The 137,987-nt window shown below is 50.2% G+C and overlaps 9 protein-coding genes across 29 annotated transcripts; 4 read left to right on the forward strand and 5 right to left on the reverse strand.

Annotated features, from left to right (window-relative positions):
* Nucleotides 1-23,529: 23,529 nt before the first annotated feature.
* Npr2 (natriuretic peptide receptor 2) lies at nt 23,530-42,473 on the forward strand. Of its 2 annotated transcripts, XM_006986011.2 has the most exons (22): nt 23,546-24,890; nt 25,599-25,804; nt 31,784-31,897; nt 32,131-32,266; nt 32,484-32,578; nt 32,749-32,881; nt 33,101-33,185; nt 34,656-34,776; nt 34,938-35,012; nt 35,206-35,283; nt 35,504-35,608; nt 35,727-35,798; nt 38,186-38,345; nt 38,593-38,748; nt 38,826-38,994; nt 39,147-39,293; nt 39,596-39,719; nt 39,844-39,912; nt 41,358-41,532; nt 41,603-41,701; nt 41,952-42,043; nt 42,157-42,473. In XM_006986011.2, exons 1-22 carry the CDS (start codon nt 24,224-24,226, stop codon nt 42,220-42,222), a joined length of 3,144 nt encoding a protein of 1,047 aa, XP_006986073.1. In that variant the 5' UTR covers nt 23,546-24,223; the 3' UTR covers nt 42,223-42,473. The 2 variants fall into 2 exon arrangements, with proteins under 2 accessions (XP_015860098.1, XP_006986073.1); XM_016004612.2 differs by lacking the exon at nt 34,938-35,012 and having other exon boundaries at nt 23,530-24,890.
* Nucleotides 42,474-42,563: 90 nt separating this feature from the next.
* Nucleotides 42,564-47,063, reverse strand: Spag8 (sperm associated antigen 8). 4 transcript variants are annotated; one of them, XM_006986052.4, is made up of 7 exons: nt 46,910-47,063; nt 46,087-46,822; nt 45,788-45,962; nt 45,573-45,618; nt 45,384-45,498; nt 45,197-45,259; nt 42,564-42,885 (listed from the first exon to the last, which is right to left on the reverse strand). In XM_006986052.4, exons 1-7 carry the CDS (start codon nt 46,945-46,947, stop codon nt 42,691-42,693), a joined length of 1,368 nt encoding a protein of 455 aa, XP_006986114.1. In that variant the 5' UTR covers nt 46,948-47,063; the 3' UTR covers nt 42,564-42,690. The 4 variants fall into 4 exon arrangements, with proteins under 4 accessions (XP_006986114.1, XP_076420216.1, XP_015860107.1 ...); XM_076564101.1 differs by having other exon boundaries at nt 45,384-45,508; nt 46,910-46,968; XM_016004621.3 differs by lacking the exon at nt 45,788-45,962 and having other exon boundaries at nt 45,384-45,508.
* A 627-nt stretch (nt 47,064-47,690) lies between these two features.
* Nucleotides 47,691-49,974, reverse strand: Hint2 (histidine triad nucleotide binding protein 2). 2 transcript variants are annotated; one of them, XM_042271063.1, is made up of 5 exons: nt 49,818-49,974; nt 48,369-48,515; nt 48,167-48,271; nt 47,989-48,061; nt 47,691-47,875 (listed from the first exon to the last, which is right to left on the reverse strand). In XM_042271063.1, the coding sequence occupies exons 1-5, from the start codon at nt 49,896-49,898 to the stop codon at nt 47,784-47,786; spliced, it is 498 nt and encodes a 165-aa protein (XP_042126997.1). In that variant the 5' UTR covers nt 49,899-49,974; the 3' UTR covers nt 47,691-47,783. The 2 variants fall into 2 exon arrangements, with proteins under 2 accessions (XP_042126997.1, XP_006986076.1); XM_006986014.4 differs by having other exon boundaries at nt 48,369-48,509; nt 49,818-49,960.
* Nucleotides 49,975-53,087: 3,113 nt separating this feature from the next.
* Fam221b (family with sequence similarity 221 member B) lies at nt 53,088-62,740 on the reverse strand. 7 transcript variants are annotated; one of them, XM_076564097.1, is made up of 8 exons: nt 62,392-62,727; nt 61,411-61,476; nt 59,192-59,861; nt 58,884-59,027; nt 54,121-54,231; nt 53,776-53,973; nt 53,527-53,646; nt 53,088-53,164 (listed from the first exon to the last, which is right to left on the reverse strand). In XM_076564097.1, exons 3-8 carry the CDS (start codon nt 59,859-59,861, stop codon nt 53,127-53,129), a joined length of 1,281 nt encoding a protein of 426 aa, XP_076420212.1. In that variant the 5' UTR covers nt 61,411-61,476; nt 62,392-62,727; the 3' UTR covers nt 53,088-53,126. The 7 variants fall into 7 exon arrangements, with proteins under 7 accessions (XP_076420212.1, XP_042126992.1, XP_042126994.1 ...); XM_042271058.2 differs by having other exon boundaries at nt 53,088-53,376; nt 62,392-62,528; XM_042271060.2 differs by lacking the exon at nt 61,411-61,476 and having other exon boundaries at nt 62,392-62,740.
* Tmem8b (transmembrane protein 8B) lies at nt 62,740-86,329 on the forward strand. Of its 9 annotated transcripts, none has more exons than XM_076564094.1 (13): nt 62,740-62,964; nt 67,356-67,545; nt 67,894-68,101; nt 74,125-74,258; nt 74,500-74,768; nt 75,648-75,973; nt 78,442-78,535; nt 78,682-78,805; nt 78,888-79,030; nt 79,201-79,379; nt 84,811-84,957; nt 85,081-85,197; nt 85,454-86,329. In XM_076564094.1, the coding sequence occupies exons 6-13, from the start codon at nt 75,695-75,697 to the stop codon at nt 85,787-85,789; spliced, it is 1,419 nt and encodes a 472-aa protein (XP_076420209.1). In that variant the 5' UTR covers nt 62,740-62,964; nt 67,356-67,545; nt 67,894-68,101; nt 74,125-74,258; nt 74,500-74,768; nt 75,648-75,694; the 3' UTR covers nt 85,790-86,329. The 9 variants fall into 9 exon arrangements, with proteins under 9 accessions (XP_076420209.1, XP_076420210.1, XP_076420207.1 ...); XM_076564095.1 differs by having other exon boundaries at nt 62,827-62,964; nt 74,603-74,768; XM_076564092.1 differs by having other exon boundaries at nt 62,827-62,964; nt 74,603-74,768; nt 85,458-86,329.
* Nucleotides 86,330-92,193: 5,864 nt separating this feature from the next.
* Nucleotides 92,194-93,144, reverse strand: LOC102921556 (olfactory receptor 13C2-like). The gene has a single exon (XM_006986016.1). The coding sequence runs from the start codon at nt 93,142-93,144 to the stop codon at nt 92,194-92,196; it is 951 nt and encodes a 316-aa protein (XP_006986078.1).
* An 8,542-nt stretch (nt 93,145-101,686) lies between these two features.
* Nucleotides 101,687-102,625, reverse strand: LOC102921869 (olfactory receptor 13J1-like). The gene has a single exon (XM_006986017.1). It carries the CDS (start codon nt 102,623-102,625, stop codon nt 101,687-101,689), a length of 939 nt encoding a protein of 312 aa, XP_006986079.1.
* A 23,405-nt stretch (nt 102,626-126,030) lies between these two features.
* Hrct1 (histidine rich carboxyl terminus 1) lies at nt 126,031-127,068 on the forward strand. The gene has a single exon (XM_006986018.4). It carries the CDS (start codon nt 126,257-126,259, stop codon nt 126,635-126,637), a length of 381 nt encoding a protein of 126 aa, XP_006986080.1. The 5' UTR covers nt 126,031-126,256; the 3' UTR covers nt 126,638-127,068.
* A 687-nt stretch (nt 127,069-127,755) lies between these two features.
* Nucleotides 127,756-131,141, forward strand: Spaar (small regulatory polypeptide of amino acid response). Of its 2 annotated transcripts, XR_013049074.1 has the most exons (3): nt 127,756-128,232; nt 128,661-129,167; nt 129,795-130,068. XR_013049074.1 is itself a non-coding variant. In XM_042271064.2 (2 exons), exon 2 carries the CDS (start codon nt 130,067-130,069, stop codon nt 130,292-130,294), a length of 228 nt encoding a protein of 75 aa, XP_042126998.1. In that variant the 5' UTR covers nt 127,779-129,167; nt 129,795-130,066; the 3' UTR covers nt 130,295-131,141. The 2 variants fall into 2 exon arrangements, 1 of the variants encoding a protein (XP_042126998.1); XM_042271064.2 differs by having other exon boundaries at nt 127,779-129,167; nt 129,795-131,141.
* Nucleotides 131,142-137,987: the final 6,846 nt, after the last annotated feature.

Raw genomic sequence — 137,987 nt, forward strand, 5'->3', positions numbered from 1 at the left:
ATTAAACCTGGGTAACCAACCTAGTGTCTCACTGATCTTATTTGTTTTACAAATTAGATTTCCTTCAAGACTTTTTTTTTTTTTTCAGAAAAAAGGGGGGCTGTTAAAATATAAGTCAAAGCCTCTGATACTGTAATATAATTTTATTGACAAAGAAACTGAGATCTGGAACAGGGAAACTCTATCCCAAAGGCCATACAGCCAATAAATGTTACAAGTGGCCTTCAAATCTCACCGTTATTTTTTTTCCCCGGTAGTGCTGAGGACTGTAGGGTTGGTTGTGTGTGTGGTAGCTAGTCAGGTGCTCTGCCATGAAACTGGGTCCCTCAAGCCTTCAACCCTTCTAAGTAGAGAGTTCCTCTTTCATTTTACTAATTTACCTTATGATTCACCAAAACCTTCTGCCCAGAGTGCTGGCCGCCACTGTAATCTAGAACAGCATTGCTTCTGATCTGTCATTTGTTTATTGCAACAGGGTCTCACTATGCATTACCCTGTCTCCTTGCCGTCCACTCTCCCTCCTGCTCTGTATTACTTATACCATTGCCGTCTTTGTTTGCTTATGGAGTTGGGGTGTCCTGAAGCGGCTTTACTATGTAGCTTCTTAGGGTGCTTGGCCTCCCCACCCTGCTGTCTCTGCCCCCAACCCTACTGCCTCTCTGCCCCTCGGTGCTCAGATTTCAGGTCCTTACTTCCCGCTGTGTCTGCAGCTCTGGAAACATTGCCACACCTGAGATTTCTCTGCTTAACAACCTCCTCCACATGCGCACCATGCACTGGGTCCCTGTCACGCACCCATACAATTAATAATAATAGGAGTAATAACAGAGGTTAACAAAAAGAGCCGTCTGTCTATAGTGAGGACGGAAAGGGAAATTATCGGAACATGAAAGGGAAATGAGACCCTCTGGGGTCTCATTCAAGCCTCTCATTAGCTGAAAAGAATTCTAGTACAATTAGCATTTACTGTTAGGCTGCCAACAGAGAAATAATACTCGTGAGCATGCTCCTTGTCTGCCGAGTGTGAGCCCAGTCCATTCCCCTGTGACTCATTAACGGGCTGTACAGTAGTGAGATTCACTAGGGGTTGAATTTCAGGCCTCATGCATGTCAGACGATGCTTGACCTCTGACCATATACATATACACACATACATATATATATATATATATATATATATATATATATATATGCAGTGTGCAGTTTTTCTTCAAAGGTGGTAAAGGTGGTAAGAAGAGAGAAAATATGCCCGGTCTGCCGGCACACACCTATAATCCCAGAACTCAGCAGGCAGGGACAGCATGATCTAAGTACGGAGGCCAGCTAGGGCTACACAGCAAGACCCTGTCTCAACCTCCACCCAAACAAATAAATGCCATGGCTCATAAAAAGCTGGATAGCAGCATGGATAATATAAGCCTACTTGTATCAAACACGGTACATTTTTAAAAAACCAAGAATGAGACATCAAATTCTCTGGACGAGATCATCAAACTGGACACAGACATTAGTTCTGATGAGAGTGAAGATGGCGGCGGGGGGGGGGGGGGGGGACGGGACGGGGATGGGGACGGAAGGACGGGGGGATGGGGACGACACACAGACAAGGAGAGGAGAAGGGAGAATTTGAAGTATTTCTTCCACTGTTGTTCCTGTGCGTGAGGTGGCGTGTGCGCCATTTGTGCCGCAGTGTGCCTGTGGAGTTGGTTCTCTCTTCCCACCCCTCTGTGGGTTCCAGGGATGGAGCCTGGCCAGGCTTGCAGGGCGGCAAGTGTCTTTACCTGCCGAGCATCTCTCAGGGCCCTCGGGCCCTTGTTTTCCAGCACTGCCAGTTGAACCCAGTGCCTTGCTCATGACAAGCAAGCACTGCACCATCGAGTCATGTCCCCAACACTAAAGTATTCATGTCTCTGCTCTAAGACTTGTCACCAAGGGAGGGGGACCTAAGGAGCCAGGCTTCGAACCCACAGAAGAGGGCTTGCCATCAGGGAGTACTCAGCAGCCTTGCAGGCTCTTGCCAGTGATGACGTTTGCCTCGACTCTTCCCGCAACGAGCAAGCTGAGATGCCAGCGTGATTTGGTTAGTGCCATCCTTGTCTCTGGTAGCGAAGAGCACGTGTGGTGTTACCGAGTTCCCAGCACCCACATCTGGCAGCTCTGACCAGCAGCCCATATTTGTCTGGACCTCCACTTCTAAGGGATCCAACACCCTCTTCCGGCACCCATGGGCATCTGCATACACAACCCCTGCCCTCCACACACACACATAAAAAATAATGGATGTTTTTAAAAGAAGGAAAAAAGCAAAGACAGGAGGAAGAACCCTAGGGAGTCCTCATGTTCCAGTTGAGGGAGAGAGTGAAGAATTCTATTTTTCCAATACATAGAGGGGGGAGAAAGGACACCAGAGGACTCAGAAAGATGGCATGTATGTTGTGACCTGATATGACAGATGTCCAGAGCGCTGAATCCCATCAGCCCCCCCATTTCTTATCTATACACCTTGATCCTAGTCTTTTTGTTTTGTTTTTGTTTTTTGAGACAGGGTTTCTCTGTGTAGCTTTGGCACCTGTCCTAGATCTTGCTCTGTAGCCCAGGCTGGCCTCGAACTCACAGAGATCCGCCAGGCTCTGCCTCCTGAGTGCTGGGATTAAAGGCGTGCACCACCACTGCCCGGCAATCCTAGTCTTTTTCTACTTTACATTTTTGTCTAGCCAAAGCCCCTCTGGCGTGGTTTTGACACATGCTGAGGGTTGAGAGCAGCGAGGTAAGGGACATGTGAGAGGAGGAGGTAGGGTAGTCAGTGGGTTTAACCTTTGTCTTTCCTTTTCCTGTCTTTTCGGTGACTGACAGTCAAAGTTGGTTAAATTACAAAGAAAACCCACATCCATCTAGTTGTTCTAACAATCTGTGTGTCCAACGGGAAACCACTCGTCCGTGTGTTGTATCGATTGTGACAGAGTCATGTTTGTCCATCTCCTGCCGAAACATCTACCAGATGATTCCCTGGGAAGGTTCAGGACCCAGTCAGTTATGTAGTCAATGTGTCCTGCTTTGCCATAATGGAGTGTTTACTTTGGGAGCATCAATCTTCTGATGAGGTCTTAATGAAACTCTTATCGGAGCTTGGGACTGGTCTTTAAAAAACAGATATGACAGTTTACGTATGTGGTCCCAGACTCTGGAAGCTGAACCATGAGGATCTGAGTTCAGAGCAAGCCTGGGCTATGTAGTAAGTTCCAGGAAAGCCTGAACTATAGGAAGAAACCCTGTACATAATACGTAAGTAAGTAAGGCTAACTCATGAGAGGGAATACAACTCCCTAACCTATTGTCTCCACTGAACAGAGAAGCTTTCAGAAAGCCAAAGGATCAAGGCTAACCGTGTTCTAAATACCTGACAAACATTTGCCTTGGTTTCTTAGGGCCAGCTACAACTGATAACTCCTTAACTGCTTCAGAATAATTGTTTTTTAAAAACTGAACCAATATACAATTTGCACTCAGCAGATTGCGGGAGGCTTGAGACAAAACCTCACTCTGTCGCCCAGGCTGGACTAGAACTCACTGTCTATCTCAGGCTAGTCTAAAACTCAGCAGTCCTCCTGTCGTAGCCTCTCATGTGCTGGGAGGTGCCCGGGCCACCTTGTCCAGTATTACCACCCACTTTGATGTATGATGTGGTAAGTTGACAGATGTGCATGCCTCTGTGCCTATGTCACCCTCTAGTGCCCGGCAAAGACACAGAACATCTCTGTTCCTCCTCCCTCTCTTTTTGAAAAATTCATGTTTTCATTATGTGTGCACCCATGTGGGTGTGAGCATGTGAGTGCAACTAGCTGTGGAGGCCTGAGGAAGGTGTTAGATTCTCTAGGGCTGCAGTTCAGGCAGTGTAAGATGCTCAATATGGGTGTCTGGAACTGAACTTGGGTACCCTGTAAGAGCAATACACATTCTTAACCAGCCTCCCTGCTGTGGATATCACTCTATATGAATAAAACACTGATGGCCAGGGACCAGACAGGAAGTATAGGCGGGACAAGGAGAGAGGAGAATTGGGGAAACAGGAAGAAGGAGGAGAGACACTGCAGCCAACCCCAGGACAAGCAGCATGTAAAGACACCGGTAAGCCACCAGCCACATGGCAAGGTATAGATTTATAGAAATGGGTTAATTTAAGATATAAAAACAGTTAGCAAGAAGCCTGCCACGGCCATACAGTTTATAAGTAATATAAGCGTCTGAGTGATTATTTTATACGTGGATTGTGGGACTGCGGGTTTTGGTGGAACCTGGAGAGACGCTCTCCAGCAACAAATGGCGCCCAACGGCTTGAGTTTCCACCTTAAACCTGACAATATTTAATAACCAATTCTAAACAGAGCCAAAACCAGGTTCCTGCTTCTTGTCTCATACAGGCAGCTAGACGCTGCAAAACGCAGGTTTGAACACTGGCAGGTTCCTGGCATGTGCGTTTGACTAATTTCTCCAATACCTCCCCCCTTTTTTTCTTTTTTTTAAAATGATTTATTTACTTTTATTTTATGTGCATTGGTGTTCTGCTCACATGCATGTCTGCATGAGGATGTCAGCCTCCCCTTTTTTGTGTGTGATAGAATCTTGATGTGTTGCCCAAACTCAAGCAACCCCCTGCCTCAACCTTTTTCCGTATCTGGGACTACAGGTGGGTACCACGGTGCCAGCTCTGTACTATCCTTCAAAGCCATCCTCTTCCACCCTGCCCCAGACATCTACTCACACCAACTCTTTGTTTGTTTGTTTGTTTTTCAAGATAGAGTTTCTTTGTGTGACAGCCCTGGCTGTCCCGGAAATGGCTTTGTAGACCAGGCTGGCCTCGATCTCACAGAGATCCGCCTGCCTCTACCTGGTTAGATCTCTGTGACTCCATTTACATGAAGGTCAACAACTCTATAAAAATGTAAGTCAGGTCACTGGTTATGGTGGTGCATGCCTTTGATCCCAGCACTCAGGAGGCAGAGGCAGGCGGATCTCTGAGTTCAAGGCCAGCCTGGTCTACAGAGCAAGTTCCAGGGTAGCCAGGTTACAGACAGAAATCCTGTCTGGAAACAACAACAACAAAACAAACAAAAAACTTCCTCCCAGCTGGTGCTCACCTTCTTCCTTTTCTTCTGCCCATTTGGTTTTTGAGGCAGTCTCCCATGTGGCTGGCTTCAGAACTCACCATCCTCCTGCTTCAGCCCTCTGTGTTTTGGGATTACAGGTGTAAGCCACCTTGCTCAGCTTTCAAAAACTTATTTATTTTTTAATGGTATCTTTTGAAGAGCCAAAGTTTTAAAATTCTGAAGTCTAATTTATTGCTTCCTTCGGCTAATTATTGAATTCATTTTTTTCTTCCACAAACAAAAGTATGACACATCCTCAGCCCTTTTAACTCAAGAATTTTAAAACCACACTCTGCTGACTTTCTTATTTATGTATTATTTTTACTCGGTTTGCTTTACAGGGAGGGAGGAAATAAATTTATTGCCGATGATGTCACCTTCTCCTCACATCCTCCAGGCGGTCTTTTCTTTGGGGAATCACATTGTCGTGTGGCTTTTTCAGGGCTATGTGAGCAAACATTTGTGCACTCCCGATACGGCACCGAAGACCGAAGGATTCCCTACACGACCAGTTTCGTAAGCCTGTGAGTTGAGTTTCCTGGGGTCACTTACGGGAATCTAGGTGAGGGGTTAGTTGCAGGTGTGCAGGTGACTTGAAGGCAGCCACATCACCAAAAAGTCTACCTTGATGACTTATGAAAACTGCATCTCTTTAGCTCCTGGCACAACTTGCTGGCTACTCATCCTTTCTGAGAGTCCCCTCTCCCAATGGTTGTTACGATGAGCTCAGGGAAGGACCTGGTGACTCTTGGAAGTATAGGCACTTTGTAAGCCTTGAAAGTTCCCTGGATTTTCTGAGTCTTAGGAGGCTTCCTCTTCCTTCCAGGAGGAACTAGCTACATCACGCCATTGGTATTTAGCAATCCCCAAATACCTTATCTGTGTAGCACCCTGTTCACACCCAACAAGCAAGTCATCGCAGAAGGTATGTGTGAGGTGACAGGTGATGCCATGACCATGGGTGAACTCACCTGGGAAGCAAGCCCTGCCAAAAGCCTGTAGAAATCCAAGGACAAAAAGAGCCTTGTGGGAAAAGCCCACACACTTCGGGGGAGGAAGAGGGATTCTGCAGGGAGAAGTCAGTTGGGCTTTGGGTGGAGAGGTGACTAGGAGGTATGAGCTACTAGAAAAGTCATGATAAGAGTCCCAGGAAGGAAGTGACTACCAGCACTATCAAATGTGATTTCAGTGTCTTAGACATATGGTCATCTCCCAACGCATAGAAGACTTCATCTAGGTCAGTGGTTCTCATCCTGTAGGTCTCGAACCCTTTGGGGATGACTGACCCTTTCACGGGGTCGCCTAAGACCATCAGAAAACAGAGATTTTTTAAAAATTTTTTTTCTATTTTTTAATTACACTCATGATATTAATTACATTTGTGGTATTCATTGATTACATTTGCAGTATTCATTCAACAATTATATTTATGATATTCATTAATTACATTAATTGTATTGATTTATTACATTCATGATATTATGTTCTGATACTACTATCCATTTGTGGGGTTTTTCCATCACACAAAACAGAGATTCTGTACTTAGGAAATCATTGCTCTATGTTCCTTTCTTCTCTGTATTGAGATAACATCTAATCTTTCTGTCTCTATGAATTTGTATATTCTATGTATTTCATGTAATACAATCTATAGTATTTGTTCTTTTTTTAAATGTAAAAACATTTTATGTACAACTGCAGGAGAAATAATACTCAGATAGCCTGAACATAAAAACAGGTTATAATTTAAAAATCTAGGGTTATTTTAAACAGTAAAATATTTTCTCTGTAGAAAATAGTATAAATGATAACATTTCCCAATAAGCCCTTTTAAGCCAAATGATAGCTGAATTATATAAATATATATAAATATTGATTAGATTCTGGAATACAGAAGAAACCTATCTTCAACTGTTCAGAGAGCTATGAAAACAGAGATATTTACATTATGATTTATAACAGTAGCAAAATTACAGTTATGAAGTAGCAACAAAATTGATTTTATGGTTGGGGGTCACCACAACATGAGGAGCTGTATTAAAGAGTTGCAGCGTTAGGAAGGTTGAAAACCACTGCTCTACATCGTTTGTAAAAAATTTACATTATACAAACAAATCCTAGCTACGTATTTAATTGTTTATCTACTTTTTATTTTTTGAGACAAGGTCTTACTCTGTAGCTCAGGCTGGCCTTGAACTTGTGGGTAATACTCTTGCCTCAGGCTTCCAAGTGCTGAAATTATAAGTATGAGCCACCATGCCTGGTCCTTCAAAACATTTTTTTTTTTTTAAATCTTGAGACAGAATCACTTTACGCTGCCCAGGCTATCCCTAAACTTGCCCTGTAGTCCAAACTGGCTTTGAACTTAAGGATCTCCTGCCTCAACTACCTGAGTATCTGGGATTATAGACATGCACCATTGCAACCCCCCACCCCCCCAACAAGTATCTATTGAGCTGAATACAGGCAGTGGTGGGATTGTCTCCCGCCCAGGCCACCGCGTGACAGACCAGCAATGGGAACAGCTCTCCCATGCTCACAGTATCAGGGCCGGCTCACCCACACCTCTGCCAATGGGGTTGGCTCTACTGTGCTGCCCACTGGAGGTGCAGGGCCTGCTCTCCCGATGCAGCTGGTGGCGGGCAGGGGCAGCCATGCTGCCCCTCTAACCTCAGGGCCAGCTCTCCCACCTGCCTCAGGTATTGATGGGTGGTGGCGGCGGCGGCGGCGGCAGCGGCGGCGGAGGGGGAAGGGCGGGCATCTCTCCCTTGTCCATGCTGCCTCGTGATAGATGAGTAATGGGGACAGCTCTCCCATGCTCACAACTTTGGGGCTGGCTCACCCACACCTCCGCCCATAGGATTGGCTCTATTGTCCTGCCCAGGCCAGGTGCAGGGCCAAGAGCAGAACTCTCTTGTTTTTATTTTTGTTTTTCTTTCAGTTTTTTTGAGATAAGGTTTCTCTGTGTAGCTTTGGTGCCTGTCCTTGAACTCACACAGTAGACCAGGCTGGCCTCGAACTCACAGAGATTCACCTGGCTCTGCCTCCAGAGTGCTGGGACTAAAGGCATGAGCCACCATTGCCAGGCCCAAGAGCAGTACTTTTTTTTTTTAATTAAGAATTTTTTTTAATCATTTTGCATATCAACCACAGATGCCCTTCTCTCCCCTGTCCCCCCACCATACTTCCCTCCCAAGTCACTCCACATTCCCTCCTCCGAATAGATAAGGCCTCCATGGGGAGTCAGCAGAGCCTGGTGCATTCAGCTGAGGCAGGTCCAAGACCCTCCCCCCTGCATCAAGGCTGTGTAAGGTGTCCCACCATAGGTAATGGGCTCCAAAAATCCAGTTCATGCACCAGGGATGGATCCTGATCCTACTGCCAGGGGGCCCCTTAAGCAGGTCAAGCTACACAACTGTCTCGATTATGCAGAGGGCCTAGTCCAGTCCCCTGCAGGTTCCACAGGTGTTGGTCTAAAGTTCATAAGTTCCCACTGGTTTGGTTTGGTTGTCTCTGAACATTTCCCCATCATGGTCTTGATGCCCCTTGCTCATAGAATCCCTCTTCTCTCTCTTTGACTGGACTCTCTTCGAAAGAACAGTACTCTTAATGCCTAAGCTACTTCTCCAGTCCTGAGATTTTTTTTTTAATTGCTCTTTTATCCCTGTGATATTTCAAAAGATAATTCTCAGTTTCCTTTTCCTTCCTCCCCTACTTCCTTCCTCCTTCCTTCCTTCCTTCCTTCCTTCCTCCTTCCTTCCTTCCTTCCTTCCTTCCTTCCTTCCTTCCTTCCTTCCTTCCTTCCTTCTTTCCTTCCTTTCTTCTTTAGTGTTTTAAGACAGGTTCTCACTATGTAGCCCTGACTAGACTGGAACTGCTATGTAGACAGGCTGAATTCGAACTCACAGAGCTCTGTCTGTTTCTGCCTCCAAATGCTGGGATTTAATGTGTGCATTTCTACACCTGGTTCTCAAATTTTTCTTTCTTTTTTTCCCAAAAATTTCTCATTACAGAAGTACACACACACACACACACACACACACACACACACACACACACACACACTCTAGCCCATGTTATCATACCTAATACTGTTGTGAGGTGTCCACCAGAGAAGACTGCTCGGACACAGGTTTAAACCAGCAGGAAGTCTTTATTAGCCGGCCCGCGACTACACTGGGTCCTCCAGGTCCCTGTGTAGCCCCGAGCCTTTCTCAGGATGAGCTTTTAAGCACAACAACCATATTCTAGGTTGGCACACTTCAGTTTACAAGAGCAGTTAGCCAGAAGCAGAACTACAGGAGCCAAAAACAAGGTTAGTACATTCAGAGACGTTCCCAGAACTTTGGACTGTGATGGATCAGGTCTTTGTTTTAGTTTTGGCAGGTGGCGCTGTCTATGCGCTGAGTTTTACAGCTTGAATCACACTTCCATCATGGAGTCAGTTTGGGGTTCTGTTACAATACGAACAACATTTAGTTTATGCTGTTTGGGTTTCTATTGTGTACATGTGTATGTTCATAAGGAGAATGGACTTAGTCTATACATTTTCAACCTCTTTCTTCCTTCCTTCCTCCCTCCCTTCCCCCCCCCTTTTTCTTTCTTTCATTTTTTTTTTCCGTTTTGTTTTTTGAGACAGGGTTTCCTGGCTGTCCTGGAACTCACTCTGTAGACCAGGCTGGCCTCTAACTCGGAGATTGAACTGCCTCTGCCTCCCAAGTGTTCATAAGGGGAATGGACTTGGTCTATACATTTTCAGTTTGATATTGATGATCTTCCTGCCTCTACCTTCCGTCTTCTGGGATTGAAGACATGTGCCCTCACGCCCAGTTTATGTGATGCTGGAGATCAAATCCAACGAGGGCTTTGGAATGCCAGTCAAGTACTCTACCCCTAAGGTACACCCCCAGCCACCATATACTATTTTCGAGTGCCCGGGGCCTTATACAAGCTAGTCAAACACTACCACTAAGTTATCCCTTTTATTCCTGTTTTTTCATTATTTTAAAAAGTATTGTGGTAAGTGTATTCCAAGTTAAATCTATGATAGTTTTCTTTAAGTTACTTATTATTATTTTGGTTTTTCTTTTCTTTCTTTCTTTCTTTCTTTTTTTTTTTTTTTTTTTTTGGTTTTTTTGAGACAGAGTTTCTCTCTGTAGTTTTGGTGCCTGTCCTGGATCTCACTCTGTAGACCAGGCTGGCCTCGAACTCACAGAGATCCGCTTGGCTCTGCCTCCCAAGTGCTGGGATTAAAGGTGTGCACCACCACTGTCCAGCTTAAGTTATTATTTTTTTTAAAGGTATAATTTCTATCTTATGTTATTCCCCGCACCCAAAGATAGCCTTTCTTCATTCATTAGGAAACTAGCCCCCAGGGCCTGTAATCCCAACACTCAGGAGGTAGAGGCAGAAAAATCAGAAGTTCAGGGTCCTCCTCTGCTACAGAGTGGTTTGTGTGTGTGTGAGCACGCACACACTTGGGTGTGTGATGTAGGTGCACTCATGCCCCACAGAGTACGGAGGGCAGAGGACAAGCTGAGGTGCCAGCCCTCACCTTCCACCTTGCTTGAAGCAGAGACTTTTTGCTGGTGTTTTCGGCTGTGCCCACCAGGCTAGCTGGCCCGAAAGCTTCAGGAGATCTGCTGCTGTTCCTGCTGTCTGTGCACACAGCCCAGCTGACCTGGAAGCCTCGGAGAGAAACAAGCCAAGGAAGCAGCTAGCATAGGACACAGACGCAGGTCCAGAAAATAAAGCTTTTAGTATGCTTTAAGAATAGAGTTTAGGGGGCTGGAGAGATGGCTCAGAGGTTAAGAGCACCGGCTGCTCTTCCAGAGGTCCTGAGTTCAATTCCCAGCACCCACATGGTGGCTCACAACCATCTGTAATGAGATCTGGTGCCCTCTTCTGGTGTACAGGCAAACTTGCAGAAAGAACACTGTTTATATAATAAATAAAATAAATCTTAAAAAAAAAAAAAAGAATAGAGTTTATAAACCAGGCGGCGGTGGCAGCGGTGCCGCACGCCTTTAATCCCAGAACTCAGGAGGCAGAGGCAGGCTCTGTGAGTTCGAGACCAGCCTGGTCTACAAAGTGAGTTCTAGGACAGTTGTTTCACAGAGAAACTTAAAATAAAACAAGAGTTTATGATCTTCTGATATCCAAGGTTTCATTAAACACTGAGCTTACCTAAATTGTGGTGGCTTACACACACACACACACACACACACACACACACACAATGACCTTCAGGTCCCTCAAAAGTAGCCCAGGTGACTGTTACCATGACCACATATGGAGCCAGGGAAGGTAATTCTGCCTGTGATCCCAGTACTTGGGAGATGGGAGCAAGAGGATCCAGAGTTCAGGTCCAGCCTGGGATACACAGTGAGTTTGAGGCTAGCTTGAGGTGTGAGCTAAGACTGTGTCTACAAAACAAAATCCACATTTCAGATGTGTTAAACTATGTGATCTCTAAAATTAGTGGTTTTTTAAAATTTTTTTAAAATTTTTATTTGTTTGAGACAGGAAAAAATAAAAAGTAAAAAAAGAAAAAGAAAAGAAGCCTGGCTGGAACTTGTTCTGTAGCCCAGGGCCTTGGACTTACTGCCTGGGATTGTAGACATGCACTACTATGCCACATTAAAATTAATGATTTCTTTAGTCCAGGCTGGCTGGCCTGGAACTCATGGTTCTCCTTCTGCCTCAAGCTGCCAAGTGTTGGGATTTCAAATATGTGCTATCAGGCCTGGATTTGTGTGTGTGTGTGTGTGTGTGTGTGTGTGTATTCATATCACTTGGTGCACACGTGCATGCACAAGCACATGTATATGCCCACGTGTGTGTGCAGACCAGAGGTCAACTTCTCATGCAGTTTCTCAGGTGCTGTCTTTTTTTTTTTTTTTAATTTATTCTTTGTGTCTTTGTTGTTGTTGTTTGAGACAGGGCTTCTCTGTGTAGTCCAGGGTGCCCTGGAACTTGCTCTATAGACCAGGCTGGCCTCGAACTCACAGCGATCTGCCTCCCTCTGCCTCCCCAGTGCTGGGATTAAAGGCGTGCACCACCATACCTGGCTCTTTGTGTCTTTTACATCATGCATCTCGAGCCTATTCATTTCCTGTCCTTTTGTATCCACCCTCTGCCCTTGCAACCTCACCCTCAAAATAAATAAATAAATAAATAAATAAATACATAAATAAATAAAATTTAAGAGAAGAAAAGGAAAAACCTTGTCGTGGAAGCTGTAGGGTTTTGTTGTTGTTGTTGTTGTTTGTTTTTTATATAGGGTCTCTCACTGTCCTAGGGCTGCCCACATAGGTTATTCTGGTTGCCTATCAAGCCCCGGAGATTTTCCTTCCTCCCCTTCCCAGAACTGGGCTTACAGAGGTACACTGTCACGCCTGAGTTCCTGATGTGTGTTCTGAGGATCAGATTCCAACGTCATGCTCTCCCAAATACACAGCATGTACTTGCGCTCTCTCTCTCTCTCTCTCTCTCTCTCTCTCTCTCTCTCTCTCTCTGTAGATGGGTTTTCATGTAGCCCAGACTGGCCTTGAACTCCAGATCCTCTTGCTTCTACCTCATAAACACTGGAATTGAAGGTCCGTGCCACAGCTCTCAGCTGAAAATGGTAATCAAAAAAAAAAAAAAAAAAAAAAAAAAATCAACCGGGCGGCAGAGCCAGGTGGAATCTCTATGAATTCTAGGCCAGCCTGGTCTACAGAGCGAGATCCAGGACAGGCACCAAAACTACACAGAGAAACCCTGTCTCGAAAAACCAACAACAACAAAAAATCACCAAAAGGCACAAGATCATGATGAGTCTAAGCCAGCATGGGCTAAATTTAGACCCTGGCTGGGGCAGAGGGGGGGGGGGGGCCGGGGGGAGTGGCTCTGTCTGTAATCTCAGCATTTGGGAGGTTGAGCTACATAGATTACCATGAGTTTGAGGTCAGCTGCACTACATAGTTAGTTGGGGAGTCCAGCCTAGGCTATGGAGAGAGATTGTCTCAAAACCAAACCCAACAACAGGGTAGGGTAGAGGAGGGTGTGGTTCAGCAGAGGAGCACTTCCCTCGCACACGGGAGGCCCTGGGTTCAGTCCCTTGCACTCTTGCACGCACACACAGAACTGGATCAAAGTTGTTTATATGAGGACCAACCCAGTGGAGAAGCTGCAATGGCCTCCTAAAAGAGCCTGCGTTTTTGCCGGGCGGTGGTAGCGCATGCCTTTAATCCCAGCACTTGGGAGGCAGAGGCAGGCAGATCTCTGTGAGTTTGAGGCCAGCCTGGGCTACCAAGTGAGTCCCAGGAAAGGCACAAAGCTACACAGAGAAACCCTGTCTTGAAAAAACAAAAAGAAAAAAAAAAGAAAAAAAAAAAAAAGAGCCTGCATTTTGACATCTGCCAGACAAGGTGGGTGGCCTATCATGCCCAGTAAGCTGTGCTTTGCCATGGCCTCAGTTACACGAGGAGGTGACTGCCCCCCACCCCATCTCCTTGATGTTTACTGAAGAGGACATCCTCTCTTATAACAGGACTGAACCTAACAGGGGCATGGTATTATTTGTTTTTTTGTTTCTGGGGGCCAGTTTGCTAAGACCTCTGCCCCTTATTACCCCACCATCCTATGTTGACTCATGTCTGGCTTCAACCAGACCCTCAGGAAGTACATCCAGTTTGATAGCCAATCAGGTTCTCACCCAGCCACAAGCAGGAACTGTTCTTGCTATTTTCAGTCAAACAGACAGACCCCTGGCACAGCAGACAGACTCCTGGCACAGCAGACAGACCCCTGACACACAACCACAGTTGCTCACTAGATGTCATGAGCCAATCATAAAATGATTTCTGTAGCAGTAAGAGTCTAGACTCAAATCACTTCAAAGGACACTTAACAACAGTTGGTATTCCCCTAATCCTGCTTAAAAAAGGAGTCTGCAAACTTTGCCAGATGGTTTGATTCCAGCATGCTGGAATTTTTTTTTTTTTTATTAAAAGCTTTTGCTGATTGCATACATGATTGGTGGTACTTTATGGGACTTCTCGCGGACCCTAACATTTACAACTGCTTAAAAGTTGGAATCTCCTATAGAATCTTCTTGAGGACTAGGAGGAGAAGTGATGGAAGAGACTGAGCTCTCTTCCCTGCATCAGGCTCCTTTGGGCCACGGCTCCTGTCTGGGTTGGACAAGGAGAATGTTTCACTGGAATCTCCAGCTCACCCCTGCTTGATCTGGGAAGCCCCAGTCCTCTCTTTCCAAACCCCAACCTCTCAGTGAATCTCCACCAAAGCCACCAAAGCCCAGCTCTGCATCTTGGGGGCTGCAGCAGCTGTGGCAGCTCTTCCCCTGAAGTTGCGGGGACCCAATTCCCGCTGAGAGCGGTGTAATTGGGCACAGACCCAGCTTATGGAAGACTCGTCATCACCCTTCGCCTACAGGTATTTAAGCTCCCTCCTTTAGTTTGGCCATGTGACTTTTTCCCACCTCGATCTCTGGGGGCTGGAGGACTCACCCAGGAGTTGCTTTACTCAAAACAAACTTAGTCTTTTACGTTTTTAATTCGGTTTGTTCTGGCTTACTGGGGTACAGAAAGCCTCTTATCTTGGTGCAGAAACCTGGGAGGTGAATTCTGCATTGAACAGAGAATAGAGCTTCTCTTCTGATTGGGCTGGGTTTGTAGACACAAAAGGACGCAGTGTGTGATGGCACCTGCTCATAAGCCTTTGAGGAGGTGATTTGCAGACTTTTGTTGTGGCGTAGATGAAGTCTGTGATGGTATGGGAGATTATATTTATACAAGACTGGGTTTAATGCTCACTACATAAATTCACTTATCACTGACCCATTCCTGAATCCCCTGTCCCACACTGCCCTGCTAACATTGCCCTGCTGTCCTAGGGGAGGTATTTCTTTTCCCTTTAATGTGAATCCCTTCATCTGCACGCTTGTTTATCCAATGAAGAAACAGTAATCTGACATCTGAAAATGTGTTGCCAGTGCTGAGCCACAGAGATGAAATAAATATAACCAGATTTTTTTGACCATTGGTGTGCCTTGATAGGGGATGCAGAAGTACCCATTTGCCTTGGCCTCCCGGGTGCTAAGTGGCCTGAGCCACTCTGTCTGATGCTATTGTAACGCGTAAGTGGGTGCCACAGGCATTTTGGTAGCTGGGAACCACAGTGTCTAGACTCTGAAGGAGAATCCAAGTAAGAGTGTATCACATGGGGCTGGAGAGATGGCTCAAGGGTTAAGAGCACTTTCTGCTCTTCCAGAGGACCCAGGTTACGTTCCCAGTACTAATGTTGGTCCAAGGAAATGTCCATTTCCAGGGAATCTGATGCCCTCTTCTTGCCTCTGAGGGGACACATGTGCATGCACACAAATAAATAAGTCTTTTTTTTTTTTGTAAAGGAATGTGTCATAGGAAGAAATTTTATTTTGTTGATCTTCTTACAATACATTTTAGATGTTAAAAAAATTCTGAATTCTGCACGATTTATGTGTCCTGAGTTTTGCAAAATCTTAGCATGCTCCACCAAACTGTTATGTAAGGCTTTATCTAGAAATAAATCCCTTGTATTATCCTAACACTAGTGTCAATTGTTGGGGAATGGCTTTTGACCTTATTTCTCTTAAATTCTATCTTATTCATTCCTTAAGGTGGAAGCACCTAGAAGCATCCATCTGATGCTTCTTCCTTAAGTCTTCTACAATAGTCATCTCCACCTATGTATTGTGGGAATTCGATCCATTCAGCCAGTGGTATTGGGATGACTAGCCCTAGGGCGTGGTCTTGTCTGGGTATGTATGTGACCAGATAAGAACTGAAGAGGAGGGTTACACTCTCTCTGTGGGACATGGAAGGTTTCCTGATGCCACGGTTCAGTGAGCTGGGACGGGGCTTTCTCCATCCTTCCCTGGTGGATGAGGAGGCAGCGGTACCATTTCATTCTGTATTTGTGAATGTGTAATTCCCATTTTATTCCTTAACAAATTGTTGACCAACTTCTGTGGGGTCTCACTTCATCTGGTGTCCCATGTGGGGTGCCCCATGTAGATGGAAGCTTTTCCTGCCCCATCCTGCAGCCACTTTTAAAATAATCACTCAGAGGCTTAATATTAATTATAAACTGTTTGGTCTATTGCTCAGGCTTATTATTTATTAGTTCTTACAACTTAAATTAACCACACCCTTTTTTTTTTTTTTTTTTTTTGAGGCAGGGTTTCTCTGTGTAGTTTTGGAGCCTGTCCTGGATCTTGCTGTGTAGACCAGGCTGGCCTCGAACTCACAGAGATCCGCTTGGCTCTGCCTCCCGAGTGCTGGGATTAAAGGCATGCACCACTACCGCCCAGCTCACCACTGATTTTTAAGTGTTATTTTGAGCCTCAGGCAAATGCCAGGGCTCAAAAGCTGCTTTTGTTTTTGTTGTTTTGTCTTTTCCTTTTTGACCATGGGTCAAACCCAGGGCTTTGTGCGTGCTAGCCAGGTGCTGTGCCCCTGAGCTATGTCCCTGCCCTGCTCTAGACTTAGGAGAGAATGTGTCATTGGTGTATTCTCTTTTGCCACATTCATTTCAGAGACTCCCTCGAGGTCAGGCCGCTAGTGCTGGCCTGTAATCCTGGCTAGTCAGGAGGCAGAGGCAGAAGGTCATTAGGAAGTCATGGCCAGCCCGGGCTGCATAATGAGACCTCGCCATAGGAAATAACAATAAAATAAAAAAAAAAAAAAAAAGAGACTAGAGAGATGGCTCATATGTGAAGAACGGTTGTTGTTCTTATAAAGGACCCAGGTCCGGTTCCCAGCATCCACATGGTGGCTCACAACCATCTGTAACCTCAGTTCTAGGGATCCAGTGCCTTCTTCTGACACCCCAGGGCACCAGGCACACATCTGGTGCACATCATAATGCAGGCAAAACATTCATACACATAAAATGAAATAAATATAAATTTAAAAATCGAACAAAACAAGGCTACAGGTAATTCTTGTTACTGTCCAGCTTGATACCCCCTACAGTGTACTAAAGGAACTTTCCTTTCTTAAAACAAACGATCAATTAATAGTAACAACCAAATAAAACAAAAATAAAACCACTTCAAAATATACACATAAACTGTTGTTGTTGCTGTTGTGTTGGGGTTTTTTTTTCTTTTTTTTTAAAGATTTATTTATTTATTATGTATACAATGTTCTGCCAGCACACCAGAAGAGGGCACTAGATCTCATTATAGATGGTTGTGAGCCACCATGTGGGTGCTGGGAATTGAACTCAGGACCTCTGAAAGAGCAGCCAGTGCTCTCAACCTCTGAGCCATCTCTCCAGCCCCATTGTGTTGGTTTTTTGAGACAGAGTTTTTCTGTGTAACAGCCCTTGCTGTCCTGGAACTCACATTTCAGACCAAACTGGCAGAGATCTGCCTGCCTCTGCTCCCCAGTGCTGGGATTAAAGGTGAGCACACCTCCCCACCCCCACCACCCCAGTCTACACAAACTTTTAAAGTAAAACACAGAGCTAGGGAGGGACATGGCGGCACAATTCTTTAGTCCCAGAACTCCAGGAGCAGATGCAGGCAGATCTCTCTGAGTTTCAGGATGTTTTTCTTCCGCTCTTTTCTTTGTTTTGGGGGTGGTGGGGGTGGTGCTGTCCTGGAACTTGCTATGTAAAGTAGTCCAGCCTTGAACTTGTGACCCCTTCTCTTCATCTTCCTGAGTGCTGGGGTTACAGGTATGTGCCACCTCGTCCCATGTCACGTCCTGTCTTTTTTTTGAAGGCATGATGAGGACAGTGTGAATTCAGATCATTCTCGGACAAATCCTTCTGGGGAAGAATACAGAAGCTCTGGAAATGGCTTCCTTAAGACCATTTCTATATACTCTTTGGTAAAGTTTTCTGGACCATCTTTCTTTACAAAGGTTCCTGGAGTGCTTGAGAGTCTTAGTCTGAGAAGACTGTAAAGGCATGGGGTTCTGAGACCATCACTGCCCCATCTGGAGCTCTTGGGCTTGCTTATTTTGTTATTTATTTTCTGTTTTTTTGTTTTGTTTTGTTTTGTTTTCTTCATTTAAAGGCAGGGTTTTGCTGCTAACAACAGTCTGAAAAACAGTTTCCATGGGGAATCAGGGAAGGATTTTAAGCAGGGAAATGGCATAATTAGTTTTTTGCTTCAGAGATTGCTGTGGCATTTGGACACACCGTGGAGGCTACATAGGAAGGAGTCACAACTGGAGACCCTGTCAGAAATGGTGGTGGCGGCACTCGGATGGAGCAAAGCTTCTTGGATTGCAATCCTGTGGCCACTCCCCTCCACCCCCGGGCCTTTGCTTTGGAACAGCCCGTTGTGCCATGGGACGGTCTTTCTGTACGCTGTGAGTATGTGTTGCCACCACTGGTTAATAAAGAAGCTGCTCCGGCCTATGGCAAGACAGGGTATAGCCAGGCAGGAAATCCAAGCAGAGATACAGGGAGAAGAAGGGCGGGGTGAGGGCAGACGCCAGTTCACCACCCAAGGAGCAACATGCCAGCAGACTGGTAATGCCACGTTCACGTGGCAATACATAGATTAATAGAAATGAGTTAATTTAAGATGAAAGAGCTAGTTAGTGATAATTTGCCACAGACCAAACAGTTTGTAATTAATATTAAGCCTCTGCCTGGTTATTCGGGTACCAGTGGGATGGAAAGATTTACCCGGCTATGTTTGTCTCCTTTCTTTTCATCTTACAATTCTTTAAAAAAAAAAAAATTATTTATTATGCTTGCATGTATCCCTGCTGGCCAGAAGAGGGCGCCAGATCTCATTACAGATGGACATGAGCCACCGTGTGGTTGCTGGGAATATGAACTCAGGTCCTCTGGAAGAGCAGCCAGTGCTCTTAACCTCTGAGCCATCTCTCCATCTTACAGGATCTTGCTGTGACAGGGTCTTGCTGTGTTACCGTAGCTGCTCTGGGACTCACGGTGCACACCAGGCTGGCCTCACCCCTGAAGGGCCCCTCCGGCTTCCGTGTGTCATGTACCACCCTCATCCTGCACCAGGCACTTAGACGTTCCTTCCTGGAGTCTCCTAACTGGCCTTCCTGCTTTGTTCTGTCGGCGGCCAATCCTCCATTGTCACCCTTCATGACTCTCGTTTTTCATGCAGTCCTGCAGCATGGGCAAGAGAGCAGTTTTGTCTAATTCTCCAATTTCTCCTCCTATCCTGAGTCTTTGACTTCCCTAGAAAATTCTAAGTAGAACAGAAGGTTAAAATAACAACGACTGCATTCTGTTCTCTGGGAGCTACTGTTCCCTGTGCTTCTCTTTCTATGTGCTGTTTGTAGACCTAGCAGGGTTCAACGTGAGGAAACACCCTTCCTTTTGGCACTCATCACTTCTTCTCAGGGAAAGGCTCTTCCGAAGAAAGTGGACTTTTCAATAGTGTAGAATAGAGACTATAATAGAATATTTTGTGTGAGACTTTCTGCTGTCAACTGCTCCCCAAGGGTGAGCATCACCCAGGTAGGCAGTATGTGGACCTGAGAGAAGAGAAGATAAGCCAAGTGTGGGGAAAAAAAAATAAAAGAAAAGAAAAAAGATAAGCCAAGTGGGGCCACTGGGAAATTCCTGAACACTCACAAGGATGCTTGTCCGGAGAAATATGGGTCATCTGGAGTTCAAATGTAAATGTAGCTGGACAGTGGTGGCGCACACCTTTAATCCCAGCACTTGGGAGGTAGAGGCAGGTGGATCTCTGTGAGTTCCAGGACAGCCTGGTCTACAGAGTGAGTTCCAGGACAGCCAGGGCTACACAGAGAAACCCTGTCTAGAAAAACTAAACAACAAAATCTTCGTATATTGAGAATGTGAATGTCTTGCTTACCTTTCTTCTTGACTGAAGACCTGTCTGACAGAAGAAATTTAGGGAGTTGAGTACAGTGGAGCACACCTTTAATCCCAGCGCTTGGGAGGCAGAGACTGGTGGATCTCCGTGAGTTCAAGACCAGGCTGGTCTACATAGAAAGTGCTGGGAGACTCAAAGCTACATGGAGAGCCCCTGTCTCAACAAACAACAACAAAATCCCTTTAAGGGAGTATGGATTTAATTTTGACTCACAGTTTGAGGGTGACTCCATGATGGTGGGGGAAGGTGTGGCCCAGGAGCATGAGGCAGCCACTCCCAGTTTGCTTGCTTCTTTGATTCAGGATCCCACTTAAGAAATGGTGCTATCCTTCAGGTGGGTCTTCCTTCCTCTCTGGGAAGCCCTCACAGACATTCCTAGGTGACTCTAAGTCCAGTCAAGTTGATAATGCAGATTAACCCTTCGTCGGGACCTACTGTGGAGATCAGTGTGAGTGTGAATCTCACGGTGATCTGCTAGGGACTTGAGGCTCCTTTGCCTGAGTGTGGCTGGAGCTGGGATTTCTTTTTGCTAGGGAACATGGCTTCTTGGAACCCATATCAGCTTGTAGCAGCTAGCCAGATTGCTGGTCTGTGGCTTAGTTCTGAACCAAACCCGACAGGACAGGCTGTCCCTGGAATAGTGGGGAACCACGACAACATCAGAGGGGAGCTCTTAGGTCAGCAGACTCTGGGGTTCCCGGCCTTTGCATGCAGTAGAGTCACTGAACACAGCCCAGAGCGTCCTGTCTACATCAACAGGAACAGCGGAAGCCTGGGAAATTGGAATACAGAGACAAGCAAATTCTCATTTATGATACTTTTAACCTTCCTTTCAAAATTAAAGAATAAAACAAAACCTTTCATCGAATGTTAAAAACCTCCTCAAGTCGGGGCTGGGAGACAACTCTGTTGAGAAGAACTTGCTGTGTAAACGGAAGGACCCGAGTTTGGATCCCAGCACCTGGGTAAAAGCTGTTGCGTGTGGTAGTGTGTGCCTAGCTCTGAGGAGGGGGGAACAGGAGTGCTTCAGTTGCTAGGCAGCTAGTTTGGCCGAGTTTGTGAGCACCATATTCAGTGGAGAGCGACAGAGGAGGACACCTGGCATGGACCTCTGTGTTTTTTGTTTCTGTTTGGTTTTATATGCACACATACCTGCACACACCTGTGAAAACACATCCCGATGTCTACACAATAAATGAATAAAAATGAAAATCCCATTGAATCATTTAACTTTTGTGCCTGGCCCTTTAACTGTCTAGTATACACAACTAATTGGAAGGAAGAAAGAGGGACTAGAGGATGCTTGAATGTTTAACCCTTAAGATGATGTCTTGTCCTAAGTACTGGGAATAATGACACATCCATGCTTGTACTTTCTAGGTAACCGTGGTGGCTGTTCCTCACTACGGTTTGCAGAAAGACTCTGGGACTTGGTGGCCATGACACTGTGAGTCCATGAATCAGCAGAATTTCTGCAAAGAGCTTCACCTTGGGAAGTAGGGTTGTAGCTTCTGTTCCACTACTGGGAAGCCATTTGGGATTAGAGGGAGGGAGGGCGGCTCTGTGACATGTCTCTTGGAGACTGTTTCTGATTATCTCTAAATAGGAAGATTGGAACCATTCTACCCCTGGCGTTCTGTGAGTTGTCAAAGTGGTGCCATTTTTAAACCTTCTCTCGTGAGCACGACGATTTGGTTGGCTGGTCTGGAGTTAAAAGAATGTAGGCATTGTGGTACACACATGCCATTCCAGCATTTAGGAGACTGAGGCAAGAGCATCATGAGTTGGAGAGCAGCCTGAGTTATGCATTGAGACCCTGTTTATAAATAAATAAATAAGAGAGTTGTTGGGCGGTGGTGGTGTGTGCCTTTAATCCCAGCACTCAGGAGGCAGAGGCAGGCGGATCTCTGTGAGTTTGAGGCCAGCCTGGGCTACAGAGTGAGTTCCAGGAAAGGCTCAAACCTACACAGAGAAACCCTGTCTCAAAAAAACCAAAAAAAAAAAAAAAAAAAAAAGAGTTAAGAGTCATTTTCTTTGAGACATGCTCTTGCTCTTTAGCTCAGGCTGTCTCTGAACTCACTATGTAGCCCAGGCTACTTAAATTCCTGATCATTGTGCCTCAGTCCTCCCAGTCCCGAGATGACAGGCCCGGGAGCCATGTCTTTCTCCTGCTGTCACATCACCTGGTGACGGTTGTTCTGTCTCTTGCCCAGATAGAGCATACTTGCTTCTCACCAACAGCACTGGCAGCCTGGACCAAGCCTGGACCATGCCTTTGAATAAAATGACCCTGTCCTTAATTTCTACCCAAGCCACTAGGTGTCGCCTTCATCTCAGAGAAAGAGTCTGGCTCCCCAGTCTGCGTTCACTCCCTCTCTGCTGGGGAGCTTTTAGCTTCTTGGCACAGTGAATTCTGGAGAAGCAGCTTCGGGGGGAGAGAAGCTGGCTGTCAGCACGGAGAAGAATGTGTTTATGTGCATGCCCTTTATGACAATTTGAGAACTCCCCAAGGTCCCATAGCAGTCCCCTCAGCAATGATGTCATCCCTCACCAGCTGTTCCTGCTGATGAGGTCAGCACTCCAGATGTGGGGTACCTGGAGGAACTTTGGGGTCAGGAATCTTAGGAATGGGGTTGAAATCAAGGTGGGGTACACTGGACTTTCATTGTTGGGGCCTGGTGTGTTTAGTCAGTCTATACGCTCGCATCAAGTGTGGCTCAGGGAGACAAAGGGGCAAGGAAGGCCTCGGAACAGATGGCTGGTGGATCCGACAGACATAAGAACCGCCATGGAGACAGAAAAAGGGCGGAGAGCTGAGTCCTCAGGAAGAGGGAGACCGTGGACTTCATAAAGACTCCAGAAGAATGGAGTCCTTTGGTACCACGAGGGCCTGTCTTCCAGGAAGAGGTCCCCAGCATTTAGGAGACGGGTCGAATTTTCCCTACCTAGGAATAGATAAATAGATGCCCAATGTTTGGGGATTCCTGAGAGCTTCCTGGAGACTGGAGCGTCTGGGGAAATTGGATTGAGCAAATGGACCCTAAGAAAAGCGGGGTGTCCAGCCGGGCAGGGGGGAAGACAGGCCCAGGGGTCCCTGGCATGAGGGAGATGGAAACAGCCCTGTGGACAGGGGACTTGCGGGAAGCAGAGAAAGGCCCTTAGAGTGTGGGGACTCCCGGGAACCTCGGTGGCCTAGAGGCCCGGGTGCGGAGCCCCCCGGGGGGCGCTCGCCCGGGTGGCTTGGGGACTGGGAGGTCCCTGGGCGCCGGGCAGGGGTGGGGTGGGGGGAGGCAGCAGCAGCCGGAGGGTGGGGCCGGGCGGGGAGGGAGGGGAGGGGAGGGGAGGGGAGGGGGAGGGGCGGGGTCGGGCGGCCTGCCGGGGAAGTCACACTCGGCCACCGCCGCGGGCGCAGCGAGCGGAGACGCGCCGGGCCGAGGCGACCTGACCTGGACGAGCGGCGCGCGCGCGGGGGCCCAGGCGGGGGGCGGGAGGGCAGCGGCGGGCAGCGCGGGCCGACGGGCCCGGGAGAAGCGGAGCCGAGAGGAGCAGGGGACACGGGCGGGGCCGCCGCAGCTCCGGATGGGACCAGCGCCCGGGCCCGGTAGTCCAGGCAGGAGCTTCGGGAGAAGCCGTCCCTGGGAGAGTCACCCCTGCCTTGCCCTCCCCTCCGGCGCAGGCCTCGCTTCGCTCCCTGCCTGCCCATGTCCCAGTCCTTCCGCGGCGGGCGCCCTCCCACCTCGGCCCGGGGCTCCGGCTTTTCGCAGCTCTTTGCCCTCCCGGCCCGGTCAGCTGTGAGGTGCCCCCAGGCCGTTTCTTTGTACCAGCCTCCCCCAAGTCCCCACCCCATCCCAGGCTTAGATCCCCCGCTTCTCGGCTTGGGATCGTCCGGCCACTTCACGCCTCACTGTCCTCATCCCGGTCGCAGGCCCCCTTGGTCCCTTCCTCCTCCTGCCACCCTATCCTCAGTCCTTGGTCCCTGCTGTAGGCTGGTAGCCCACTCCTTCCCGACCCAGGCTTCCCCCGATCCCCTTCCTGCGTGGTCCCCACTACTTTCTGTATCCGGGCCGACTAAGCTGGCCCCCACTTCTCTTCCTGGCCCTCTTCCCCCGGCTCCAGGCTGGGTGGTGCTTGTGCCTGCCCAGTAGGCCAGAGCGGCCCCTGCTTCGGGGGGCCGTGGGTCAGCTGCGCTATCCCCATGGCACTGCCATCTCTGCTGCTGCTGGTGGCAGCCCTGGCAGGTGGGGTGCGTCCTCCGGGGGCGCGGAACCTGACGCTGGCGGTGGTGTTGCCAGAACACAACCTGAGCTATGCCTGGGCCTGGCCACGGGTGGGTCCTGCTGTGGCACTGGCTGTGGAGGCTCTGGGCCGGGCACTGCCCGTGGACCTGCGGTTTGTCAGCTCCGAACTAGACGGCGCCTGCTCTGAGTACCTGGCACCACTGCGCGCTGTGGACCTCAAGCTGTACCATGACCCCGACCTTCTCTTGGGCCCCGGTTGTGTGTACCCTGCTGCCTCTGTGGCCCGCTTTGCCTCACACTGGCACCTTCCCCTCCTGACTGCGGGTGCAGTGGCCTCTGGTTTTGCAGCTAAGAACGAGCACTATCGTACCCTGGTTCGTACTGGCCCCTCTGCTCCCAAGCTGGGTGAGTTTGTAGTGACATTACACGGGCACTTCAATTGGACGGCTCGGGCTGCCTTGCTGTATCTGGATGCTCGCACAGATGACCGGCCTCACTACTTCACCATCGAGGGCGTCTTTGAGGCCCTGCAGGGCAGCAACCTCAGTGTGCAGCACCAGGTGTATGCCCGAGAGCCAGGTGGCCCTGAGCAAGCCACCCACTTCATCAGAGCCAACGGGCGCAGTAAGTGTGGCCCCGGGCTGTCTTAGGAACAGGGGAGGAGGGCCACCGTGTCCTTGGAGCACAGCACGGAAAAGTAGAGAGAGAGGCTTGGAGAAGACACGTGTAATGGTTGGGACGGAGGGGCTGATGAGGACAGAGCACCTGGGAGACAGAGCCTCAGTGCCATAGGCACAGGTGGGCAAGGCTGAAGCTGGGACTCGGGAGTGAAGAGTTTGGGAGAGCAATATGGGTACCTTGAGTAGTGGGTATGGGTGATGTCTACTCTGAAATGTGCACCTGCCTGTGGGCAGAGACTCCCTAGACTGGACCACCAAGGTGTCTTTGTAGCACAGAGATGAGTCTATGGGCTTGGGACTCAGCAGATGTGGTTGGGAAAACAGGAAAAGCTCACACAGAAATTGTGAGCACAGTGCCTGTGAGCCTGGGGAGAGGCAGGTAGGAGAGGAACAAGGGGAGCTGTGAGGTGTAGCAAACACAGCTTGGGGGGCGGGGGGGGGGGGGAGTCATCACTCCTTTCTCTGGGGTCTGGAGTCTGGCTCTGACTTTTGCCAGATGGTCCGTGTGGCCCAAGGGCACTTACGACGTGAGCTCCCAGGTGGGGGATGGGAACATCTGTTGGGCGGTTGATAGGTGATGGGAGGATTGAGAGGGGGGCAGCGGGGGGCTGGATGCTGTCTCAGGGCGCCCTTCTGTCGTGTGTACCCTCAGTTGTGTATATCTGCGGCCCTCTGGAGATGCTGCATGAGATCCTGCTTCAGGCCCAGAGGGAGAATCTGACCAACGGGGACTATGTCTTCTTTTACCTTGATGTCTTTGGGGAGAGTCTCCGAGCAGGCCCGACACGTGCAACAGGCCGGCCGTGGCAGGACAATCGAACCCAGGAGCAGGCCCAGGCCCTCAGAGAGGCCTTTCAGGTATCTTTGGAACCACACTAGAGATGGGAAGAGAGGCGCTGGTTGGGGGGGGGGGTCTGTTTCTCACAGGACCCCACCTACAGAAGGCCCGGGAAGCGGGCAGGACGGAATGGAAGTGATCGGAGAGTTGCTCTTCCTCCCCAGACTTGGGACCGTTACTTAGTGTGCTTGCCAAGCCCAACTTTGGCCACCGCCAGATCTTAGGGGGCTTTCCCGAGGGCCAGCAGTGAGCTGGAAGGCGGGAAGAAAAGGATCTGAGCCTTGCCCCAGAAAGGGTTGCCATCCTTGTGGGAGAGGCGAGGTGAGATTCTAACACAGTAAGCGACGGAAGGAGACGAATCTGGGCATGAAGCAGGGCTCACGAGTCGGTGTTTAAGGGACAGAGGGTGGATATAGGCTGGGATGGCGAAAGGCAATCAGACTGTTGTAATTTTCATGGCAGACGTCACATTTGCAGAGTGGCGGGCAGGGATTCAGAAGCCCCTGCAAGGGAATGATAGGAGTTCACATGTTTGGCCTGGTAAGAAAGGAGGGTTCACGAGAGAGAGAGAGAGAGAGAGAGAGAGAGAGAGAGAGAGTTTGAGACAGGGTCTCACTCATGCCTTGAACTGGTAGCCCGAGCCTTCCAAGTACTGGGATCACAGGCAGGAGCTTTAAACAGCATTCCCCTGAAGCACCTCCAGGAAACCAAGTGACAAAGACATAGATAAAGGACTTGGAACGTTAAGGACTGGGATTTGAGGTTTTGTATGACGGTGCAGTATAACACAATCCAGGCTGCGCTAGACGAGGGGACGCACTCTAGGTGGTCAAGGAATGCAGCAATACGACTTGGACGAAGGCTATGCGAGGAGGAATAGAAAGGAAGAAATTTACAAAAGAATTTGCAGAGAAAGTCGGTGCCACTCTACATTTCTCACCTCTGCCCCGAACTCTCATCAGCCTGCTCCCCACAGAATAAAACCCCAACTCCTTCCCGTGGCAGTCAAGACTGGCGGTCAGCGCTCTGCCTGCACCTTTCAGTCGTATCTTGACGACCTCATGCCGAGAAGTCCGGCTGACTGAGCCCTTGCCAGCCCAGGCCCCCGGACCGGCCGCCTCAGTGCACTTGCTCCTTTTGTTTGAATGTTATTTTTCAACCCCCCCACCCTGTTCTAAACTCCTTCCTGAGACCATACCCATGAGTCTCTATTCCCTCCCAAGTTCTTAGTGATCCCTGTATATGAGAGTTTCCTATTTACTTATCCATAGCCCTCAAAGGGTATCTGAGGTGGCTTACGGAATGACCTTAGGATCCTTTCCACTCTGAGATTCTTTGGTTCTAAGGAGAGTGTACAAGGGCTGGGCCTGGGTGGCCATTCTTCTCCAGTGAGTAAGGTCTTATGCGGCTGTGATTATACATGTGGTTGTGACCGGTGAGCATGTCTGACTGTGAATGACATATCTGTTTGCATGCTTGCCTATGAGTGTGTGACTGTCATCCGTGAACATGGGCGGTGTAGGACAGGTTTTGTTTATGCTGTAACTTTTCCAGAAAACAACCGTCTTACCTGTGTCTATGTAAAGATTCCATGTTCTGTAAGACTCCGAGCAGAACTTTGCCTTCTAAGGAACAATTCCTAAATCCCAGGTTGAGCTGAGTCTCTTATTCTGCCAACTCTAGAGCACATTATTTAGTTCACGGGTGAGTCCCTTAGAGACCAACTCACTGTTAGAATTCAGTGACCGTCACCTTACTCGGTACTGGTACGCAATGCAGAACACACTAGAAACACTCTGTCTTTTTGGAGTTTACAGTTAGTAGTCGAGACAGACAAGAAACAAGCTTATTCAGTGGTGATAAGGGTTACCAGCAGCAGAAGAAAAACAGCTGAGTAGTGTGAGAAGAAAGGGGACTGGACCTTGGCTAGTTCAGACAAGGCAGGTCGACACCTTTCCTGGACCATAGGACGCTACAGTCCTCTGGGTAGGAATTTTTGTTTTGTTTTTTCTTTAGGTCCCAGGGTTCAACCGAGGGCCTTGTGTATGCTAGAAAAGGGCCCAGCACCCCCTACACCCTCATCCCTGGGTTGTAGTCTATGTGTGAAAGAAAACCCTCTTCCTTGTATGAGAATTACCGTCAGCCAAGAGACCCCAGTCCTCAGAGGAGGGGGAGGAGAGGTCTGGCCAGCCAACAGCTCTGTCAGGTAGTCCATTCTTGGTTCCTCCCCTCACGGTAGGCCTCGTTCAGACGGGGGAAAAGGATGATTTTTGTTCTGACCTAAGATAAAGGAACAGGCAGTGAAGAATGAGCTGCGGGGAGATCAAGGCTGGACGTGGGTGGGAGTGAGGCGTTTTCAGGAAAAGCTTCATCACCAGGGCTGACAGAGGGGAGGGCTGCCTGGAGGGCCGTGGTCAGCTCTGGCCAAGAACAAACAGCAGTGAGCCCTTCCTCCAGAGATGCTTTTCAGGCCAACCCTGAAAAGGTGGTAGATAAGGCAGGGGCCCTTGGCTGTAGATGTCCGGAGCCTTTCTAACCTGCTGGAACACATGGTGCAGTCTGGGTATCAGCCACCAAGGGAGGGAAAGAGCTGAGCTTAAGTGTGTTGATAGGATTCTCCTTTCCCATTCAGCCATTGCAGTCCCAGGGCAGGGGTTGTGTTCATCTTTACATCCCCTGTGCGTAGCATGTAGTAGATATTTAAAACATAGATATTGAGTCAGATTAATGTGTATGTGTGTGTGGGGGGGTATTTTAGAGAGAAGTAGACCTTCCAGGCACCAAAAACCAAGATAATTAACCAGGACAGGTAAGAAAAGTCAACAGAGGCCGGGCAGTGGTGGCGCACGCCTTTAATCCCAGCACTCGGGAGGCAGAGCCAGGCGGATCTCTGTGAGTTCGAGGCCAGCCTGGGCTACCAAGTGAGTCCCAGGAAAGGCGCAAAGCTACACAGAGAAACCCTGTCTCGAAAAAAACCAAGAAAAAAAAAAAAAAAAAAAAAAAGAAAAGTCAACAGAGTAGAACTTCCTAAGCAAGCGGTCAAGCTGGGAGGATCAGGTTTGCACCGAGAGACTGAGGATGCAGGGTTAGAAATCCTAACCCATGCAGGCCCACCATGGAGGGAAGGGGCTGTGTGTGGCAGCCCTTATGGGTAATCTCAGCACTTGACATTAAGACAGGGAGGTTGCCGAGCTTTTGAGGCCAGCCTGGGCTACCTGGTGAGATCCTATCTCCAAACAAACAGCCATAAAACAACCTACCAGAATGGGAGAAAGCGCGCAGGCCAAGGCCAGGGAAGGCAGTCCCCCTTCCTGGAGACTATTCCTGGTTCCTTCGGCCATGGCTGGCATCACCCTCTGCTGGGCCCAGAGCGGGACTCAAGGTGGGTGGTGCCCTCTTGGCTCGCCCCCCATTGAACTCCTTATTTTTGGCAGCAAGGCTTGTTTGGTTTTCCACCTGGGGGCCACTATGAGTTAGTGGGACTCCATTAGCTACCCTTGCCTTCTCTTCGGTCTCTGAGTAAGTACAGAAAGTGTTGGGAGTTGTTTTTGTTTGGGGTTTGTTTTCTTTTTTTTATTAGTAGCTAGTTAGTGACCACAGCAAAACATTCTTGAATAGCCATTTTCTAAGTGTGGCCTTGGGATTCTGGGGCCCCCAGAAATCCTTTTAGGGGGACTGGGAAGTGAAAAAAGTTTTAAAAAAAATACTGCCAGGATGTTATTCGCTGTTGTTGTTGTTCCTCTGTGATTTCACAGTGGGGTTTTCTGGAAGCATCACAGTGTGGGGTGACATCACCTCTCTGACAGCCACGGAGGACACGCTCGTGCGTGCGTTCTTGTGTTTCCATGATTGTCAGGCTCAGTTTCGGTTTTAACTTCTAATTTGGTAACTGTGGATAGAGATAAAGTTCCTTTGGGGTCCTCACTTAGTTTTAAGAAGAGAATTGACTAGCAGCAGGTTTATAATCCCAGCGCTCTGGGCCTGGGGCAGGAGGATCCGGAGTTTGAGGCCAACAACAAAACAGGAACCAAAGAGAACAAGACTAGGGCTGGAGAGGTGGCTCAGTGGGTAAAGGGCAGCCACTGCTCTTCCAGAGGTCCCGGGTTCAGTTCCCGTGTCAGGTGGCTCACAAGCTCCTGCCACTCCAGCTCTAGGAGTATTCAATGTTCTGAGGGCGCGCGCTCACGCACGCACACACATACACACACACACACACACACACACACACACACACACACACACACACACACTTAAGTGAAAAGGGACTCAGAGATTTTAAAAAGTCCTTGTTTTTGTTTAAGATAGGGTCCTGCTGTGTAACCCAAATTGACTTTGAACTTTCCACGCTTCTGCCTTAGCCTCCAGAGTGCTGGAATTATAGGGGTGCGTTGCCACCCATGGCAAAAAAATTTGACTGCTGCCAGCTTAGGGGACAATGTCCAACCTGGAGAGTCACAGTGTCCGGAAAGTGTTGGAAACCTACCGCCTGCCTTTGTTGAAGCCTAAACGGTGCCACTCTGATGCCTCCCAGCTCCTTTCGGGCTGTCATGTGTCAGCGCTACCGTACCTCTCTATTTTTGGAACAGGTGTCAGTGAGGGAACCCTCTAGCCTGTCCCTGAGGAGCACTTCCTGTCCTCCCCTCCCCTCCGGAGCCCGCTTCTCCTCTTTCTCCCTCGTCCTTTCCTTCTCTCTCCTGCCTGAGAGGGAATATGTTAAACTATACAATCAGCAGCTAAAGTCCCCAGGAAGAAAACGCAAGTCTAATATAACGAATGCGTATCAGAAACCGACTTCGTTGTTTCCTACCTGGAACAAACTGATAGCTGTAGACCACACGTGACATATCCAGGACGTCTGTGGGGTCCACGTGTACTTTCTGCGATGAGAATAAACAAAACTGGTAGAAAATGGCCAGAGTTTTGTTCTGATTTTGTTGTTGTTTTATGAGATAGGGTCTCACTATGTAGCCCCAGTTGGCCTGGAACTCACTATGTAGACAAGGCTGGCCTTGATCTTACGGCTTTCTTCCTGCCTCAGCCTCTTGAGTGCTGGGATTACAGATGTGAGCCACCATACCTATCTTGAAACGGCTAGATTTTAATCTGTCACTTCACATGGTCATATTTCACAAAATATACTGACCTGACGCCTTTCTCTGTTGTGAGACCAATTTCCTGTGTGAGCGGTCTCATTTAGTTGTGTGGTCCAAGGCTGAGCAGTCCTGCAGCCAGAGACGGGGCATATATGAGGCTCAGAAAAGCTGGGCAGCAGTTTGGCGAAGGACAGAGATGTGTTGATTCATGTCAGTAAAATGTGTGCCTGGCTGAGGTCACGTGCATCATTGCTTATCTGTGCAATGTGTGTGGGCATGTGACTTAAATGACACACATCTGATTCTTAATGAGCATACTGCTTATGGTAGGTGTTTCCTACAGGCACAGTAAATTAAATCATGGTTTTCACAGATGGAATCACTGTCTCAAAGTATTTCTCACAGGAATTGAAATCTAATTCACTGAGAGAAGTCACTGTGTACCAGTGACCCACTGTGAAAAAGTCAACTTTCAGTGGAAAGCATTATCAGCATTTAACACAGATGGGCAGAACTGTAGCCCTGGTTGGCCTGGAACTTACAGAAATCTGCCCACCTCTGCCTCCTGAGTACTGGCATTGAAGGGTACCCAGGAAGTAGGGACAGAGGAGTTCCCATGAATGTGGTAGGCTGGCAGGAGGCAAGGACGGTGATGGGCTGAGTCCGTAGATGGAGCTGATTTCTTCCTGCTGTCTTTTCCAAGACCAGCCCTATCAGTCTTTCATACAGGGATGCCACCACCCTTCAATACGCCGTGCTTTCCTTGGGGTTTAGTACATTTCAGTCGTCAGACTCCCCTGTGCATGTTTCATACTGTGTGTGTTTTACCAAGTTTTCCTACAGTGGTTTCTTTCTCTCACGCTCAATTAGACTCCCGTTCTCTCTCCCCCATGTACCATGATGCAGACTGTATTGGTGATCACCTACCGAGAACCCCCAAATCCTGAGTACCAGGAATTCCAGAATCGCCTGCTGGTCAGAGCCCGGGAAGACTTTGGTGTGGAGCTGGCCCCATCCCTGGTGAGTAGATCTCAGAAAGCCAGAGTAGTCTGTGAGCAAGCCACGCTTTGGGCGTCACTTTCATCCAGGATATTACCTTTTCACCCCTGGGACCAGGTGGATAAAGATGCCACCATAGGGGTAAGAGAAGGAGAGAAGGAAGCTGGGAAAGCGGAGAGGCAGAGGGATGCTGCAGGGCGGGAAAGGGGCCTCACGGGACATTGGGAGAGTGGTGCTGAAGTTGCTGTCCCCAGATGAACCTCATCGCTGGCTGTTTCTACGATGGCATCCTGCTCTACGCCCAAGTCCTGAATGAGACGATACAGGAAGGAGGCACCCGGGAAGACGGACTTCGAATTGTGGAGAAGATGCAGGGACGGAGATACCACGGTAATGGGAGGGGGTGAATGGAGAACTGAGGGCTGACAGCAGGCTCAGGAGTGGAGTGAGCAGAAGAAGAGACACTCCAAGGAGAGTTGGTGGGGGCGGGGGGTCAGGAACAGGCAGAGTGGGACAGACTCAGCCAGATTAGGGCAACGGGGGGGGGGGGGGGGGCCGAGGAAGCTCTCAAAGTGAGGGACACGTTTTTTTTTTTTTTTAATCTTAGGTGTAACTGGACTAGTTGTCATGGACAAGAACAATGACCGCGAGACTGATTTTGTCCTGTGGGCCATGGGAGACTTGGACTCTGGGGATTTCCAGGTGACGGGGAGAGGACAGGGAAGAGAGAGTGGCCCTAGAGTCCAGTGGGGACAGAATCAGTGGTCCTGGGGCAGGAGCTTGCTCCCGGTGCCGGACCTGTGTCACGGTGGGAGTCTCAGGGAGGAGGCTGGGGGGCAGGCCCGTGGGCCCAGTGCTCTGCTTCCTCACAGCCCGCAGCTCACTACTCAGGAGCCGAGAAGCAGATCTGGTGGACAGGCCGGCCTATTCCCTGGGTGAAGGGGGTCCCACCTTTGGACAACCCCCCCTGTGCCTTTGACTTGGACGACCCATCCTGTGATAAAAGTGGGTGTGTGTAGGGACTGGGAACAGTCCCCCCCACTTACCCGGCCCCCTGCGCGCTGCCTCTGACCCCCGCTCCCGCTCCTGGCTGTCTTCCATCCTTGTCTGCAGCTCTCTCCTCACTTCTCTCCCTCAAGAAAGCCGCGCACCCCTGGCACCCATGTCTGCTCCCCCCTCAGCCCTCTCCAGTCCTCCTCAGGGTCTCTCTCTTCCCTTCTTCAGCCCCACTTTCCACTCTGGCGATTGTGGCCCTGGGCACAGGGATCACCTTCATCATGTTCGGTGTTTCCAGCTTCCTAATTTTCCGGTGAGTTCTAAGTGTTCCTGTTCCTTGCCTCCGTCTTGCCATGTGGCCGCTGGCTGAGGTCAGGGGTCCCTGTTACGTGGGGTGGGGGTGACCAATGTACCTGGTGTGGGTCTCTCGGACTAGCACCTTCCTCACCAGCCTTTTAATTTGGTTGCCCTGCATCCTAGATGTTCACTTTGCTTTTGTCTGTAACCTGGGTAGACTAGTGATTTTGTTTTTGTTTTTGTTTTGAGACAAAATCTTGCTATGTAGCTCAGGCTGGCTTTGAACTCAAGATCCTACGCCCTTAGCCTCCTGAGTGCTGGGATTACAGATGTGTGCCATAGTGCCTTGTTTGACTACTGATTTTTGTTTGTTTGTTTGTTTGTTTGTTTGAGATAGGGTCTCATTTGTAGAGCTCTGGCTGGTCTGGAACTTGCTATGTAGACCAGGCTGGCCTGAAATCCTCTGAGATTTGCCTACCTTTGTCTTTCAAGTGCTGGGATTAAAGACATCCTCCACCATGCCCAACTATGAATACTGATTTTTAAAAATTATTTTTTATTTATGTATCTCCTGTGTGTCTATGTGAATGTATACCACATGCAGGTATAGATGCCTGTAGAGGCCAGAGAGGCCATCAGAACTCCAGGACTCTGAGTTACAGGCAGTTATGAGCTACTCAGGATGGGTGCTTGGAATTGAACTGGGATCGTCTGGAAGAGTAGTAGGTGCTTCTAACCACTTAGCCATCTCTCCATCCCTTGAGTACCGATTTTGAGTAGAGTTAGGATCAAAGGTAAATTTCTATGGACTGGTTGTCCCTGGCTCCCCTCCCCCACCCCACTCCCGCTAATGTGCAACAACAAAAAAAATCACAGTTCTGGATATTTGGGAAATCCAAGATCAAGTCACCAACAAATCCTGTGTGTAGTGAGGGTGCGCTTTCTGATGTGCAGAAAGTAGTGTTTCACTGTCTTCACATGGTGGAAGACTGGATGCCCTAGTTTATCTATAGATTGGGGGTGGAGCTGCTCAATGGTAGAACTCTTGCCTAGCATGTTCAAGGCCATAGTTTGACTCCTAGCCTGGAGAAAGGAAACTTTTCTCCTGAAGAGAGAGGAGAGGTAAGGGACAAAATGGGAGAGAAGAGAGAGAGAGAGAGAGAGAGAGAGAGAGAGAGAGAGAGAGAGAACTACAGCTGTGTGTGGAGTTCACATCTATAATCCCAGCATTTGGAAGGCTGAAGCAGGACGATCTTCATGAGTTTGAGGTCCACCTGGACCCTTTCTCAAAACTAAACCAAACCAATTTGCCTCTAACCCTGAGGGCACTTAGGCCCTCACCAGAGTGTGGCGCATGTTTCCTTCTGTCCCAGTCCCGACTCTGTCCCAGTCCCGACTCTGCGGTAATAACGGCTGTAGCTCTCTGGCAGTGTAGTGGGTGGCAGGACAGGGGTTGGCTAGCGGCTGAGCTGTGCGGTCCCTACAGAAAACTAATGCTGGAGAAGGAGCTGGCTAGCATGCTGTGGCGCATTCGCTGGGAAGAACTGCAGTTTGGCAACTCGGATCGCTACCATAAAGGTGCAGGCAGCCGCCTGACGCTGTCGCTGGTGAGTCCTCGGCTCCCCACCTCCTCTGAGTTCCTGTTCCCCGGTCTGTCTTACCCTGGACCTTTCCCAGCACACTGGCTTGTAATGACCGCCCCTTGCATCTACCACCACCATCTAATGTTCCTCTCATCCTTCCGCCTCCATGTTGCCCTTGGCCCCAGCGGGGATCCAGTTACGGCTCGCTCATGACAGCCCATGGGAAATACCAGATCTTTGCCAACACCGGTCACTTCAAGGTGAAGAGTCGTCTGCTTGTCCTGGTTCCCGACCATTTCATTGTGTCTCATGCCCATCTACCCCTGAACCTCTTGCCCCTCACGGTCCCCTCTCTGCACCCAGCTAAGCTCCTGGATGCTCTCAGTTCTCCAGGATTTCTCCGACACGCCTTCTGATGCTGCATTTCCTTTTCTCTCTCCACCTGCACCTTAGGGAAATGTTGTTGCCATCAAACACGTGAATAAGAAGCGCATTGAGCTGACCCGGCAAGTTCTGTTTGAACTCAAACACGTACGTACTTGGGTATGAGTGGGAGGTGAGGGTAGATAGGGAGGAAGAAGTGAGGAAACCATGGAATGGCCAACTGGCTAAGAGGGTCAGGGGCTTATTTATTTATCACTGATTTCCCATCATAGGCATAAGTAGGAGAAAGGTCATTTCTCACAGTAGTGTGTTTCTGTATCTAAAACTTGACGCTGCCAGTTCTCATGTTCTCTTGTTTTTCTGCTAGATGAGAGATGTTCAGTTCAACCATCTCACTCGCTTCATCGGAGCCTGCATAGACCCTCCCAACATCTGCATCGTCACTGAGTATTGTCCTCGTGGGAGCTTACAGGTGAGGGACAGGTGTGGGAGAGTGTGGGGGGGCAGGGGCGGTCCTAAAGTCATACCGTGCCAAGTGATAGCCAGCGAGACTTAGGACTGATACTGATCTCTTCCACGTCCCTTGCCAGGACATTCTAGAAAATGACAGCATCAATTTGGACTGGATGTTTCGCTATTCACTCATTAATGATCTTGTGAAGGTGAGTCTTCTCCAACCCTCCTGACTTCGTCCACTAAAAATGCCTCCAGTGTTCAGTCTTTGCTACAGTTTTTCTCCTAGACCTCAACCAGTGCCCCCTGCTCCAGTGCTTGGGTGGCACTGGGTAGACAGGGGTTCTGGGTTATCATTGGGGCAGCTTTGATCTACCATAGCAGCCCTGCACCCAGAGAGAGGGTTCTTGTCTTCCTGTCCCAGATATCTTAAATGTTTTTCTAGTCTCTCTTTTACCTCAAAGCAGGGGAGGGGGGAGATGCTAAAATCTCTTAGCTATAGCTGGACATGCCATCGTATGGGAAACTGAGGCAGGAGGTATGCTATGATTTTTGAGCCCAGCCAATACTCCAAGGTGAGTTTCAGGCCAGTTTGGACCGCAGAATAAGATCCTATCCAGAAAAAGAATATTAAGCAAACAAAAACAAGGAAAAGACATGCCTTAGCTGGGTGCTGGCAGTACACACCCTAATCCCAGCACTTACTGAGACAGGAGGATTGGGCGCAGCCTGAGCATCACAGTTCGAATCTGTCTTAAAACAAAACAAACAGAACCAAATCCCTTGAGCAGCAGAAAGACGAGTGAGGTCTCCAAACACTTACCTCCTCTTATTTGATACTTTGACCAGTATTTGGCACGTCTGTTCTTTCACGAGCTGCTGAAGACATGCTAGTCTTTAACTAATATATTGAAATCTAACTGATTTTTTGGAGACTGGGTGTCACTGTAATCCTGACTGACCTGGACCTCGATCTGTAGACCAGGCTGACCTTGAACCCAGAGATATGCCTGCCTCTGCCTCCTGTGTGCTGGGATTAATAGCGTGTGACACTCCTGGCTTTTATTATTTTATAATTCATTTTTATTTTATGTGCATTGGTGTTTTGCCTGCATGTATGTCTGTGTGAGGGTGTCAGATCTTGGAATTACAGACAGTTGTGAGCTGCCATGTGGGTGCTGGGAATTGAACCTGGGCCCTCTGGAAGAACAGTTAGTGCTCTTAACCACTGAGCCATCTCTCCAGCCCCCCACTCCTGGCTTTTGATTTCTTTTTGAGACAGGATTTCATACTGTCTCCATCTCCCAAATGCCAACACTATATGTGTGTACCACCACACCTGGTTAGAGACTGAAATTAAAAAAATCCAAACGTGTGTGTGTGTGTGTGTGTGTGTGTGTGTGTGTGTGTGTGTGTGTACACTAAGAGAGATGGAAGATTGTACTAAATGTTTGTTTCCATTCCCATGGTCAGTTATTTTCAAATGACCCAGAGGCCCACAAATGATGGGGACACACAGGTGAATCATGCATGGTTAGACAGGGGTTCAGAAGCCGGTCTCGGAGCCAATAAAGCCCACTAATGAGATCACCTAACCGTATCCGACTCTGGCTCTGATTTTCTGCTAAATTCTAGAAAGTTTTTTAAATTAATGTACGCATATAATTTTGCCATCAAGTGAGAGAGAAAAATACTAGGTAAAAGCAATGTATTTCTCATCAGGAGATGTGAAGATGAACATTTGAGAAACAGGGCTTCTTTTCAGTTCCCACAGCAGTGAGTTCACCAGCTGAGGCATTCCTGGGGTTTCTCGATACTCAGAGACCGTGAGTGGTTCAAGGCCAGAGCTTACCGAGCTTACCGTTTACACCGTGGATTCTGGTTACTTACCACGCACAGCCTCTATCCTTTTCCAGACCTGTCTGGTGGGCTTCCAGAGTTTCTGTTTGGGGAAGCACAGCCTTGTCCTCCCAGGACCAGCCTTTAAATTCTGGGAGGCAAAGTTCTGCCTTCTCTGCCTCTTCCAGGAAGCCATGCTTCTGCGTTGGCTTGGTGGTTATTTCTCACCTCTGTTTTTCACATTTTGCCGATTTACCGTATTCTTCACTCCTGTCTGGTCTGGCATTCCTCTAGTAGACCTCATTCACCCCCACCACAACCTGCTTCCTACATAGTGCTACCCACCAGACCTCACAACTGTGGTGCTTCTGGTGGGCAGGCCAGAGTCTTGAGCCGTGTCTTCCTAATTTGTTGCTAGGAACGTGAAGCCACTTCAGGTGCCATGTTAGTTTTGGCTGTCCCCTTCGCTATTCAGAAGACTGCCGTTTCCAGGGCAATGATTGGTGGTTCTCCTTATCCCTGCTTATGAGCGTTTCCCCATCCCCTGTACCCAGGCACCTAGATGCTATTCACTGTACTAGGAAGGGTGGCTCTCCCATTCTGCCTGCTTCCTTGAGTAGAAGCTCTACAAGGGACACCGTCTCAGCTCAGCTTGTTTTTACCGTCTCAAGATCCTTCCGTTTCTAATGATTTTTGGTGAGTGGCCTGGGGTGGCCTAAGCCACATATGGTCCAAACACTTCCTCTGTATCCTGCAGGGTATGGCCTTTCTCCACAACAGCATTATTTCATCTCACGGAAGCCTCAAGTCCTCCAACTGTGTGGTGGATAGTCGTTTCGTGCTCAAAATAACAGATTATGGTCTGGCTAGCTTCCGATCAACTGCGGAACCCGATGACAGCCATGCCCTCTATGCCAGTGAGACTACTTCCTGTGTCACTCCCCCAACCCCCCCCTGCCCCCCGCCACCTACCTTTTGTACTGCTCTTCAGGCCTTGATCATTCCCTCCCAGAGAGGACATGAGAGGTAGACCAGTAGCAGTGACTTGGGGGCCCCCAAGGGAGGCTGTAAGAGGTAGACCAGTAGCAGTGACATGGGATGAGCCCAGGTGGAACCCAGGATGTCCTAGTTAGGCGACCTAGCCAGCCTGTTCACTCTTTGCAGAGAAGCTGTGGACTGCCCCAGAACTGCTTAGTGGGAACTCCTTGCCAACCACAGGCATGCAGAAGGCAGATGTCTACAGCTTTGCCATCATCCTACAGGAAATAGCACTGCGAAGTGGCCCCTTCTACTTGGAAGGCCTGGATCTCAGTCCCAAAGGTGAGAGTCAGTTGCTATTCACAGCCTCTCCTGCTAGGGGAGCCTTGTTCTTCATCCACATTTTCTGTCACCCTCAGAGATTGTCCAGAAGGTTCGGAATGGCCAGCGGCCATATTTCCGGCCGAGCATTGACCGCACACAACTGAATGAAGAGCTGGTTTTGCTGATGGAGAGATGCTGGGCCCAGGACCCAGCGGAACGTCCAGACTTTGGACAAATCAAGGGCTTCATTCGCCGGTTTAACAAGTGAGAGGGCACTGAGGCTCAGAGGCTCCCCGGGGCGGGAACTTCATCATCCTTAGTGGATGAGGCTGGTGGACCCCAAGGGTGGGTTGGACAGGAAGTCCTGTTAGTCTCGAGGACCTTGGAGCAGGTGTCATATCCTGGCCTCCCCGCAGGGAGGGCGGTACGAGTATATTGGACAACCTCTTGCTGCGCATGGAACAGTATGCCAATAACCTGGAAAAGCTGGTGGAGGAGCGCACACAGGCCTACCTAGAGGAGAAACGCAAAGCCGAGGCGCTGCTCTATCAAATTCTACCCCAGTAAGACCTTTGCCCGCCTTTTTCCAGAATTTCCTTGGGTTCTGCCTCATCCAGCATCTGAGAACTCTTTTGCAACCCTGGGAACCCTACAGTGCTGCTTCTTGCCAGTGGGTCCCCTCACCGCTCCCCGCCACTTGGGCCCCCACTGTGCACTAGGTGCCCTCCTCTCAACCACTTTCCCTTTCTTCCACCAAAGCCAGCGTTCATGTTGCAGCTTGGCGGTGCTGCGGCCACACACCGTCCTCCCCAACCCCCCCACCCCTTCCCTGGGGTTGGGCTGATGGTGTCCCCTTGCTTCCTAGTTCTGTGGCAGAGCAGTTAAAACGGGGAGAGACAGTCCAGGCAGAGGCCTTTGACAGCGTCACCATCTACTTCAGTGACATCGTGGGCTTCACGGCGCTGTCAGCGGAGAGCACCCCCATGCAGGTGAGGGGTGCGAGCAGGCGCAGCGGGCACGGGGTCCTGGGAGCCTCAGTGGACTAGTCCGCTCTAGAGTCCTTCCGTCTTTTGGTTTGGGAATTTCAGAGCCTCTGCTTTCCCATCCTGTTAGGTGGTGACGCTTCTTAATGACCTCTATACCTGCTTTGATGCCATAATCGACAACTTCGATGTCTACAAGGTGAGAGCTGGGGCCGCCCTCCTTCTAAGACCCATTTGAAACATGGTTTCCTGAACCCCCATACCATACCCACTCCACCGTCAGTGCTCCCCAAGTTCCTCCAGCACCCCAGTGCTCTTTATTGGATGTGATTCCAGCAAACGTGGACACTCTGGTCCGACACCTGTGATTCGTGGGGCTCCCTAATCACGGCCATCGCATGCGTTAGTTCCTCTCTCTGGGGTATTAATATAGACACCTTCCAGAGGACTCACAGAGGATGTGGGCACAGACTGACTGGGGGTGAGGGGCAAGGCTCGATTACATGTTATAAAGCTCTTTGTTAAAGTCGCTGAGTCAGCTTAATTGTCCTTGGAAGTAAAAACACTGATTTCATAGATAATTCTGTGGCCTTAGGCAAGCAACAGGGCCTCTCTGCCTCACTTGTTGCAGTAATAGAGTAGGTATAGGACAACGGATGGGCTGGGGACACGGCTCACCGGGTAAAGGCGCCAAGCCTGGTGACTCAGGTTTGATCCCTGGAATCTATTTGAGAACCGTCTCCCACAGGTTGTCCTCTGACTTGTGTGTGTGCACGTGCGTGTGCGTGTGCGTGTGTGTGCGCGTGTGCGTGCACACTTTCCCCATGCTAATCTGTTCTGCTGTCTGATGACATCCCAGTTCTATTTCATTTTTAAAAGCTCACATAATTATTTTTGGGATCATTTGATCAGAAGTTTTAGACACAATACCCCCCCATCCCTAAATACTTAGTGGTCTCCCCCACACATTTCATTGTGCATCATAGGTTTGGTACAATCATCAAAGTCAAGTGGGTGCTTCTTCCCTCTGACAGTCAGGCTGTCTGGTGCATGTTATTGAGCCTGCTTTACCTTCTTAGAGCCTTCCGACTCTTTGATTAGGATCCCGCTCCTGTCCACTGGGTATTCACCAGATGCTGGGGTAGGGAGGAGGAGAGTTAACTACTTCCCTGTCTGACCTCCTCACATCCGAATTCTCACGACCATGGCATGTAGTTCCTAGTCAATCTGGCCAATCACGGCCTCCCAGGCTGTCAGGATGACTCCTGGAAGTGCCCATCTTGTCTCCCTTTCTCACTCCCACTGATATAGCTAGAAATGACCTCTTCAAAGTAGGTTTATTATTTTTTTTGGGGGGGGGGAGCTGAGGACTGAACCCAGGACCTTGTGCTTGCTAGGCAAGTGCTCTACCACTGAGCTAAATCCCCAACCCCTAGTTTTATTATTTTATGTTCATATATCTTTGTGAATGTATGCCACATGCACGCAGTTGCCCATGGAGGCCAGAAGAGAGTGCCAAGTGGAGTTACGGGGGTTTGAGCTGCCATGTGGTGCTGGGAACTGAACTCAGGTCCTCTGGGAGAGCATCCAGTGTCCTAACTACCTGAACCCACAGATGACCTTTTAATATTCCCTTTAAATCAGGTGGAAACCATTGGAGATGCCTACATGGTGGTCTCTGGCCTTCCAGGCCGAAACGGTCAGCGCCACGCACCGGAAATTGCTCGCATGGCCCTCGCGTTATTAGATGCAGTTTCTTCCTTTCGCATCCGCCATCGACCCCATGACCAGTTGAGGTTACGTATAGGCGTCCATACTGGTAAGGCTGATTCTCACCCAGCCCTAGGGTCTACTTGTCCGGATCTCTCCCAACCAGCTTGTTTTTACAGGGCCAGTCTGTGCTGGCGTTGTTGGTCTGAAGATGCCCCGGTACTGTCTTTTTGGAGACACAGTAAACACTGCTTCTCGAATGGAGTCTAATGGTCAAGGTAAGGACATCAACCTTTAACTCCAACCTTGACCTGGATCTGTCTTGCTCTTTTCTTCTTTCTGGAGTTCCTCCATGTCTCTGAGTTGGGTAGTTCTTAAGTGCCCTCTCCTTGGGCATATATTGATTCTTAGAAATGTGCATTGGGAGGGATGGGGGCTTCCTGAGGGGTGGCTGCTCGGGTAATTTTTTCCTCTTGCCTTTTCTTTGACTTGTCTTCCTCCCTCCGCTCCTGGTCTACACTACCCCAGCTCTAAAGATCCATGTCTCCTCGACCACCAAGGATGCCCTGGATGAGCTAGGATGCTTCCAGCTAGAGCTCCGTGGGGATGTGGAGATGAAGGTGATGGCAGGCCCCGGGGGAGTGGATCATGGGAGGGTAAAAGTGGGGGAAGAGAGGGCGACGAAGGCACTAATACAGAAAAATCTGAACTATGCTTGCTCCCTTGCCTCCAGGGAAAAGGAAAAATGCGAACTTATTGGCTCTTAGGAGAGCGGAAAGGACCTCCCGGACTCCTGTAAACCCAAGCCAGACAATCTCCTGCTGCTGGTACTTTGATGGGCAATGGCCACCGTCTCTCCACACAACAAAAGCCAGACAGTGACATATGAGATGGAAAACATGCACACACACACACACCAACCCTGCCTTATATGGAAGTCATAGCCCTCCGCAGCCTAGCCTTGTACATATACCTGCCCTCCCCGGCTTCTTGTAAATATCTGTATCTAGACCAGAATATTTTGTCCAAGTATAAAACAACAACAACAAATCATGGTGTCATTGTCCGCGGTCCCGGCCATCTCAAGGGAAGAACATGGGGTGTGAACATGGTTACTCACAGATTCAAGGAGTTAGCAGCTTCCAGAGGAGAGCGCTTTATGTGAAACCCCCTCATCAAGTACAGAGAATTAGCTCCACCCACACCTACCTCTGCAGTATCGACGGAAATAAATTCCAAATTCCAGGTCCACTTTCCTCCTCCACCCTTAGGCTGGAGCTGTTCTTGGCCCTCCACAGCCCTGCCCCCCTCCCTGACAGGAAAGGGAAGACATCACCCCCATTTGGTGAGGGAAACTCTCAAGTTCGTAAGGCAAAGGCTGCCCTAGAGACAAGGGTACTGGTGTGGAGAAGCTGCAGTTCTTCCGGAATGGTGTGTCCAGTGTCCTGATGTTGCTGACGCCCTGGAGGAGTGTCAGGATGAGGACTGAGGCCATCCTTCCCCAAGACAGAGCAGAAGAGCCTATCTCCCCTGCCCACCGCCTAGTCACCCCCCACCGCCTAGTCACCCCCACACCGCCTAGTCCCCCTACACACACCGCCTAGTCCCCCCCGACACCGCCTAGTCCCCCCACACACCGCCTAGTCCCCCTACACACACCGCCTAGTCCCCCCCCACACACCGCCTAGTCCCCCCCCACACACCGCCTAGTCCCCCCACACACACCGCCTAGTCCCCCACACACACCGCCTAGTCACCCCCACACACCGCCTAGTCCCCCCCACACACCGCCTAGTCCCCCCCCCACCGCCTAGTCCCCCCCCACCGCCTAGTCCCCCCCACACACCGCCTAGTCCCCCCCCACCGCCTAGTCACCCCCCACACCGCCTAGTCTCCCCTGCCCAACACCTAGTCCCCCCCACACCGCCTAGTCCCCCCCCACACCGCCTAGTCCCCCCCACACACCGCCTAGTCACCCCCACACACCGCCTAGTCACCCCCCACACCGCCTAGTCTCCCCTGCCCAACGCCTAGTCCCCCCCACACACCGCCTAGTCCCCCCGACACCGCCTAGTCCCCCCCACACCGCCTAGTCTCCCCTGCCCAACGCCTAGTCCCCCCAACACCGCCTAGTCACCCCCACACACCGCCTAGTCACCCCCACACACCGCCTAGTCCCCCCCCACACACCGCCTAGTCCCCCCCCACACACCGCCTAGTCCCCCCACACACACCGCCTAGTCACCCCCCCCACACCGCCTAGTCACCCCCACACACCGCCTAGTCACCCCCACACACCGCCTAGTCCCCCCACACACCGCCTAGTCACCCCCACACACCGCCTAGTCCCCCCCACACACCGCCTAGTCACCCCCACACACCGCCTAGTCCCCCCCACACACCGCCTAGTCACCCCCACACACCGCCTAGTCCCCCCCGACACCGCCTAGTCCCCCCCACACACCGCCTAGTCCCCCCCACACCGCCTAGTCTCCCCTGCCCAACGCCTAGTCCCCCCAACACCGCCTAGTCACCCCCACACACCGCCTAGTCCCCCCCCACACACCGCCTAGTCACCCCCCCACACCGCCTAGTCACCCCCACACACCGCCTAGTCACCCCCACACACCGCCTAGTCACCCCCACACACCGCCTAGTCACCCCCACACACCGCCTAGTCACCCCCACACACCGCCTAGTCACCCCCACACACCGCCTAGTCACCCCCACACACCGCCTAGTCCCCCCACACACCACCTAGTCACCCCCACACACCGCCTAGTCCCCCCACACACCACCTAGTCACCCCCACACACCGCCTAGTCACCCCCACACACCGCCTAGTCCCCCCCCCACACTGCCTAGTCATCCCCACACACCGCCTAGTCCCCCCCACACACCGCCTAGTCACCCCCACACACCGCCTAGTCACCCCCCCACACCGCCTAGTCACCCCCACACACCGCCTAGTCACCCCCACACACCGCCTAGTCACCCCCACACACCGCCTAGTCACCCCCACACACCGCCTAGTCCCCCCCACACACCGCCTAGTCACCCCCACACACCGCCTAGTCCCCCCACACACCGCCTAGTCACCCCCACACACCGCCTAGTCCCCCCCACACACCGCCTAGTCACCCCCACACACCGCCTAGTCCCCCCCCACACCGCCTAGTCACCCCCACACACCGCCTAGTCACCCCCACACACCGCCTAGTCCCCCCCACACACCGCCTAGTCACCCCCACACACCGCCTAGTCCCCCCCGACACCGCCTAGTCCCCCCCACACACCGCCTAGTCCCCCCCACACCGCCTAGTCTCCCCTGCCCAACGCCTAGTCCCCCCAACACCGCCTAGTCACCCCCACACACCGCCTAGTCACCCCCACACACCGCCTAGTCACCCCCACACACCGCCTAGTCCCCCCACACACCACCTAGTCACCCCCACACACCGCCTAGTCACCCCCACACACCGCCTAGTCCCCCCCCCACACTGCCTAGTCATCCCCACACACCGCCTAGTCCCCCCCACACACCGCCTAGTCACCCCCACACACCGCCTAGTCACCCCCCCACACCGCCTAGTCACCCCCACACACCGCCTAGTCACCCCCACACACCGCCTAGTCACCCCCACACACCGCCTAGTCACCCCCACACACCGCCTAGTCCCCCCCACACACCGCCTAGTCACCCCCACACACCGCCTAGTCCCCCCCACACACCGCCTAGTCCCCCCCCACACCGCCTAGTCACCCCCACACACCGGTAGCTGTGGTGCTCTCTGTGTCCAGAACGTTTCAGGCTGTTCTTGGCGGTAATCATGAGGCTGTAGGGAAGGGACATCAAATAACTCCTGGTCTTTGGCGTGCTCTCTCCCAAGTTCTGGGTTTGCTGCTTTCCCCCTGCCCGGCAGGGCCCAGCTGTTCAAGGAAGGTGGGCTGGGTTCTCACCTTTGTAGGGGCGGGAGGCCCCGTCTGGACCAGCTTCGCTCTGTAGTCATGGTGTGTTACTGACTCAGCCTCAAAGAGCTTCCTTGGGGGCTCTTGTTCGGCCCGCACCTCTTCACTACGGAGTCCTGGGAGAGGTCAAGGCCAGTCCGTGTTTTCCCCTCCCCCCTCCCCCCCTTCCCAGGCTCTCACCAGATCTGGTGGTGCAGGAACATCTCCAGCATAGCTTCACGCTTCCCTGTGGGAGGGCAGAGGAGGAGTCTGGTCAGGAAGCAGCTTCAGGAACAGGCTGAGAGGAAGGGGAATCTTGGGGTTTGCCCTTGGGTCCACCAAACAATCCACAATCCCACCAGAAGGTCCTGTCTCTTTTTTTGCCTGCCTACTGGTCGGTCTCTCCTGCTTCACACCTCGAAGTGGCTGACAGACATTTCTTGGGGGCTGGTATGAGTCTGTCTGGGTGGTGCTGGAAGGCATGGGTGACGGAGGTTGCACGCTGAGCAGCCCCTGGTGTCCGTGTCGGAAGAAGTAACTCTCAGAGCCATCTTGCGATGTCGGGATTTGATCCAAGTGGTTGGTGGCTCTCTGTGGACCCCACGTTAAGTGACTATGAGCCCCCTTCTCATACTGACCCTCATCACAAACTATTGGCTTCCCTAGGAAAGTGGGGCCGGCCTTCAGGAGAGGGGGGCAGGCCACAGCTTTATACCTCTTCATCCCAGTTGTAAAGGAGACACTGGCCACGCGGACGTGTTTTACAGAGGAACTCAGATTTCCTCTCCACCTCTGGGGGTTTCCATGTCCCTCGGACTCCGGGTTCTGAGACTTGCAGAGGTTCCCAGGGTTGGTGGCATGGCACACAGCAGTAGTACCGTTCCCATGTGCTAGAATAAGGGAGGTCTGGTGGCGGGTTTTGGAACCCCTGAGGAACACCGGAGCTGAACTTATGACCAGGTCCAGAGTCAGCAGGACCCGGTCCAGAGTCAGCAGGACCAGGTCCGGAGGCAAGACCAGGCCCATGGGCGAGAGCAGGTCCGGAGATAGGACCTCTGGAGCTCTGGCCGGTATCAGAGCTCTGGCCCACACCAGAGCCCGAGCCCGAGCCAGGACCAGAGCTGTGACCAGAGCTATGGCCAGGATAAGAAGAGGTAGGAACAGGGCTTGAGCTGGGGTCTGTGGCACAGGGATTCCGAGGTATATAAGAAATATAGAGGGGCTGATAGCCAAACCTCCCATGGCCTATCTGATGGGATCTAGGGCAGGAAGCTTCCGGAAGACTGTCGGAAGAGGGCTCTGTGAGCACAGAATACGGCCCATGAGCCTCTTTACACAGAACCCCCGGAACAGTTACGGCCTCTAGGGCTGACTTAGGACTGCCCCCTGAAGAAGGAATGGGTTCCGAAGTGGTCTCTAGTCCTTCGGAGCTGGGGTGTACTTCTAAAGATCTGAAAGAAACAAATACATCAAGATGGTCAAAATCGCTGCGAAATTAGTCCGTCGACCTTCCTTGTTCTCGAATCCATGGCTCTCACCGCGACCGAGATTCCTCCGTAGACTCGGTCGTCTCCATTTTTCAAACGCCGGCTACCGGGTTGCCATAGAGACGGCCAACAACTCCAGGAGGCTGCGCAGAGCTAGAGCTGGGCGGACCCGGGGTGGCGGGTAGAACAGAAGATAAACAAACGCTCTCCAGGGGGCGGACGTCTTAGACTAGGTGCTCTCCAATAGCCTCAGCTCCGTTCCGCCTCACCTGGGCTTAGGTCTCACTAGCTGAACCCTTGCCTCCATGGCCCAGTTGATTCGTTGTGACTGAGGTGACTTATGGGGATGCTCAGAGACAAGCACAGATGGGCATCAGTACGAACTCGTGTTTGCTTGGTTCATTCCCTAAGTTGGGAGGGCAACGTCTTTTTTTTTTTTTTTTTTTTTTTTTTTTAACAGTTCAAGAATGAAAATACATGAAGTAGGGCCTGAGAATGCAGCTCAGTGGTAGGAGTCCTTGTTCAGTATGCCCAAGGTCCGGGGTTCCGTCCTCAGCACACATAAATAGAGATAGCAGCAAAATGGGAGGGAATATGGTACAATAGAGTCATCCAGGCAAATTTCTACTGCTATTTCTTTCTTTTTCTAGAGGCTTGACCTAGAACGGACCATTAGAAACCAGCAGATCTGCACTACACACCCCTTTAACCACCAGACTGGGTCGCAGGATCTTTTATTCTGACCGTGGTCAAGAGAGCTTATAGCCCCGAATCAATTTCCTTCTGCCTTTGTGGTGTAAGTCCGTTACATATTTAAGACAGGAACGCAAAATTGAGGGAGAATAAGTTTATTCATGCCACAGGATTTCTTTTCCCTCTCTCCACCCACGCATCCAAGTCTGTGGTCTTGGGTCAGCTGGCAGGTTTAGCCAGGAGGCCACTGCAGCTGTCGGCCTCCAAGTACGTGAATGTGCAGGTGATACACGGACTGGGCGCCCATCTTCCCGTCATTGACCACTGAAAGGAGCTTGAGGTTAGGGATCGGGGTCACAGGAGAGGTCAAGGGCTAAAGAGCACACTGAGAACTGGGGGTTCATAGGTGAGGAGACCAAAGGACAAAGTTCACTCACCAAGTCGGTACCCATCTTTCAGACCCTCAGCCTTGGCTGTCTTCTTGGCCACAAGGAGTAAGTGCCCTAGAAGCTAGAGGGAGAGGAAAGGGACAGAGCTGGCTCCCTTCATAGGAGTCAAACCTCCAGCTTAATCCAGGGCCCCTCCCAGACAGGCCCCCGGCCCTGTTCTCCCCACCTGCTGGTCTTCTTCTTCAGCCTGGCTAATTCGAGGAATGGGCTTCTTAGGAATGACCAGAAAATGCACAGGGGCCTGAGGAGCCACATCACGGAACACTAGACACTGGGAGCAGTGACAGGTGAGAGATCACTGTTACGTCACCAGACCCAACGGCACCGATGAAATGCTCAAGAGGGCTGGGCCCTATGGGGATCTTCACCTGCTGATCTTCATACAGAATGTCCGCTGGGAGGCTGCGATCCAAGATCCGGGAGAAGATGGTGGGCGCTGCTCCTCCAGGAGCAGCTTTCTGAGCCCTGGCCACTTCACTTCCGTCAGTCATACCTGCATTGCCCCGGACCTGAAGCTGGGGTCGGGGGAACCCAAGGGAGAGAGCTAGCCGTCATTTTCCCATACGCTTGGCTGGGGCTGGCAGAAGCTGGGCTCCAAGAGTGTCTCCAACTTCATTCTTCTGAGAGCCTATCAGTGGTTCCACGCTAGGGCAAGTCCCTGAATTTCAGAGCCTGAGCAGCAAAGGGCGGGCCAGGCGATGGTGGGCCCGGTTACAGAACACTCAGTAATTACTGTGTAGGATTTAGGAGTGCAATTGATTCCTGCAAATGTGATTAATCTAGCATGGTACAGGTAAAGGGACCCAGAAATCTGTAACTCCAGCAGCTGGGATGGGGAGGCAGCGGGATCAATAACTCGTCATTCTTAGCCACACAGGAAACTCTAGGCTAGTGTGGGAGGCATAAGACACTGTCCCCAAAAGCCAACGAAACAACACGGAGGTCTCAGTTCCTATGCTACCACTGAATACATCAGATACATCCCTGAGAGCTTCAAAGAATGGTTTGAATCCTGTCCTGAGAGCTTGAAGCTCTTTACTGTGTTTCCATTTATTTCCACTGTGCGTTTTCTGATCTTTAAGCCTTGCCACTTGGTTTATGTTTTTAATCTATCTGTCCTATCGGACACTGGCTGCTCATTTCTTTGGGTGTCACATTGCATTTCTTATTGTGCAGCTTTCCTGTTGTTGCTATGCAGGGCAGGCTGCTGAAGCCCTGGTAATCCTGCTGCCTCAGTCTCCCAAAAGCCGGGATTATAGGCATGTGCCACCATGCTCGGCTTCTTACACTGGATTTTAATTCCAGTAACTTGAATCAGCGGAGTTATGTAAGAGTTCAGCTAAGTGAACTCGGCTCTACCAGAGGGGACAGGTAGGAGGTAGGACTACCCGTTTCCCACCGGTTCAGAGAAGGCCAGAGTCAGTGCTTTACACTGAAGCGAAACTGGGGGATAAATTAAATCACTGTTGGAAAATGTGGAAGACGAAAGAGCAACGCTGGCGCGCATTACACGGCTAGAGGTCCGAGAACAGCCAGCTAGCTCCCAGAGGGAGAGCTCACTTCCTGGAGGGGGCACCGCAGAGGCAGGCTGGAGCACGCTCCCGGCCAGCACCACCAGCTCGGTCCCAACCGGGATGCCCCCCGGCTGTTCCCGGAAGCGGTCGCCGCTAGATCGCTTCTCTCGCGGATTTGACCGCAGAGTCCCTGAAACCGACCCTCGGGAGAGGCAGTGGCCCCGCAATGATGCGCGACGCGCGTGCAGGCCCCGGAACGCGCCAGTGCCTGCAAGCCCCCTGGTCCCTCTGGCTGCTTCTCACCTGCGCCCCCCGGGGCCCCGCGGCCGCCAGGGTTCTGCGCGCGGTGCGCAAACCCACTGCCAGCAGCACGGCCGCAGCCATCTTCCCGGAGCCGGCCGCCTTGCAGGCGCAGCCCCATTGGCCGCGTCCGGCTGGGGGCGGGTCCCGCCGCGCAGCCCATTGGCTGCCTCTGCCAAAGCAGGGACAGTTTTTGTCTAGTAGCGTGAAAATTCTTCTTCCATTGGATCCCTCCTTAGTTTTGCTCTGAGATACATTCCCACTCCATTGGAAGAACTAAGTCCGGGGGTGGGATTTTTTTCCTAATGGGCTCAGGTTCACCACCTTGACCGAGCTTCGGTGGAGGTTCCTGAGTGGGTGGGACTTGCTCGTCCTCCGCCTGTCCCTTTTAACTCTGGCACTGGTGGGGGGAAGAGGGCGGGGCCTCGCCACCTGCTGCACAAAAGGCTAAATGTAGCGCAGACCCTGCTCCGCATTGGCCAGGAGGGCGGGGCTCTGAGGACATTCGTCGCTTACTGGCTCCAGAAACCACATGGGCGGGGCTAAAAATGAACTGGGACGGGGCTTTTTAACTATAGAATAGGTACCTATTATTATTATTATATTATTATTATTATTATTATTGAGATTTTTCTATTCATTTTACATACCAACCACAGATTGCCCTCTCCTCCCTCCAACCTAACCATTTCTTGTCAATTTCAGCTCTTTGACCACTTCAAAGATTTAAAACATATTATATGAACGTTATTTTTTAAAGTTTCGGTCAATTTGTTTTATGTTCTTGTTCCCACTTACATCAATATTATGCAATCAGTTTTCAGGGCATTTTTTCCCCTTAAATGGGTGAGGATAGGAGCATCCTGTGTATACTATACTATGTATCACAGTTTTATTTTCCTTTTCACTTCATAAGTGGTGTGTAGTGCCACTAGCTCTGTGAGGCAGGTTTGCTTTGCATACATTAAATTTTTTATTGTATATGTGTTTCTGCCTGTGATATGTGCATGTCACCGCAAGTGTCCATGAGTGCTAAGAAGGCATAGGATGACCTGGAGCTGGAGTTATAGGCTGTTGGGAACCACCTGATGTGGGTGCTGGTAGCTGAGTTCCAGTGCTCTCCAAGAGCAGTATGTGCCCTTAACTGCTTAGCCATCTCTTCAGCACCTAAAGATTTATGTATATGTGTGGGAATGTGCAAGTCTGCATGGGTGCAAGAGGGTGTCAGAGATTCCTTAGAGCTGGAGTTACATACAGGTGGTTGTGAGCCACCAGATGGGAACCAAATTTCAGTTCTCTATAACAGCAGCAAACACGCTTAAGCACTAAATCACCTCTTCATTTCTTTATATTTTGAAATAAGAAACAGGGTATTCCACTTGAGAGGCAGAGGCAGAAGAATCACTCATGAGTTCCAGGCCCGCCTGGTCTACATAGCAAGACTCAGTCTCAAAATACATCAGTCTCCCCCAAAGCTCATCACCTGGTGAGTTATAGTCTGGCACAGTAGTGTAAGTTCCCCTTATAGCTTTAGAGCCTGTTTGGTTTTGCACACGCCTTGGTATGTAAATGCCCAATAACTGCTGAATATTTGGTGTTTCACTGTTCCACTTTCTTATATATAGTAATAAATGGCATGTTTATTATTCTCTTATTTTTCAAATTAGTATAGTTTACATACTGTGCAATGACTACATACTGTGTCTCCAGTGACCTGATCACAGTAACTCTTCTATTAATTGAACTGTTTTTATATGATTATCACAGCACATACAATCAATGTTGAGAAACTTCTGGAATTAGCACACTCTCTTTTACACAGATATATTGTTAGAAGGCCCTTTCAATTCTTCCCAGGGTGGATATGTGATCATATGATTTTGCCCTGGGGTCCTAGAAATCTAGGCTGCATTCCTTCCTTTGCAAAGGCAGATGGCCTTTCTAAATATCAGGAAATGTGGGATCACCTTGCCCCTGAGCCCTAGATGTGAGACGCTCCAGAGAAGGGCAAGAGATCAGCGGAGCCGGGATGAGAAGAGGGTAGAAATCTCGGAAGCACTAAGGTTTGGAGCTGGACATTTCTTTGGGTTTTCATAGAGTGCAGGACAACACAGGTTATTCTTGTCTTATAGCTCTAGCAACTGAGGCCCCAAGAGGGAGGAGCCCAGCATCACCAGCCCGCCAGTGTCAGGCCATCACCGAGGGAGTTCGGTCACTCCCTGGCACTCACAATTTCACACTGACCACAGCCGCTTTCTTCCACACGCTTGCCCTCGCCTGCAGCTACCCCCTGACCGCTGCATGCTCCGCAGACCCCAACCACTGTCTCCTGAGTTGCAGCCCACGGCAGCACAGCTGCTCCCGAGCCCCCTAGAGATTTCTCATTCCCCGATGGCACTCGTTCCCTGGCATCACGTCTCCCCGTGTGTAGCAGCGTCCCTTCACTTCTCCTGGCCTTTCTTTTGTCTTCTTTTCCTCACTGTCCTGACACCATCCCACCAGCGCCCATTAGTCTAAATAGTTTTGCCTCTCTTCTCTAAGCGGATTCTCACTTCCAACCACACTAAATCCTAAACTTTGCTCTTGCATGATTTTCTCTGACTCCCCACGAGCCTTCCCCAGCACTCACCTCTCTCTTCCAGTCTCTTACTCCCCACTAATCCCTTTCTTGCTTCACAGAGGATATAGATGTCACCAGAGAGGAACTTCCGGGAGGCCCGACTCCCTGCAGCTCACACTCCCTTCTTTGAAATGTCTTACGAAATGAAGTTTCTCTCCATCAGAGCAAATACCTTCACCTCGGCCTTGACCTCATCCCCTCTTTCCTCCATGTCTGGGATCTTGTCCCATCAAGCATCTCTCCTCCCTTCTGCATCCTTCAGGATCTTTTTGTATATGGGCCTCTTCCACTTCTTACCCAAGCTCCCTGAAGAGACTCCTTCAAACTCATGGCTATTTGGTGTTTACCTCCACCATGCCCATGTGCAACCACACTGTCCAAAGCCTCCAATGACTTATTAATGGCAATGTCTTTGCCTTGTGGAACCCCAGCTACATCTGAAATCCCTGCTTATTCTATTCTTGAAAACTCTCCTTCCTTGGCTCTCTAGAAGCTAGTCTCCTGGTATCAGGGCTGGCAGCTTGGATGCAGCCATGATAGAGGAAGGTGGCTGGAGCCAGCCTCCCTCTGCTTGGTGCTGTCTCTTGCCTGTAGTTAGAGCTGACTCTAAATTGAGTCTTGACGCTACCTGTCCCATAGAGAGCCAGGTCCGATTCTATTGGCTTCCACTTTATTGTTGATCTTGGCCAGGCTCAAAAAGGCCTGCGCCAGTTGTTGACAGTGTTTGTCCCTGGAGGAGGGAAGAGCAGAGGTGAAAGGGTCAGGGATGGGGGTTAGATTTAGGGCCAGGCTGGAGGTTACTTGGACCAGGGGGTGCAAGGGATCTAGGGTGAGAACTGGGGTGGCCAGAGACACCCTGCGCCTGGAGGGCCTCAAGGTCAGACTTGGTGAGGATGGCATCTCGGAGGGCAGGCATCTCTGCAAAAGGCACATAGTCTGCTCCTGGGGGTGGAAAGCAGTGCAGGCGTGGGCTGTGGGGCGGGCTGAGGGCGGGGGACCTGGGGAGGATGGGGCAAAGGGTGGGAGTGCCTTTCTGCCTGGCCTTCTGACTACAGACGCTGGCACGGTCCCCTGTCCATGTTCTCCCCTCACCATAAGGTCTCCCTCCTCTTCGCCTGGTCTCTTCATTCTCGAAGAAAGTCTCGTGTTCCTCCCAGCGCCGGTCACAGGCCGCACAGAGGAAATTGGACTCAAAACAGCTGCAGCAACAGCCTAGGGCAAAAGCGCACCCAGGAGAATATAAGGAACCAACGGCACCCCCGTGAGCTGAGACGCTCTTGCCTGGTCTTCATCCCATATTCACTTCTCCCCACCCAAACACCCCTTTGCAGGAGAAGTTACCGCGGTGCCTGCAGGGGTGGGCTCCGGTGGCCGCGTGTTCTTCGTGAGTATGTTTACAGCGACATTGGGCTCTCCAGGCTTTGGGATCGAAGGTGGCCCGTCTCTTAAGCCAGAACTCACCTACCTCCTCTGGGCGTGACGGGATGAAACAGAACATGAGGCACCTGCACTGACTCACGCTGCAGGGCACCGACAGATCTGGGAGGGTGGGGGAGGGTGGAGGGTTAGACCCGCCCCTGGAAGGACCTGGCCTCCCCTCCCTGTTCATCTCTGTCTCCCCCTCCAAGACAGGAAAGAGCACAGTAGCCCCTTCGTACCTGACAAGTATGGCAACTTCTTTCCTACCTGAGATGATCTGGTGTTCTTTCAACAAATGTCCACAAAAGCATTTGGACTCATCTCCAATTCGGAAACAGTCCCATAAGTAGTGGGGGCAGCGCCAGCCAATATAGAGACCTACATATGGAGGGATTAATCGGGAAAAGTGAAAAGGGAAAAAAAAGAAACCCCAAGCTCCCTACAAGTGTTCTGATGGATCCCCTGGAGTGGGGGTGGAGAACTCACCACCATAGCCTGCTGTACCTGTCTCTAATAGGGAGCCCTCACTTCTGGCCCTTAGACTTTTTTTCATTCAAGTTTTGTTATCCCAAAGTACCGTCAGTTCCCTTCCTATCCCAGGATCCACCCCATGTCTGTCAGCCTGAGATAACCGAAGGTGGTCTCCAGTTTCAGAGCAGGGGACTCTAGAGGACACTGGAGATGAACACCGGGCTCTGGTGATTGTCAGTGTCTTACCTCCTCCTATCTCCATGCTAGAGTCCAACCTTTCTCAAGTGCTTATGGCAAGCAAGAGAGAAGCTAACTGACCAGGTGGACAGGAGGCGATGGGGAATGGCTCCTCTTGGGGATTACTAGGGAAGGACCCTGGAGGAAAGGTGGAAGTTGGGCAGACTTGGTGCCAGGAGGCGGGAGGAGGCTTGCCCCCTTACTCTCCAGGTTGACACCTCCATCAACCCTTCTGTGTCCCACTGTTGTGTAACTAACACCCTCTGTGATCCCGAGAAGGGTGGCTGGTGGCTGACAGCCCCCCCCAGAGATCAGGAGAAAGGGCCAGGCCAGAAGTCAGAGCTGCAAGAACAAAGAAATCTAAGTTCCAAGGAATGGAAAGGGAATGTGGAAAGGAGAGGCTAGTGTTCTCGAATGCAGGCACGAGCAGGTGGTTACAAGATCCTGGCTTTAGCAGTGGGGGCTGAAAGAATCCAGTTTCATGGCCAGTCCCATCACAAGTGAAGGGCAGGGCTAGGCAGATGTGACAGGAGAACTGGACAGCACTGTAGCGATATTTTGTGTGTGATCTAACAGATAAAGCTTGCCTGAAGATCAGAGGGCAAAGCCAGTCACTAGGTAGCCAAAGAGGCCAGGCAGTGGTGGCACACGCCTTTAATCGCAGCGTTAGGGAGGTAGAGGCAGGTGGATATCCGTGAGTTCAAGGGGACTGCAGCTGTAGGACTCTTATGCCTGTGAGAGGTCTCAACAGAAATGTCACCCCATTCTAAAAGTTGTCCCTGGCTTCCCACAAGAGAAGGGTCTATATTTTCATCCATATCGCTAATCCTGCCATAAAAGAGATGCCAGAGAAGACAGACTGCCTGACTGAAAACAAACACGTTCCTTTAGTGGTATAACCCACAATTGTGTGTCTCAGGCCAGGTGTCCTTATCTTACCCATAGTTCCTAAGGTTCTAAAACTTGTTGAGGTGTGCCTTTTGGCTTGGTTGCCTCCAGTGCCAGGACCCTGCTGTACCCGGAATGTTTGGTTGAGAGCACAGGGAGAAGCCAAGTCACAATGGGGGTGTGGGAGCCAGGGCTCCACTAGAGGAATTCTGAACTCTACAAAAGCGGAGCACAGTGGCAGAGCAGGTGATGTGCAGATATGAACCCAAGTCTGCCCGGAGATCAAAGCTTGGCCAGTCTGAGCATGGACGTGGGAATCAGTGTGCAGCCTTCAGATGAAGAGTTTGAATAGAGCCTGGAAAGAATACCTCAGATTCTATTATTCTATTCTATTCTATTCTATTCTATTCTATTCTATTCTATTCTATTCTATTCTATTCTATTCTATTCTATTCTATTCTATTCTATTCTAGCCTAGCCTAGCCTAGCCTAGACAGCCTAGCCTAACCCATTCTCTACCCTTAAAATGGTGAACCTGGCATCTGGCTCTGTATTCTACTTTCGGATTCCAAACTCTCTTCCTGTTAGAAGTAGACTAGGCAGGCAGAGAAGACATTATCTTGGGTGCCATTCTGACTCAGTACAGCTGCATGGCCATGCTTGCACATCAACTCTTGATTTCTAGAAGGTTTCCATACTGCATACAGCTGTTTTTACATGAAGGATGCCTCTCCATCTCAGACCTCTCCCGGGCTTCAGATTCACAGGGCCATCTTTCGATTGCATTCTCACTAGCATGTTCCATTAAACACTTACACAGTTTTCACCTCAAAACCTCTCAGCCTCTGTCCTCGGTTTCCCAGGTTTGTATGTGCCCACACCTGCTCTCACTTCATTCAGACAAGCCAAGAACCTAGGTGTCGCTCCAGGTATTTAACATTTCTTAACTTATTCTACACACGCAGTGATCCAATAGTCAGTTTTGCCTTGTCAGTGTTTCCTGAACCTCTCCATCTGTCTGTCTCTCCATCACCCAGCGACTTCTTCCTTGATTATTACCAGTGTTTCAGTGGCGTCTTCCTGTGACCAGTCTTGCTTCTCCCTCTACTCCTACTGCCAGAGTGATCGTTTAAAAGCACAGATCTGTTAGTCGTTGTCCTATTTTAAATCATCTTGGTGATTCTCAGGTGCCCTTGGGATAGAACTATGACTCCACATTGGCACGAAAATACCTGCACAATTCTCTGGTTCCGGAGCTGAGCTAGCGTCCCCCACCGACATTCTTGCACAAGAAAAAACACTACAGTGTCCTAAGGTTCCTCGTCTTGTCATAGCTCTTTTATTTTACTTAAAATTTTATTTTGACAGGCTCTTTTTTGTTACGCAGTCCAGGCTGGCCTGGAACTTACCATGCAGACTGTGATAGCCTCAAACTTGGGAGCCTCCCACCTCAGCCTTCCAAGTGCTGGGGTCACAGGCGTGCAGCACCCCACCCAGCTTGACTATCTCTTCGCACCCTCTTACAGATAAGTAGCTTCAGCCATCTTTCCTTCCAATGCTTACTGTTAGTCTAGTGCCCCCAACTGGGTACCCCTTTCCTCTGTCTCGGCATGACTCTGGGCATAGCAACTTGTTGCCTAAATTATAATGGTCATTTTACTTAAAGGCATTGCTTATCAGAGAGCATGTTGTCTGAGGGATCTTTGTTATTTATCGTTTCGAGGCGGGTCTCTCTGTGCAACTGAAGGACAAGCTTTATCCTTGAGACCTTCCTTGCCCCATTGCTTACACAACTAAAAATTGCTTGGCATATAGTTGGTGCATACTAACTGTTTGTTAAAACAATTTTGGTAAACTCTCACATTTTAGATTTCTCTGCACATCACATATATTCTTAGGGAGTCTTGACTCAAGATCTTCAACATCGGAAGGGACAGACCCCAAATATTTTTGTGTAGGATTGAGTACACAAACCACTTGTTTAAGCAGGAAAATGCAGACATTTAAAACAAAGGAGAAATACAGAGGTCTTGAAGAGTAAGGAGAGGGCAGGGGGATCTAAAAGAGTGAAGAGGGGACTGGACAGAACCTGCATTTGCAAGAAAAAAAACAACAGTAATAGATGTTAACATAACTAGAGCCGGGCGGTGGTGGCGCACGCCTTTAGTCCCAGCACTTGGGAAGCAGAGGCAGGTGGATCTCTGTGAGTTCGAGGCCAGCCTGGTCTACAAAGTGTGTTCCAGGTCAGCCAGGAATGTAACACAGAGAAACCCTGTCTCGAAAAATCCAAAACCAAAACCCAAACCCAAACCCAAACCATAATTAAACAGAGATTTCACTATCAGTGGAAACTTGGAAACAAATAAGACTTAAAAAAAAAAAATAGAGGCGAAGGGGAGAGGATCCCTACATGGAGGTGGGGTGAGTAAATCACACAAAGGAGAAGAATACAGGATTTTCTATTGGCTTTATATCTTAGTCCTGTTGATGTAGTTCCATCATAAGCAGAACAGAAGTACAAAAAGCTTGAGCAAATGTAATACTTTCTATTTAATTCACTAGACAGTTCAGAATCACAGAGGATCAGAGTGGCCTTCCTACTGAGATTAAGAACCCTTATAGATGGTGAAACCCAATAACACAGGTAGACATGCTTACGTGCAGTGTGCCATGTGTTTACACAGCTCATCTGCACACCCATGACAGAGGTGCAGCTTCCACTCACAGGAAGTATGATTCCCGGAGTGTAGCTCAGTGGGTAGGGTGCTTGTCTAGCTTACACAAACCCCCAGCGCCATGTAAAACCAGCTGTGGTGGCACACACATGTAACTCTAGTACTCAGGAAGTAGAAGCAGGAGGTTCAGAAGTTCAAGGTTAATCTTAAAGGCCATCATAAACTATATGGGAAGTTTGAGGCTAGGCTCATGGCCTAGGCTACATGGGACCTTGTCTCAAAAGAGGGACACTAATTATGAGCTGTGACTTTAACTCAACAGGGTTTTAGGATTATCTTTCTTCTTTGGCGGGGACCCTCAAGGATTCTGGTTACTCAGATGGTCATTCAGAAGTGACAGTCTTTAATGGAGTCAAGGGACCAAAATCTTTTGCCATATCCATATGAGAATAAGGCTGCTAGAGACTGCCCAACATGCTAGGGTTGTTCTGGTATAGACTGTTTGGGTGCTAGATCTGGGGCTGGCCCTCAATTCTTCTGTTGATGACAATGTCAGTTACTTTAATACATCTATCTATTGCTGCTTGGACTTCATATGAAATCTCCACTTTTTTTTCAGGCCAGCCCACCTGCTCCCCTTCCAGATTCCAGACAGGAGGCATGGCCATTTCCACACTGAAGGGGCAGGTTCCCAAATCTGTTGGGTTGGAAGCTGTCCATGGGCCTGTTAGAGGGCTCTGGAAGGCCACCAGGGCTCACCTGTCTGGATGGCCTTCAGGGCTGAATCCTTTTCCCATTGGAAAAGATTTTTCACCCCAGCACCAAATTGTTCTCTGTTCACTGGCTTAGCCACATTCGTCAGCTCTGCCCGCTTAGCAGGGACCGCTGGGCGGCTTGTATAACCTGGGAAGACAAGGGCTGAGTAACCAGGGGCCAGAGAAAGGACCTTAAAACTAAGAGGAGCCATAGGTAAGAGTAACCCAGCCCCCCCCCCCCCCCCCTTCCTGGATCAGTCACAGACAGTGCCAGAGTCACAGGGACAGGGGGGAGGCAGGAACAACTACTACCAACTCTTTTCTCCTTCTTCTTGCTCGCATGAGGCTCAGGCTTGGCTGCACGAGCAGTGACGTCACTAGTACCCACTGTCAGCTCATCTTCCTCTGTTTCCTCCCACTTTGCAGATGTGTCCACGTCGTCCTGGGTGGAAGGTCCTGCAAAGGAGTACTTTGGAGATTGCTCAGATTCAGGGACCTGGGTCCGTGGACCTGCATCAGAATAAAGCCTACGGGAAGACGCAGGGACATCCTTTTGTGAGAGCTGAAGAGGATTGTTTCGGACCTTAGAGAAATGAATCTCATCTGTAGCGTCCTCCAATGGGATCTCGGTGATAGCTTTTTCTAGAGAGGTCACAGACTGGGGAGAATTTAAAAGGCTTGCAGAGGAACCCTGGGGCGATTCGGAAGGAAGCCTGGTGCTGTGGGACTTTAAAGTACTTCCAGAGACAGAAGGCTCCTGGAGGTCCTCAGAGACCTCAGTCTCGGGATTCGGCGAAAGAGATGTCAGAAAAAGGGTGTCGGTGGCAGGAGGCTGTGAAGATGTCTGTGAGCTGGAAAGCTCCAAGGGACTGTCAGGGCTAGTGGGCTCCCGTAAGTCTTCAGCAGAGGGGTTCTTTAAAGAAGAGCGTTCCTTTGCACCCGTGGTGGCCTGAGGATCTTCTGTGGTCTCATTTGCTTCCATCTAGTGGTAGAATAAGGTACAGGCTTCATTAGGTTGAAGTTGGAGGGTCTGCAAGTCAGGGCAGAGCCCCAGGGTTCACAGATGTCACTGGATGAGGACAAAATTATTAGTGGACCTAAGACATCAGAGGGAAGAAAGAAGAATTCTGGGTTTCAGGGTGCTGTGCCAGGAGGCTTACTCACGTGCCTCCCACGGCACACTACTGTAGGTTGGTAGGGAGCTGGAATTTAAAGATGGAAAGACAGAGCCGGGCAGTAGTGTCGCACGCCTTTAATCCCAGCACTCAGGAGGCAGAGCCAGGTGGATCTCTGTGAGTTCGAGGCCAGTCTGGTCTACAGAGCAAGATCCAGGACACAGTCTGGTCTACAGAGCAAGATCCAGGACACGCACCAAAACAACACAGAAAAACCTGTTTCAAACAAAAAACAAAACCAAAAAACAAACAAAAGAAGAAGGAGGAGGAGGAAAGACAGAGCAGTCAGAATCCCATCAGTAGCTGAGAGCAGAGGATCATGCCCCAGGAGGGAGCCCCAACAAGCTACTTGGCCAATTCAAGGGTAGAGTCTGGAGCATGTCTTAGGACCCTGGAATTATAGCCATGGAGTGCCAGAGTCTGAAGATGAAGCCCGAGTTGGGGTTGGCCTCCAAGAGTGCAGGAGAATGTCGCAGCGTGCATATCATGACTGTCTGTCCTCTGCTTTTGTCCAGGGACCACACACCTCCTTCCTTGGGCTCATTGATGTTCAAGGCTTCAACTACTTCCAGCTACATGCTCGCTCTCTCTCTCTCTCTCTCTCTCTCTCTCTCTCTCTCTCTCTCTCTCTCTCTCTGTGTGTGTGTGTGTGTGTGTATTCTCTCTCCCTTCTCTTTTTTTTCCCTCTCAAGACAAAGTCTTACTATATAGGCCAGGCTAGGTTTCTATGTAGCCCAGGTTGGTCTGAACTCCTCACAGGTCTCCTGCCTCAGACTCTTGAGGATGCTATTATAAAGGTGCCTCTCCATGCCTGGCTACCTCTGACTTCTTTTTTTTTTTTTTTTTTTTTTTTTTTTTTTTTTTTTTTTTTTTTTTGGTTTTTCGAGACAGGGTTTCTCTGTGTAGCTTTGCGCCTTTCCTGGAGCTCACTTGGTAGCCCAGGCTGGCCTCGAACTCACAGAGATCCGCCTGGCTCTGCCTCCCGAGTGCTGGGATTAAAGGCATGCGCCACCACCGCCCGGCCTACCTCTGACTTCTAACTCCACATGTCTAACTCAGATTTCTTCATGCCCTGTGCTTCAGATGCTCCATGCGAGGTATTTCCACCCGGAAGTTCCACAGGCTTCAGAACTGACTCTGGAGAAACACAAAACACCCCAGTCTTCCTCCCTAGCACCCATCTGCAACTGGAACTACTTTCAATCTTCCAAATGCTCCCCAAGTGTATCCTTCCTCTCTGTTCCCTCCCGTTTGTCCACGTTCTCATGATCTTCCTCCTGACTGTACAATAACACGGCCTCTCCACTACCATCCCCGGGGTATTTTCCACTCAAGTCTTTCGTTTATGAAACTTACATTTTACCAACAGCCAAAACCCACACTTTACTCAGGCACCATGCTCAGCATTGAGACCAGGTGAGCCTGGGAAAGAGACAATGTAACACACAGTGACAATATGAATGGCCCATCTCCAGGACACTGTGAAAAGGGAGGATGCCTAATTTACCCTAGAGAGATCCAAGAGGGAAGCTCTCTCTCCCCTTTCAGCAAGATCTTTTGAACACACAAGACATTCTGACTGAGCCTAAAGGATTGCATTCAAGTTTCTTGGTCCTGACATTCAAGGTCTGTTACCATCACGCCTGACCTCCTTTGGGTGCTAAGGACTGAATGACCTTTGTATGTTAGCAAGTGCTCTATCACCCAGCTACACCCTCAACCCTTGGTTTTTTTCAGACAGGGTCTCACTATATAGCCCTGGATGGCCTAGAATTTCCTGGGTAGACCAAGTTGGCTTTGAACTGGCAGCAATTCTCCTGCCTCTGCTTCCCAAGTACTGGGATTACAGGCCAGTGCCACCACTTGACCTTCCAAAACAGACTCTGTCATCATCTGTAAGTCCGCTGTCATCTGCAAGTGTTACCTGAGGATTCTTGTGTCTCACTGCTCCCTAGGTTTCCCATGAGTCAGAGAGTAGCTAGCTTTAGATGTTACACCTTCAGCTCATTAGTGAGATGGCTCAGCAGAGGACCCGGATTCAATTCCCAGCACCCATATGGCAGCTCACAATTGTCTGTAATTCCAGTCCCAAGGGATCTGACCCTCTCTTTTGGCCTCCACAGGCACGGTACACAGTAGTGTACAGACATACATGCAAGCCAAACACCCATATACATAAAACAAAACTAAAGGTAAAAAACAAAGTAAGTTCACTGGAGTCTTTCTAAAGGGAAGAGGCAGAGGTGGGATCATGATGAAAAGTAGAGAATGAGTGGGTATTAGGAGGAAGAAATGGAGTCAAGGGTTGGCGTGGAGGGCGGTGGAGAAACTACATACCTCTGGGCTTAGGCTTGGCGGTTGCAAGTCCTTAGGTGAGGATCTTTCCCTGGGTTGGAGGGGGAAGGACTGATCCTGACCGAGGGAATGAACGGCTTTGCTTTAGATGAGCCAGGTTGTAGTTGCTAAGTGAGAGGTCTCCTTGTAAGTGTGTGGGGGAGACTTGGGCATCTGCAGACCTTCGCAAAGGGACCCTGGCCCGATGTGAGGAAGAGTAGTCAAGGGAAGGGGACAAGAGAGGTCCAGGGCCGATGAAGGATGTACTTGACTGAAGCCTCTGGAACCCAGGCCGGGAGGGGAGCGGGGGCATCGAGCTCCGGGGCAACCCGAACGCCCAGGAGTCTCCACGGCAACAGTAGTCTGGTCGTCTGCGTGGGTGAGGTTTCCCGAGGGGGCAGCTTTGGATCTAGTTGGGACCCGGGGCTGAGCCAGTCTCTGTGTGGGCTGTGCAAACGCAGGAGCGGGCGGGACATGGTCTGGAAGGTTCCTGTACCGTTCCGGCGCTCCTCGGAAGCTGCGAGGACTTGAGAGGTCACCCGGGTTCAGTGGTTAGGGTGAGACCCAGGCTCCCAGGTAGGTAGCCCAGCAGGCTGAAGTTAGAGACCAATAGAATTGGGGAGGGGAGGGCCTTGCTGAGAGCGACCAATGGAATGGGGCGCGGGGCGGAGCGCCAGGCCAGCGTCACGCCGAGGACGCCGCGGGGCCTGCTTATCGCCGGTTCAGCGCAGCCCGGAGTCGCCCAGGCCTGAACTCCTCCCCAGGTCCCGGTCCCGACCCCGGGCCCGCGAGGACGCCGGAGGCCACCCCCCGGGGGTGGGGAGCGGAGCCGCGGGTCAGCTCTGCGAGCGTCCCGTGCTGGCCTGGCCGGCCCCGCCCCCGCCCCGGGCCATGGCCCAGCCCTTGTCCCGGCCCCTCATCCTATCCCCATCTCAGCCTTGGCCTCCGGCCACGCCCTCGCCCCACTTCCCAAACCTGCCCCGGCCTCGGCCCATGTCCCAGCGAATGCCCAGGTCCAGGTCCCCGCTCCAACCCCAGTCCCTGCCTCTGGCTTGGCCGCTGTCCCCGCCTCGGCCCTTGTTCCACCCCTTGTCCCAGTTCCCAGCCCAGCATCTGACCCTGTCCCATCCCCAGCGTTGGCTTAAGCTCCTGGCCCAGCCCCAGCCCGTGCTCCCGTCCCCATCACATCCACTCTTCCCACCACATCTTCTGCCCTTGTTTGAGCCCCAGTGCTCAGTCCAGCGCAGCCCGGTATCTCAGCCTCTGCCCCCATCTCTGTGTTTGCCCAAGTCTCTTCCACTGGCTCCCCGCCTCTCTCATACTCTGCCCCTCTCCCAGCCTCGACTCAGGTCTGGGCTCCAGCTGCCGCCAGCCCTATTGCTGCTGTTGCTGTTTTCTGTCCTTGGTCCAGGGGCTGGTGAGTGCAGAAACAGGAAAGATTAAGACAAGCATGGGGTTCCAGGGAGGGGTGGCTGGGAAAGTCAGGAGAGGGGGGACTTGGGGAGCTAGGTCACTGGGGAAGAAGTGGGGGTGGGAGAAGGGAATAGGGGAGAGAAGGGCTTACACCAGAAACGGATTGGCAGATTTCAAGAGTGGTGTTGCTCAGCTATTTCAGCAGGTGGCTAGCAGTCCCCAAAACAGCTCTGGGAGATCTCAGTTCTTGGTGTCCCCTTGGGTCTGGCTTTCCGCGGGAGGTCTTGGGGGCTTTACCCCTTCTGCAAAGTTTTGTGGAGATGACATAGTCCTGTAGAATGGAAGCTTCGATTCTAGCCCCCAGACCGTGGCCTAAACTTTTGAGATACCAACCACACATTCAAAAAAGGGTTTTAAAAACAGCTTTGAAGACAATATGTTGCATTGCATAGATGGATGTGGGTTAGCTGGCGTTATAATGAGCTTTCTTGTGCTGGGTCTTTCCCCAAGGGAATGTCACCGGACTACAGATAATTCTTGATAACTTTTAGAGCATGGCTGAACCTCAGCAGCACTCTACGGATGGGGAAACTGAGGCTCAGTGAGGGAGTAATTTGTTCAAAGTTGTAGTGTGTGTAAATAGCAGTAGTGGAGCTAGAGAAGGGTTTCCCAACTCCTGTGACCTCTGGTCGGCTCCCCTCCCTCCCCTCCCTCCCTCTGACTACATTCCAGGTTGATATACTCCTCCAGGGGCCCGAAGCACAATCTCTTTCCTCCCTAGTCTGTCTGCAAGGAGGCTTAATTCATAAACTCTTTCTCACTTGTCAGGTGTCAACCCACATCCATCATGTAGCCTGGGAAGTAAGTCACTTGGCTGGGAGGAGTGGCCCAGCTTCTTAATGGTTGGAATGAGGAAGTGGGGTTGGGGGAGGGCTGGGGGGTGCACACGACAGCGACACAGGGAGCCCTAGCCTAAGAGCAGAGATGGCCCTGCCGTGAAATGGCTCGTGTTCATGGCCTCAGCCCCAGGCCACCTTCTCTGAGTGGCACTTGAGAGAGGACGGAGATGTGCTCTGCAGTCCTTGGCAGTAACAGTTGTGGGCGGCGGAGGAGGTGGGTTTCATTGATCTCACTGGGCCAGCTTCCGTGTAGGGCTTGAGATCAGTGCATTCCTGAGGTCACAGTCCCGCAGAGATGTGTGGTCTCTATGTACCCGTGTGTATAACAGGGAATCTGTGGGAATGGTGTGTGCACAGCATGTGTCCATGCTTACATGCCGGTGATATGTATTTTATCTGAGTGCACGTGAGCTGATGTGTCTTTGGAGGGCGTATGTCATGTGTGAGGGTGCGGGGGACATGTGGCGTGGCCCACACACGCCTTAGCTTGGCCCGCGCCTCTTGTGAACATACCACGGGAGTGCTGCTCCTTTTGGAAGGAAGGACCCAGGGTGGGGGACTAGACTTTGACTGCTGACGGCCGTGCAGGCTGGGCACTTGCAGAAGCTGCTGGCAGTCAGGTTTTTGGTTTGGATGAGGGGAGTTTGCACACACTCCTGTGGTTTAGGCGGTGGAAAAGCACCTACATGTTATCATAGAAGGGGCGTCAGGACCAGTTCGTTTAGACTTGGATGGGGCCGTGCTTATGCTTCCCAAATCAAAGAGCGAGGTGAATAGGGCTGTTTCCCAAGGATCCACCTCACCTCCAGACTCCTTCTGAGTTCCTCCCGAAGCTCCAAGCCGCTACGCACTCCTTTTCCTACAGGCACATCCCGTGGCACCCCGCCACCCCCATAGGCACCGGTTTTCTTGGCGTGGGCTTAGGCAGTTGCATGATTCTCCAGGCCAAACAGGCTCTTTGTGCTCCTCTCTGGTGCTTAGCTTTAGAAGGAGCGGCCCGTCCCCATCCCCAGCAGAGGGCACTCCAGAGCGCTTCTTTCCGGTAACAATAGGATTCAAGGCTGTTGAGTTGGGGGCCTCCTGGAGGCCGAGCTCCTAGGAAGCTGTCTTCTCCGTTTGGTGAGGTTGGTGAGTCCCGGTGCGCTTCATCTGCCCTGGGTACCTCCCGCTACTGTCTGCGTACAGTTCCCAGCCTCTCCAGGATGCCAGGCAGTGCTCAGCTTGCAAGTAGGCAGTTTTTCTTATTGAAATGGATCGTCGGGTTGGCACAGCAGAGTCTAATCCTTTGGTGCTGTCATGGCCTTTGAGCCATTCTGGCCAGTGGCTTCTTCTTGTATAAGGTCCCTCTTGAGTGTGCACTCATTTAGTAGGCTGGCCAGCCTATCCTCCTTCGGCAGCCACCGTTTTCCTGCTGCTACTTTAAATACCCCATATTTGGGGTGGTGACTCCCATCTCCAGAGGTAGAGAGCATCAGATTAGGTAAGACCTGTGGGTGTTTCCAGTGTAGCTGAAGTTTCCAGAACCCTCCCTCCAGCCTCAACTGTGTCTCGAGGACTCTTGAGTCCTCCCAGTTTTCCACCTGTCCAGGGACATAGTCCTGGGCTCCTTTGGAACTCTTTTGAAATCCAGAGAGAGGCAGGGAGGAGGGAGGGATAATAGGCCAGGGGAGCTTTATATGGGGGCACGGCCTGCGTTTTGGAACTACCTTCTCCTGATTACCTTCACTGCTCTGACACGCCTGGCCCTGTGTGCCTGTCTGCCTAGAGCCTGTGACTCTCCTGCTCCTCACCCTGGCTCTGCTCCTGACAGCTGTGATCAGGGATCTGAGCATTTCAGCTAGAGTCCCCCCCTCACCTCCCACCCCCCCACCCCCACAACCTGGTCTACTCTAAATAGTTCCAAGTGATTTAGGGTGCCCCTGAGTCACCGTGACTGCCTTCCAGGACCTCCTCCCGGGAGAACACCCTGGCTGCTAATTTTGACCCTCGAGGTTCTGATCGCTCTCCTCTCGTGGGCACTGTCGTGGTGGCCTGCCAGCTCCTGTTCTTGACTCTGCCACCCAAGCAGCTCCCTGGCAGCCTCACCACGCCTTCCCCTCCCCTCCCCTGCCCTGAGCTAGTATACAGACAGCTCTTGTGACGCTTCTGAGAAGTTTTACTGCTCCTAACCGCTGGGGAATAGAGAAGGGCAGAGAACAAACACGGTACACAGTTCTGCGCTGACTCCCAAGCCCCACAGGTGGAGTTCTAGCTTGCCCAGCGGCTTAAGAGCCTGTGCCAACACACACACACACACACACACACACACACACGCACACGCACACGCACACGCACACGCACACACGCATGCACGCACGCACACACTTGCACACTGTTTTGTTAGGCTTGGCGAGAGGAGAATAATACCCCCTAAGTGAGTGAGCATGAAGTTGTATGAAGGGTCCTGGGTTTCAGTTCTCAGTTTTCCATTTTTTTGCCATAGGAATTTTTTAAGAACAAGGTTTCGTGAGGAACAAACCGGATACTGGCTAGGGCAGCGCAAGCCCCAGCTCCTGGCTGCTGGGGAGCGTTTGTTGACTTGGTACACTGTCTTGCCTGCTGCCTCCTGGCAATGCCTCTGCCCCTGCCTTCTGCTGACCTCCTTCTGCTCCCCAGGAGGCCTTTTCCTGACGGATTACTCCACCTGCTCCCCCCGAAAGCTCAGCCCCTTCCGCTCCTTCGCCAGCACGGAACTCTTCCACTTCCACGTTCCCGAGGACACGTTCCTGGCGGTTTGGAACCTCATTATTTTCAAGGAGCAGGGAGGAACTTTTGGGGACCACTGCCCAGATCAAAGTGTAACTGTGTGAGTGTTCGATCCGCCCTTCTGTAACCCCAATTTCCAACCCTACTTCCTTTCCAAACTGTAATATGACTTTTTGAGGTCTAAGCATGCCTCCTGACCTGACCCTGACACTTATCCAGGTTGAAGTGTGACTGGGGGCCATGACCTCTGTCACCTGGCCACTTGTAACTACTATGAGTGCCTGAGCTGACCTCTTGCCCATTATGGACTTGACCCTTGACCTGGAACCACTTTGTGGTATATGTCAGTATGGGGAATCGTTTGTTTACTAGTGTTCTTTTTCTAACCCCCGTTTCCTAATTGCTACCCCACTGCCTGCTTCTCTCTCTTCCTAATTCTCACCCCCAGGTATTTCCGCTCTGGAGCGCCTCCTGTCATCAATCCCCTGCAGACACACTTTCCATCAGACACGGCCGTGCCTGGGGTTTTCTCACTCACCCTCAGCTGGACGCTGCCCAACAGAACCTCGGGCATCTTTAACGTCAGCAGCCCCTTACCTGGGGACTGGTTCTTGGCTGCCCACCTTCCCCAAGCCCATGGCCACATCTCTGTCAAGGTGGGTTGCCGCTGCCTGGGACAGGAGGGGTCATAGTTGCCCTTCCATCCCTGCTGGGTGCTCCCTGGCATCATAGCCTTGTTAGCAGAGAGAGCAGCAGCACCAGAATGGCTGGGGTGGGGCACTATTACAGGCCAGCAGGTTAACTTGTGGGATGGCCTGTGTAGGAAACTGATTCCAGGTGGGTTGGAGAGAAACTACGGAGCCTGGATTAAAGCCCTGGAGCTGGGCAGTGTGTCCTTTCCTATCAGAGGCGCAAAGAGAAAGTGGTCACAAGCTATCTGGGCAGTGGAGTCTGCTGTACGAGCCCAGCACTGGCTTTGTTTCTTTATTTTGGTTGATAATCGCCTTGAAATTTCTCTCAGGCCACATTCTTGTCTCTATCCCAGTGCATCATGGTTTCAGGTCTCTCCTTTGCCCTCAGAGAAGCCATAAGAGAAGGTTTTCCTGATAAAAGAGGCTTTTGGATAGCTGATATCCTTCCTGCCTGTTACCTTCCTTTCTTCTGCTCTCAGGACTGACTTTAACACAGCAGAGATTGTCAGTCTGAAGGGCAGGTTCAAAGGTCAGAATGCTTCTTTAGTTTGGAGTGAAAGAAAATACCACAGTGTTTTCCTGCCACTCTGGTATGTTAGACAAGTTGGGATTCTTCCTGGGAGTGAGGAAGTCCATAGGTTTCCTCCTCTGCCATTGCAAGAGGGGGAAGCTGTGATGAGCTGACCTCTGTTAGTCTGGTAGCCATGTGTGTGGGGCTTTGGTAAGAGTGAAGGACAGAGCATGAACAGACAAGGGTTTATAGAGGCTGTGAAGTGCAGCTCTTCGGACATGCCTGTTCTAGAGGTTGGATGGACAAGGATCTTGGGTATGGTTCTTCTGCAGTGTTGATTACCTTCTGGAATCTGGAATCTGGTCTCTAAGGATTCTTAAGCTCCCTGATCCTGGCTAGTTTCCCAGACTTAAACCTATGGGCCTCCTGTCTAGAACCTTCTGCATTCCCAACTTGTATCCTCCTGTACCATGGTTCTTCTGTAAGGTGTGGCAAGCACAGGATGTAGTATGGCTTAGCGAGACCCTGGTGGGGGCAGGAAGGATCCCAGGGAGATGAGGCGGTACTGTTTCTAGGGTCCTCCTGGACTGTAGGGATGAGCTTAGATCTCTCCGTGACCCTTTGTCCTTCAGCTGCCTTGCCCTAGGCCGTGGGTTGGGAGCTGGGGACACTGAGGTAAAGATGACCTGTGTTGGTGAGATGTGAAAATGCTTAAAAAAGACAAAGAGGAGATGGCTAACTCAGTTTGGTAATATGGTGGAGGTAGTATTCAGAGATGGGCAGAGAGGCCTCAGTGAGGAGACGGGGAAGTTTGTCAGCTGGTGGGAGAGAGGCTGGTGGGAGAGAGGCTGGTGGGAGAGAGGCAGCAGAGCTCAGGAGGAGGGCTGAAGGAGGCGGAGGGGCCGGCAGAAGTCAGACCAAAGAGGGCCCAGAGGTTTGAACTGTTCCCTGAGAGGGACAGGGAGCCTGGAAAGGCTGCCCGTCTCTAGTCCAGACCCCTCCTGAACCATGCGTTCCTGCACTGAGCAGGCATGTGGTGGGGCCTGGCAAGGTTTTGATGCTTTCTTGCACTTTCTCAAGCTCCTGCTGTCCTAAGCGGATCTCATGACTGCTCTGTGTCCGCTTCTTCCTGTCAGCCTCCTTGTCTGCCTTGTCCTAGCCGCTCATCTTGTTGTTGTCCATGTCTTAGCAACTACTCATCCTAAGGCTCCCATTTACCAGCCTGCCCTGGACGGCTTTTGGGTTGTGGATACCTGCAGCACCTAATAGCTCATAACGCGAAAGTTCTCCCAAGTAGCAGGGCATAGGTCTTGAAGACTTTCTCTTTCCAGTCTAGGATTTGTGTGCAAATAAAATCAGGTCAAATAATGAAAACTAGATGGGAGGCACAGCAGCAGATAGCTTAGAAGGCAGTCCGCCGATGAGGACCGAGCATCTCCACGTCTCAGCCACAGGAGGTGGGATCTGTTATCGGCCTCCTCTGCTCTCTCCCCTCTAAGTTATTTATTTGTATTTCAAATAGGTGACATATGACCTGGTACAGCCTTTGAAAGACACGAAATGCCCACAGTGAGAAGTAAGTCTTTCTTCCCTTCTGTTAGTTTTGAGTTCCTCTCTCTGTAGGTAACTAGTATCCAGGTTCCAGCTGCTTCGGTCTATTATTTCCTTCTTGATCATTGGTCTAGGCAGTTAGGACTTCGGCCACCCTCCCGCTTTTCCTGACTCTGTCCACCTGCTGTTCTGTACCAGGCACTTTCTTTTGGGCCACCAACCAGCTCCCAAATCATGACACAGAGATTTATTCGTTTTGAATGCTTGGCCTGGCTTAGGCTCGTTTCTGGCTAGCTCTTTTAACTTAAGTTAACCTGTTTCCCCTTTGTAACTTTTGCCTCGGGGCTTATTACCTCTCTTCCTTCTGTATATTTTACTTTTACTGCTTCTCAGTGTCTGGCCGGCTGGCAGCGGCCTGGCCTCTCACCTTGGGTGTCTCCCTTTTCTTTCCTCCTTCTTCTCTGTCTTTTTTCTCTCTAGATTCCTCCTCCTATTGATTCTCTCTGCCTGGCAGCCCCGCCTATCCCTCTCCTGCCTAGCTATTGGCTGTTCAGCTCTTTACTAGACCAATCAGGTGCCTTAGACAGGCAAAGTGAAACAAATGCAACACATCTTCACATAATTAAACACACATCCTTACATCGTTAAACAAATGCAGCATAAACAAATGTAACACATCTTTGCCTCGTTAAAATAGTACTCCACAACACTGTTTTTTTCTGACGTTTCTGCTTGATCTGTGTGTGCTGTTGTGACCTGAGGCTTAGTCCCAGGAGAACTCCTTTTTGTTTTTTCATTCTCTGTTTGGTGTCTCTGGCACAGTTGTTTTAAATACCATCTGTGGGTTGATGCTCCTAAGAGTAGGTAGCCAGTCCTGTATGCTGTGACTCTCAGCCTTTCTGTCTACCAGCTTTCTTGACACCTTCAACTGCTTCTAAGAACACTCTCAAGCTTAATGCGTATGAAGCAAAGCCCCAAACTCTATTCCTACCTCATTTCCAGGCTAAGCTTCTTCTCAGTAACTAACACTGCTACCCACCAGTCGTTCAAGCCTCGAATGCGTCGTCACGCTCGAGTCTTACTTTTCTCTTACTTCCCACGGCCAGTTCATCAAGTCTTGTTCCTCAGCTTTTCATGCACTCCGCAGAAGCCTGACCCCCAGCACATCTTCTCTAGTCTTCGCCTCTGCCACCACAGCAACCTCCTAAATGTCCATCTGCCTCCTCTTCCGCCCCCTGCAGTCTGTCCTGCCCTCAGTCACTTCCACATGAGTCGGTGTTGACTGACCGAGGACAAGAAAGCTGTGCTGGGCACAGAGGAAGCCGCGTGTCCTTGAGTATCTTCAGTTTGCAAGCCTGTCTTTGTTAGGATCTCTGATGCTGCGAGAGAACACCGTGACCAAAAGCAATGTGGGGAGAGAAGGGTTTCTTTCATCTTGTAACTCTCAGGTCATACTCCATTGCTGAGGGAAGCCAGGGCAGGAACTCAGATAGGGAGGGAATCTGGAGGTGCAGGAGCTGCTGCAGAGGCCATGGAGGAACACTGCTTACTGGCCTGCTTCCCCTGGCTTGCTCAGCCTGCCTTCTTATAGAACCTAGGACCACCAGCCCAGGGGTGGCCCCACACATAGTGAACCAGGCCCTCCCACATTAATCATCCATCAAGAAAATGTACCACAGACTTGCCTACAGGCCAGTCTGGTGGGGGCATTTTATCAGTTGGGCATGGTGACTCACATCTGTAATTCTGTACCTGAGAGGCTGAGGTAAGAGGATTGGCATGAGTTGTAACCAGCCTGGACTACAAGGTGAGTTCGAGGCTAGCCTAGACTACAGACAGAATAATAGAGAGGATACCTTCTCTAGCTCTCTAAAGAACATAAAAGCAAAGACATTGCCTGTGCTCCACAAAATGGGAGGAGTTTTCCATGGTCCAGTCTTTCTGCCAGGCCTCTGCCTTTCCTGGTCTCTGCTTCAGGTGGAGGAAGAGACTGGATGTTGAAGGAACACAGCCAGACCACCCATGTGTCCTGATCCTCTCCGAAACCAACAGCAAAAATGGGAGCAGTGTTTGTTCCCCATAGACTGTGAGGCAGGGAAATGGGGTTCATCCTGAGCATGAGATTGCCGTGGATTCCTCCGCTGGGGGGCAGGCTCTGAAGTGTATTGCCAGAGTATTTCTGATTCATAGAGTTTTACATCATAAGTGAGGGACATCAGCTTTGGGTGTCAGAGATGGAAAATTCTGGACAGTTGTGTCACTTAGGGACTATCTTTTGACACCCATCCTTCAACTTGACCGCTGTTTGGTTTCCAGCACCTCCGATGAGCCAGGTGGTCTGCTGAGCACTGAGATGCAGCGGTGAGGGGGTGCAGACCGCACTAGAACAGGGCACCTGCTGCTCCCCACAGCACTGTGGACATAGCCCAAAGTCAGACTTGGCCGACTCGTTCCATGGCATCACACATGGTGGAATGTCAGGGCCTGGAACTTTCTCAGGAACAAGGCTTTGGGGGGCACATCTTATCAGGGTAACCACCAAAACGAGCCATAGCCTCTAGTTTATCAGGCCAACAAAAGGCTTTATCTAGAAGGCTAGAGAAGCCTCATTCAGAGACCCTCACGCCCCTTAACGGATGGGTTTGTGGGGCGTAAAGATGTAGCTGCTGTGGAGAGAGCTGTGCAGTGATGGGGTGTTGGGGTAGTGGTCTCAGAAGGGCAGGACAGAGGGACTTGGGAGTTTGTCCAGTGCAAGGAAGCCTTGGGAGGTGTGGTGGCTGCCCTTCAGTGTCCAGAGAAACTGTCTGAGGTACAGACGGGTCAGGTTTTGGCTTCATAAAGGTCAGCGCTGTCTGCAGCTGGGCTGATTCATGTGTTTGGCTAACATTCATGGCAAGTTGTACACAGCACATTAGGCCTGGGTCGGGAGGGCCAAGTCCTCGTCTCAAGTTCCAAATAGTCTGGAGGTTGCTTGGGAGGCAGTGAGTAGTCTTCACTGGCGTGATGGAGCAGAGGTCAGACAGGCACACAACAGAAGGGCACCATGGGGCACAGGAGGACTTAAAGGTTCAGACTCCTCGTGGTGATGGAAGGGCCGGACTAGGGGCCCAGAAGGAGCTTCCCAACCCCCCTAGCAGAGCCAGTGTTCAGCTGTGGGATGGGATGGATTGCTTTTACAGTGGCGTGGGGGAATGTCCTGTCTAGGAATGTCCCAAGTGGAGGGTTGGGTTGGGATAAGGTACAGACAGAGAGCCACACCACCAGCTGGGTCCGAACTGGAGTCCCTGAACTTCATGTTGAGACCTTGAAGACCCAGATAGGACAAAGATGATCAGAAATGACTGCCCCAAGAGCTGAGGGGATGGCTCAGTGGGGAAAGCACTTGTTTTACAAGCATGAGGACATGAGTTCAGATCCCCAGCACCCGCATAAAGCTGGCCAAGTAGCACACATCTGGAATCCCAGTGCTTCTATGGTGAGATGGTGGTGGGGACGGGAGACTCTCCAGAAGTTCCTGGGCCAAGCTAGTAGGCATCTAGCCTGGCTCCTACAGCTGCTAACCAGAAGAGACCTGCCTCAGGCAAAGTGGAAGGCGGAGGCTGGCACCCGAGGTTCCCCTCTGGCACGTGGCTGACTCAAGTCCATGAACACACACAAACAAAAAGGCAGTTCTCCCTTGAAGAGCCTGTGCCCATACTTGGGTATGTCTTCCTTCAGTCCTCCCCACCCCCAGCCCTTGTAGTTAAGTCTATTCTAAAATAGTTTTAATGCAACACAGTCCTTAATAAAATGATTACTCGGGTAGGAAAAGTTCAGCGCTTAGGGACTGGAGTGGGAACCCTGGGATAAAGGGGTTCCTTCAAGACCCCTCCAGCAGGGTGTGTTAGCATCCCCACTGTCTCCCCTGCTACCCCCTTTGTTTCAGGGTCTCCAGGATGAGTGCCAGTACCTCCTTCAGCCGCAGCTGATTGTCCGACGTTTGCTGGACGTGGCTGTACTGGTTCCTGGCCGTCCCTCCGAGCAAGCCCTCTCCCCCCACAATCGCTCAGCCTTGTATAAGTAAGTAAACACAAACCTGGCCCCTGCCCTTTCCTGCTCTGGTCTCACACAGGGCAAGTCTTGCTTTCTCTCTTGCCAAAGTGACCCTGAGTGCCCTCCTCTCCCCTCGCACAGAGGAAGACCTGACCAGGCCGCCCGTTCCCGTGTCTTGCCCCCATGCATTCCTTCCTTCCTCTCGTTTCCTCCTCATGTGTCTCTTACTTCTCTGTCTTTTCTTGCTCTCCACCTGTCCTCTGTCCAGGGTCTTTGTGCCCAGCTTTACTTACAGGGTTTCCGCACAGCTGGTGTGTGTAGGGGGCCGAGGGGCCTCTGTCTGCCCCCTGACACTGCGCCTGCGTCCCAAGGCCCCGCCTCTACACAACTCAAGCTCTGTGGCCTGTGGAGGTGCCTCAGTATGCCAGCTGGAGCTGGCCCTGCCCCCCTGGGGGCACTGGGTCTATGTGCGTGTGGAGACACCATCCCGTGGTCCTGGCAGGATCATCCGCTTCCAGCTGTGTGTACGGTTACAAGGTCAGAACCCCTTCATCTGCCTCAACTCCCCATCTCTGCAGGAATCCGTGGCTGGGGGTAATCTGAACGACTGTGTTCTGAGACCCTCAGCCACATCCCTACAGTTTCCCCTACCCCACCCAGGTTTCTTCACACTCCTGAGGTCCCATCTCCCTGGACCTTCAGGATTGGGCTGCCTTCATAGTGTGCCTTTGTACCTGACTTGGGACAACTAAAGGCTCGCTCTGTCTCTTTCTCTCTCTCTCTCTCTCTCTCTCTCTCTCTCTCTCTCTCTCTCTCTCTCTCTCTCTCTTTTTTTTTTTTTTTTGGTTTTTCGAGACAGGGTTTCTCTGTGTAGCTTTGCGCCTTTCCTGGAACTCACTCTGTAGACCAGGCTGGCCTCGAACTCACAGAGATCCACCTGCCTCTGCCTCCTGGGTGCTGGGATTAAAGGCGTGCGCCACCACCGCCCGGCTCTGTCTTTCTCTTTTGACTTAATCTCATTTTCAGTTCCTGGGGTGGACAGGGACAGCAAGGACTTCAGGAACTGCCCTTGCCACAACACTCGAAAGTCCTTAGGACAATGTGTCACATTAGTATATTGCACAGTGTTTTTACTGTTTTGAGGAGGGACATATGATCTCAGTTCCTTCTGCTGTGACCCCGGGGAGGACCAGATGACCTTTATACTCCACAGCGTGGCAGTTGAATAGCTGTGACAGTTAGGAACCATCTGGACCCTGGGCTCTGATCTCAGATGCCTCCTTTCTCCCGGCCAATCCTGTCTTAGTTTACATTCCTCCCTGCCCTTTGTGACTCCCGTCGGCCTCAGTTCTGGTTTGTGGGGGGCTGCGGGGCTGTACGGACCACGTTTCATGTTTACTTTCTTCTGTTTCACAGAGTGTCCACAACCCAGCCTGTCCCGTGCCTTGGTCCCTGGGGCTGCCATGAACATGCCCCAGTCACTGGGCAACCAGCCACTGCCCCCAGAGCCACCATCCCTGGGGACTCCCGGAGAAGGGTCTGGAGCCATATTGCCACCTGAGCACTGCTGGCCAGTGCGCCCGACTCTGCGCAATGAGCTAGATACCTTCTCTGTCCACTTCTACATCTTCTTTGGTCCCAGCGTGGCCCTTCCACCTGAGCGCCCAGCCGTGTTTGCCCTGAGGCTGCTGCCGGTGCTGGACAGTGGAGGTGTCCTTAGTCTGGAGCTCCAGCTCAATGTGGTACCTTCCTGGGAACGGGGCGGTGTGGGGGGGGGGTTCCCTGCTGGGGAGTCTCAAGGGGAAAGTTGTGGGAGTGTAGGGGCCCTTGTCTCCTTCAGGAAGTCTTCCAGCTTCGTTTATGCATTGCTCCAGTTCTCAGCACAGGCTTGTTCTGGGTACTCACGGCACTGTGAGAGCCGCATCAGCCAGGACTCAGAGGGGCCCAGCGTTTCTGGTTTTCGGCTGGCCTCCTGTTGGAGGGCTGATGGCAATGCTAGTTCATGTCTGTAATGAGAGGCCTGTGTTTAGACAGCTCCTGTAGCTAGTGGCGTTCCTGGTGGTCCATCCACCAGGGCTGCTTTCGTGAACTTCGCCCACCCACTGGTCTTTGTTTTGTCTAGAAGCTGTAACTAGCAAATCCATGCGTCTCCTTGTTTTTAATAGAGTCTTTTAGAGCAGTTTAAGATTTATAGAAGAAAAGGATCAGTAGGTAACTGCTTGGGTCTGGGAAGCTAGATCAGTGGATAAAGTGTTTTCCCTCCAAGCACAAAGACCTGACTTGTACTCTCACACATCTGTAATCTCAGCACTGAGGAGATGGGAGACAGGGTAGTCCCTGGGCCAGCCTGGCCTAATTACTAGGTTCCAGGACAAATGAGAGGCCATGTTTCAAAGACAAGGTGGATAGCATTTGAAGAATGATGCTTAACATTGACCTCTGACTTCCATACACATACATGTACCCACACACATGCACACGCACACAGTACAGACACTCCTCATTGCTGCATATTACCTTGATGCTGTGCGTTGGTTACAATGCCATACTATTTTAACAGCCCTTCAGATAGTTCCCATCGCTCTCCCAACAGCTGAGACCACATCAGTGTCTGGGGGCCCTGGTGTTTAGGCTCCCTCCACCTGACACTCATTCCTCTGGTTATATTTTGATTACTTTGATTGCCCATCGTGTCTCTGAAATTGATGATCTGAGCTGTGTGACCAGTGTGGCAGGCAAGCTATTTATCCATTTATTTATTTAGTTTTCAGGCAGAGTCTCACTAAGTAGCCCTGGTGGCCTGGAACTTGCTATGTAGAGCAGGCTGCCTCTGCCTGCTTATGCCTCCTGAGCATTGGGTTAAAGTGTGCATCCACACCCAGCCATGCCTGGAGTCAGCCATCTTGAGAACAAGTTCGTCTTTAGGTTGTTGCCTGACACTGAGCTCATCTGGGCATTGTGGTGGACTAAGAACCCTGGGTCCCCCTGAATCAAGGACTGTCTGCCTGGAGACTGTCTTCTGCTATTCCAATAACTTTTTTTTTTTTTTTTGATTTTTCGAGACAGGGTTTCTCTGTGTAGCTTTGCACCTTTCCTGGAACTCGCTTTGGAGACCAGGCTGGCCTCAAACTCACAGAGATCTGCCTGCCTCTGCCTCCTGAGTGCTGGGAATAAAGGTGTGTGCCACCACCGCCCAACTCCAATAACTTTTACCGAGTAATACTTCTGCATATTGCCCTCCCTGGCCTTCCACTGGAGGAAGTGATAAACCAGTTCTATGAGACTCACTCATGTGGCTGAGGGCAGGGTGCATGTACACAGCATTGTTTGGTGAGAATCCAGCTGAAGAAGAGCATGTGTGATGGTATACACACATAATCCCAGCCCAAGGAGGCAGGATCAGAGCCTTAAGGTCATCCTTGGCTACATAGTGAATTTCAGGCCGGGCCAGCCTGGGTTACATGAAATGCTATCTCAGAAATACCAAAAATAATAGTAAGAATTCAGCTGAAGTCCACGCCCTGGACGCTGCTGCCCTGGAGGCTCTAGTGAACTGAGATGCCCTTACAATTGAGGAAACTCACCAAGGTCCCAGACTTAACTCTTCTATCTTGGTTTAAAACGGTCTCATAAGCATTTATTTTTATCCTGATTCAATGTATCACGCTGCCTCAGTCTTGATGAGATGAGTTTATGGCATCCTGTTTCCCCTCGCAGACTGCCCCTTACGTCCGTCCAGACCTGGGGAGTCTGCCTTCTTTTCATCCCAATCAGATTGCTACATTTAATCTCTGGCTTCAGGACCTCCATTTGTACCGGGGGTCATTTCACCTGAGGAGTGCGTTTTCAGCCTCTTATCTTCAGCCCCAGGGCTAGGTGACTGAGAACCTTAAATTACCTTTATCCACGGCTGGTTTCTCCATCTGGCATTGGGTGCCCAGGTCCTCCCATTCATCAGATAGGACGAACCAACGTGCCTCCTCTTCCAAAGGGAAGGTTCAGAGCCAGGGCTTGCTCTGTCGTTAGGCTCTGAGAGTCTGGCTGTAGGATCTGATGGATCTCAGACTCCTGCTAAGAGCGAGCACTGGAGGAGTGGGCCGCCCTGGAAGAGAACGGGGCTGTCCGGCCATAGGGAACGGGAGGAGAGGCAGGTCTGGGGCGGCCCACCCCAAGGGTCTCACAGCCTCGCTTGCATATTCACCCTACTCAGAGCTCTCTGCGCCAAGAAAATGTAACAGTGTTCGGATGCCTGACTCACGAGGTGCCCTTGAGCCTGGGGGATGCTGCCGTGACCTGTTCCAAAGGTGGGGAGAGGAGTGGGGAATACAGGGGGGCCTAGGGAGACTGGGCGCCCTCACGACAGGGGGTCCGCCCTAGGGGTTCCCAGAAGTGGGTTCTGACTCCATGATGACCACTTACTTCTCTCTTGGGCGCTTCCTTTCCCCTTTAGAGTCCCTGGCAGGTTTCCTCATCTCAGTCAGTGTCGCGTCCAGAGTGGCCAGGCTTCGAATTCCGTTCCCACAGACGGGGACCTGGTTCCTGACCCTCCGCTCTCTCTGCGGGGTGGGGCCTCGGTGAGCAAGAACAACTTGGGGCATAGTTGGAGCTGGGTTGGGGTGGCCCTGGCCTCAAATAACCAGGAGCGCGTGTCCACAGGTTTGTGCGGTGCCGCAACGCAACGGCTGAAGTGCGCCTGCGCACCTTCCTGTCCCCGTGCGTGGATGACTGTGGGCCCTACGGCCAGTGCAAGCTGCTGCGCACCCACAACTACCTGTACGCGGCCTGCGAGTGCAAGGCTGGTGAGCGGGCTGGGGTGGGGAGCAGGCCAAACCCGGCTTCGTGGGCAGTGGGATGGCCAGCAGGGGCGCCCCGAGGAACTGGGTACGGGGACCGGGGTGAGCACAATTGTCTGTTGACCCACGGGTGCCCTCTGCTCTCCTCCTCCACTCTGTACCTTCCCCACCCGCAGGGTGGCGGGGCTGGGGGTGCACAGACAGCGCCGATGCCCTCACCTATGGGTTCCAGCTGCTGTCCACACTCCTCCTCTGCCTGAGCAACCTCATGTTTTTGCCGCCGGTGGTCTTGGCCATTCGGAGCCGATATGTGCTGGAAGCTGCTGTCTACACCTTCACCATGTTCTTCTCCACGGTATGCAGTGATACTTGCGCTTCACCGTGTTTTGTACCACAGGGTGGGGAGAGGGTCTGCATTTCTGCCACAACCCCCCAATTGGAGGATGATTGTGCCTTCGCGGTGTCCTCTAGAGCAATGTCCCCCTGCTAATAATGGACTGTTTCGTCAGGCAGCTTGTCTGCTTCCAAGTTAACCAGTGTGGGGCTTCGCATCCCCACACTGCCCACACGGAGGGAAAAGAGGCACTGGCTGAACACACTGAGTGAATGTGGGCAGATTGGGTTTTCACCCTTGCCTCTTCTCTGTAAGTCAGCACAAAGTCTAAACCACCATGGTGTGTGTGTGTGTGTGTGTGTGTGTGTGTGTGTGTGTGTGTGTGTGTGTGTGTGTCTGCATGGAGTCTTCACTTAGACTGTGGGAGGCCCCTCTGCTCAGTGGTCTCCATTGTTCTCTTCCCAACCGCCTCACTCTCTCTCATCTGTTTTGAAATAGAGTTCTAATCTATAGACAAGGTTGGCCTAAAACTTTCCATGTAGCCCAGGCTGGCATTAAACTCTTAGTACTCCTGCCTAAAGCCTTCTGAGCTAGGATCACAGACATGTTCCGTGATTTCTGTCCATAGCATGTTCATTTTTATGACATAAAAGCATGTCCCCCCCATTCCATCACCATGGCCTTCTTGATTTCCATGAGAGCTTTTGGAAGGCAGGGGAATCTATATTGGGCAGTTTATCAAAAATCTGTTTTGGAGTTTTGAGAAACTTGGTCCTGTGGCATCATAGGAAATGGCAATGTGATATAAGATCCCAGCTCAAAGGAATGCATTCTGATGTAGATGTCTAGGGCTTTTGTTTGTTTTGAAACAAGGTCTCACTATGTAGCTCTGGCTAGCCTGTAACTTCCTGTGTAGACCAGGCTGGCCTCAAATTCACAGAGATCCACCTGCCTGTGCCTCCAAGAGCTGAGATTAAAGGTGTGCACCACCACACCCAGCTAGATTTATAATTTTTAAGTCTCCCTGTTCCTATTATGAAGTCTTCACAGTCCTTCTCCAAGATTTCCAACTTCTCTATAGCCAGAAAGATTTGTATTACAAGCTAGCCTCTGACAGGAAAGGTCAAAGTGCATCTCCTCACGTGACTAGGCTTCCAAGTAGGTTTGCTCCCCGCCGAGATCTGGTGTCTGTGGATTTGTCAGCTCATCTGCAGGCTCTTGCTTGGCAAACTGTGACACGCAGTGCCTACCTGTGAGCACTGCAGAAATCTTAGATGGGTTTTGATTCTCTGTGTGTTCTGACAAGAAGAATATCACACAGGACCACATCCGTGGGATAACTCAGCAAGCGAAAGCACTTGCCACTAAGGCTGACAATCCGAGCTAACCCGTTGCCTACATAGAGGAAGTCTGAAAGTGGGGGGGCATATATGTCCAAGTGAGGGTTGTAGGGACCTCCTGGTACTCAGTTACAGAGGAGGCTGTAGCCATGCTACCGGATGGGGCCAGTGCACTCCAGTCTAGCTGGCTGCCTTTCAGGCCTGGCCTGATGGAGTCTTTCTATTTTGACATCAGATCTGTCCCTTCTTATCACCAGGTGCTCTGTCCACTACTGCGCACAGACTCCTTCCCCGACAGCTCTTCTTCCAGCCACTCCTGGCCTCATGGAGCTCTAAAGTGACTCAGAATTAGTAAGAACACCTTAATATAGCAGGAGCTGTAAGAGAATATATTCATTCCTTGCACGTTACCTAAGCATCTTGTCCTGGAATAGTCCAGGCCAGACGCCTCTCTGTATCTAGATACAGTGGTGTATCAAGGAGAAGAGACCTTTCTCCAGGTGGGAACTGGAGGAACCTCACTCCCTCGCACTACACGAAGAACCCCCGCTTTCCTTTAAAAGATTTATTCTTTTTACTTGATGCGCATGAATTTTGTGCACCCCATGTGTGCAGTGCCCACGGAGACCAGGAGAGGGCACTGCATCTTCTAGAACTGGAATTACAGGAGGCTTTGAGCCACAGTGTGGCTACTGGGAACTGAACCGGGGTCTTTTGCAAGAGCAGCCTGTGCTCTTAACTGCCAAACTCTTTGTCCAGCCCCAACCCCCTCTTGTCTGAAAAAAGTGAGTGTGGGACTAAGAGCGAGCTGCTGGCTTCAGGACTAAGAGCGAGCTGCTGGCTGTGGGACTAAGAGCGAGCTGCTGGCTGTGGGCCATGACTGAAGTCCTGCCCTGACTCTGTTCTTTTCCACGTGGTCAAAACATAGAACTCGTGTCGTCCAGTGTCCTGGGCCCGGGGCCCTATCCTCTGTTCCTTCTCATTCTTAGCTTAGACTTCCTTCATTTCGCAGACACGCCTGTGTAAGGACTGGTTGAGTAGTTTGTAGCTGAAGGACAAGGGTGGCAGATGAGTGTCCTCTTCCTTGTCTTAACATCTAGGACAGTTCACCCTGGAAGTGGCGTGGTGGTGCTTATCTGGGGTATAGGAGCAGTCAGCAAGCCTGGAATCCAGGAGTTTATAGATACAAAATAAGTTCGTAAAAAACAGGCCAAAAACCTGGCACTTGATTCTGTATGTAGCCAAGCATTCCAGACAATGAGAACAGAGACTGACAGCTATGGAATATGTGCTCTGTAACATTGCTAATTCATTCTCGTGCTTGCACTAAAATAATAGGTGGACATTTTAATTCTTGTGTTCTGTAGATGAAGCTGAATGCATTGCCCCAAGGGGAAAGTGCATGGTAGAACCTCTATTCTCACTCGGCCTGGCCCCGCTTGCCTACATCCCTCCCCGTGTCTCAGGGCACTGACCATGTGTTCATATACTTCTTCTCTGAGTTGAGTTTCTCAGAACTGGAGAGTGTAGAGAAATACAGGACTTAGGTGCAGCACTTCTGGCCAGGTTCTTCCAACAGTCCCTATTATTTCCTCCTTCCCTCCCTCCTACCTCTTTCTTTTCTTCCGCCGAGAGTGAATCTGCACTCTACCACTGAGCCATAGCTTGAACCTCTCAAAACTCGTAAGAGATAAAAGCCAGTCTAACCAATTTAATAAACAAACAAACATTTCAGTACTTGAGCTGTGCAGTCCAAGCCACATATCTTTCATCCCTCCTCAAGTCCTGTGGTCAGATCCCCGGAAGCCCAGGTAGAGCCCACATCTTGGAGCTGTGTCCAGTCTTCCTTGGTAACTGCTGCCACCCTGGCTTCAAGTCACTTTCTTGTTACCTCTCCCGTTCCTCAGACCATCATGAGTGATTCTCAGCAGCTCTTGGTAAAATCCCATGACTGTTCTTAGGACAAAATTGATTTAGGAAACAGAAAAGTAGGTGAGCAACTCTAAGTCTCATCACATCCTGAGCACAATATACCCTGGTCTGCATGCATTAAAGATGTTTGCATTTCTAGATGGATACCTGAATACCCTATTTTGAAGCACTGGATCAACTATATAGTTATAGTGTAAAAAGGTAAAATTCTACAATTTAGTTAATTTTTCCAGATTACCTTATGCATAGCATCCAAAGTAAGGAAGTGGTCATGTGGAGGCCACAAAGGTTTCCTAGTAAAAGCTGAACTTGCTTTATCTAGCAGGGCTGCATTAGAGGATTGCTTGACTATGTGCGTGGTTACCATGTGATTGGAAGGGTTTGCACTTGACTGTGCTGGGGGAGGTCTTTGCTCCACCCCTTGGCATTCCTATAAAAAGCCCTTTAGAAGAGACAAAGGGCCGGTAGATAAGGATCCAGGCCCTCCTGAGGCTATCCTGTGTTTCTGTCTCTCCCCGCTATATATTTCTATTTAAATCTCTTATCTCTCTCTCCTCAAGAGTACCCTGGGGAAAAAGTGGGAGCTGGTCTCCCACAAGTACAGATTAGAATGATATTAGCAGAGCAAGGTTGTGCTTTTAATCCCCCCTCCCGTAGAGAGAAGCTGTTAGGAGAAAGACCAGTGTCTCCCCTTAGACATGTCTTCAGTATCTTGTGACCCCGCTCTGCTTTTGTGCTGATCTGTGTCTCCCTGTGTGAGGTGAAGGATTCATCACAGGCCCTCCTCCTTTTTGTGTGCTCAGAGGCAGGTGCAAGATGTTGACTAAGTCTGGAATATAACATTAATCTTGAGAAGTAAACCCAGGTCAGAAACGGATGTCTGCTGGATTATTAGTGGCTGGTATTTTTGCATCTGACTTTGAAAGAGGAGGACAGCCAGATAGCCACAGTAATCCCAGCACTCAGGATGAGGTCAGCCTGGGCTGCATGTAGGTTCTAGACCAGCCTGAGCAACAGTCAGACCCTGTCCAGGATGGGTCTGGGAAGAGATTTGTGGGAAAGTGTCCAATGAACCCATATTCGAATGTTAATTCTTCATGGTTTAGGAAGAAACAGTGTCCAATGAATCCATATTCAAATGTTAATTCTTCATGGTTTAGGAGAGGAGGGCCATGTTCCTTTGCCATATGGTATCCTAGTGTGAGTGCCATGCTGTTCTCCATGGCCATAGTGTCACTCTGCATGGCCATACGATGGTGCTCTGCATGGCCATACCATGCTGCTTTCCATGACCATACCATGACACTCTTCATGACCAATCCATGCTGCTTTCCATGACCATACCATGACACTCTTCATGACCATACCATGCTGCTTTCCATGGCCACAGGCACTGCATTTTTCCTTCCTGAGCTTCCTGCCCTCTTGGCACGGGGGCAGTTAAAGTGGGTCAGTTGAGGTAAGTTAGGAGAGTGAAGCTAGTTCAGAGCCTGAGCTGTTGAGGAAATGGGGATACTGGGATAGGTTTGGGGTCTAGGTTGCCTAAGAGAGCAGAGCCAGATACCATGCAGACTTTTCGAAGGGGATTGCTGATGAGACTGAGTAAGCATGAGAGGGTAAGGGTAGGGACTGGCTTCAGCTTGAGATATCTGAGCCCCTGGCTGGGTTCTCTTCATAGCATAGCCCAGAAGCAGGGAGAGGATGGTGAGGATCAGTGTCTGAGCTGCTGGATACATCTGGCTGTAAAGCAGACTAGACCTCGCTGCTATTTTTTCTCAAGAATGAGTGAATCAGGGCTGGAGAGATGGCTCAGTGGTTAAGATACTGGCTGCTCTTGTAGAGGACCCAGGTTCAATTCCCAGCACCCACATAGTGGCTCACAACTGTTTGTAACTCCAGTTCCAGTGGATTCTATGCCCTCTTCTTGTGCCTTTATGGGCACTGAGTGCATGTGGAGCACAGACAGACATGAAGACAAAACACCCAGACACATAAAATAAATCTTAAAAAAAAAAAAAAAAGAAAAAAGAATGAAGGAGTCAGGCATTTCCTAGCATTGCTCACCTGTGACCTCTGATCTCTGCTTAGAGAAGCAGAGTAACCCCCATAGGGTCTTTCTTTGGTTTCATAGCCCTGGACTTGTGGCCTCAAAGCCTTTTAACATCTGTTGTTTTTTGCAGTTCTATCATGCCTGTGACCAGCCCGGCATTGTGGTCTTCTGCATCATGGACTACGATGTGCTTCAGTTCTGTGACTTCCTGGGTTCATTAATGTCGGTTTGGGTCACCGTCATTGCTATGGCTCGTTTGCAGCCTGTGATCAAGCAGGTCAGTCTAGAGTGGGTCCCGGGAGACAGCCAGAGCTAACCTCTGTTTAAAATCCACTCGTGCGTGGGGCTCTTCCCCTCGCCCCCACATCCTGGCCCTAACCCTGGCGTCCTGTCTCTGTAGGTGTTGTATTTGCTGGGGGCTATGCTGCTGTCCATGGCTCTGCAGCTTGACCGCCATGGACTCTGGAACCTGCTTGGACCCAGTCTCTTCGCGCTTGGGATCTTGGCCACAGCCTGGGTAAGAGTGGAGAGGCCTGTGAAGGGCAAAGGAGGGAGCCGGAGTGGACACAGGGTGCTGGCTACCTGGCCCCCGATTTAAGGGAGTCTTGTATTCTGTTATCATCACCTGCTGCTCACAGTGGGCACTCAGTGGCCGCTCAGGTCTTGGCAGGTGCCTTTTAGGCCACACCTAGGACTGAGGGGAAGTCTGAACTGTCTCCGGCTTGGATTCTAGGGCCTCATATTGCTGAATCCTACCTCTCTGCTTCCCCCAGACAGTTCGCAGCGTCCGGCGCCGGCACTGTTACCCTCCGACATGGCGCCGTTGGCTCTTCTACCTGTGCCCGGGCAGCCTTATCGCGGGCAGTGCCGTCCTTCTGTATGCTTTCGTGGAGACCCGCGACAACTACTTCTACATTCACAGCATTTGGCATATGCTCATTGCCGGCAGCGTGGGCTTCCTGCTGCCTCCTCGTGCCAAGACTGACCGCCGGGTTCCATCGGGAGCTCGGGCCCGGGGCTGCGGTTACCAGCTGTGCATCAATGAACAGGAAGAGCTGGGCCTCGTGGGCCCAGGAGGGGCCACTGTCAGCAGCATCTGTGCCAGCTGAGAGGGGCTTCGGGCCAGGCTCCTAGGGGTTCAAACCCTGCCTAGGGTTCCTCCTGGGGCTGCGGAGCCCTTCTAGAAACAAGGAACCAGTTGTGTTTCTCAAAGACACACAATCTTTCTCAAGGATGACTGTTTTCAGGGACCAGGAGGCTTTCCCAAGGCATGGAGAATTTCCTGAGCCGAGAGCCCTCCTGTACGTGTGGAGTCCTTCCTAAGGATGAGCTATGCAGGACACAGAACCCCTCAGGACCAAGGAGTACCTGGGGTGTGGAGCCCTTCCCAGGGATAGGGACCTCCTACAGACAAGAGATACTTCCTCAGGAGACAGATTTTCATCAGGAATGAACCGTCAGTGCAGAGGGAAAAGGAGTCTGTCTTGGAGAAACTCGTCATCAGATTTTCTCAGAGGTTCAGCGGCACTGGCCTCATCTGGGCTGGGCTGTGCTGGGCAGAGGGCTGGGAGAGAGAGAGCTGGGAAGCCCCTCCTGATTTGACGCAGGTGGAGTCTGGGATGTCTCCAATGAAGTATGTACCGACTGTGTGCCGCCTTTCATTTCCTCTTGGGGCCAGGGTGTGGGGAAATGGAGGCAGGGACACGGGGGGAAGCGTGCGGTGACAGGATCTTCCTGAAGAAGATGCTGGAGCTACCACCTGTGGCTTCTGCCCTAGGGTTTGCACGCCTGCATCCCTCTCCTCTGGTCCCGGTGTTGAATTCCAAAAACTCCCTGATGTCCATTTCCCAACCGCTATGGATCCCAGTCTGTGGTAGTGAAGAGGGGTGTGTGCATGCATGTGTGCGTGTGCCTGCTGTGTGTATACAGAGATGAGTTAGTTAGTAAGATAGGCTTCCCCATGACAGCCCACACCCACTGAGAAGGAAGCTCAGGTGCCAGGAAACAGGAGTAACAGGTACAAATTTCAGATGCACAAAGCATCGTAAGAAAGGAACTACTATTTTAAGCTTCCATTTTTTTCTTGCATGCCAGAAATAATCTTGTATGAATTGAGATTTCTTATCGTGTGTGTGTGTGTGTGTGTGTGTGTGTGTGTGTGTGTGTGTGTGTGTCTGTGTCTCACTGTGTATATCTGTGTATATAGTTTGGTCTGTCCTGGAGATCATGATCCTCTGGGTCCTGGAATTACAGACATGGACATCATGCCTGGCACCTGGACTCCTTTTCCCCCGTGGGTTCATAGCTGAGTTTTGAGGATCTTGTCTTCTGCTGAGATACTAGAAGAATCCTCTCTAGTCCCCGGTGTCCATACGTCACCGTCTTCTGGGAGCTCTGTCATCCCAGCTGGTTCTCAGTCAGCAGTCAGACCGGCTGCTGAATGCTGAGCTGTCTTCTGTTGTGTCTACACAGCCCCGGGTTTCTGCCCCCGAGTTTGGTGTCACCTGAGGTGTTGAGGAACCGGGCTATCCAGACACAGCACGAAGCCAGAGCTCTTCCGGGGTACTGTACTGGGTTTTACTTGATGGGGCAAAGATAAGTTGTCTTCACTTATTTTTTTGTTTCCTTTTTTGAGACAGGGTTTCTCTGTGTAGCTTTGCACCTTTTCTGGAACTCGCTTTGGAGACCAGGCTGGCCTCGAACTCACAGAGATCTGCCTGCCTCTGCCTCCCAAGTGCTGGGATTAAAGGTGTGCGCCGCCACCGCCCGGCTGTCTTCGCTTTTAAACCCTGTAGAGGAAGCCAGGGCTCAGCGAGGCTTCTGTAGGGAATCTGGACAGGCTCATACTTCTTCCCTCTTTCACCCCTCCCATCTGTCAGTCTGGAGATGAGATGACCTCACCTTTCTACCAAATCTTTTTTCTGTGCCTTAAGTCCCTTCTCTTCTCTTCACAGCCCAGGCCTTTGAGGGTCAAAGCCTAGAAAACACCACTTTATTCTTTACTCTCTGCAATCAGATCTCTTCTCTGAGGCACTGAGTAGAGAATGAAGTGGCTGACTGAGTGGCAAGGAGAGAAGGTGTATGGGCTGGATGTCCATTCCTGTATCGGAAGTGCCATTCTTGAGCCAGGGCTGGTGGTGCTCGCCTTTAATCTACTCCAGCGTTCTAGGGGTAGGAGCCCGTGAATTAACATGAGGTCAAGCCAGCCAAGTTTACACAGACCCTCTCTTAAATAAAATAAAATAAAATGGTTGGAGAGATGGCTCAGTGCTTAAGAGAACACATTGCTCTTCCAGGGACCCGAGTTCAATTCCCTGTACCCAGTTAGAGGATAAGATGCCTGTAACTACGGCTCCAGGGAATACCCCACCTCTGGATTCCATGGGTACCTCTCCACACAAGTGGTACACATTCCTACATACACAAACACACAGACACATGTTTAAAAATAATAAATTTTTTAAAAAAGAAAGATACTATTTCTTATCTATGACTGTACCTGAACACACCCGAACTTGGATGATCAAAGAAGCTAAGCAGAGCTGGGCTGGTTAGTGCTTGGATGGGAGATAAGCCATTCTCATCCTGGGATAGGGAGAATTGGGCCATGAGGACAGTTGACCCAATAACCAGGACTGTCTCCACAAGAGGATGGAAAGCAGTGAAGAGGGCAGGGAATGGGGTTGCCATAACGCCAAGATGTTGGGAAAGCTTCTCTGTGGTTATGAATGCCCTTCTTTTATTCCTTTCCTGAGACTCATTCTACCAGTCACTAAAGTACTTAGGTGTAGTCGGAAGGTTTCTCAGGTCCCACCAAGGCCCCTGCAGTCCCATGGCCCACTTACAGAATAATCACTCAGAAGCTTATTTTAATTGTAACTGCTCAGCCTTTAGCTCAGGCTCATTACTAACTAGTTCTTACACTTAAATCAACCCATAATTCTTATCTATGTTTAGCCACATGGCTTGGTACCTTTTCTCAGTTCTGCCTTGTCCATCTTGCTTCTCTGTGACTGGCTGGCAACTCCTGACTCAGCCTTCCTCTTCCCAGAATTCTCCTTGTCTGCATATCCCACCTATACTTCCTGCCTGGCTACTGGCCAATTAGCATTTTATTTATTAACCAATCAGAGCAGCACACATTCACAACATACAGAAAGACATTCCATAGCACACAGGACACTTAATATAGTGCCCAGCCTGTTGCATATATAATAGACAAAGATCACAGCATGTTTGGAAAGGGTCACAGTGATGGGGAATGACAGAGGCAGGAAAGACTGATGCATAGGAGGCTGTGAAGAGTGAAGTGGACCTGGAGAGGGGTGTGTGTGTGTGTGTGTGTGTGTGTGTGTGTGTGTGTGTGTATGGGTGTGTGTGTGGGGTGTGGGTGATGAAGGAAAGCAGCTAATGATGCTTTGGACAGATAGTGTGGTCTTTACCCTAGGAAAATGGGAATGAGGAGCTCCTGGAAACATCTGAGCAGGAGAGTAGCCTGAACAAACCGTTTTGAGGGCTGGTGTGAAGGGTATGGGGGGGGGGGCGATGCAGTGACAGATCTACCACACTAACTGAAAGGGAAACAGTGAAGGCTTCTTCACATGGTACCAGTGGAAGGAGGAGGCTGCTTTAGGAGCTCCAGGAGGCAGACTCCAGAGCGCGAAGTGCCTGGTGGCGTGTGGTGTGGTGGGTTATGAAAGCCCAGATGACCTCTATCTTTCTGACTTGGGTGATGGTGCCATCCCCTGATAAGATGACACAGTTGTGATTGGGGATGATGAGCACAGTTTGGGACGTTTTGGATTTGAGGTGTTTGTTGGAGTCCTGGAGGAGCCAGCAATAAGATAGGTCTACAGAGCAGCTCTGCCAGGCCTGGAACCCCGAGTTGTTGACTGACGTGGGTCATCGGGAGAATCTAAGACCCAGCAAGCCTGGCCTGCCTCGGACACATAGCTGTGGCCAGCAGTTATTACTGTTTCCTTGCACGTATCTGTAAATGCAACCACACCAAGTCCCCTGTCCGCCTGCCACTGCTTGGAGCATGCCTAATAACATGGCCCGGTGTTGCCTGCCGGCGACAATCAGTGCCACAGTCATGTAGCCCCATTAGAGCCATGGGGGAGAGTCAGCGTGGGTGGCACCTTGCTCCAGAGGAGCTCTCATGTTGACAAGGATGGGATCGATCCCAATGAAGGGTCCCAATAAAGTGCCGTAGGATATGAAGACGACAACCTCCAGATGCATCAAGAAAGAACGTGTGAAGGAGATAGTGTCTAAAATGGCTTGAAAACTTGGCCTTGGTGTGATTCGTGAATAGCCTGAGGCTGGTGGGGCCAGTCCAGATGATGTAATGAGAGGCCGACGACCCTCGTCGGGGAGAACAAGTCCTGCTGAGTGGGCGGGGCTCCTAAGGGCCTGGAGGACTCAGCCAAAGAACTTTAGACTTAATGCCGTGATAGTGGGAGGCCATGGAAGGATGCAAGGAGTTCATTGTTGGGATCATGGGTTGTTAATACATTAAACGTAATCCCAGAGAACGCTAAAATGTTGCAGTAAGGAATGGAAACCAAGCACTTTCTCTTGGTTTAAATTTTTTTCTTAGTTTTTGAGACAGGGTCTCACTGCGGAGCCCTGGCTGGCCTGGAACTCACTATGTAGACCAGGATGATCTCAAACTCATGAAGATCTGCCTGCCTCTTCCTCCCCAGTGCTGGTATTAAAGGAATACACCACCATACTCTCCTCTCTTGGGTTAATTTGACCAACAATGAGCCAATATTTGAAATCTTCTCTTGTCTTCTTAGGTCTTCTGTCTGTAATTTGTAGTTACTGGTCTATCTATAGCCTGTATAGTGTGTGTGTGTGTGTGTGTGTGTGTGTGTGTGTGTGTGTGTGTGTGTGTGTGTGTGTATGTGTGTGATGTCCTTTTCTCCTATCTGTTCTGTGTCTGTTTGTGTGCCTGTCCCTGTGTCTGTCTGATCTCTTCCTGTCTTATGTCTATCTCTAAAAACTGGCTTTGAACTATATTTTATAGAACAACACAGACAATATGGCATAGGGCAAAAATGAGGAATTCTTACCAAAATCTTGAATAGAGTTTTAAAAAGGAAGTAACTTTACTGTTCTCAAATGATTCAGGATAGTAAACAAAACCACACAAATGTTAACAACCGACATTCACATGTTGCTTTCAACATTTGTGGTGGGCATTTGTTTTAAAGTTGCTCCCAACCTGTTAGCTGTTTGCAGACAATGATTACCACAACATACACATTATTCTGGGTTAAGGGCATGGACCAGTACATAACAAGAGTAAAGCTATGCATTAGCTTAGGTTGAGAAGTGGACCACATGAGGAATCCAAAGCCTAGTAAGACAGGTTTACATTGTTCTCTTAAAGGCAGGTTAAACTTCAACAAGCTGGGTACACAGTAGGACTGCACGTTAAGTACGCAGTCAAATAATCTCAAGGGGTATTACTGTCTTTACTGGAGGCCTGCCAAAACTTCAGTCTTGGGGCATGAGATATTTTCATAAAATCAGTACAAGGTCAGACTTCCACAATCATGGCAGTAGTTAAGGAGACCCATCAAGCTGGATCTCTGCATTTGGCACTGGGCCTGAAGCTTTTACAGGCTGTTGGGCTGGTGATCAGTCAAGTCGGGCATGAGGGAAGGAGAGTGAGGGTGGATTAGAGCTGGGAAGACAAATAAGAACTGTGTCTAGCTCTCACTGTTGTCAAGCTTAATGATCACATGACCCCCAGGAGAAGCAGGCACCTTTTGGCACATAGCTGCACTTGGCCCAGCCTGAGAACAGCTCAGGGAGGGGATCTGGCTAGAACCGGACAGGCCACTAACAATGGGATTCAGCATATTAGTGATGTGAGTGCGCCTGCAGGAATGGATGTTGCTCACTTTGGCTTCCGAGTTTCTGTACACGTATGTCCCATGGACAACTAACCAAACCCATACGGAAAGGACGTTCCGGAAAGTGCTGATGTAAAGCTGATGTGAGTAAGCTAACTGGGACTTTGTTGGGGTGATGAAGCCAGTATGGGTCTGTGAAGGAGAGACCAGGGCAGAGGAAACCAAGTCTTACTTCCTCTTGGGCTGACTCTCCCGTTTTGAGTGCTGGCCATTAGGTTTTCAAAAATCTCTGAGTCCTCTTTTTTCTTCCAAGCATGTGCCAGGCTGGGTTTCTCCCCTGTACATTAGATGTGGCCATGTGCTGGCCTGTGCCCCTTCTGAGCGGACGCTGTGAGAGCGCATGCAGGCTGGTTTGCCTCTCTTTTCCCTTGGTCATGGTCATCAGCAACATTCTGGGTTGTAACTGCTTTGTGACCCTGAGTCCCAGGAGGGTGATGCCGAGCAGAACCCCAGCCAAGCATAGGTCTAATAGACCTGAGACGTGAGTGAGAAACAGACCTTAGTGGTTTGTAAGCCGCTGAGAACTTGAAGCCATCTCCCCAATAGAACTTAGTCTCTGCTGACTGAGAAAGAGAGAGGATGAGTTAAAAGTGGGACATTTTCCTGGTGAGCAGACCTCCCCGCAGCAGGGCTGTGATGGCGGCTTTCACCTCCATGTTCCTCAGACTGTAGATAAAGGGATTTAGTGAGGGTGCCACAATCCCGTAGAACAGTGTGATGATCTTATCCACACTGGGGTCTTTGGCTTTGGGCTTGAGGTACATGAAGGATATGGTCCCATAGAAAATCACCACCACTGTGAGGTGGGCAGAGCAGGTGGAGAAGGCTTTGGCCCGGCCTGCAGTAGAGGGGATCCTAAAGATGGCAGCCAGGATGAAAACGTAAGAGAGGCATATGAGCAGAAGTGGAGTCATCGTCAGGACAGCTGTGGCCATCATTAATATCAGTGCGTTGAGGGAGATGTCCCCGCAGGCCAGCTTCAGCACTGCCAAGATCTCACAGAAGAAATGGTTGATGACATGATGGCCACAGAAGGGGAGGCGCCAGACAAGGATGGAATGCAGCAGTGAGTTGGCAAAGCCCGTTCCCCAGCTTATTCCTGCCATCTGCACGCATAGCTGCCCATTCATGAGCTCTGAGTACCGAAGCGGCTGACAGATAGCCACATACCGGTCGTACGCCATCACAGCCAGAAGCAGGCACTCTGTGGCACCTAGAGCCAGGGTCATGTACATCTGCAGGGCACAGCTGGGGAAGGAGATGGTCCTTTGGACATCCAGGAAGTTGCGTAGCATCAGAGGTATGAAGGAGGAGGTACCACAGATATCAATGAGAGAGAGGTTGCTGAGAAAGAAGTACATGGGGTTGTGCAGGTGGGGGTCGAGCACAATCAGCCCCACCAGGAGGGAGTTTCCCAGGAGAGTGGTGCAGTAGATGCCCAGACAAAGCACGAACAGGACTATCTCTAGGCTGTGGTGCTCCTGAAGTCCCAGCAGGACATACCCTGTCACAGCTGTGTGGTTCACCCAACTCATCTCGGTCCTCCTCCTTTTGTCTCCTGGACCACACAGCTCTGGCTGGCTGGGAAATGAGCAGGATGGGACCAGCAGCAGGTCAGCCTCCCTCCGGGGTTTAGCTGCACCATCTGTAGAATGGGCGAGTCGGACTTTAGATCTGCAGCTGGTCTTCTCAGTCACACGCTACACACTCTGGTCCCCATAACTCCTCTCTGTCCTCCACAAGCGATGCTCAGAGGAGACTGAAGACTCACATTTGATGTCTTCTTTTAGAATCTAAAGTGATTTCTTTTTTTGAGACAGGGTCTCCCCATGTACCCCAGGCTGGTCTCCAGCCCTCCATCCTCCTGAGTGCTAGTATCACAGGCAAGTGCCACCACATCCAGCTTGTCAAGTGTCCTTGACTGTTCAAAGGAAGCTCTGTTTTAGATTACTTCCTATAACAATCGTGCCCAGAGCATCTCTGCTGCATTCACTCTCTGGGTATTATTTTGTGTGCCTACTCGGTGCTAGGTATTGTTTCTTTCATGTTTCACAATAGAAAGAAAAAGAATCAGGGAAAAAATTCACAGCTGTCACAGTTACTGCCCAGCTCCCTTGACTGAGACAAGATGAGCTCTGGAAGGTAGGTGTTTGGTGGGTACCGACACCTAGCATGGAATATTTGGCTTCCCAGGATGCGTAAGTCTGATTGCTGGTCACCTCTGTCTAGGGAGTTGCAGGACAGTCTCTTGATTTTCAAAGGGAAATGCAAGAGCATGCACACTCCAGTAGAGCTGCTGCTGGTGGTCCTGGGGTTTAACCTGGTTCTGCAAGCCTGTGCGCCTGTGCTAAGTGCTGCGGAAGCGGCAGGCTGCTGTGGCTGCTGCTCCCCTGAAGTTTAAAACCACTCGCCCTCTGGCTCTCAGTGACCTTGGACACAGCCCTTCCTCTCCCGGGGCTTAAGAACCTTGAGAGTTGAGTAGTCTAAGACATAAAGAGATCAGTCTGAACTCCGAAGAGACTTGCTAGCTTAGTCGTCCTGGACGTGCGGTTACAAGATCTTGTTTAGCTCAACTCCTGTGGCAGAGGCATTTGAGGCTCTTGTGAGCAGACTCTGCTCTGCTCGCCTGCCTCATGCGAACCGCATGCTCCAGTCTGGTTAGAGCGTTTCCATCATTAGATGACGTCTCCACCATCCAGGCTCATCCCTCTTCCTGTGAGAGGTCCTTGGGCTGCACTGGTCTTTCTCATCCACTCTTCTAGCCTCAGTTTGCACACCTCTGCGTGGCGGCCTCACACGACTCTGGCCACCCTGATAACAGGATGCTCACCTGCCTGTTAGCAGATGTATTTCAGATGAATTGTGTCATTGTGCCCCTCCCTTACGCTCCCCCTCTGACTAGACTATTGAATAGTGAGCTATTGAAGTGAAAGGGATATATCCAATTTGTCACTGTCACCCTCCAGTGTCCTGTTCCCAAGACGACCAGTGATTGCCATTCCAAAGGAGCTATGTGTTGAGATGGCTGCTGTCACTGTGCCCTGTATACTTACTGTTCTCTGATATGAACACTCCTCCCCCTCCACCACAAAGATGGAGCCATTGAGATTTGCTAGAAGAGTCTGTTGGGGAGTGGCAGTCTCCTACCCAGGGAACAGGTACTTTTTCTTGGGGGGGCCACATCAGGAACATGGTGGGCTTCATCACAGCGTAAGGGTCTGCTCATGACATGTCAGGGCTATGAGAGCTAATCCAATCTAAGTGGAGAAAATACCATTGGTGCCTGGCCACCAGTGGCTTTGACCCAGAACTGCGCACGTAATGGGACACCAGGAGCATCAGTCAGGATGTGCCAGATTATGCTGCAGTAGCACACGACCTCATAACTTTAGCTAGCTTAACATGACAGGCATGTCTTCTTAATACATACACAACGTGGATTTCAGAGGGCTCTCTTCAGAGGCTGGCTCATGGGGACCTCTGCCACTTGGGACATCACCAGTTATGGCTGGGGAAGGACACACTGGAACATCTCCACCAGCAGTTAAGTGCTCAGACCAAGAAGTATGACACACTGTATGTAAATCTACCCACAAACCACTGGGCCTGTGTAGTCCCAACAGGTGCTCAGAAGGGAGAGAACCAGCGAGGTTACTGCACATCAGCACTACATCTGGGCACCTTGGCATCCCATGGCACATTCAAATCCATCCTAAATAGGGTATGGTGGCACATGCCTATAATACCACAAAGGACACTGAGGCATGAGAATTGTAGGTTTGAAGCCAGCTTGAGCTCCATGGAGAATTTTTTTTTAAGTGATTCTATCATCTGTCTAGATGTCACACTCTGCTATGTCCCAGAAAAACACCATATTCAAAGAGCTATGTGACACTGAGTGTCTCCAAGAACCATGCCTCTACTTCCATTCTACTGTCTAGCAACGCGTGGAGGCAGAAAAAGCATGGCTGGGTCCTGGAAGGGAAGGGAAGAGACCTGGGTTCGAGTTCCGGTTTTTGTTCCCATTCTGCTGAGGGACCTTAACCAAGTTCCTCCTACTCAGAAACGGAGCCATTCAGCCAGGTGATCTCTGGTACTCTGTAACCTCCCAAACAGCCCTCACACTGTTCCAGAAACTTCTAACCCTGTGGCCTGGCAGGCCAGTGTTTCTTTGCAAGGCAAATATCACGTAACTTTCACTGGTGGTGAATCTAATGGTAACCACTTAATTCTTAAAAATGCAGGCTTCAAAAATTATTTTCATAGAAACAAAGGGACATAACAAATAGAAAGGCCCGTTCCTTAAAATGTCTGGATTTGGGATTTCTGCTTCATCATTTCTGCCATGTGAGAGGGCAGTGAGAGGCGCCTTGGAGTCAGGCTGTCCTGGGCCCGCACCCAGCTTTGCCAATTGTGAGCATGTCCCATCCTGTCTCCACAGGTTTTTGTTGTTGTGGTTGTTTGTTTTTTTGGTGTGTGTGTGTGTGTATTCATTTGTTTGAGATAGGGCTATTGACTGGCCCGGAACTTGCTGTATTGACCAGGCTAGCCTTAAATTCATAATCATCCTCCTGCCTCTGTCTCCCAATCTGGGATTGCAAATGTGTACCATCATGTTCTGTTCGCTAACCATTTTTTGAGCCTCTGTTTCCTTACCTGTCATAGAGACAGTCGTGCCTCCTTGCAGATGGTGATAGCTTAGGAGTTCAGATTCTGGCTCATGGTGAGTATTCAGTGAGTGCGGATATTATCATTGTCATGTAATAGCTACTTTAGCTTTTAAAGGTCTTGAAGAAGTGTTACTGTAAATAGCATGCAGATGAATTCCTTACCACGGATGGACTGATGCAGTGGCGTGAGAACAGGCGGGGGTCTGGAGTCATGCTAGCTGACCTGAAGCTTGCGGGAACTGGTTGGGTAGTCCTGAGTTCATAACTAGCAGGTGCAATGTGCGAAGGTGGGTCAGGCTGAGGGGCCCCAAGGATCAGAGTCCTGATCCCCTGACACACAGCCCGCCTGCTCCCTTTCCAGGGACCACATGGTCCCTGCCCAATTTAAAGTTCAACTCTACAAGCTCACAAACTTCCAGCTTTGCCTGATGAGGGACTTGGGCTCCTGGGACTCCAGGTTCCTTGCCCGGCCCCAAGAGAGAGGTCCCTGCTCATGTGAGGTGGACAGAGAAGGTCGGACCTTGTTGTGGTCTTACCTCTTGCATGCCACAGGCTCTAGGGTGGGGCGGTCCTTTACTAGGCCTGGGCACCTGCATTGGAAAATGATTTATCTCCTTCTGTGATTGCTGTGTGGTCTTGGGTCCATCCATCCATCCATCCATCCATCCATCCATCCATCCATCCATCCACCCAGTTTTAAGGAAAGCTATTTACTGGGGGAGGGTATGAGAACCCCAAATGCATGTAAGGGGTGTTTTAAATGCTCACCTCAGGCATGTGAATTTTTATAGATTTTTCCTTCCCTTCACAACCTTTTACAACAGAGATACTATTTACAATTTAGATACTAAAATACAGCTATAAAAAGACAGTAGAATGTATAAATTTCTCCTCCTATGCCATGACGTATCTTCTGGGATTTTATCGGGAACCCAAGCCAAAGCAGTGATCAGCTCTGATTTTCTATCTGCCCCTGGAACGGTCCAGCCCTGTTTGCTGCCCGGGAGACACCTGAACCCAACAGGTCTGAGACCAGGATTGGGGTCTCCTCAGTCCTGCCTGCTGCCCTTGTCTTCTGCACCGCAGTAGACGGTGGTAGCATCTCTACCCATCCTAGAAATCCCCTGAAGCCCACGGTCTTCCCTCTTCCTCACCCACTTCTGCGATGCCGAATAGCACAGGTAAATCACATCTACTATCCCGCACGTCTCCTCCTCCCAGGACATCTTGCTCGTGCCTGTCCGTAACAGCGTTTCTTTTTTTTTTTTTTTTTAAAGATTTATTTATTTATTATGTATACAGCATGTATGACTGCAGGCCAGAAGAGGGCACCCGATCTCATTACAGATGGTTGTGAGCCACCATGTGGTTGCTGGGAATTGAACTCAGGACCTCTGGAAGAGCAGTCAGTGCTCTTAACCTCTGAGCCATCTCTCCAGCCCCCCCGTAACAGCGTTTCTGTTCCACCCTCCTCTCTCAGCTCACATGGCTGAGGCTGCATCACCAGCCTCCTCCCCTCTGGCCCACCGGAGCCCATCGACTCTGGAGCAAGATGACCTCCCACTTCCTAAAAAGAATACCGACATTTCTCAGGTCCGCGGTCCTATTCATTTAGAAATATTGAACAATATTGAAAAAGCCAAGAGAACAGTAGTTACCTGTAACCCCACTGCCTAGAGAGGAAGCAACTGTTATGAACATCTCATTGCAGTTTTCCGGAATTTTCTACAGACTTAGTCATTACCCATGAGACCAAGAGTTAAACAGTAAGATTAGGGAGGCATTGAATGCGATGTTTCCTGGTCTGCCTTCCCCACTCCTGTTAATTACATTGTGATAATTTCCTGTCATCCAGTATTTCTCAAAAATGTTTCCTGTGTCTGTGTTGCATTCCGCCATTGAACTCCACCCCGATTTATTTAAACAATCTTTTCCAATTGACATCAAGATTGCAGTATTTTTTGTACTATGTATTAATGTGTTTTGTGCTGTAATTAGTATTCTTTTTTTTCTTTTATTTTATTTTACAATACCATTCAGTTGTACATATCAGCCACGGGTTCCCCTATTCTCCCCCCTCCCACCCCCTCCCCTTACCCTCAGCCTACCCCCCATTCCCACCTCCTCCAGGGCAAATCCTCCCCCCCGAGGACTGTGATCAACCTGGTAGACTCAGTCCAGGCAGGTCCAGTCCCTTCCTCCCAGACTGAGCCAAGCATCCCTGAATAAGATCCAGGTTTCAAACAGCCAACTCACGCAATGAGCACAGGACTTGGTCACACTGCCTAGTTGCCTCCCAAACTGATCAAGCCATTCAACTGTCTCACCTATGTAATTAGTATTCTTATATATAAATCTTTAACTGTGTCCTATTTGTGTGTGTGTGTGTGTGTGTGTGTGTGTGTGTGTGTGTGTGTGTGTGAAGACATCTCATGTAGCCCAGGCTGATCTCAAACTTGCTATATGGCTGAGGAGTGCCTTTAACCTCTGATCTTTCTGTCTCTGTCTCCTAAGTGCTAAGGTCACAGGGGTGCACCACCATGCCCTGCGTTTGCCCTTCATTTATTCCCTTAAACTAGATTTCTAGAAATGACAGTGTTAAAAGATCTGGAAGTTCTTAAGGTCCCTGGTTCATCTTCCCACTTACTGTACAGGAAGTTCTTACCGATTTATTACCACTCCTTATTTAACAATAGGCGCAAGATGAGGAGAAGACGATTCACTAGGTGTGAAAGGGAAGATGGAATCCTGGCAGTGACTGATTGAAAAGCAGCCCAGTCTGATTACTGCCAGCCCCACGCATGCATGCTCGGAAGGTATCCAAGTGCAGTGGTACCTTCCCCTTGGGCCTCTGCTCATGTCAGCTGTGGTGGGGAGATGAAGGCCAGTATTGCAACCAGTGGCTTGAGGAGATCCCCGCTTAGGAACCTCCACCTGGGTAAAATGGAATCGTTGGCTACACCACAGGAAAAAATTCAGCAAAAGTCAGAGACACAGAGGGAAAAAGGATGTATGACGAAGTGGGTACTAACTAGAGAGGGAAACTGTACTTAGGTGTCTTTACAATGGATACATAAATTTTTGTCACATTGCTTAAAGGCTGTAATTTACAGCTGGGCGTAGTGCTGTGGGCCTTTAATCCCAGCACCCAGGAGGCAGAAGTAGGCAGATCACTATGAATTTGAGGCCAGTCTGATCTGTATAGTGAGTTCCAGGCCAAGAGATCTTGTCTAAAAAAAAAATAAATAAATAAAAAATAAAAACAATGTAATTTATAAAACTTAAGGATTAAGCAAAATTTGAAATTAAAAGCATATGATTAAAAATTATTTTTGTTTTATGTGTATGAATGTTTGGCTGCTTGTCTGTATGTGCACCATGTGTGTGCAGTACCCATGGAGGCCAGAAGAGGGCATCGCATCACCTGGACCTGGTGTTACAGATGGTTGTGTTACAATGTGGGTGTGCGTCCTCTGCAAGAACAATAAATGCTCTTAACTGCTGAGCCATCCTTCCAGTTCTTATTTCTCATCCTCAAGTATTTCCTTTGTAAATGAATTGTAAGGTCTGATATTTAGATGTAGAGATGAGATGGGAATGCTAACACAGTTAAACTCAAGGCACAGACATTTTGGCCCTAAGTAAGTAGAGTTCTTGATCGTTCTGTGGTTAGCTTTTTTTTTTTTTTTTTTTTTTTTTTTGATAGGGTTTCTCTGTGTAACCTCTCTCTCTTGACTATCCTGGAACTTGCTTTGTAGACCAGGCTGGCCTCGAACTCAGAGAGCCTCCTGGCTGTGCCTCCCAAGTGCCGGAATTAAAGGTGCGCCACCACTGCCCAGCTTGAGTTCTTGATCGTTTTGAACATCCTGTTTGAGATGTCTTTAGGAAAACGAGTACCGCCTCTGCAGGCAGTCTGGCTTTTATCAGTTATGTTGAAGTTCTTGACTCTTGGCCAGGCAGACATGCAAACTAGATCCCGGGGGAGCAGCTTCTGTCCCTTGCCCTGCCCCTTAATTTCCTTTCTCTTTCTAGCCTGGCTCACTGAGAGTCCCAGGGGAAGGAAGCAGGCCCAATAGGGGAACAGAGGGCTCGTGTGGGGCTGTGGTGGCCTGCAGCCAGCTAGCAGGAGGGCTTGACCGCTGCTTGGAGGTCAGGCCTAGCTCACTATGGTCTAGATGATGCCTGTCACTGAGGCCGGGGTGAGTGGGGAGTGGGTGTGTGACTCCTTCGTGTGCTCATAAGCTCTCAGAAAGGGAAACTGGGGAGGCTGAGCAGCCAGCAGGGACAGCGATGGAGGGCTCGGGGATGGGGTGATGAGGGTACCCCAGATGAGGCAGGAATACCGGAAGCTGCAGCTGCTGTTGGGTGGGGTTGAAGAGGAACCTCAGCTTAAGGTTGCTCTGAGTGGTGACCTCTGACCAGGCAGATCTGGGCTCTTGTACTTTTGGACCTAACTTCTGCCTCTCCCGTCGTCTCCCAGAGGCCTTGCCTGATCTCTATGGACTTCATCTCAGCTCTGTCCAGATTTGGGAAGGACCCTATACTACCATGAGTGTCTCTACATTTTTCACGTTCTTGTATGCACTTCAGAAAGGTGTTCAGGGCCTGGAGCTGAGCCAGGGTGGATGTTGGGGCAAAGTAAGATGTGATGTCCCGGCTCTTGGTAAAATATTGGAAACCAAGGACACAGGAGAGACACGAAGAGAGGAGCAAATGTGTGTGAGCCTCAAGGGACACATGGGGTGTGTGCCGGGAAGAGCTGCCTCACAGGAAGAACACCAGAAGAGCGTGGGGGTGGCAGTGTGGGGAAGGGTGAGGCTGGTGTGGGGGGCTATGAGGCAGGAGAGTGTGAGGAGAGGGCTGGGAGCAGTCAGGTAGGCAGATGTGAGAACCGGCTGAAGAGCATCTGCTTCATCTTGGGAGCAGTGAGGAGCCATTTATGGATGTCAGTCAGGAGAGTGATGCAATCTTAAGTGGTTCTTAAAATGGTCCTCCCGATGCCCCACTGAAGAGAGGCTCAAGAGGTCAAGTCTGATGACTAATATCCATTTATTTATTTATTCGAGACTGGGTCTTACTATGTAGTACAGGCTGACATCAAATTTACCATCCTCCTGCCTCAGCCTCACAAATGCTGGTATTATAGGTGTGAGCCACGGCACCTAGCCATGGCTGAAGTCTTGAAATCATCCCAGAGGCTACTGTGGAGGCCCAGAGGTAGATGCTGGATTCTAGAACAGGGCAGGAGCAGAAGGTGAGCAGTTCTGTGTCAGGATTAGTGGGACTTGGTGCTGTGTCTTTGGAGTGGAGGGCCTCATAGTTCTACGCTCTGCCTTGCAGTGGTGCTGGCATATGATGACCCACACAACGAGCCAAGACCCCTACCCATGCCAAGCCCTGCCCTCCCTCACCTACAGGCCCATCTACTGCCCCACACTTTCCTGGCAGCCTCCTTCACCTCCTTGTTCCTCAGGCTGTAGATGATGGGGTTCAACATGGGTGTGACCACAGCGTAGAGGACCGTGAAGACCTGGTCGGAGATGCGGGCCTCCTTGCTCTTGGGTTTCATGTACATGAAGATGATGGTGCTGTAGAAGAGCAGGACCACGGCCAGGTGTGCGGAGCAGGTGGAGAAGGCTTTGCGACGTCCGGTGGCTAAGGGCACCCTCAGGATGGTGGCCAGGATTAGCATGTAGGACAGGCAGATGAGGGTCAGGGGGACAGGCAGGAGGAGGATGGCACCCACCAGCAGGAAGGCATCGCTGACAGCTGTGTCCCCACAGGCCAGCTTCAGCACGGCCAGGATCTCGCAGGTGAAGTGTCTGATCACATGGTGGCCACAGAAAGGCAGCCTCATGGCAATGACTGTTTCCGTCACCGACTTGAAGAGGCAGAGTACCCAGGAGGCTCCCGCCAGCACCAAGCAGAGCCTGTGGCTCATGAGCACAGGGTACCTGAGTGGTTGGCAAATGGCCAGGTAGCGGTCATAGGCCATGATGGCAAGCAGCAGGCACTCTGTGGAGCCCGTGGAAAGGCTCAAACACATCTGGATGGCACAGCCAGTAAAGGAGATGGTCTTCCGGGATGACAGGAGGTGGACCAGCATCAGGGGCACAAAAGTAGATGTGTAGCAGATGTCCAAAATGGAAAGATTGCCCAGAAAAAAGTACATGGGTGTGTGCAGGCGGGCATCCAGGATGCTCACGGCCACAATGGCAGTGTTCCCCAGCAGGGTCACCAGGTACATGGCTGAGCACAGAGGAAAGAGGAGGTGCTCCAGGGCGGGGTAGCCAGAAAACCCCTTCAAGATGAACTCAGAGGCTGCTGTCCTGTTGCTGGCCTCCATACCGCAGGGTTCTGGCTTCCACACGGGACGGAAAGACAGAGGGCGCAGGGTAGTGGGACCACAGAGGTTGCTAAGGTCTTTTCCAGCTGGGACACACTTTCTGGGACTCTGGGGCCGTTTCCTCACCCTCTGTGGGCTTCAGTGCATCCATGTGAGAAGTGAGGATGATTTAGAAGAGCCTTTCCCTAAGAGCGTGTTCACGGAGGTGCGAAGGGGCAGTCTGAAGAATCACTGTGAGCCGATGCTGAGTGAGAAATGAAAGTCTTTACTGTAGGACTCGCCAAAGCCTTTAAACGGCTCATGTTTATTGGTGGCTCTCCAAAAGCAAGGTAGATTATGTGCTCCCAAACTTACCTGACCCTAGATCCCCTTTCATCCCTTAACCTATCACAGACAAGTGATCCATGAACCGAGTCTGGGAGCTGATGAGCTGGATCGGAGGTTCTCAAACTTGAGCACACCCTGGACTTTCTTAGAAAGCTGTCAAGACACAGCTGGTTTTCCTCCCAGAGTTTCTGGCTTAGGGGATCTGTGTGCTGCCGCTGCGGCTCTGCTGACCCAGGCAGGACTGTCTCGGAAGGTCCTCCTGGCTTTGCGGCAGCCTCTGAGCCATGGCTTACCCTCTTCCCACTATCTGGAATGTCCTCGCTTATCCCTCGGCTGTAGTAGTCTGATTTGTCTCTTCAGACCAGTTCTGGTCTCCATGCACGCTATGCTTTGTGTCTTGGGTGGATGTTGGGGGGGGGGTGACGCGGGGTGGGGGTGTGTGTGCTGCTGGCCTCTAAGCCTGTGAGTGCCCCTCCCCCACAGAGACGCTCTGTCAGCGGCTTTGTGTAGGATGAAGCTTTAGAGGTTGCCTCTTTGTGAGCTCTCTGGAGAAAAGTCAAGGGACCCTGAAACCCAGTTCCCAGCCTGAACAAAGGATGTTTTGGCTTCATAACCACCAAGGTTACTAGCACAGGAAGTGCCCTGACGAGTTCACCCAGGAGCTCTCTTACAGTAGGTGGGGAAAGCGAGTCCACACGATGGCTGCCAGGGAGGTGAGTCTCCAGGAAAGTCTTCCCAGCACTGAAACACCTCACCATATGGAGCAGACATTTGCCTCCAACAATCCCCAAACACCTGCTGTCCTGGATGGACATCTTCCTGCTTCCTCCCCGTAATCCTCTTACTAGCAAAAAAGCAGATTTTCAGCCCTCCATGGTGTCTCAGAGTACCGGGAATGATGCCACCATATCATGGAACACGGTGCCCAAACCCGCCTCCCCTCTGACGCCCCTCCTGGCGACTGTCCCCTCCTTTCACCGGCTCCTTATTTATTCTTTCCCGAATCAAGAAGTGACGTGGGGCCCGCTCCACACCAAACACTGTGCATGAGGGGAACAAGTGAGGACACGGGCTGGGCACCGACTCCAAACCCTTCCCAGGCCAAGTTCTCCACTCTCCCATGCTGGCTCTCCTCCCTCCTCCCTCTGCATGCCCTAAGAGGCATACAAACTTCTTTGTAATAATGGGGCACTTGAAGGGTCTCTCGGGGCCTCTGCCACACCTCAGGCCAGGGCTGGGTGGCCTCAGTGACTCTTCCTTCTTCGCATTCAGTACTAACACAGAACTCAGCGCTCAGTCCTACACTGAACTCCACCTCTGGGAACCAAGGGCCACTCTGCATCAAGGAGAGCTCTGATCTAGTCCTAGGGCCCCGGGTCGAGCTCTGGTCGCATCCTGACTGTGTCCACATCACCATGGTATCAGGAGGGGTGTGAGCAGTGAGCTCCCCACCAAAGCTCGGTAGGGATTCTCCGAGGCGCGGGATGCTTGGTGCGGCCATCTCTTCTGGCAGAACGTCATCGGAGACAAGCACTGGGACAAGGCACAGAGATGGTCCTGTCTTTCCCTTGAAGCTCTGTTGACTGGAGTAAGCCATGGCCTCCTTTTTGCATGGTTGCACACACAGCAGTTCACCACTTCAGTCACTAGGAAACATGGGCACCCGAGGCCATGGGCTCTGGGCAGGAATACGCATATACCCACATGGGGCCACCTCCTCTGTACACATTCAGGTGGGCACACAAATATCTGTCTTACACACTGGTGCATATACATCTGTGAGGCTCATGTGTGCACGTGTGGCCATTCACATATTCACCTGAGTGTATTGCATAGGTCCATGTCTCTGTCTGTCTGTCTGTCTGCCTGTCTGTCTGTCTCTCTCTCTCTCTCTCTCTCTCTCTCTCTCTCTCTCTCTCTCTCTCTCACACACACACACACACACACACACACACACACACACACACACCAGGACTGGAAGACTCTTGGACCTATGGCCGAAGTGCTTTGCTGAGCCAGGCAGGAGACCACAGCTTGGCAGGGTTGAGGGGAGTCATGAGGATGGAGCAGCCCTGAGTGGGGGAGTCACAAAGGAGCCTGGGACAAGTTGACAAAACTGACTGTGTGTCCTGTCTGCTTCCTAGCCTGTGTGTCAAAATGAGTCTCTCTGGCTCTGACTTTTCTCCTACAGCTGAGGAAGACAGGAGGGGGCCCAGGCCAGAGAGCTTTGTCTGTAGGAACCACAGTCTCCTTTCTGTCTCCCACTTTCTCCCGACCGCTGCTCCCTAAATTCCAGTTCACAAAGCCAGCCTCCCTTTACCTCCCGAGCCGACTGAGTTTCCCCCTTTGTGTCCCATGTGCTCCCTTGTGCTGGAGCTCAGGGTGACATCCATGTCTCTCACTTCTTCCAGCTGCCATCCCTGCCAGCCCACGGTGATGTCATCTTCTTCCCCTTCCTCTCTTAGGTTCTAAGGCCAAGGCGCGCGTCTCTAAGTGACTTCTTGCTGTCTTCCCGCAGCTCCCTAGGACTAAGGAAAATGGAGTGGGCAACTGGCCAGCTATGGACCGCTTGCAGCCTAGGGGACACTCTTGCAGAACTTGGAAGGGGCTTACACAGCAGCTGCATCCTTACGCTTGGGGAAACTGAGGCCCAGAGATGGGAAGCAGCACAGTGAATCAGAGTGGGAAGCCACAGCCCGGTGGTGACTCCTCAGGGCTCTCCACCCCTCCTTCTGTCCGCACACCCCATACATCACCTACCTTCAGCCTCCTCCTGATTTGTGCCCTGGCTCCCTGGCAGAAGTTTCACTCCTCCAGCCTGACTCTCGAAACCGTGGAAACATGCCTAGGTTTTTGTGGAATTCATAGAGAGTTTTCAACTTGATAAAATCAAGGGGAACATTTAGAATTTGGCAGAATTATCTTAAGGGCTCAGAAAGCAGGATTCTCTGAAGTAGGCGGAACTAGAACATTCTGGTGGCTCAAGACTGAATGGACCCTCAGTGGTTTTCTGTGGGCAGGAGTTCCCCATTCTGGCCAGATCTCAGTGCCATCCTGACCAACAGCCTTCCAGGGAGCAGGTGGTCCAAATGGAGGTGGCACCATTCAAAGTGCCCCGCGTACCAAGGGATTACAAATCCCCAGGCAACTTAGAGTGGAGAAAGGAAATGTACCTGGCTTACACACTTTGGGATGCTTCAGGGAGGATGTCCCAAAGACCCAATTACACAGTTTAGTTAGAGAGCTTAATTAGCATCGAAAAGTTGGAGAAAGTGACTCAGGGCTCAGGGATCCATGCTTGCAGGTCCGTCCCCAGCCAGAATCGGCCCAGGAACATTTATGAATAAATCAATGAAGGAATGGATGCTTAATTAATGGGATGAATACACCAGCACTTTTAATCAGTTTACAAATAAACAAAGGACAAGTAAACAAGCCAGAGGTCTTGCTGTCTTCCAGGTGGAGTGTGAGGGGTCTTGGCTCAGTTCTCATCAGGAGTTTACAGAATTACAAAATCTGGAGTGTAACAGGGGAGGGACCGGATAAAGAGACAAGAATTCTAAGTTATCTGACAAGCCAGTGCTTGAAGGCCGTCTTGACCAAGACCCACTGAGTGGACAAGAGATGCTGTGAGAGGTCCAGAGTTAGTTCAGTGTCATCAGTGGGGCAGAAGCATGGCCATGGTCCCCGGGGCCACTCAAGTCTCCTCGGTCAGTGCGTGGTCTGCTCAGGTAGCTCGTGCCCACTCTCCTCTGCCTCCACCCGGCCCCTCTTCCCTGTACTCACAGCATGCAAGAGGTGCTTCTTCACTGAAGTCCCCTCCAGAGTTCATACCCCTGACGACTTAAGGGTCTCTTTAAAGAGCGTCATGAGGTGGGGGGTGTAGTCAAGGTATAGCACTCCTCTCATTAACACAGGGTCTGGGGCTTGATTCCCAGCCTCAGAAAAATAAATGAAGGAAGGAAGGAAGGAAGGGGGAGAGAGAGAGAGAGAGAGAGAGAGAGAGAGAGAGAGAGAGAGAGAGAGAGAGAGAGAGAGAGAGAGAAGTCATAGTATATTTTATTTTGGAACCAGGCTTTGTGTTTTTTGTTTTTGTTTTTGTTTTTGTTTTTTGTTTTTCGAGACAGGGTTTCTCTGTGTAGCTTTGCGCCTTTCCTGGAACTCACTTGGTAGCCCAGGCTGGCCTCGAACTCACAGAGATCCGCCTGCCTCTGCCTCCTGAGTGCTGGGATTAAAGGCGTGCGCCACCACTGCCCGGCCAGGCTTTGTGTTTTTGTCGTTGGATTTTTATTTAAGCATTTTAAAACTGCAAGAGCTAGGCATGTCGCTCACTCAGTGCAGTAAGCCTGGCCATGCATAAGTCCTGGGTTCCATCCCCAGCACTATATACACTGGGCAGGGTGGCACACACCCCTGGCACTTTGGAGGTAGTGGCAGGGGAATCAGAAGTCCAAGGCCATCCTCTGCTCCATAATGAGTTTAAAGTAAGCCTGGGTTACATGAGACCTTGTCTCAAAAAGAAAAAAAACACAGTAGTAATTTTACTAGCTTACGTATAAAGTAACATAGAAAGCATTCTTGTAAAAATTTTAAGGACTCTGGTGACATGGGCAGTAATCCCAGCTATTCAGGAAGATCAAAGGCCAGCCTGGGTGATTTAATGAGATATTGTCTCAAAATAACCAAGGGAAAAAGGTGGGTTTTAACTCAATGGTGGAACTCTTGCCTACTGTGCCCGAGGCTCCAGGTTCAATCTCTAGCAATGCAAAATAAGTAAATAATGAGAGAATAAACCCAATAAAAATTTCAAAAAAATATACAATTCTATAGCGTAAAAGTTATACTTACCTTCCAGCCCCAGAACCCCAGAACCCACCCCTTTCTCAAATGTTATTCCTTCTTTAAAGTATTCTTTCATCTATTACATTGTGGTGAGTTCTGCTTTTTGGAACAGGGTCTTGTGTAACTCACCTGGCCTTGAACTTGCCATGAAGCTAAGACTGAACGTCACTTCCTGATATTCCTGCCCCGGTTCCCACATGCTGAGACTGCAGACATGCACCACAATGTCTGGCTTTTGGAACAGACATTTTATGTCACCTACCTTTTTAACTCTTTCTTTTCAATTGTATGTGGGTGTTTGCCTGCATGCTGGGGGTGTAAGTGTAACATGCTGCCTGGTGCTCAAATTGACCTGAAGAAGCCATCCATTCCCTTGAACTAGACAGTGAAAGCTATCGTGTGGGTGCTGGGAATCTAACCTGGGTCCTGTGGAAGAGCAGCCAATGCTCCTAATCACTGAGCCATCTCTCCAGCCCAATTTAAAAAAAAACCAACTTTTTACTGCTATATTTTATTATGTGGATGCTCAATTATTTGGAGCATACATCTCTCTCTCTCTCTCTCTCTCTCTCTCTCTCCTCCCTCCCTCCCTCTCTCTTTATTTTTTTTGTCTCGTCATGTTCCCAAGTTATAAATACCTTTTAAAAGTATTTTTCCTGATAACTTAAATTTTTTTTTGTTGCTCTTTTGAGACAAAGTCTCACTTTGTAGCTCAGACTAGCCTGAAACTCATGGCCTTTTTCATTCCTCGGCTTTTCAACTTGTTTTTACCTTTGACTCTTATTTAGAATGCATCTTCTCTGCACTGAGTAGAGTTAGGTAAGCTTGTTTACTTCCCATAACAGATTTTATTATAAAGACTGTCCTATCACAGACCTTAAAATGCTACTTCTGAACTATATAACAAGAGCATGTCTTTTTGTTTTGTTTTGCTTTTTTTGCAAAGATACCTTTGCCATATCCTAGCTTCACAGGTACTTGTGTCTCTTTTTGGACATGCTGGTCCGTCCTAAGGAAATGCCTGTTACTGTCCCCTCGTCATACTGTTTTAACCGCTGTGGTCATCACCTTAGGTGAACGAACGGCTTTAAGCTGCAGTGAATCAGGCCAAAGCCCAGTCAGCCCTTCTCAACAATTCTTTGGCTATTCTTGCAGATTTCTTTTCCACACAAATTTTGCAATCAGCTTGTCATATTTCATGAAACGTCTGCTGGGACCTTGCCTGTGGCTGATCGGCTGATTTGGGACAGGCCTTGATATCTTTACAGAATCAAGTTCCCTCAAGCAAGAACGTTGCCTTTGACTTTGTTCTGATCACATGACTCTTCTTCTGATATGTCAACATATCAGAAATATGAATCAATATATATGTCTGTAATGTTGAATTGTTGCTATTTCGTCCTGTTGTGGTTCATTCTTGTCCTAGGTGTCGGGTTAGTTTGAAGGAAGGGGAGGCGAGCTGACCAGCTCCCAGGCTCCCCCTGGTGGCCACCCAGCCAATGCTCATGACCCTTGACGATGGGGGTTGGAATTCTGTAAAATCCTGGACTCCACACACTCAGTCCCAGACAGCTTACTATGGCAGCAGGAATCACAGATCTAGGAATATGATAGACATAAAATTTAGGTATTCCTGTTGGATGATTGTCTATATTGCCTCTGGGGCTCTTCTAGTTTCTCAATACTAGGAAACCCTGAAGAAGGACATCTGCAATAAGAACCCAGTCTTCCAGGAAGAGCTAGAGGATGTAAAATGCTGTCTTCTAGAAGTGCGAAGTACCAAGGCTGTGGCACTCATGGACTCGCTGGGTTGTTCCCTGCTCAAGACCTGAGCAAGATCGAGCCAGCTAGATCAGTCAGCATTTCAGCAGAGGGGGTGGAGAGGAGGGAAGAAAGGAGGGGGGAGGGAAGAAGGGAGAGAGAAAGAGCAAGCATAAAGGGTGAGAAGGGTGTGTGATCAAGATACATTGTATACACGTGTGAAATTGTCATAGACCAAGTGAAAGGCAAAAATATCTAGATTTCCCGAAGCCAAGCAGCCCATTCACAGACGGATCCTGTTCTCTAAGCTTTAGGATTTCACATCCTTCTCTTTTTTCCTTAGCTGATGCTTGAACCCGGGCCATCATGCATGCTAGGCAAGTGCTCCACCACTGAGTTAAACAGCCAGCTGTGGCCGACATCATTTTCTATAAGATAAACCCTCAGGTATAATTTCACTTTTATGAACCAGGGAAATTTTTCCTAGTAATAAACTCACAAATTAGAGAACTATGTTCCAACTTCGGGTTCAGAAAATAAGTTCTATGTCGCCAGCACTGGTCTGCTGGCCCCAGGCTGTTTGGAAGCCTTCCTGAAAAGCTATAAAAGGTAGATTTCGGACATGCTTAAACAAAGAGAGACTGAAAAACAAGAGAAAGCGTCACCAGCCAGCTCGAAATACTGAGGGATTCCTGGGAAATGGCAACCAGATGAGCTGGGAATGTTGGGAGAAACCACAGCGGGAAGGAAGGAGGGTGGTTCTGGGCCTTCTCGGCCCCCGACAGCAGGGATAGGAAGGGCCTCAGCTGCAGCAGGTAACTAACTGGCCAGTGCTTTTGAGAATCTCTGGAGGAATGGAGAGAGCAGACGATAGCCCTCCTTCCACGTGATTTCTGGAGACAACACATGCAAATCACAGATAAGGACACAAGAAGATACCCTACCAGCAAGAAGCAGAACACACTCAGAACACACCCAGCACACACCCAGGACAGTCATCACCATAGAGGAGGAAAACCAGATCCCAGAGAGAATTAGCATCGGAGGAGACAAAACAAACCAGAGACTTTGAAGCATGTGTGATTGACACATTGCAGGGATAAGAATAGATTTTTTTTTTTTAATCCACAGAACACTAATAAATCAGCATGAAAGAAAAGCCAGGGAAAGAATCTGAGCCAGGGTGTGGGCACACACACGCCTTTCGGAGTTACAGGCAGGTGGATCTCTGAGTTTGAGGTCAGCCTGGTCTATACAGCAAGTTCTTGGACAGCCAGGTCTACATAGAGAGACCCAGTCAAAAAACAAAAACAAAAACAAACAAACAAACAAATAAAAAACAACAACAACAATAACAAAACAAAACTATTTTGTTGGTTGTTAAAATAAAGACAAAATCGAGTCAGAAGGCACAGTTGAGGAATACTCCCAAATGACCACGCCTTGAATCTCAGCACTTGGGAAGTGAACCTTAGCCACATAAAACAATGAGAAAGGTGGAGTGATGGAGGGAGGGGGGGAGAAGGGGAGGAGAGAGACAGAGAGAGGCGATTGCGGCAAGTGCTGATTTCCATTGCCGGGACCCACATGGTGGACAAAGAGGGTGGACTCCCAGAGACTGTGCTCTGAACTCCACGCCTGGGTTGCTGTGTTATGCTTGGTAAATCACAGGAAAGAATGTCCGGATATGCTGTTTGGCTAACTGTTCATTAGTTTGGACTGTGCCTGTCTTCTGGCCTTTATAAACAACATCGCAATCAACGTGCTCGATGTGTGGAAACACAGCTTTGTTTCTTGGGCTTCTGTCTAGAAGTAGACCTGCAGAATCACACAGTCACTCTGGTTCATGTGTTGAGGAACTACTGGGCCCCTTTCCAAAGCAGCTGCCTAATTTTGCACCTTAGCGCTGTGCATGAGGCTTCTGGTTCCTTGGAATTCTTCTTGGTATTATCTGACCTTGTTGTTTTTTACTGTGGCTGTGCTAAAATAGAGGATGAAGTAATGGTATCCCTGCATTTGATTTCCAGCCCCCTGAGTAAGGACACTGGACATCTTTCCATGTGCTTGTGGATGAGTTTTGTCTTGAGGAAACTGTTCTTCAAACTCTGTTTTAAGGTTGTGTGACCTCTCTCTCTGTGAGTTCTTTGCATGTCCTAAGTGTGAGTCCCGTGTCAGATGGGTTCTTCGCAGACAGAACCCTATCCTTGAGTTCTCTTTTCACTTTAAAATGTGTCTCTGTCCCTCAGCACCCTTTTCCTAATATTTTGACCAATTTATGAGGAATTGGTATTGTTTCTTTAAATGTTTGGTAAACTAACCAGAAAAGCCCCTGGGCTTCTGCTTTCTCTTATTACCAGTTCAAACTCTTTACTGAGTATAAGTTAGCCTGGTCTGCTTTTCACTGCTGTGAGGAAACACCATGACCAAAAGCTACATGGGGAAGAACGGGCTTATCCCCCCTCCTGGAGGCAGGAGCTGCCGCAGGGCAATGGAGGGTGCTGCTTACTGTCTTGCTCCTCAGGGCTTCTGCAGCCTGTTTTCTTACAGAACCCAGGACCCAGGGATGGACCACCCACCACGGGCTGAGCCCTCCCATAGGAATCATTAGTCAAGAAAATGCCCTACAGACTTGTCTACAGTCAATCTGACCGAGGCGTTTCTCAACCGAGGTTCCTCTTCCCAGACGACTCTGGCTTGTGTCAAGTTGACAGACAAAAGTCTATTCAGAATTTCTATTTCTTTCTGGGTGAGTTTGGGTGTGTGCAACATGCATGCACGTGCAGTAGTGTGCTATGTGTGTGTGTGTGTGTGTGTGTGTGTGTGTGTGTGAGTGTATGTGTGTATATGTGTGAATGTGTGTGTGTATGTGTGAGTGTATGTGTGTGTATAAGTGTGAGTGTATGTGTGTGTATGTGTGTGTATGTATGTGTATGTGTGTGTGTGTGTGTGTGTTTATGTGTGAGTGTATGTGTGTATGTATTTGTGAGTGTATGTGTGTATATGTGTGAATGTGTGTGTGTATGTGTGTGTATGTGTATGTGTGAGTGTATGTGTGTATGTGTGTTTATGTGTGAGTGTATGTGAGTGTATGTGTGTATGTGTGAGTGTGTATGTGTGAATGCTGAATGCTGATGTGTGTGTATGTGTGAGTGTATGTGTGTGAATGCTGAGTGCTGATGTGTGTGGATGTGTGTGTGGATGTGTGAGTGTATATGTGTGTATGTGTGAATCCTGAATGCTAATGTGTGTGTATGTGTGAATGCTGAATGCTGATGTGTGTGCATCATCACACCCGTGGAGGTCAGGACAACCTGGATGTTGTTTTTTACCTTCTGCCTTGATTGAGACGGTCTTCTTGGTCGCTCTTCTTCATGAGCCAGGCCAGCGGGCTGACCAGCTCCCAGGATCCTCTTGTGTCCACCCCATCTCCCTGTGGTAGGGATGCTGGCATTGCTGACAATAGAACTGCACTCAGGGTCCCCATTTGTTTGTGGGTTTTGGGAACTCCAACTTACAGACCTCAGTTTACTTGGCTTTTTACCCACCGAGCTCCCCCCCAGACCTTCTCCCTTTCTCTCCTGGATGAGGACGGAAGCCGAGGACTCATCCTCACGAGACAGGTGCTCATCTCTGATCTACACACCAGCCCTCCTTCACACTTCTGGTTTTGAGACAGGCTTTAACTGGTTTGCTCAAGTTGTCCTTAAACTCACTCTGCAGCCCAGACAGGCTTTAAGTTAGAATCCTCCTGCCTCCCAAAGCCCTTAGATCACACGCTTGTGCTGTGAGGCCCAGCTTTGAGAATTTTTGTTGTTGTTTTTAGAAAGCTGTCCAGTTTGTCTAAGCTGTCTAACTTTTTGGCATACAACTTAAACAACCTATTTAATTGACAGATAGCAACATGTTTTAATCTTACATGATGTGATGGCATGAAATATATACAATGTACAAATATATATTGTAAGATGTTAAATTAAGCTAATTAACAAACATCTTGGGCTGGGCAGTGGTGGCACACGCCTTTAATCCCAGCACTTGGGAGGCAGAGGCAGGTGGATCTCTGTGAGTTCGAGGCCAGCCTGGTCTCCAAAGCGAGTTCCAGGAAAGGCACAAAGCTACACAGAGAAACCCTGTCTCGAAAAACAAAAACAAAAACAAAAACAAAAACAAAAAACAAAAACAAAAAAAACCCAAACATCTTACTTCACATATTTGGGGTAACACATCATAGTCACTCTTTTTACATTTTTCTTTTTTTAACTAATTTATTTTATGTTTATGGGTGTTTTGCCTAAAAATATTTCTGGGCACCACGTGTGTGCCTGGTACCTTTGGAGGCCAGAAGAGGGTGTTGGATTCCCTGAGACCAGAATTACAGACAGTGGTGAGCTTCCATGTGGGTGCTGGGAATTGAACCTAGGTCTCCTGTTAGAGCAGCTGGTTCTCTGAACTGTGGAGCCATCTCTCCAGCCCTACATTTCCCCATGATACATTAATTCTAGTCACCTTGCTCTTTTAAAATGTATTCCTTCTAGCCACCTTCTCTCTACCTTCCCAAGCTTCTGGTAACTGTTATACTCCCTACTTCTAGGGGAACTCTTTAGACACAACATACAAGTGAACTCATGCGAGCTTTGTCTCTTCATGCCTGGCATATTTCACTTAACTTGGTATCTTTAGGCTCAAATACACTGTTGCAAATTGCAGGCTTTGATCCTTTATAAGTCTACAGTTGTTACAGTATTCCTTTATGAGCCTCATTATCTGTAAAGTTGGTAGTGATCTCTCCCCCTTTCTTTTCTGTAGGGGACCAGCCCCCACATTTATTTACCCCAGGAACTCTTGAGGAATGAGAGATGAGAGACTTAGTTAGAAATAAAGAGGGGGAAAAAAAACAGAGAGAAAACACAGGATAGACTTGGGTGGGCCTGGATCCATATCCATGGGCCCAGAACTTTATTCCAAAGGTCTATTTATAACAATGCTGAGGGGTGGAGCAAAAGACCTCCCCCCACTCAGCTAGTTACAGTTACCTGGTACCCAAGCCCGTGGTCCAATCAACCTCCTGTGTAGTCCTGCTGGGCACAGCCACTAGGAAACCTGGTGGGCTCGGACACTTTTCCGATTCTAGTAACTTGAGTCCTTTTTTTTTTCCCCTAAAAATTTGCAATTTGGTTACTCATTTCAAAAGAATTATATTGTGGCTTTGTTGCTTTTCCCCATTATTTTTCTTTTTTTTATCACTAGTTTCTACTCCAATATTCTTCTTTGCGGTTGTAGTCCATGGCAGGTCCATACAGACACACAGGCATTATAGTTGGCTCCTCCTCGGTTTTCCAAATCAAATGATTCAGCTAATTCCATGTCACTATAGATTTTAGATCCCTCCGTCTTCTTCCTGTGAGTGCCTTGATGTGAGTTCCCAGGTCCTTCTTCCTGTGTTCTGGGAAGACACTCTGGATCCTTCTGCAGGCTGGCATCCATCATGCATGCCCCAGTGCTCACAACCTTACCTGTGCTTCAGCCAAGGCGTTCTAAGATCTGATGAGTTTGGGGACCTCCAAGTTCTAAGGGTCATCTGTTCATACTCCCCAGCTCCCACACCTCCAGCCCCTGAGATTCATCCAGAAGGACGTGCCATTTCCCCTGGGTGCTGTCCCTGGAAGTGTCTGTTGCTGTGGCATTTCATGCTGAACTCCAGGGACAACTTCCCAAAGGGTCAATTAGACAGGGCTAATTGAACATTGCTTTTGGTGATCTCCATAATCACACCGATGTCCTGCTGGGAACCAAGGCCTCCAGTGTTCTGACCACCCTGGGTGTTTCTCATACCCTCAGGGAGAATTATGTGATCCCGGGGTGTCCCCTGTTCTTACCATAAATAATAAAAACTGGTTGCTCGGTACAGCTTGGAGAACAGGCTTCAGAGTCCTTAAGCAGGAGGAGGAAAACGTGCGTTGGTCTTCCTCTCCCCTCGGCTTGCTCAGCAGGAGCAGCAGTGGTACTTTGGAGAGGGCCAGTCTACCTTCTGCTGGACGGTCGCATCATTAGAGGGCACTTAGCTATCTCTGGCTCTTGCATGCTAAGTGTGGATTCCATCATCCCGACAAGTTCAAATGTGCTTTATGTTTCCAAGTGCTTTCTAGGAAAGTGGCTATGCCCAGGCCTGATCTGAAGGACATCAAGAGGATGTCCTCGGCAAGCCGGTCACCGCGATTCCCAGCAGCAAAAGTTACCTGCTGTTCTCAGGTTCACCTTGACTTGGTCCTGGATCTTCAGCTCTCCGACTTCAGTGACCGTGTGGATTCATCTTTGCTTCCCTCAGAACAGGACACAGCTGTGGCTCAGAACAGGACACAGCTGTGGGAGGTGTAGTTCTGTCCAGTAGTGTGCATTTGACCTTTTGTCTGTGTGACGTAAGTTAGGGTCACCTGGGAAGAGTGGATCTCAACAGAGAACACGCCGCCGCCAGATTTGGCCTATAGGGGACATTTTATTGGTTAGTGATTTATGTGGGAGCACCCAAGCCACTGTGGGTTATGACACCCCACCCCACCCCCCAACCCGGCCAGGCGGAGCAAGCCATGAGGAACAAGTCAGTACTCCTCCATGGTCTCTGGTTCAGTTCCTGCCCCGACTTCCTCAATGACGGGTTGTGACAGGGAAATGTAGGCCAAATAAACCCTTTCCTCCCCAGGCTGTTCCAGACACAGGGCTTTATCAACAAGAGAAGGCAAACTGGGTCACGTAGAAGCGCAATAAATGTCCATTTCAAGCTGTTCGGCAGCCACACCAGAGAGGTAGAGAGAATATTTTCAGTGTGTGAACATGTCAGAAGAGTCATTGGTGATGTATTTGCATTCCTTTGTGTTCTAAGTTTTGGAATACAGGACTCACACAGCATCTCAGTTCAGTCTAGTCCTGTCTCCTCACTGACCAGGTAGTTAGTGGCTGCCATACTGGGCAACACCAGAAGGTTCTGCTTACCTACCCAACCCACAAGAGTTGCCCAGTTTTCTTTAAAATTTTGCCTACTCTTCTTTCCTTCCTTCCTTCCTTCCTTCCTTCCTTCCTTCCTTCCTTCCTTCCTTCCTTCCTTCCTTCCTTCCTTCCTTCCTTCCTTTTGTGTGTAGGTGTGAAAAATTTCAACTGTATAAAAAACTTGAGATAAAGCTACACTAAATAGCTGTACTGGTTAGTTTCCAGTATCTGTGACAAAGATACCCACAAGACCGACTCAAGGACAGAAGAGAGCCGTTTCAGAGGGTCCAGTCAAGAGTCGCGTCAATGCAGAAACACAGCTCTCACCACGAAGAGGACAAGAGATGCTTTATTCTAGAGACTAATACCAATGACCAGTGGCCCAGGTACAGGTTTCCACGAATTCCGTGTTCCAGCAAGGCAACAGTTTGATGAAGTTTTTATAGAAACAGAATAAAGAAGAACATACATCAAGGCATTATAAAATACTTTGGTGAAACTTTGGGTATGTGGGTTAGAGCGAAGCGTGGAGACCTCTGCTACAGGCCTTTGGGTTGGTGGAAATGAGGGTGTGTTAGGGAGTACATTCCAAAAGGTTTTATCGTTATCACAGGGTGTGAGGTCAGACACAAAGGTGGGCGAAGAACCGCGTGGTATTTTGAGTGAGGATTTCTCCATAGGCTCATATATTTGAATACTTGGTCATCAGGGAGTAACACTGCTGGGGGGATTAGGAGGTGTGGCCTTGTTGGAGGGGGTGTGGCCTTGTTAGGGGAAGTGTGTCACTGGGGGTGGGCCTTGAGGTTTAAGCACACAAGCCAGGCCCAGTCTCTCTCTCTCTCTCTCTCTCTCTCTCTCTCTCTCTCTCTCTCTCTTTCTCTTCCAAATGCCTGCAGATCTGGATGTAGAACTCTCAACTCCTTCTCCAGCACCATGTCTGTCTGTGTGTCATCCATGCTCCCTGCCATGATGATAACGGACTGAACCTCTGAAACTGTAAGCCAGCCACAATTAAATGTTTTTGTTTATAAGAGTTGCCATGGCGATGGTGGCGCACGCCTTTAATCCCAGCACTCGGGAGGCAGAGCCAGGCGGATCGCTGTGAGTTCGAGGCCAGCCTGGGCTACCAAGTGAGCTCCAGGAAAGGCGCAAAGCTACACAGAGAAACCCTGTCTCGAAAAACCAAAAAAAAAAAAAAAAAAAAAGAGTTGCCATGGTCCTGGTGTCCATTCACAAAATAGAACACTAAGACAAATGGCTGTTAAGGGGGCTACCAGTAATCCAAGGTAAACTGTAATTGGGCTCTGGACCTGCATCATCCCAACCTCTCCACCATCACTGAAGGTCTAGTCCATTAATCAGCCTTGCAGGAGGTCCAGTGCAGGCGTGGCTTCCTTCTGGGAACGTCTGTCCACACTTGCTTAGTCCTGTGCCCTTGGGCAGAAAATCACAACAGCGGCCGGGTCAAGCGGCTGAGGAACTTCTTTACGACATAGTGGCCAGAAAGCAGAGGGAAGGAATACAGGAAAGGCCAATTCCCAAGACACATCTCCAGTGATCTACTTCCTCCAACTAGGCTCTAAAGACACCACAACCCCTGACATGGTGCCACCATCTGGGGAAGCAGGCACACGAGCCTGTGGGGACATTTCATGTTCAATGGCCATCCACTCCGCACCTAGACTTCACAGTGGTTAGCCATTTAATAGTTTGTCTCACCACATATCAATCTGCTTGTCCAACATCCACCCTTTCACAATATTTTTTTTATTGTCTGTTTTTTAGGAGACTTCTGAGGGGCCTGGGGAGATGGTAAATGCTGTGTGCAGGCATGGAGACATGACTTTGGATTCCCAGCACCCACACCAAGAGTCAGGTTGTGGGAGCCTGTGCCTGCAATCCCAGCTCGGAGACAAGAGGATTCCCGGGGCTTGTTGACCAGCCAGAGTAGGAGACTCAGTGAAGTCCAAGACCCTGTCTCAGATAAATAAATGATAGTGGAGAGCGATTGAGGAAGACCCTCCATATCAGCCTCTGCGCCACGGCCCCCATACACTTCGGAGGTCAGGCTCTAGGCTACGTGGAAATGTCTCAAAAAAACCAAATCCAAGCCAAACAATGACAACAACAAAAACCCCTGAAGCTGAGGAGGCCTGAGAAGAGAGCCGAGCTTGCCGTGTGAGCTTAAGGACCTCAGTGTGAGCCCCAGAATCCAGAATCCATGCTGACAAGAAAAAAGACATGATGGCAAGGACTTGTAACCCCAATATGGGACTGGGACATGGGGACCCACCCTGGAGCTTGCTGGCCAGCCAGCCTAGTCTATTTGGCAAGTTCCAGGGCAATCAGAGACCCTATCTCAAAAAAAGAAAAGGTGGGTGACACAGAGGTTGTCCTCTGTCTTTCACATGTACACACACACGTGTACACACACATACACACACACAAACACATGTACACACACACACGTGTACACACACATACACACACAAACACATGTACACACACACACGTGTACACACACACATACACACACATACACACACAAACACATGTACACACACACGTGTACACACACACATACACACACAAACACATGTACACACACATGTGTACACACACATACACACACACAAACACATGTACACACACATGTGTACACACACATACACACACACAAACACATGTACACACACACATTGGCACACACACAAACATGCATATACAAATCACTGTTAACATTGCTTGAGTAGCTTTCTAAATGTTTGTCTCTGCCTGTTTATATTTGTAACTCGAGCATTCCCAGCTAATGAGCAGCGTTTATGTAAAAATGAGGTCACAGTTTCATGAGTTTCCAGGTTTTGTGTATTTTGTAAACCAAATCCCCTTTCCAAGTACATCTGTGCTCTGGCTGATTCTCTCCACGCCATCTGCCCGCAGCTCCCGTTTATCTTTGGAGTCCAGAGCAGCTGCTGCACACACTTTCTATTTCCTTCTGTCTCTTCCCATCATCCCTCGGGGCTAGAAATAGATCACGGCTTCCATCTATCTACCTTGGGATGGCTGTCTACATCATGGGGGGATGTTGTGGGACCTCAGCGTGGTTCCTTAATTCCGGGTGCTGAAATGGAGAGACACAAGAATGTGGACCCTCCCCAGGACAGTGGCTTGACTAGGAAGGCAGGTTTGGAGGTCAAGGCCAATTCCTACATTCTGCTCAATTCAGATCTCTCTCAGGATGGCTGCCCTGGGCTACCTGGGAGACATCTCGTGTATCTAGAGACACAAAACAAAAAAGTCCAAAGCATTGCCTCTGTCCATGCGGCAGTTCCTGCAGCTGTCAGATGGTCTCACAGGATCAGCGTCCACTGACGTGAACCCTGGGTTAGGGCCGTGAGCTCTTCCATTGAAACTCAAGGTGGGTCATTCCAGCTGTCAGCATTTCCTTCACGGCTCTTGACAAAGTATTGGATCCCAGCCACACTCTTTTGTGGTTTTAAATTTCATATTTACTTATTTATTTTCTGGACACCAGGTCTCTTGCAGCCCAGGCTGGTCTCAAATTCACTCTAAACTTGAGGCTGACCCTGAATTCCTGGACGCCCTAATTCTGCTTCCTGGTCTCCGGAATTGCAGGTGTCTGCTTCCATATAGGCCTCATTTCACATTTCTTGTTAAGTTTATTAGTAATTTTACTTTTTTGGGTCATTAATGTTAGTGATGTCTTCATTACACTATATTTTTTGAATTAATTATTACTGCTATGCAAGAAAATAACTGATGTTGACATTTTTTAATTTTAATCGATCTAATCCTGAGCTGGGGCTATAGTAACCTGATTGGCAGAGTGTCTACATACCATGCAGGAGGTCCTGGGCTTGATCCCTAGCTGCGCATAAGCCATGGTTGATAGTACCTGCCTGTAATCCCAGTACTCAGGAAGTGGAGGCAGGAGGATTAGAATTTCTAAGCCGTCTTCAGCTACACATTGAGTTCAAGGCCAGCATGGGATACAGAGATGCTGACCCTAAATAAATAAATAAATGAGCAAAACCTTAGTTCGTGATTAGGATTAATAGCTTTTCAGAAAAGTCTTCTAAGTTTCTTAGCTGTGCAGGCACAGCCCTGCCTTTTCTAATATTCTCAATTTAGTAGTTCTGAGATGATTAAAAATGGTGGGGGCAAACAATTAGTTTGTTATTGCTTTTAAAGGAATGTTTATGTTTTTAAACTATGAATAATGATGTGAGCTATTTGACTTAAGATTTTTTTTCTTTTAATTGTCTTAAGAACGTAGCCTTCCTTTGCTTGTTCATTTGTAATACTTATCAGGAATGCAGAGCTAATTTTACCAAATGCTTTTTTTGGGGCCATCTGTTGAAATGATGATGTGGTCTCACTTTTTTATCCCACTTACAGAATTAATTACATCAGTAGATTAAAAAAAAATGTATCAAACCACCCTCGCCTTCCTAGAATACCCGTTACTTGTTCGTGGACATTCATCTGGCAGCACTCTGCTAGGGATAGAAAGACATTTGATAGTTAGGGCCGTGGGGTTTGTCTACAGTGCTTTGTGGTGGTGCTGTCAGCTCTGGGGTCAGGGCTTGGTGAATTCAGAAAGTAAATAATATATGTTTAAAAAAAAATGGAATGGTGCCTCCAAACTTGTACCCCCAGCACCTGGACGCCTGAAGCAGGATTGCCACAAATTTGAGGCTAGCCAAGACTATAGGAAAACAAGAGATCCATGAATCATGAATATCTCTTTCTCTGTATTTAAACCGTTTAGCGTTTCCTGTTGCTTGTGTGGCATTCTTCATCCCTCTCCTACTAAGGCCAGTCTTTACTTACTGAAGTGGTGTGTGGATTACAGAAAAATGAAGTGGAAGAAACGGAGAGTCCCCTTACCCTCCTCATATGCCCAGCCTTCCCCGCCATCGACATCCCACACTACGGCGGTACATTTGTTAAGGGATGAACTTGCATCAACATGCTGTCACTCCAAGTCTGGCTACATTAGGGTTCACTCTTGGTGGCATATGCTTCAGATTTTAAGAACTATACCATGCCATGTAGTCACCATTATAGCATCACCTACCTTAAGTGTCTCTGTGTTCCACTTACTTCTGTCCCCTTGCCTCCTGACCACACTCATCCTCTGTTTTGTTCTCTCTGGAGTTTGACATGGTCAGAGAGTTGGGACCACATGGTGTGTAGTCTTTTCACACTGGCTTCTTTTACTTAGCGAAAGTCGTGCACTTCATGTACGTCGGCTCATGAGTCGACAGCTCATCTCTTTCCACAGTGAACAGCACTGCACTGTCTCGCTGCCCCAGAGCTTATGTGCTCACCCACTGAAGGGTGTCTTGACTGCTTCTGGGTTTTTGGCAGCTATGAAGAAGGCTGCTAGGATATAATGTACAGGGTTGGGGCAGACATATTCTCAACTCATTTGAGTAAATTGTGGGGTAGTTTGGTAGATCGTGTTTAGTTTTAAATAAAACTGTCAACGTTTTCCTCTGGTGGTCATACCTTGTTGCTTTGAAAACTATTATTATTATTCTGGTGACATAAAGGTCTCATTGGTCCTTCCTATGTGGCTTGGCCTCTTTAAACAGCTGATCTTGTACTCAGCATATCTTTTGATTAGCAGAGTTACTTCTTCAGGTTAGGAGGTTTTCTTTTTTTTTTCTTTTAAGTTTTTTTTATTACATTTTATTTATTTTCATATTATATATATAAGTAATATTACTACATCTGTGGCACATGTATGTGGGGCAGAGAGGGCAACTTCCAGAGATCAACTCTCTTCCTTTACCATGTGAGTTCTGGGAATTGCGCTCAGGTCACCAGATCTGGTGGCAAATGTCTTTATTTGCCAAGGTATGTCACTGGCCCCATTTCCTCTGTTTCTTTAATGTTTGTTTCTCCATAGGCTCTGTTCTCTACTTTACAATATTTGTTATGGAAATATATATGAGTTCTGGGTGTGGTGGTGTGTGTCATTCAGGACTTGGAAGTCTGGTGCAGGAGGATTGTTGTCTGAAGCCAGCTTAGGCCAGGTTGTGTGTTTGAGGCCAGCCTGGAATACATGGAAAAAGGAAGTCTCAAATAACCACAAAGAAAAAAAACATGTTTGATTTCCAGACCTTTCTTTCCTTTCTCTCGTTGTCTTTTGGTGCCATCCTTTTTTTGAGTTATAAAGAATGTTCTGGGTTGAGTTCCTAATTAAAAATAAACATCCTGGGCTGGAGAGATGACTCAGTTGGGTAGTGTTGCTTACTCCCAAGCCTGAAGGTCTGATGTGGGTCAGGACCTACATGGTAGAAGGAGAAAACTGACGCCTTCAAATTATCCTTTCACACACACACCACCACCACCACCACCACCACCACCACCACCACCACCACCACCACCACCACCACCACCAGCAACAACAAATATGTAAACTTTTTAAAAATCCAGTTGTTGCATAGAGTGTAGATGAGGGAGTTTTTACGGTCTTTCCTCTTGGAGTCTAGTGGCAAGGATACAATAGCTTAACTATTGATTCTTCTTTATTTGTTTACTGAATGGAGGGACTTTGGTCTTGGTTTGCTTGGGATTAGAATCTATAAACATTTTAAAGGAACATTTCCGAGCATGTTGCTTTGGGGCATTGGAGACCCCTCCCCTCTGCTCGTCTGTGGTTTTGTTTTCCAGGTGTGCCCCAGCAGCCCTAAGTGCCCTGGCAGTGTGTATCCCTTCTCGAACTGACCTGAGTGCCCAGGTTAGGAACCTGCTGGCCTCTGTGCCTGCATTTCTGTCAAACCAAAGGATGGGTGGAGCCCTGTCTGGATTCTCTGGGACAGACACTCTCTACTGTCAAAATCACCATCTGTTTGATGCCGCAGCCCACCTCTGGGCTGTTCTCCGACCTGGCTGTCTCTTGCATAGCTTTTGGACATACCTTCAACTCCTTCCCAGGAATGTCCTAGAAATTTACCATAAAGGTCCAGGGCCAAGGATGTGATGGCTGACCTCTACTGTGGAATAGCATTTCCCCATGTTTAATTCTTTAGCCATGTTATTGATAATTCAGAATGGTGAGTTAGTTCAATGCATCACTGTTAATTATGATCTACAAACAAAACCCAGAATAATAGACATTTTTGATGGGTCAGAAAACAAAAGTGATTTATATTCACTGTCGCCACTAGGTGGTGCCACCAATTAGTGAAAACAATGTGGTTGGTGTTGCTGGCCAAGGAAGACCCACCCACAGCCTTCTGTAGAACATGGATGAAGAAGTGCATGTATGCAAGAACGTGTGCACACACACGGAAGAGGCTCGTGAGTCTCCACAGGCTGACCCTAGCTCTAAAGTGTATTTGTTGAGAGGAGGCACTCTGGAAAGCACGGGATTAAGTGAGATGACAAGAACTTCCAAAAGCTTCTGCGTAGGCCGGTCCTCTGAAAGCCCTGCCTGAGAGAGCGGCCTGTGGAGAGGTGCAGAAGAAAGTCTCGGCAGCAGGGGGAAATGTAATGACAGGCGCACAGGACAGCTTTTCTCAGGCTGGGACTGCATCATCTCAGCCAGTTCCTCTAAGGTCGTCCATCTAGCAAACCCTGGGTCTGTTCAGGCCGTTCAAAACTGTCAGTGAAGCAGTCACAGAATTAAAGGTGGGAAACTGTCCCACTGTGGACATGAGGAGTTACTTCTGAAGCCCTGGAGACTGCAGCCTGCAACCTCTACATACCCAAAGCAGTTAATAAGATGGCCACTTCAAGGTCCTAGCTTTTATCTAAGTGGAGAGAAAATGTGCACCTCATAAAATAGATATGTATTGTGTGTACCTGGGTGCCTCTCCATCCCTGGCCCCTCAGGCTCTTACCATTACTGCACATCATTTTCCGTTGTTTCTGGAGGTCCCAGGCTCAGGGAGTGTCCTCAACCCTGGGCAGCTTTTCCCACCACTACTAAAGCACTATTAATAGCTTTGTGGTAGACACTAATCCACAATTTCTTCCCTTCTCTGGCCTCAGTTTCCCTAAGGTGAACTGGAGTGGGATGATTCCCAGGAGCCCTTAGGAATGACTGAGGATCATCAGGTCTGCACACTGCAGAGCAGTCCCTGGCTTGTGTGGAGCGCGCGACTCCGTGGAGAAGTCCTGGGGAGAAGTTCTCTGTCTAACCTTCTCTTCCTCATCCCTCCTTCCTCTCCCCCCTCCCCACCTCCCCAGCTCCCAGCAGGCTTTCTCTTCAATGTGGCTCTAGAGAAGGCAGCTGGTTCCAGACTCCCAGAAGTCTGCAGGAGGAGTTCTTTACTCAAGCCTCATTAAAAGTTCAAGTGAAGCCGGGCGGTGGTGGCGCACGCCTTTAATCCCAGCACTCGGGAGGCAGAGGCAGGCGGATCTCTGTGAGTTCGAGGCCAGCCTGGGCTACCAAGTGAGCTCCAGGAAAGGCGCAAAGCTACATAGAGAAACCCTGTCTCGAAAAACAAAAAACAAAAAAAAAAAAAAAAAAAAAAAAGTTCAAGTGACTTCTCCAGAGGGCCAGAGAAGCCTCTGGAGTCATGAGATCTACCACTCCTGAGACCAGCTTGGCCAAGAGTGAAGTCTAGCCCTTTGAGCTGCTGCAGGTTTTCACCTGAGACATCAGAGAAAGCAGCCCCGACTGGATTAGAGTAAGAGAACTTTCCCTAGAGGTCACACCCAGAGGAAACAATGGGAAGAGCCTTGCTCAACTTTACAGGGTGCAATTACCCAAGAGCTTGGGAGCCAGTCTGGGGCTTAGGTAAACACTCCTGTCGGCAGGGAGCTGAGCACTCACCAGAAGGAGCTTGGAGGAAGGGGCTGAAGGAACCCTGAGGGTCCGGGACACAGAGCTGGGGCTTTGGGGAGAACCCCCCTCCCTGCATATAAGATTCCAGTCAGCTTGCAGACAACAGGGATGCTTTGGGAGACCATGAGCCTCATCTGTAATGACCAGGAGTAGCAGATTCAGAACCAGTAACGAGAGACTTGAAGACTGTGCACATTCTGGTCACTGTCCGAGTCCTCAGGTAGGCAGGAATGACCTGAACTTTGGGACAGGGAGGATGAGAGAGCAAGGAGGCTGCCAGCCATTGAGACCATTGATCTGGGATCCAGGGGCTGGCCTGCGTGACCTCAAGTGGATTTCTTCTGCTGTCCATTGACCCGAGACTGATACCTAGTCCTCTGGCTTCCTAGACCCAGTGGGAGAAGCAAAGGCCTTCTTGGATGTGCTTCTGGTCCTCATCAGGCTCCAACCATTCCTCACTGATGTTCCCAGGACTTGGGCTGACTCACTGGACAGACTCTTACCCTTAGCTGTGGACATGGCAGGCTGCAGTCACAGAGCTTGGGAGTTGTGTGGGTCCAAACCGTACACCTTTCATCTCTGTACAGTGGTTTCTTGGAAACTGAAGCCCAGAGGAGGGCCCTCCCTCTGCCAGGAAGCAGGAAGAGATGGGATGGTGACCTCTATCCCTATATTCAGGGCCCTCCCCTCAAGCGAGTTAGTCCCGCAGCTGCTCCGCTGTCTCCACCCATTCTTCCTGCGTGGCCCTCCTCACACACAGCCTTCTGGCCTTGCTCTTGGTTCAGAAGCTAGTCCAAACAGGCCTCTCCCACATTCCCTGGCTGCTCTCCAGCCTGCAGGAGCCGAGACAACCTTAACTTCAGGGACTGTGAGGGCCGGGCAGAGGCTGCTCAATGGAGCCACCACCGAGTGAAGGGGGACCCTCTGGCTTCCAGATGTTAAGCCTTCTGGGGAATACAACCCTCGTGAGCTGGATCACAGGCATCGCGCTAGCTATCTTGCTGTTGCTGCTGCTGCTGGCCATCTGTCTTTTCCACAGATCAGAGGAGCATGACGTGGAGAGAAACGGAGTCCTGCAAATCAGGCCTCGACTCTTCCAGCGCCGGCGCCGGCGCCGGGGTTTCCTGGGAGGCTTTCACCATCACCACCATCATCGTGGCCACATGACTGGGGTAACCAGTGCAGGTTTTCATCACCACCACCAGCACCATCACCGTTCTCCCCACCACCACCACCACCACCACCACCACCATGCTCATGGAGCCCGCCACTGAGGCCAATGGATGGTATCTACCTGGCCCTGCCCGCCATCCAGCACCGTATGAGTGGAGCCGGATGTGCCCACAGAAAAGGACTTGTCTCTGGGGTGGATGGGGGTTCTGGGGTCTGAGTCCTGCTTCGGTTTCATTTGTCTATGAGGCCTTCTCCCACTGTGCAACCGAGACCCGAGAACCACGTGGGTAGCCCCATCCACCGCAGGGCTTGGGCTTGGAGCAGGGCTGCCTGGCTGCCCTACCCAGTGACTGCAATTCCTCGCGACCACGGAAGTTACAAGAGCGTCCCATGGACCCAGTGCCCGGGTGGATATGAGGTGCTCATCTGACTGGGAGGCCCTGTGATGCCCTGCCAGGTGCAGAATGTGTTCGGGGCAGCCCGGACCATTCATTGTTGCTTGGTTATAAGAAATAAAAGCCGTCAGAAAGTGTGTATTTTTGTGTGTGTGAAATGGGAGGAGGGCGCCACCAGGGCTGTGTCACAGAGCCCTGGGAACTCTTCTGGGATGAGAAGCTGGGCCTGGGATCTCCCTGTAGAACGGGGAGAAGCAGGTGGTCCCTGCCTAAGCTACAAGGAGACGTTCAGTGTGGACATCCAGGGCTTTGGACATCCAGATCACCTAGACTGGGTTCCTGAGCACTCTGCCTCCAGCGCGCCTCTGAACCTGGGCCAGGGCAGGCTCCACCCTCTGGCTGTACTGGTTCAGTGTTTCTTTGGGGACTGGGTAGGGATACTCATCCAGACCTTGAGTCTCAGCCAGCCTGTTTGCAGATTCACTGTAGGGGCAGATTAAATTAGAGGGAGGGAACAGAGTCATTTAAATTGCTTGGAGTGCTGAGTGGCCGTTAGAGATGCTTGCCTGGCCTGGACCTCAGTTTCCCCTTCCTTAAGAATGACATGGATAGTAGAGACTTCTACCAAAGTCAACAGGCATGCAAGGTCCCAAGTACGTCACACATAAATGGTCTAATCCACGAAGGGGAAAGGAAATCTTGTCCCAGCTATGCCTGGGAACAAGGGAGAATCAGGACAAGGCTCAGTGGGGGAGGGAACTGGCCAGACAGTCAGGGTGACTCACTGGAATAGAATGTCCCTTTTCCTTCCTTTTCCCAGGGGAGGAGTGGCCAGGGAGGAAGGGAGAGGTCGCTGGCAATGACACCCACATTGGGTTTCTGTGATGGGAAAATGGACGAGAGGTCTGGTGGATTGATTTCCCTCTGGAGTGTCCGCCACACCAGTCTCTCCTTCCTCATCTCCATGCCCAGCCCTCAGCCCAGTCCTCAGCCCCTTCACAGCTCCGGAATTCGGCCTGCTGCAGACCCGCCCACTTCTGTAGCTTCACGGGACGTTACAGATAAGTCAAGGGTGGGAAAGAGAGAGGGAAAAGTTTAGGTAGAAAACTACAGGAGGTAGAAGTTAACGGGGCTGGACAAGTGTTCTGTATTCCTGATGAAAATGCTAGGCCATTCTCCCCGCCCTAGACTCAAAGAACGGGCAAAGGAGAAAGCGAGATAAACAAAAAACCCGGAACAGCCTCCCAGGCCCATCTCCCAGCCCCACCCGCCAGGCGATGCTGGGGATTCAGATACCTCCGGTGTGTGCTTCCTGTTTGCATCTGTCTACTTCTGGCTGCCCCAGTTATTATATTGCCAAGTGCTTGACTCCCTGTACCCATGAGGAGGATGAGCCCAGATTGTGGGAACATCTTCGAAAAGGGGCTGTGCTAGAATAGGCCAGCGTATTGTTCCCGCTTTCTCCGGAATGAGTGTTTACCCACACTGTTACCGAAGTTCTCTTGGGCCTTGGAGAGACTGGAAAAGTTCCCAGCTGCATGACCTTGGGCCCAGCTCTCTCTCTCTCTCTCTGGGGGGCTCTGGGATCCTGATCAGTCAAACGGCAGAGTCAGGTGATCACTCTGTGTGTGGTCCCTGTGAAGAGGGCATTGGAGTAGAGGGAGGGGATCCCCTGCTCTGCCATTTGGTGCTGTCCTTGTCATGACTAACTGGCAACCGTCCTGGCCAGGCGCATCTGCTCTGTGACTATACCTGTGAAATGGAGGTGCTGTCATTGCCCAGGGCTGTGGGACCAGAGCCTGGCTACGTCCAGGACCCGGAAGACTCCATTTTTCATAATATGGTAAAGGGCAGGCTGAAGACACGGATTTCTCTCTGGATGTGGTATAGTCTCGGGAGGCGCCCGGTATGAGTGGGCTTGGGCTTGAGCTCCCTCCCCTGATAACCTCTCGAGGGGCAGTTAAGGAATGATCCTTCAAGCGTGTGTGCGGGGCGGGCTAAGTGCTAGAGCTGAGGAGGTGGTGGCTGTGGGTCACAGGCCCTTCAATCACAATTGGAGGAAGGGATTCAGGAAGTACTCACAGCTGCTCAGACATCTCCGAGCCAAGTTCCAGGCAGCGCCAACAAAACTCACAGCGGGCTTCGGGGAAGGGCGTCGTGGCCACCTGGGGTGGTCACCAGACAAGGAGCGAATGGCATCAGATACAGTCAGAGCTGGCATGCTTGAGGTCCGGGGGTAAGTCTTCATAGCACCCAGTGTGAGGAGTGGGCCCCGGGGGGCAGCAAAAGGGGAGCCCTACGAGCGTGTAGAGAGAAGTGAGAGGGCCCTATGACGCGTCACTGAAGGGGCTGGAGGAGGTCCTTCCCTGTCTACACCAGCCCTGCCCAGAAAGTGAGGCCAAGTACAACCTACCCTCTCTCCCACCTCGCCCCTCCACCTGGAGAGCCCCCCCCCCCCCCCCGGCATCCATAACGACCTGGGTGTGCTGCCTCGGTTCGCTCCCACTTTGCTCAGAGCATGCACATGTCTTTCTCCACACCTGCCTCCCAGTCCAGGTCCAGGGGCTGGGAGGGCAGCAGAGAGGCCAATTGGAAGGCCGGCCCTGGGTCCCTCCCCCAGAGGATCCAGGCTCCTCCTGGGTCCACCAAGGGGGGAGGCTTTTGTCTTCCTGGGTGTATAGTTGCCTTTTTTCTTTTCTTTTCTTTTCTTTTCTTTTCTTTTCTTTTCTTTTCTTTTCTTTTCTTTCTTTCTTTTTTTTTTAATCAGTCATCCTGAAGTCCTGAGGCGTTGCTAATGGACCAGCCTGGCATCTCTCTCAACAACATCTTCTGTTTCTCTTTCACTTGCCTCCTCCGTGTCCAGGGAATCATGTGCTTACATCTTTCCTGATGGTGCTTCGAGAAGATGCTAGTGGAACTGACCAGATCTCTTGGACGTCTGACCTGAGGTTAAACGCTAGACCAGGGATCATCTGATTCCAGCAGAAGGGTTACTGGCCTAGAATGGCACAGTCCAAGACCGCAGACCAGCATCTTAAGAGACTGAGGAGAGACGGCCATCCAGCCTAGAGGCCGTTTCTGATGGGACACTAAGGCTCAGAGACCCCCTTCGTGTGACAAGTGCCACCGGAAACCATGGAGACCGCAGTGATCGGGATGGTGGCAGTGCTGTTCATTGTCACCATGGCCATCACCTGCATCCTCTGCTACTTCAGCTATGACTTGAAGACCCAAGACCCAGACAGGGACCCCAGGAACAGCTTCACCGTGGCCACATTTCACCAGGAGGCTTCGCTCTTCACAGGGCCTGCTCTCCAATCCCGGCCATTGCTGAGTGCCCAGAACTTCTGGACTGTTGTGTGAGGCTGGCAGTCCCTCAGCTTTGCTCTGCTAGTAGGTCAGGCCTGCCTACCCCTTCAATAACCATGCTCTGGCGTCTCGCTCTTCCCAGGCCTCTGTCTCTGCCTTTAAATGTTCCATAAACTTCTTGCCTTTTCTCCCATATCTGCTTGCTCTGCCCTCTATCCTGGGGGACCTGAGGTGTTAGGATCAGGTGTGAGTTTCCTCTTAGCTGAGAAATCAGCTGGGCCCTACTCACAGTGGGGCTGAGCAGGTGTGGACAAACACTGTGTGGGATTCTATGGCGGGGTAGCTCCAGCCAGCTGGGGAACCTCCCCAGAAGTTAGTACCCTGTCAGCGGGATGCCTGTGATAAAGGTGGATGCGCCACCCAAGGAACCCGCGCCCTCAAGTGGACGTTTTGAGGAACTACTTCTTATTTGTTTGTATTTTTGGATGCCTCATAACACCCAACCCTGAGACTTGCTCCTTAATCAGCCCTGAAACTCTGAAACCAAAGAGCTGTTTTCTGGGAACAAGTGACTTATTTTATAATTGCGAACGTATATCCTTTTATGGGTCTTTCCAAATCTGCTTGGGAAAACCACAAAAGGAAGCAGAATAGTAAAAGAGCCACAGAAAGCACAAGGTGTTTCATTAGCAGGAAGGCCACCGAGAAGACTTTTAAGCACGTTTTGAACAAGACTTGCTTTATTGCTATAGTCTGACAGACCGCGTCTATTCTTAGCAGATGTGAGGGATTTGCGTCACTTAGGAACTGAGAGATAATTCCAAAAAAGTTAAATGTTGTTACATTTCAGTGCCTGTGAAGAAGTTGTTTTTACCACAAATAAAGGGACATTTGTTTCTTATTAATAGAAAATATGCTCTCTCTATGATCACAGAATAGATGCCATCTCATATTTAAAGACTGTGATCTGAAGAGTGGAGAACCATGGGCCTCCTGGATCATATATCTGCATCTGGCCCTGAATAGTGGCTGACTCAGGACCGGCCTGTTGAAGGGGACAGGACTGAATGAGAGGGCTCTGGGGGGTGTGGGTGTCAGACACGTGGCTGCCATAGGAAGGACCCAGAGAGATGGGCTTGGGTTTGTAGAGATGTGGAGGTGGAGATGGCCGGGAAGAGGTGCCGGAAGGGAGTCAGGCTGCTAGATGGGGTGGGGTGGAGTGAATCTGGGGAGATCACAGAAGCTTCTGGAAACATGTCCTCATCACCCTGGACACCGAGTGCCTGACTAGGGCTTGCCTAGATATGCCAGAAGGGAGGGCAGGGGGTCCTGGGGACTAAGTGGAGGGCCTCGCTGCAGGCTGAGAGATGTCTGCTGGGGGTGAGCGCCTGTGAGGTGGGAAGGTGGAAGCAGGGCTGAGGAAGAAGTCAAACTGAGTCAACCCTCACCTTAGCTCCCTCTGAGTGATTGCTGGCCAGGGGTCTGGCTTCGCCCCAGGCGGAGTCTGCCCCAAAGCAGGCTCTGAAGACCTTCCTTGGAGGTCCACAGGAACTCTGCAGAGTCCCAGGGATACCCAGACTGCTTAGAGGTGGGTGAGCCCCAAATACAATGAAGCACTTGAGCCCAGGACCGTGTGTGTGTGTGTGTGTGTGTGTGTGTGTGTGTGTGTGTGTCCTTTCCAAGTGGCTCTTGGTCATGGTATTTTATCACAGCAATAGATACCCTAACTATGACATCCATCTACTCACCCAGTCACGTACTGAGTCCTATTTCTTCACGTACCCATGCGTTTTACCCATTCATTCCATTACTCATTCACCTGTCCGCCATTCAGCGAGCGCGGACAGAGCTCTGTGTGCTCAGAGAAGGTAGGAGTCAGGCAGACGGGCTCCCTGCACAGTCAGGCAGAACAGGAACAACAAGCTTTGGGTGCTGGGGGGTGGGGGTGGGGAGCCCAGGGAAGTTTGGGAGGAGGAGGTCCCTGAGCTGGACTGGAGGGGAGAAGAAGCCAGTGAGCAGAAGATGCTGGCGTAGAGAACCCGTGGGGCAGAGAGACAGCAGCGTGGCCTGGCCTGAAGAAGAGGATGGACACCAGTCACCTCCTAAGGGAAGCCTGTTTCCAGGCAGTCCATGCTAAGCAGACCACCGCGGCAGCCTTGTTCTTTCCGGGCTAGGCAGGTGCAGGGTCCAGGCACAGATGAAAGCAGGGTCACCGGCTGCTGCAGTGGGGAGGTGACTCTTGAGCCAGGCCATGGACCCCAGGCTCTCAGAGGACTGTGGAGGTGGGTGTGAGGGCGGGGAGATGCTATGGTTGTCCTCCCTGGGCGGGGCAAGCTGACAAAGGACAGGGCTGAGAGGTACAGCTAGAGCCGGCCAGGAAAGTGGGGGAGGACACAGAACAGAGCATCTAGGCAGTGGGGTTACCACATTTAACAAATAAAAACACAATACTGCCAGATAAGCTGGAAATCCATGTCGAGGACAAGTCATTTCTAGTACAAATGTGTTTCATGAAATGTTTAGGACGCACACCAAAACGTCCATTGTCTATGTAAGATCAAGTGTTACGGGGCATCCTGCATTTCATCGGGTAACTCTGTGGGGACAGGATGAGTCTGAGAGGCCGAGGGACCGGCTAAAGATGGCAGGGGCCTGACAGAAGAGAGCAACATGAGGGTTGACCATGGTGTTGGTGAGCAGAGTGAACAGCCACCTTTTAGGCTGTGATGTGCGCATGGATTGTGGGTGTGCATGTGTGTATATGGTGTGTTGTATGTATCTGATGTGTGGTATGGATATGGTTCGTGATATGTGGTATGGGCAACGTGTACAGTGCCTGTGTAGTATATGTAGTATTTTTGTTAGAGTTCCTAGTGCTGTGATAAAACACCATGACCAAAGCAACCTGGGAGGAAAGGGTGTATTTGGCTTATGATTCCACATCACAGTTCATCATCGAAGAAAGTCAGGACAGGAACCGAAACAGAGGCAGGAGCTGCTGCAGAGGCCATGGAGGGTGCTGCTTACTGGCTTGCTCCTCATGGCTTGCTCACCCTGCTTTCTTATAGAACCCAGGACCACCGGCCCAGGGATGACACCACCCACAGTGGCCTGGGCCCTCCCACATCTATCACTAATTTAAAAAATGCTCCACAGGCTTGCCTACAGCCCAGTCTTATGGAGGCATTTTCTCAATTGAGGTTCCCTCCTTCAGATGACTCTAGCTTGTATCAAGTTGACTTCAAATTAGCTAGCACATGTGGTGTGTGCATGATGTGTGATGTGTGGCATGTTATGTGTGTGTTGAGGGGTGGTGTATGTTTGCAGGGTGTATGCGATGTGTGCATATGGAGTGTGTGGTGTGTGTGTGTGTGTGTGTGTGCGCTGTGGGTGTGGTTTGACTGTGGGTGGTGTGTGGTATGTTTGTGTGCTGTGCCGTGTGTGTGTCTGGTGTGTGTGGTATGTGTATGGTGCATGAGGGATGTGGTGTGCCGCACTCACTTTTGCAGTCTGGTGTGTAAGAGGGAGGGGAAGCCCAGCAGCAGCCAACAGGGAGCCCCCTTACCGCCCAAGGCTGCCCTTCCAGCCACCGTCGCCAGAGAGAAAGGCAGCTGTGTAAGGACAAGACAGAACGGCACCGGCACCGGAACACCAGCAAAGCCGGCAATGTTTAGCTGCTGGTAGTGGGGGAAGCAGCCGCTTCGGGCCTGCCTAGGAATCTGGGGCAGAGCCACTCTGGCACCCAGCCCTCCCAGTTCCAAATCTAGCTCTTTTTCCACTTGCTCCATCGCTGCTGGCAGTTTCCACAGATTCTTACAATGCAGAAGGCACTATGTTCTCACCGTGTCTGCCCACAGCAGCCCCACGATCTCCATTGCTCAGAGGGGGGCGCCGAGCTGCCGCTTCGTGAGTGCCTTGGGAGCAATAAAAACTCTGCGGGAGCAAGGTTGGGCTGCTAATCATGTCTGTGTCCACCTCAGCAGGGTCCAGTGCACATCTTCAGGAGGAACGGGCGCTGGGGGACCCTAAGCCAAACTTCCCGACACCCATCCCTAGCTGCACATCTGCTTTGGAGATGGGACCTTTGCAGGACCACCTGCAATCTCCCCTGGTAGCTCCTGAGCTGAGGCATCCACCTCTCCCTCCTCCTGCGCTAAGGGCTGGGACCCTGGAAGAGCAGACTGCAGTCCACGAGGGTGTTGAAGCTCCTGCTCAGATTGCTCTACAGGTCTAACTCCCCCCCCCATCCCCCCCCACTCCCCCACCCCACACCCCATCCCCCCACCCCCCGCCACGGGGCTGCTTTGTCAGCTCCAGCCCTAGGTGAAGGGCAGGATGAATGAGCTGTGTGAATTCTGGCTCCAGCCAGTGCGTGCTAGTCCTGGGCCTCTGCCTCAGTATGCTGGGGTGCAGAGGCCCACCTAGCTTGTTTGAGCCCCAGCTCTAAGAGGCAGGGGAAGGACACGCCCATTGCCCTCTCTCCCCAGTCCCTGGCTCTGAAACCTGGCAGGGTTTCTCTGTGGGAATTGCTGCATTCTGGAATCAAGAGGCCTTGAAATAACATGTTTTCCGGAAAAGTACCTTCCTTAGAGGAAACCACTTGTTCCAAGGAATAGAAAAGGGTCATTGTGTCTTGCCAGGTCCCCATTCCTGAGGTCATGACTCTTGAAAAGGCAGGCACAGTTGGAGACATAGCGGCCTGCCGCCTCTCCACACTCCCACCCAGATGCCCCCATCCAGCACATCTGCAGTTAGAAGTGCCTTAAATGCCAACAGGAGAAGCTGACCGGCACATCCTAGCATGGCCATAACGATCCACACTAGGCAGGCTTCAAAACAGTGAGGTAAATTTAAACTCTGTACAAGAGATCATTCATCACGTACCAGCAAGCGAGAGGTAGAGCGATTTGGAGGGCCGTACAGCTGTGTGATAAAACTTGACTTTTGGTAGAACTGCACTTCTCTGCATAGAAGATGTGGAGAGCTCTAGGCCCTGGTGAACTACTGTCTGGGCGAGTGAGACTGTGTTTCCTCTTAAGCAGTCTCCAAAGGCCCAGGTGGTAAAAGCTGGCTCCTCAGGGCAGTGCTATTTGGAGATGGCAAAACCTCTAGGAGGCTCTGGGTCACTGGGGACCAGTTTTTGTAAGGCATAGTGGGACCTGGGCTTTTCTTCATCCTCACTTAGATCTCCCAACAGTGAGAGGCTGGTTCTGTTCCACCGTGACACGAGACCTCAACACCACAGAGGCCTGAAGGCCACCGTGTTGACAACTCCCAGAGGCCCAGACTCTTCAAACCTGTGAGCCTTCTTTTGGAGACTGGGACTCGCTCTGTGGCCCAGGCTGGACCTTTAACTCTTGATTCTTTGCCCCAGCCCCCTGAGTCCTGAGGATTACAGGCATATGGCACACCCAGCTCTGAGGAGTTCAGGAAGTTTGCAGAGAGTACAAGTACCGGACCTCACTAGCCTGTGGGAGGGCCTTGACTGGGCCTGTCTGGGTCCCAGGCCTTCTGAGACAGGGCATTAATCCCAATTTCAGGTCTCCAGTTGTGTATGGAAGGCTGATGAACCTGCCAGAGTAACTCCTTGTGTACCCTGGTTATGGAGGACGTAACAGAGTCCACACAAGGCCTTTCCAGCTGCCTGTAGACCCCACCTAGGATGCTAGGGCTGTGGTGTTTCAGAGGTCCCCTGCCCTTCTGAGATCCAGGCACAGTGGCAGATAAAGGCCGGCCATTTCAGCACCAGTCAACTTAATCCCACCTGTCAGTCATTGTCCTTGCAAAGAGCTGGCCAGCCCTCCTTCCTTTCCAAGCCTCAGGGCCAAAGGCCGTTCCTCATACATAGACTTGGACTCCTCAGAAGCTGCTGGGAGGCCTCTGCCCCTACCTTCTCACTCCTGGTGTCTGTACTTGGTCAATAACGGTCTCCTGAGACGTCCACAGCGGCTTACTCCCTGGAACCTATGGGTGTGACTTATTCACAAGGAGGATTCAATCACAGATGACAGATGGCCATCAGCTGACCTTGACAAGGTTATCTTGGCCGTGTGGGAGAAGGATCCAATACAATAAAAATATGTGGTGATATTGTGTTCCCCAAAATATTGTGCACCCTAATAAAATTATCTGGGGTCAGAGAACAGAACAGCCACTAGATATAGAGGTCAGAAAATGGTGGCACACACACGCCTTTAATCCTAGCATTCCAGAGGCAGAGATCCGTGGATCTCTGTGAGTTCAAGGCCACACTGGAAACAGCCAGGCATGGTGACTCATGCCTTTAATCCCAGGAAGTGATAGCAGAAAGCAGAAAGGTATATAAGGCGTGAGGACCAGGAACTAGGGCTGGTTAAGCTTTTAGGCTTTTGAACAGCAGTTCAGCTGAGATCTATTTGGATGAGGACACAGAGGCTTCCAGTCTGAGGAAACAGGATCAGCTGAGGAACTGGCAAGGTGAGGTGGCTGTGGCTTGTTCTGTTTCGCTGATCATTCGGCGTTCACCCCAATACCTGGCTCCGAGTTTTTTGTTTTGTTTTGTTTTTTTTTTTTTTTTTTTTTTTTTTTTGGTTTTTCGAGACAGGGTTTCTCTGTGTAGCTTTGCGCCTTTCCTGGGACTCACTTGGTAGTCCAGGCTGGCCTCGAACTCACAGAGATCCGCCTGCCTCTGCCTCCCGAGTGCTGGGATTAAAGGCGTGCGCCACCACCGCCCGGCTTGTTTTGTTTTTTTAATAAGACCTTTTAAGATTCTTGCTACAAAAATATATTCTCCAGTATGGAAGAGTGAGGCGGAAGAGATGGGTCAGAACAAGGAGATATGAGAAGGGTGTGAGCAGATGCCAGTTAATGTGTGGTAGTTTCTAGAAGCTGTAGATAGATAAAATAGGGAATGCCATGTACAAGTGTTTTCCTCTCATTTGGTATAACTCAAGTGGTAGGAACTCTAAAAAAATATTTGGTAGTTTGTATGGCTTCAAATATAGACCTTTCTTCTCATGAAAGATAGGTTTTAATAAAAATGACGTTTGTTTTAGAACTAATTTTATATTTATTAATTTGGGATAGAGTCCTGCTATGTAGCCCAGGCTGGCCTTGATCTCACTACAATCCATCCTCCTGTCAGCCTCCTGGTGCTGAGATTATAGGCATGTACTGTCTAAGCAAAGCTTAAGATGTTGAAAGTGCCACTTCTTATCCCGCCTTATGTATGTGCCAGGATGTATTCATCTGTGTGTCTATTGGTGGAATCCTGTGCTCGGTCAGCAGCGCAAACCAAGACATCCTTGAATCAGCTCCTGAAGTTAGTCCTCTTCTTGGCCGCCAAGAAACAGGTGGTGTGGCTTTTGATGGACATAGTTCTGAGCACTAAAGAGGGCTGTGAGCTTGGGGACCAGGGCTTTACACTGTTGTAGATGGAGCTAGGAAGAGAGGAATGCACTCCCACTGAGCAGGATCAGAGCAGTACCGGCAGGGGGTTGGGCCTAGGCACTGGGTAGTGTGCACACTTACCACCCCAACAGTATCCATGGGAACAGGGTACACGGGTGCAAACATGTCAATCCAAGGTGTTCTTGGAGTATTATTTTAATTGCAAAATATTGTAAAGATCCAAGTGTCTGTCAGTAGGAAAATACATGAGCAAATTATGGTATATCCACAAAGTGGAATAATAAAAACATGAGCCGCTGGCCACAGTAAATAGGAGGAATATAGCAAGTTATAAAATGACTTAGGAAAAGACAAAAAG

The sequence above is a fragment of the Peromyscus maniculatus genome, chromosome 2, assembly GCF_049852395.1.
Source record: "Peromyscus maniculatus bairdii isolate BWxNUB_F1_BW_parent chromosome 2, HU_Pman_BW_mat_3.1, whole genome shotgun sequence".
Classification (NCBI taxonomy): domain Eukaryota; kingdom Metazoa; phylum Chordata; class Mammalia; order Rodentia; family Cricetidae; genus Peromyscus; species Peromyscus maniculatus.

Excerpts from the sequence above, each read along its gene's own strand:
- Npr2 (XM_006986011.2), top strand. The coding sequence starts at position 24,224 with ATGGCACTGCCATCTCTGCTGCTGCTGGTGGCAGCCCTGGCAGGTGGG. Across the intron at positions 34,777-34,937 it reads GCCGCCTGACGCTGTCGCTG|CGGGGATCCAGTTACGGCTC; the intron begins GTGAGTCCTCGG and ends CCTTGGCCCCAG. Across the intron at positions 42,044-42,156 it reads GTGGGGATGTGGAGATGAAG|GGAAAAGGAAAAATGCGAAC; the intron begins GTGATGGCAGGC and ends CCTTGCCTCCAG.
- Spag8 (XM_006986052.4), bottom strand. The coding sequence starts at position 46,947 with ATGGAGACGACCGAGTCTACGGAGGAATCTCGGTCGCG. Across the intron at positions 45,963-46,086 it reads TTTACAACTGGGATGAAGAG|AGAGCCACCAACCACTTGGA; the intron begins GTATAAAGCTGT and ends TGGGGTCCACAG. Across the intron at positions 45,619-45,787 it reads TGTCTGTCAGCCACTTCGAG|GGAAGCGTGAAGCTATGCTG; the intron begins GTGTGAAGCAGG and ends GCCCTCCCACAG.
- Hint2 (XM_042271063.1), bottom strand. The coding sequence starts at position 49,898 with ATGGCTGCGGCCGTGCTGCTGGCAGTGGGTTTGCGCACCGCGCGCAGA. Across the intron at positions 48,516-49,817 it reads CGGGGCCCCGGGGGGCGCAG|CTTCAGGTCCGGGGCAATGC; the intron begins GTGAGAAGCAGC and ends CCCCGACCCCAG. Across the intron at positions 48,062-48,166 it reads CTGAAGAAGAAGACCAGCAG|CTTCTAGGGCACTTACTCCT; the intron begins GTGGGGAGAACA and ends CTCTCCCTCTAG.
- Fam221b (XM_042271052.2), bottom strand. The coding sequence starts at position 59,861 with ATGGAAGCAAATGAGACCACAGAAGATCCTCAGGCCACCACGGGTGCA. Across the intron at positions 54,232-58,883 it reads CCTGAAGGCCATCCAGACAG|GTCTCTATATTGGCTGGCGC; the intron begins GTGAGCCCTGGT and ends CTCCATATGTAG. Across the intron at positions 53,377-53,526 it reads AAGAGGAGGGAGACCTTATG|GAGCAGACTATGTGCCTTTT; the intron begins GTGAGGGGAGAA and ends TTCCACCCCCAG.
- Tmem8b (XM_016004614.3), top strand. The coding sequence starts at position 63,280 with ATGGCCCAGCCCTTGTCCCGGCCCCTCATCCTATCCCCATCTCAGCCT. Across the intron at positions 74,769-75,647 it reads GCTGTGTGTACGGTTACAAG|AGTGTCCACAACCCAGCCTG; the intron begins GTCAGAACCCCT and ends TCTGTTTCACAG. Across the intron at positions 84,958-85,080 it reads TGCAGCCTGTGATCAAGCAG|GTGTTGTATTTGCTGGGGGC; the intron begins GTCAGTCTAGAG and ends CTGTCTCTGTAG.
- LOC102921556 (XM_006986016.1), bottom strand. The coding sequence starts at position 93,144 with ATGAGTTGGGTGAACCACACAGCTGTGACAGGGTATGTCCTGCTGGGA.
- LOC102921869 (XM_006986017.1), bottom strand. The coding sequence starts at position 102,625 with ATGGAGGCCAGCAACAGGACAGCAGCCTCTGAGTTCATCTTGAAGGGG.
- Hrct1 (XM_006986018.4), top strand. The coding sequence starts at position 126,257 with ATGGAGCCACCACCGAGTGAAGGGGGACCCTCTGGCTTCCAGATGTTA.
- Spaar (XM_042271064.2), top strand. The coding sequence starts at position 130,067 with ATGGAGACCGCAGTGATCGGGATGGTGGCAGTGCTGTTCATTGTCACC.